Consider the following 136,701-nt stretch of genomic DNA (forward strand, 5'->3'; position numbering starts at 1 on the left):
ACTGTCTGTAAAGCTCAGTGCATGTTTAACTTATGTTTGTAGTCTGTCCAGTTTTCACTACCCAATTATGTAATTGATTGTACCACCATAAACTTGAATGGGTTCTATTAAGCTATATATTGGTGGATTTATTGAAGTGTACTTGTAAAAAATGTTCTTTGGTTTATCTCCAAATAAAACTTGAACAAAAGTGCTGCTGTTGGCTTGTTTTCTTCCCTCCTCCCAAAAGCACTGACTAGAACATAAGAACATAAGAAATAGGAGCAGGAGTAGGCCAATCGGCCCCTCGAGCCTGCTCCACCATTCAATAAGATCATGGCTGATCTGATCCTAACCTCAAATCTTCTATCACTCTGCATCCACCCGAACCCATGTGATCTCCCGGGAGAGGCGAAAAACCAGATAAAGACCCAATGGCCAATTTGGGAGAAAAAAATCTGGGAAATTCCTCTCCGACCCATCTAGGCGATCGAAATTCTTCCAGGAGATCACTCTGTCCCTATATTTTCTGCAGTACTTACCTTCTGTAAAGGTGATCTCCACCCCAGCCAGGAACAGGAATAAAACCATCTCCTGAAATCTAACACAGAATTAGAACACAGTAGGAGCAGAACAAGGCTACACGGCCCCTGGGCCCGCTCCACTACCCACAGGGCCATGACCATTCCGAACCCAGACTCATGTCCAATTTCCTGCCCGCTCCCCGTAACCCTTTATTCCCTTCTAGGAAACTATCTATTTCTGTTTTAAATTTATTTAATGATGTAGCTTCCACAGCTTTCTGGGGCAGCAAATTCCACAAACCTACCACCCTCTGTGAAGAAGTTTCTCCTCATCTCAGTTTTGAATGAGCAGCCCCTTATTTTAAGATTATGCCCCCTAGTTCTAGTTTCACCCATCATTGGGAACATCCTCACCGCATCCACCCGATCAAGCCCCTTCACAATCTTATATGTTTCAATAAGATCGCCTCTCATTCTTCTGAACTCCAATGAGTAGAGTCCCAATCTACTCAACCTCTCCTCATATGACCATCCCTGGGATTAACCGAGTGAACCTTCTTTGTACTGACTCGAGAGCAAGTATGTCTTTTAAGTATGGACACCAAAACTGTATGCAGTATTCCAGGTGCGGCCTCACCAATACCTTGTACAACTGCAGCAATACCTCCCTGTTTTTATATTCCAACCCCCTAGCAATAAAAGCCAACATTCCATTGGCCTTCTTGATCACTTGCTGCACCTGCATACTAACTTTGAGTTTCGTGCACCAGGACCCCCAGATCCCTTTGTACTACAGTACTTTCCAGTTTCTTGCCATTAAGATAATAACTTGCTCTATGATTTTTCCTGCCAAAGTGCATAACCTCACACTTTCCAGTATTGTATTCCATCTGCCAAATCTCTGCCCACTTACTTAGCCTGTCTATGTCCCTTTGCAGGTTTTTTATGTCCTCCTCACTCACTACTTTCCCTCCCATCTTTGTATCATCTGCAAACTTTGATATGTTACACTCGGTCCCCTCCTCCAAATCGTTAATGTAGATTGTAAAGAGTTGGGGACCCAGCACTGACCCCTGCGGAACACCACTAGTTACTGGTTGCCAATCTGAGAACGAACCATTTATCCCAACTCTCTGCTTTCTGTTAGAGAGCCAATCCTCCACCCATGCCAGAATATTACCCCCAATCCCGTGATTTTTTATCTTGAGCAATAATCTTTTGTGTGGCACCTTGTCAAATGCCTTTTGGAAGTCTAAATACACTACGTCCACTGGTTCCCCTTTATCCACCCTGTATGTTACTTCCTCAAAAAACTCAAGCAAATTTGTTAAACATGATTTCCCCTTCATGAAACCATGCTGAGTTTGCCCTATTAAATTATGTTTATCCAAATGTCCCGTTACTGTCTCCTTAATAATGGACTCTAACATTTTACCAACCACAGATGTTAGGCTAACAGGTCTATAGTTTCCAGCCTTCTGCCTACTACCCTTTTTAAATAAGGGTGTTACATTAGCAGTTTTCCAATCTGCCGGGACCTTTGCTGAGTCCAGTGAGTTTTGGAAAATTATTACCAATGCATCCACAATCCCTACCGCTACTTCCCTCAAGACCCTGGGATGCAAACCATCAGGTCCAGGGGATTTATCCGCCTTGAGTCCCATTATTTTACCAAGTACCACTTCCTTAGTGATTTTAATTGTATTTAGTTCCTCCCCCCCTAGAGCCCCCTGTTTGTCCAGTGTTGGGATATTCTTAGTGTCCTCTACTGTAAAGACTGATACAAAATAATTGTTCAGTGTTTTTGCCATCTCCATGTTTCCCACCATTAATTTCCCGGTCTCATCTTCTAAGGGACCAACATTTACTTTAGCCACCCTTTTTCTTTTTATATAACTATAGAAACTTTTACTGTCTGTTTTTATATTTTTTGCTAATTTACTTTCATAATCTATCTTCCCTTTCTTAATCAATCTTTTTGTTATTTTTTGCTGTCTTTTAAAGACTTCCCAATCTTCCATCCTCCCACTAGATTTGGCTACCTTATATGCCCTTGTTTTTAGTCGGATACTATCCTTAATTACTTTACTTAGCCACGGATGGCTATCTTTTCTTTTACACCCTTTTTTCCTCAGTGGAATATATTTTTCTTGGAAGTTGTAAAATAACTCCTTAAATGTACACCACTGGTCATGTACCGTCTTACCCTTTAATCTATTTTCCCAGTCCACTCTAATTAATTCCGCTCTCATACCTTCATAGTCTCCTTTATTCAAGCTCAGCACGCTTGTTTGAGATCCAACCTTCTCACCCTCTAATTGAATATGGAACTCAACCATGGTATGGTCACTCATTCCAAGGGGATCCTTTACTAGGACATTTTTAATTAATCCTGTCTCATTACACAGGACCAAATCTAAGGTTGCTTGCCCCCTGGTCGGTTCAGTTACATACTGCTCAAGAAACCCATCCCTAATACACTCAATGAACTCTTCCTCAAGGCTGCTCTGCCCAATTTGATTTGTCCAGTTAATATGATAATTAAAATCCCCCATAATTATAGCTGTTCCCTTATTACAAGCCTCAACTATTTCCTGATTAATACTCCGTCCAACAGAGTTGCAACTGTTCGGAGGCCTATAGACTACACCCACTAGTGTTTTTTTCCCCTTATTATTCCTTACCTCCACCCAAACTGTTTCACTATCCTGCTCCTTTGACCCAATATCATTTCTCTTTATTATAGTGATTCCTTCCTTTATTAACATAGCCACCCCACATCCTCTCCCTTCCTGCCTGTCCTTCCTGATTGTTAAATAACCTGGTATGTTTAATTCCCAGTCATGGTCACCCTGCAGCCATGTTTCTGTAATGGCCACAAGATCATACCCATATGTCATTATTTGTGCCGTTAACTCATTCATTTTGTTACGTATGCTACGTGCATTCAGATAAAGAACTTTCAAATATGTTTTGTAACACTTAGTTCCTGTTTTTTCCCTTTTTAGTACTTTACTTTTTACTCCATACCTTCTGTCCCTTCCTGACACATTCTGTTTTTTAATTCCCCCACTGCTACCTAAGTCTATGACCTTCTCTGTTGTCATTTCTATGATTTGCTCTCTAGAAACCTCCCCCCCACTAATTAGTTTAAAGCCCTCTCTACAGCCCTAGTTATATGATTCGCCAGGACTCTAGTCCCAGCACTGGCCAAGTGGAGTCCGTCCCAACAGAACAGCTCCCTCCTGTCCCAGTACTGGTGCCAGTGTCCCAAGAAGCAAAACCCATTTCTCCCACACCAGTCTTTGAGCCACGCATTTAACTCTTTAATTTTATTTATCCTAGCCAAATTCGCTCGTGGCTCAGGTAATAACCCAGAGATTATTACCCTTGAGGTTCTGTTTTTTAATTTGACCCCTAGCTGCTCATACTCCTTTAACAGAACCGTCTTCCTTGTCCTATCTACGTCGTTTGTACCAACATGGACCACGACAACTGGATCCTCCCCCTCCCACTGCAAGTTTCTTTCCAGCCCAGAAGAGATGTCCTTAACCCTGGCACCAGGCAGGCAACACAGCCTTCGGGACTCCCGCTCTTGACTGCAGAGAACCCTATCTATCCCCCTAATAATACTATCCCCTACCACTACAACATTTCTTTTTACTCCCTCCACTTGAATGGCCCCCTGTACCACGGTGCTGTGGCCAGGTTGCTCATCCTCCCTGCAGTCCCCGCTCCCGCCCTCACAGGGAGTAAGAACCTCGATCCTGCTGGACAAGAACAAGGGCTGCGTCTCCTTCAACACTACATCCTGGATCCCTGTACCTTCCTCACTCGTAGTCACACCGTCCTGTCCCTGACCACGGACTACATCTGCAGTAATTAACTTCATAGGTGTGACCATCTCCTGAAACATAGAGTCCAGGAACTTCTCCCCCTCCCTGATGTGTCGCAGTGTCCGAAGCTCGGTCTCAAGCTCCATAACATGGAACTTGAGTTCCTCTAGCAGCAAACACTTGTCGCAGATGTAATCACCGTTAGCCTCAATGGGGTTCAACGGCTCCCACATCTCGCAACAGTAACACATCACCTGCTCCATTCTATATAATTAATTTAATTTCTTATTATTAGTTATGAAGACCCTGCCTGGATATATATGATAATATCACACCACTATTCAATAGGACTTACCAACTTAAAGGTATGAAAGAGAAGAGAAGGAAGAAAACCAACCAACCAGCTGATCACCAACCTCCTCCTTGAATACTGTCTGTGGAGCCTGTTTGGTTGACTCGTCTCGCTGCTCCGCCTCCGCAGTGATGTCTAAGCCTGGGAGTGGGGAACAAAACAGAGCAAAAAACACACCCTCACCTCCCACTTATCCGAACTCTCCCACTTAGCAAAACTCCAACAGCACTCAATGCACAAAGCACTCCGTCCACCGCACTAGCCCCTCCCCTTTTATACCCAGATTCTACTTCCTGTTTAAACTGCCCAAGAGTTTAAAAAACCCTTAAAAAATTAAACTTACTTCAAATAATTGACTTCTTAACACACTAAAATTCACAAAATACACTTAAATGATTTTTCTCCCACTTAGCAAAACTCCAACAGCACTCAATGCACAAAGCATCTTGGAGTACAGTTCATGTTAGACAGTGAGTGCAGATTATTGTACGTAAAATGTCACAGCTGAGCCTTTTTTGTTCATGGGTGTCACTGGCAAGGTCAGCATTTATTGCCCTTGAAGGTGGTGAGCCGCCTCTTGAACTGCTGCAGTCCGTGTGGTGAAGGTACTCCCAGAGTGCTGTTGGGGAGGGTGTTCCAGGATTTTGACCCAGCGACGATGAAGGATCGGTGATATACTTCCAAGTCAGGATGGTGGTGTTCCCATGTACCTGCTGCCCATGTCCTTCTAGGTGGTAGAGGTCACTGGTTTGGGAGGTGCTGCCGAAGAAGCCTTGGCGAGTTGCTGCAGTGCATCTTGTAGATGGTACATACTGCAGCCATGGTATGTTAGTGGTGGAGGTAAGGTGGTGGATAGGGTCGAGCTTCTTGTTGGAGCTGCACTCATCCAGGCAAGTGGCGAGTATTCCATCACACTCCTTACTTGTGCCTTGCAGATGGTGGAAAGGCTTTGGGGAGTCGGGCGGTGAAACGCTTGTCGCAGCATACCTAGCCTCAGACCTGCTCGCCACAGTATTTATGTGGCTGGTCTAGTTAAGTTTCTGGTCAATGGGGACCCCCCCCCCCCCCCCCCCCAGCCCCAGATTCCCATTGACTTAAGTTTTACTTGGGCTCCTTGATGCTGGACTCTGGTGTCAAATGCTGCCTTGCAGTCACACTCACCTCACCTCTGGAATTCAGCTCCTTTGTCCATGTTTGGACCAAGACTAATGAGGTCTGGAGCAGAGTGGTCCTCATGGAACCCAAACTGAGCATTGGTGCGCAGGTTATTAATAAGTGTGCTTGATAGCACTGTCAAGACCATGCTGGAGAAACTCTGCAGGTCAAGTCTGCATCTGTGGAGAGATTGGTTCAGGTATAGCCCTTTCAGAAGTAGGGTCTACAACTGAAATGTTAACTTGTCTGTTCTCCCCAGATACTGATGGACCTGCAGAGTTTGGTGCAGACCACAACAAATGCATCTTCTGAACTACACCAATGCTTTTCCATTTGATGCACTAGTCCTCCTGAGAGATTACTGGTTAAAGGCTGCTGTGTACTATGGACCAGGCTAATTAGGAACTGAATTAAGACTACCTATTTAGGTTTTCTTAAACCAGCAAACAGAAGGGATATCCATTTCATTAATCTGGATTCCAATCCATTTCCCAGTAGTGAAAGCCTCTACTATCAGTTTTCCCAATACTCAAATATTTTTCAAATGTCCTCACTGGGGGTGGGGGAAGAGTTCTGAGGGAAGTACACTACTGAACTACTCCCATTTGTTGTCTTATGTGAATGTGGTTTTTGAGAGGCTTTGAAATTTGAAAGGATAGGAAGTACAGAGGGAGTATTTGTATTGCAAATTGCATTATTCCCAATGCATGAATACAGAAGAATGTGTCATGATAGTAAAATTAAACATTTAGGGGTTGAGATGAGGGATGGCTTTGGCCTAGTTATATTTCATACTTGTTCCCTAAACAGCTTCATCCTGTGCAATCATGGCAGTGCAGCTATAGTTACATTTTAAATGTATAATTGGCTATAGAAATTCATAGGTATAACTGAAATTTTAAAGCATAGCACAAGACTGAGCTACTCTTCCAGCACAAGGCTGCATAGTTTTCAAATTTTTAATCACAGGCCAGCAGCAAGATACTACACTGATGTCATAGAAACATAGAAGATAGGAGCAGGAGTAGGCCATTCGGCCCCTCGAGCCTATTCCGCCATTTAATGAGATCAAGGCTGATCATCCAAATTCAGTACCCTGTCCCTGCTTTCTCCCCGTATCCCTTGATTCCTTTAGCATTAAGAAATATATCTAACTCCTTCTTGAATATATTTAATAAGTTGGCCTCAACTGCCTTCTGTGGTAGAGAATTCCACAGGTTCACCACACTCTGGGTGAAAAAATTCCTCCTCATCTCAGTCCTAAATGGCTTACCCCTTATCCTTAGACTGTGACCCCTGGTTCTGGACTCCCCCGCCATTGGGAACATCCTGTATCTAGTCTGTCCAGTCCTGTTAGAATTTTATAAGTTTCAATGAGATCCCCTCTCATTCTTCTAAATTCCAGTGAATATAAGCCCAATCGACTCAATCTCTCCTCATACGTCACTCCTGCCATCCCAGGTATCAGTCTGGTGAATCTTCGCTGCACTCCCTCCATGGCAAGAACATCCTTCCTCAGATAAGGCGACCAAACCTGCACACAATACTCAAGGTGTGGTCTCACCAAGGCCCTGTACAACTGCAGCAAGACATCCTTGTTCCTGTACTCAAACCCTCTCACTACGAAGGCCAACATACTATTTGCCTTCTTAACCGCCTGCTGCACCTGCATGCTTACCTTCAGCGACTGGTGCACAAGGACACCCAGGTCTCGTTGCACTTCCACTTTTCCCAATCTATTGCTGTTCAGATAATAATCTGTCTTCCTGTTTTTGCCACCAAAGTGGATAACCTCACATTTATCCACATTATACTGCATCTGCCATCACCCAACCTGTCCAAATCATACTGGAGTTTCTCTGCATCCTCCTCACAGCACACACGCCCACCCAGCTTTGTGTTAGAATGCAAACTGCCCAGGCTGGATTTGTGTTGTTCCAGGTCAGCTATTAGGCCAATACAAAGTTGTACCCCTTGCTGATTTCTGTGAAACCGCTTTGAAGGCTTCTCAATCGATGATTAGTGGTCTAGCAGAGACCTGATTTGACTGATCACTGGAGGGAAAGATTTGGCTATTAAAGAGAGCATCTTTCTGTGACCATAGCTTTTTAAATATCAAATTGGGAGTACTTTTAAGTACTAGAAATTCCTGTAATGAAAGTGTTTGTTTGGCAAACTTACTTATTTACAATGTGATGTAAACTATTGAAATGCATTATTGCATGTTGCCACTTTCCTCCCTTGCCTTTTCATTGATGATGCCCTTCTAATGCTGAGGGAGTTCAACACTACATTGGAGTCATGTTGTAACTTAATTGGAGCAATGCTTGGTGCTTGTCACTAAGTGGAATTTTTTAAAATCCTTGTCTGTTGGCATATACTCTGAGAACATATGTATAAAACTAATCCTCTTAATCCTGGGTTTATCAGACTTACATACATGATTGCCTGTTTTTAATCTGATTATTGAGAACGATCTGAAACCAGGCATCTAGTGTTTGAAATGGAATCTTAAAGTAATTCATAATTCTGTGGCCTAAGTCCTCTCTGATTCCTGCACACCCATCACCCTCATAAGCTCAACTGATTTACCTGTTCCCTTGCCCAGGGCATAGCGGCAAATTATAGCACAACTGCTGACTTAGAACAGACCAGGAATCTATCTGAACTAAAATCTATCTGGACCTTCCTGGTCTGTATAGCTTGGTGCATTGCCCTATTGGGCTATGTTTCAGTTCTGATGAAGTGTGCATACCTGAAACAACATACCCCATCTTTTCTCTTTACAAATGCTGAATTACCTATTTATTTCCTGCATTTGTAGTTTTTCCTTTTTATTCTAGTTTTATAAATGGACATTGGACCATAGGCTTGCATTTTTGTGGGTGGGGAGGGGAAGAATGAACAGAAATAGTTAAATCTAGTGAAGCACCTGTTATCAAGGCAAAATTCTCATCTTTTGGCAAATGCTCGCTCCATCTCCTGATTAGTTCCTTTTGTAAGTTGCTTAAATGCCTGATCTTCTTCTTAGGCAGTCCCTCGGAACCAAGGATGACTTGCTTCCACATTAAAAATGAGTTCGCAGGTGACTGCTGAGTCCAATGCGGGACCCACAGTCTCTGTCACAGGTGGGGCAGACGGTGGTTGAAGGGGCGGGTGAGTGGGGTGCTTGGGTTGACATGCGCTCCTTGCGCTGCCTGCGCTTGGCTTCTGCTTGCTCTTGGTGAAGAGACTCGAGGTGACCGGCGCCTTCCCGGATGCTTCTCCTCCACTTTGTGCGGTCTTGGGCCAGGGATTCCCAGGTGTCGGTGGAGATGTTACACTTTTTCAAGGAGGCTTTGAGGGTGTCCTTGAAGCGTTTCCTCTGCCCACCTGGGGCTCTCTTGCCGTGCCGGAGCTCCGAGTAGAGTGCTTGTTTTGGGAGTCTCGTATCGGGCATGCGGACAATGTGACCCGTCCATCGGAGCTGATTGAGCGTGGTCAAAGCTTTGATGCTGGGGATGTTGGCCTGAGCAAGAACACTGACATTGGTGTGCCTATCCTGCCAATGGATTTGCAGGATCTTGCGGAGGCTAAATCCCTGATGCAGAGCTGCTTGCAATAGACGTCAATCTGGATCAGGACAGAGGGGCAAGGAAAAATACAAAAATGGTAAACAGCATTGCACAGAGGTTTAACTAAATTAGTTACTATGGCAATGAGTCTGGCTTAAAAAGTATTTTTGGAATGTAGGTATGCGTGTTAACACTTAATAATGCCACCAAGATAACTGCTGAAATCTTTGGAGCAAGTAGGTCAAAATTCAGTGTTCTGGCACTTAAGTAATTAAAAAAAGTAAGTTTTGGAAATGGCTTTCAGCTAATTGGAGACACAATTTCTGAAGGTGAGGATCCTAGCTCCAGAACAGAGAGTCACAGGAAGACAAGTTTACTTTTTACATGAACTAAAATCAAAACTGAGTTCTTACATATTGCTTAGAAGTCATGCAATATTAAAATTACAAACAGATAAAATAATGGAAGGGGGAAGAAAGGCAATAGTTTTATTTTTTTTCCTCACCAATTTTCCCCCCTACCTCTACTGGAATTGATGACATGCTAGGATAGGATTCCATGGGCAATGGCAGCCATCACGACCTACCCAAGTGATCATTTTGCATGTGTGAAATTTGATGTGTGTCGGCAGGCCATTTGTTCATGAGGCGTAAGTACAGCTGAGACCTATCCTGGCTGTGCACACACTACCACCAAGGCGCTCTGGATATTGTACCAGACAATTTTGTGCTTAGAATTTCTAGGAGTAAATTGTTCCTTTGTCAAATGGACTTTAGGTCCTAGCACGAAAACAACGTTGGCTAATGCAGCAAACTTCACTGATGGTGCTTTTTCTAAACTGTGTGGAATGCAGGCTGCTTCCAACCTAAAGGTCTGATGCAAAAAGTTATGAAGGAGGACAAGCTGGCTGCGCTGAATGAAATGGGATCTAGGAAGATATTAATTATCTAACATTTATCCAAGGCAGATTGATAAGTATGACTGATACTGAAGAAGACACTACTAGTTAAGTCATCATTCTTGTCTCCTTTGTCTTGTTTTCTGCAGTGGAACCCAGTTCCGTTATACGAGTGTCTGTGAGTTAAACCCCTCAGTCCAGGAATCTTTCTATTGCTTTTCTTCTTCATTCAGCATTGCCCCACTCTGGAATTGAGCCAAGGCCAGTTCAAGTATTTGGGGAACAGTTAGATACCTTAAAACATCAGCAGTGTTTGCATAATTAAGAAGAGTTGCTTGCCTTGCGGGGTCTTACATATCCTTTGAAAGAAAACATCTCCACACACCATTGCATTTGAAAGTCTCCAACAGTTTCTTCACCCGATCCCCAACAACTTGAACCGGCTTAATTCCAGCATTGTGTAGGGGGGTGCCTATTGAAGAATAAAGAAACCCTAGGTTTATTTTCTCACAAACTTCTTCAAAGCATCAGTGTACTTTTGAATGTAAGGTGCTCACAATCACTGACATTTGCCAGCTTGCCAGTACAGCGTGCCATGAAATAGCTGGATGTGTACACTACAGCTGGTGGACTTGTTGCATTTCAACTTCTGATGGACTTGTACTTGACCACTGGAAAGGAGGGGAAATCTGTGCTCTCATGAACTTCCTGGCAGTTGGCCACAAAGTGATATTAATGGAAAGATCTAGAGTTGACAGCTTGACATGCCCATCTCTTACTGAGGGAGCACTTTGTGATACAGGAAGACGTAAAGACAGGTGCAGGAAAAAGTCTTTTCCACCAATACACAATATATTGGCCCGAATTTTGCAGCCAGCAGCCAAGGAACGGCGCTCGCTGCTCACTACGCTGACAGCTGCCCACAGAGTTCTTGAGGGCTTTTGAGCAGAGATTTGCTGTCATCGGGCATCTGATCCAGCGTGGCACCCTCTACAGGGCATCTATGGCGTGTGTGAGTAGGGCAAGCAACAGCAAGGCTCTTCAACTAATCAGATTGAAGAATCCTCACTGAAGCACGCAGAGTCTAAACTAGGAAGTATAAACCAGGAAGTATGAATTAGATTTAAATCAAGTACAGAAAGTGAAATAAAGGGAGGGAAAGAAAGATGGGATTAAGAGAGAGGAAAAAGACAAAGTAAATTTAAAAAAAAACTTTGTTTAAATCTCCAACACTGATTACATTCTGAAGAAATGAGACTCCACCTTTGTAAAATTTAATTTTCAGTGCCAGCGAGGTTGTTTGGCAGTAATTATGACTTACCACGCTGTTAAAAATTCACTTACACCTGAATACAGCAGCCTTAATTTTTTCTGGCGTGTTTAGTGGGTAAGTACCACAACTTCACGGCCTTATATTGATTTTAATGCCGAGTCTATCAGTGAGGTACTGTTAGAGCGCAGCCAGTGGAGGAGCAAGGTAACTCAGACTGCAACGTCCGGATTTCCGCGTTTAACTGCGCATATGTGTACTCTGGAAGTTGCTGTCCGATTTACTCCATAATAATGGTGAATGCTATCAGCCTCACCACTATTGTCAACGCAAATCCCAGGCCATTGTGTTAGGCTCGGAGCATAATTATGTACATATAATTGGTCAGGGTTTTTTCAGTATATGTTTTATAACTTTAGAAAGTACATGTAGTTTGGCTATATTGACATTTTGTTCATATAGTGGTTTGCATGAGCATCATTGTACATTCCATTATTGAGACAGTTGTACATACTTAAAGGATGTGACACAGTGGCGGTCAGCTGGTCACTTGTTAGTATGGGGCAGTGCTTGGGGAGGTAACTAGAGGAGAAAGCTTTTTATGTTAGCGATGAAATACTGTTGTTTAGGCTGTTGTCTGTGTTTGTTTTTGGGGCTGTCATCTACCCCTAATCCATGATACAGTGCATTAAAAGTGCTAGATTTAACAAGGAGTCAGTTGATCTTAATAAGACCAATCTAGTATCTTTTTAAAAATTTGTTCATGGGATGTGGGCGTCGCTGGCAAGGCCAGCATTTATTGCCCATCCCTAATTGCCGTTGAGAAGGTGGTGGTGAGCCGCCTTCTTGAACCGCTGCAATCCGTGTGGTGAAGGTACTCCCACAGTGCTGTTAGGGAGGGAGTTCCAGGATTTTGACCCAGCGACGATGAAGGAACGGCGATATACTTCTAAGTCAGGATGGTGTGTGACTTGGAGGAGATCTTGGAGGTGGTGGTGTTCCCATGCACCTGCTGCCCATGTCCTTCTAGGTGGAAGAGGTCGCGGGTTTGGGAGGTGCTGCTGAAGATGCCTTGGCAAGTTGCTGCAGTGCATCTTGTAAATGGTACACACTGCAGCCACGGTACGCCGATGGTGGAGGGAGTGAGTGTTTAAAGTGGTGGATGGGGTGCCAGTCAAGCGGGCTGCTTTGTCCTGGATGGTGTCGAGCTGCACTCATCCAGGCAAGTGGAGAGTATTCCATCACACTCCTGACTTGTGCCTTGTAGATGGTGGAAAGGCTTTGGGGAGTCAGGAGGTGAGACACTCATCGTAGAATACCTAGCCTCTGACCTGCTCTTGTTGCCACATTATTTATGTGGCTGGTCCAGTTAAGTTTCTGGTCAATGGTGACCCCCCAGGATGTTGATGGTGGAGCATTTGGCAATGGTAATGCCATTGAATGTCAAGGGGCGGTGGTTAGACTCTCGCTTGTTAGAGATAGTCATTGCCTGGCACTTGTGTGGCGCGAATGTTACCTGCCACTTATCAGCCCAAGCCTGAACGTCGTCCAGGTCTTGTTGCATGCAGGTATGGACTGCTTCATTATCTGAGGAGTTGAATGGAACTGAACACTGTGCAGCCATCAGCGAACATCCCCATTTCTGACCTTATGTTGGAGGTAAGATCATTGATGAAGCAGCTGAAGATGGTTGGGCCTAGGACACTGCCCTGAGGAACTCCTGCAGCGATGTCCTGGGGCTGTGATGATTGACCTCCAACCACTACAACAATCTTCCTTTGTGCTAGGTATGACTCCAGCCAGTGGAGAGTTTTCCCCCCGATTCCCATTGACTTCAGTTTTACTCAGGCTCCTTCATGCCAAACTCGGTCAAATGCTGCCTTGATGTCAAGATCAGTCACTCTCACCTCACCTCTGGAATTCAGCTCTTTTGTCCATGTCTAGACCAAGGCTGTAATGAGATCTGGAGCCGAGTGGTCATGGCGGAACCCAAACTGGGCATCAGTGAGCAGGTTATTGGTAAGTGCTGCTTGATAGCACTGTCGATGACACCTTCCATCACTTTGCTGATGATTGAGAGTAGACTGGATTGGATTTGTCCTGCTTTTTGTGGACAGGACATACCTGGGCAGTTTTCCACATTGTCGGATAGATGCTAGTGTTGTAGCTGTACTGGAACAGCTTGGCTAGAGGCACGGCTAGTTCTGGAGCACAAGTCTTCAGCACTCATTCCTTACCTCTCAGTTTTCACTAAGTCTCATTCCTTCTTTTAATCTTATTGCTTGCTTTCCTCTCATTTGACCTGTTTACTAGCCATCAGTCCTCACTCAATTTCTGCTCTTCCTTAATTTATTTGACTCTTTCATCTTTTGTCTCTATTTTCATTCAGTTATTTTCCCACAGCTTTTACCTTTTTTTCCCCTCAGCCTTTATTCCATCTGCTCCTCATTGACTCCAATCCTTGTCTCTTTTTTTCTCTCAGACTCTATTCCTCACCGATTTCCCCTTTTCAGTCTCTGTTCAGCTTCTATTCTTAGAGATTTATATGTATGTGTGATATGTATTGTACTTGCATATCGTTAATTGAACACTAGAGGGCCCCGCTGATGGGAGCAAGCATACTGCAGCAAGTACACTCCAGGGTCTGCTCATATATTGTTTGTCATATCATTGCGAGAAAGTTCCAGAGACTCTGAAATAAATGCAGCCACTATATTACCACACTAACTTGAGTGCTTATTGGCTGTAACAATATGTGCCAATTCTCTCTCTGAAATAGTAAATTACACACCGTCTTCATAGCAAAGAGCAACTCTGACGAGAAATTCCGTCCTGAATACAAAATGCTTTGTTCTCAGCAACAGGAGCTTCCCGAGGCGCAAATCAGGAAGGGAGCAGTAACAACCTGTTCAGCAATGAATATATAGACAAAATTGTACAGACTCTTATAGCTGGCAAATATGATAAAAACAAAACCATTTCATAATACAAAAGATGTCCAAGGTTAATCCTTCAATAAAAACTGGCAGCTTCCTTCAAGAGCTGAGAAATGGGAAAGTGTCTAAAATGCTGATGGCTTTAAAGCACAGGTAAAGAAAATGTTTTATACCTTTTTCTTAGTGTGTGATTTTTTTTCCCCTCCTCGAATTTTGCAACTTCTCTTGGAGGTGCTCATTCTCATTGGCCACCCTTCAGCGCTTCACCCAAGCGACCATTTTTAATGCCAACGTCTAGAAAGTGAGTGTCAGCAAACTTTTGCTGCTTTTTGGGGGAAAGTTCTTCTCTCCTACGCGTGTTTCCTTTCTCCTTGTTCTATTCCTTTTTAAATATTGTTCATTTGTAATGTTTTACGGTTCTGATGAAGGGTCCACACCTGAAATGTTAACTTGTCTGTTCTCTCTCCAAAATCACCTTTTGGTTTTATGAGGTCAAAGGGGCAGCAGGGTTACAACCCCAAAAGCAATTTCTACTTGCTCGTTCTTCCTGTTCTACTGCATTGCAAGCTGTTTAGAAGTGAGCACATAAAGACTCTGTGAGGTGGACTCAGACTCGCATAGGTTTCTTGGTACTGCCGCTCTCCAGGTTAAGTGTTGTTAGAACATAAGAAATAGGAGCAGGAGTAGGCCATTCGGCCCTTCGAGCCTGCTCCCTCATTCAGTAAGATCATGGCTGATCTTCTACCTCAATTCCACCTTCCCACACTATACCCGTATCCCTTGGTTCCCTTAGTATACAAAAATCTATCGATCTCTGTCTTGAATATACTCAGCGACTGAGCCTCCACGGCGCTCTGGGGTAGAGAATTTCAAAGATTCACCACCCTCTGAGTGAAGGAATTATTTCTCCTCTCAGTCCTAAATGACTGACCCCTTATCCTGAGACAGTGACCCCCAGTTCTAGACTCCCCAGCCAGGGGAGAAGTTATTTTGTGAACCAAAGGGTTGCGAGTTGTACTCCAGTGGAATCTGCTGTGTTGATTTTGTTGCTGCTGTTTAAAGTTTACTTTTAATAAGCCCAATTCATAGATTATAGCTTAAGTCCCATGGTCTGACAGAGTAAATATTGTTCCGTTATCTGATTTGTCAGGAGCATTCAAGGAGACTCGCGTCACGTCCAATGACCACAGCAACAAGGCTGTTCTGTTCGATCGCAAGTAGCACTTCATTACCAGATATTGTGCATGTAAAGTCACATTGCACTTCATAGGGGAGTGAGGGCTTGTTTATGGGAGTGGTCCTTGGTGTACAGCATGAGAACAATATCTGGTGCAGCCTAAAAATCATAACAGGAAATGGGCTCTAAACACTAAGTCATTGTAACCGTTCAGAAATGTTAATTGTGATTCAGAAGTGTCACCTGTTTTTAACTAAATTTTCAAGATTTACATTACATAGCCATTGTGCGTAGTAAGAGAATACATTGATACATTAAGGGTTTTGTGTGTGGAGTGGGAGAAATGCAGGTTTAAGGACTGAAGCAGTTTCTTTGTTCTTAGTCCCTGAGGTTTTGTTGGGTTGGGGAGCAAGAACTTCCTGCCCACTAGTGGTCCTGTTGGTTGCAGTCACTGGTCTCTCTATAGGTCAGTTGCTGTTTCTGGCTGATTTCCCCTCCTGTGCTAGTCCACTATCTTCCCTTGGCATGTGGTTTGGGTTTTGGATTGGTTTGTGTGTGAACTGGGAAGGGTGTTTTATGGACCGCTCAAGAAAATTATTTCTCCAGTTCCTGGCAGAAGTAGAACGTCACTCATTGGGATTGGCATATATTCCACAGGTCCTTAGCTACATTTTCTTATGGGGAGTGTTCAACTTCACTATGAGGAAGGGGAGGGAATGCACCTTCTTGCAGCTCCTAGCAGAACCTGTTCTACTCTGTATTCTGTGGCAGCTGAACTATTGCTCTTACTGTGATAATGTACATTTTTATTTGTGGAAATAATAGACACCCAGGAGTGAGTTACAAGCTGAAGAAAGAAGCAATTTGCATTTATATGGCACCTTTCACATCCTCAGGACATCCCAATGTGCTTCACATCCAATTAATTATTTTTGAAGTACCACGGGATCTTTTAACCCATCTGAACAGGCAGTCACAGGACTATTAAGCTGCCTTCATTAAGGAAATGACTTACAAGGAAAGCTTGGAGAGGGGGAAGGTGAAGAGAAAAAGCTACATTAGGCGATTTAGCATTTAACCTCTCATCCAAAAGACAGCACCTCCGACAATGCTGCACTCTCTCAGTAGTGCACTGAAGGTTGGAATCTAATTTGATTCATTTGGGTTCCAGATTGGAAGTTAATTGAAAGCTTTGGATAGTTTATATGTTGAATAAGAGATGAAAGTTGAGGTAATTCTTTTTAGCTTGCAGTGGTTCAATCCATTATCATGAGCACCAAAATGTGCGCAAGGCTCATTTGGCCCTGAAAAATATTATAATTAGATGTCTGTTTACCCTGTAATACGACTAGAGTGCTTGAGCAGCACTGCAGCTGTACAGCAGTAGTTTGGAACTGAGGCTGAAGGGGAAGCTCCATTGGAATAAATCTGACACCCCATCCGATGCTTCCCCTGCCCAGTTACCCTCGATCTTGTGTCACCACTGTCCCTGTGCCTAGTGCCTTTTTTCTCACACCTGGAAATCCTCTCGGCACTAAGCTGACAGCCAGCAGCACTTCCTGCTGGTGCCTGATATCCGGCCTGGGCACCCCTGGCTTGTACTGAGCCACCTGCCTGAAGCACCATAGAGTTATGCAAATGAGTTGCCGCTGCGTTATCCGGTGAGGTCAGCTCATTCCTGTCTGCACAGAGACCGGATTATTGGCCTCTGCATCACCCATCTGATGCATCTCCCTATTAAGCCACCAGAGTTTCAATAACTTATTGCGAACCTTCATGCTGTGCAGGAGCTGGTTCTTGCCTTGTTAACGTTGGCTTCAGCTTGCAGGATTGGTGTGCAGGTGCCGATTAGCAGCACCCCATAGAGTTATCTTTGAGGCCAAAGAATGCAGCTTGGGAATGGGTGATACAAACCTCTGATCTAACCTCAGTGAACTGAGCACCCCTCCCAGTGTCCGTTTGCTTTCTGAGAATGTTTCTCCGACTGTATCTCTGTCTATGCAGCAGCTGCCTGTTTCCTAATATCATGGACTGAGGTTAGTGCTGAATAAACATGATAATTGCAGTTACAGTGAATTTGAACCAGCAAAAATAATACATTTTATTTCACTCTTTTTCTGTCCAATTTCCCCCCCCCCCCCCCCCATTTTTCCTGAAAGTGCTGACTCTTTGCTGGGTAAGGGTTCCACACATGGTGCCAGCCCTCCAGTACCTTTCCCAGGTGGCCAGTCTTCGTATGTAAGTCTAGACAATAGGTGTCAACTTGATTTTGTTTTCTGCCACTAGACTCCTGGGGCCTGCTCTGCCTTGTTGGTTTTTCACACTTCCCTTCCTACCGATCCCTCTAGCTATTCACACACACTCTGTGTGCTGTATATGTCTTTTTATTCAGTCATTGGGTATATTCAAAACAGAAGTCGATAGATTTCTGACTAGTAAGGGCATCAAGGGATATGGCGATAAGGCCGGTGAATGGAATTGAGGCAGATCAGCCATGATCTCATTGAATGGCGGAGCAGGCTCGAAGGGCCCAATGGCCTACTCCTGCTCCTATTTCTTATGTTCTTTATTTCTCTCACTTTGCCTCCTGCTAATATCACTTGTCACTTAATCATCTCCTGTTCTTCATCCAAGCACTTCATTTCCTGTATGTGTTTTTTTTCCCTCCCCCTTCCCCACTTTCCCTTGTTCTGTTCCTTTCTCTAAAAGTTGCTGTTCATTTGTCGTATCTTGCATTACTGAAGAAAGCTCTAAGACCTGAAACTTCAACTTCAGTTTTTCCACAGACCTGCTGAGCATTTCCAGCTTTTTCTAGTTTTCTTTTCAGATTTCCAGCATCTGCAGTATTTTCTCAATAGGCTGTTTGACTATGGGGGCATCACAGCCAAGCCCAAACTTGACATCTACATGGCACTCTGCAGCAAGGGTCACTTGAAAGTGATCAGGAGCTGGTATTCTGCCTGTTTTTTTGTACCCTCTAGCTCAAGGGTGCCGAAGCCATTTGTACCATTGCCACTGCCACACCAACTGAAAATAACGAATTCCGCACAAACCAGGACTAAATTATTGGGCCTTCCCTGTCTGTGTGGCTCAGTTGCTCACAGGTTGGTGCATTTACCAGTTGAGTTGTTGATGAGGTGTTAACCATTTTAGCTCCTCCGCTCGCATGCTTGATTACCCTGTGAATACACCATTTACAAACTCCGTGCACCACACTAGCTCAAAATATACATAGTCTCACACATGAAGAATGACCAGCAGCATGTGGTAGTGGAGGGTTGGTGGTGTCCATGGAATCAGACCCTAGCAAGAGTTAGAAGAGGGGAAAAAATAGTGGGAGCCACGGGATACTTTACTGACAGTTAAGTTTCTGCCTGTAGCACATCTGGCTCAGTCGTACAGGCACTAGAAAAGTTCAAAATGAAAATATTGTACTAGCAATAATAATGTTCCAATATAAGCCTCGAGTACTGTCAGAGACCAATTCAGAGGCTGATCATTATGGATCTTATTTAGCAAATATCAGCCTTTGGGTTTGAAGAAAATATCTGCCCCCCCCCCCACCCAAATATGTACAGGCGTACACACGGGCTCTCATACACACATTCACACTCATATATACACCCCTTATATACGTGCGCACTCACATACATTCATACGCACAAGCCCTCTCATGTACATATACACACTCGTATCTATACCCACTCAACAAGACACACGTACATTTACAGATGATCTCATATACATTCAGACAGACATTGACACATACATACTCAGACAGTCACAACGCCTCTCAGATATACACACAGTCACATACACATTTACACATCCTATTCTATAAAGAAGCATGCACGCATGTCACAGTTGTTCCCACATTGATGCACATTATTGATATGACAATAGCAAACAGACAATGATAAGGAACATGAATAACAGTATTACACTTTCACTGTCATTGTATTTTAAATGATTTGCACACAGTAACAATTAGACAAGGCAACATTACTGATCACAGTGAATCAAGTTACGGTGACTTTAATTCTCAACAGAACGACTATTCACTGCATGTGCAGTTTTCTATTGTTTCACTGGCAAAAATTATATTCTTTTACATTTGTAATGCTGAATATGATAAAGCATAATAACAGTAAATCAGACGCCTCAGAATCGAGCATTAAACATTATGTGACAAAGATTACATCATTTTGTTGACGAAATGCTACCTTTAGCTGAAGTTTAGTAATAATTGACTGCATTTTAAGTCTGTTCATGAAAGGACTCTCTGGAATCTGCAGAAATCAAGACATTGTCATTTTGAATAAAACACGCCTTTCTGCTGCTGGTGACCTTAATTGGAACTGCTCTACAGGTCACTCACTTTACCTACATTTTACAGACAGGAGTGAAAAATTCCAGACACCAACTAACCCAGAGAACTAAATTCCATCTATAAGTCTGAAATTCAAAGCAACTTGCTAACTTGTGAGTAATATCAGTATATTTCTTCATCCATTTCTGTGCTTCACTATGTCTCTACCCCATCTCCAGACCTTCAGTGTGTTTCTCCTGCTATCTCTAACCTTTCAGTGTGTCTGTGCCTCCACCTCCAACCCGTTAATCTGTCTCCCTCCATCTCCAACCCGTTAGTCTGTCTCCCTCCATCTCCAACCCGTTAGTCTGTCTCCCTCCATCTCCAACCCGTTAGTCTGTCTCCCTCCATCTCCAACCCGTTAGTCTGTCTCCCTCCATCGCCAACCCGTTAGTCTGTCTCCCTCCATCTCCAACCCGTTAGTCTGTCTCCCTCCATCTCCAACCCGTTAGTCTGTCTCCCTCCATCGCCAACCCGTTAGTCTGTCTCCCTCCATCTCCGACCCGTTAGTCTGTCTCCCTCTATCTCCAACCCTTCAGTCTGCCTCTCCCTCCATCTCCAACCCTTCAGTCTGCCTCTCCCTCCATCTCCAACCCTTCAGTCTGCCTCTCCCTCCATCTCCAACCCTTCAGTCTGCCTCTCCCTCCATCTCCAACCCTTCAGTCTGCCTCTCCCTCCATCTCCAACCCTTCAGTCTGCCTCTCCCTCCATCTCCAACCCTTCAGTCTGCCTCTCCCTCTATCTCCAACCCTTCAGTCTGCCTCTCCCTCCATCTCCAACCCTTCAGTCTGCCTCTCCCTCCATCTCCAACCCTTCAGTCTGCCTCTCCCTCCATCTCCAACCCGTTAGTCTGTCTCCCTCCATCTCCGACCCGTTAGTCTGTCTCCCTCTATCTCCAACCCTTCAGTCTGCCTCTCCCTCCATCTCCAACCCTTCAGTCTGCCTCTCCCTCCATCTCCAACCCTTCAGTCTGCCTCTCCCTCCATCTCCAACCCTTCAGTCTGTCTCTCCCTCTATCTCCAACCCTTCAGTCTGCCTCTCCCTCCATCTCCAACCCTTCAGTCTGCCTCTCCCTCCATCTCCAACCCGTTAGTCTGTCTCCCTCTACCTCCAACCCTTCAGTCTGCCTCTCCCTCTATCTCCAACCCTTCAGTCTGCCTCTCCCTCCATCTCCAACCCGTTAGTCTGTCTCCCTCTATCTCCAACCCTTCAGTCTGCCTCTCCCTCCATCTCCAACCCTTCAGTCTGCCTCTCCCTCTATCTCCAACCCTTCAGTCTGCCTCGCCCTCTATCTCCAACCCTTCAGTGCCTCTCCCTCCATCTCCAACCCTTCAGTCTGCCTCTCCCTCCACCTCCAACCCTTCAGTCTGCCTCTCCCTCCATCTCCAACCCTTCAGTCTGCCTCTCCCTCCATCTCCAACCCTTCAGTCTGCCTCTCCCTCCATCTCCAACCCTTCAGTCTGCCTCTCCCTCTATCTCCAACCCTTCAGTCTGCCTCTCCCTCCATCTCCAACCCTTCAGTCTGCCTCTCCCTCTATCTCCAACCCTTCAGTCTACCTCTCCCTCCATCTCCAACCCTTCAGTCTGTCTCTCCCTCTATCTCCAACCCTTCAGTCTGCCTCTCCCTCCATCTCCAATCCTTCAGTCTGCCTCTCCCTCTATCTCCAACCCTTCAGTCTGCCTCTCCCTCCATCTCCAACCCTTCAGTCTGCCTCTCCCTCCATCTCCAACCCTTCAGTCTGCCTCTCCCTCTAGCTACAACCCTTCAGTCTGCCTCTCCCTCTATCTCCAACTCTTCATTCTGCTTCTCCCTCTATCTCCAACCCTTCAGTGTGTTTCCATCCATTTCTAACCTATTAATTTGTTTCTTCCTCCATGTCTCTCTTCCCACCTCTGACCCTTCAGTATATCTCATTTCCCCCCCCATCTCTAACCTTCAGTGTGTCTCACCACCACCTCTTTCGACCCCTCCACTGTCTCTGATTTGTCACACTGCTTGTCTGACATCTAGCACTGGATGAGCAGAAATTTCCTCCAAATAAATATTGGGAAGACGGAAGCAATTATCTTCGGTCCCTGCCACAAACTCCTTTCCCTAGCCACCGACTCCATCCCTCTCCCCGGCAACTGTCTGAGGCTGAACCAGACTGTTTGCAACCTTGGTGTTATATTTGACCTCGAGCTGAGCTTCTGACCACCTATTTACTCCATCACCAAGACCGCCTACTTCCACCTCTGTAACATCACCTAAATCCACCCTTGTCTCAGCTCATCTGCTGCTGAAAATCTCATCCATGCCTTTGTTACCTCTAACTGTGACTATTCCAACACACTCCTGGCCGACCTCCCATCTTCCACCCGACATAAACTTGAGCTCATCCCAAACTCTGCTGCCTGGATTCTAACTCGCATCAAGTCCGACCCATCACCTCTGTGCTCGCTGACCCACATTGGCTCCCTGTCCGGCAATGCCTCAATTTTAAGCACCTTGGGACGTTTTACTATGTGAAAGGTGCTATTTAAATGCAAGTTGTTGTTGTTTATAACCAACCCATTAGTGTCTCTAACTGAATCTCTAACCCTTCAGTATGTCTGTCCTTCCATTTCTAACCCAAGTGCCTTTCCCTCCATTTCCAATCCTTCAGTGTCTCCATCCACCTCCAACCCGTGTGTTGCTTTCTTCATCATTAATCCTAATATATCTCTTCACTCCATTTCTAGACCTTTAGTATATCTATCCCTTCATTTCCTGTCTCTCGCTCCATTTCCAGCACTTCTGTGTTCCTCGTGCTTCCATTTCTGAGCTTTTAGTATGTCTTGCTGCATCTCTAACCTTTCAGTATGTTTCACTTTCCAGCCCCAGCCCTTCAGCGTGTGTCTCACTTTATCTCAATCACGAATTCTTAAATCTGTTTCTGCTTCCACCTCCAATTCTTTAGTGTGTGTCTCTCTCCGCTTTTCCAGTTCTTTAAATGTGGCTCTCCTTGCATCTACGACCTTTCACTGTGTCTCCCTTGCCAACCCTCCATGTCCACTCCTTCGGTGTGTATGTGTCTCTCTCCATCTCCAATATTTTATGGTGCAGAGACTTGTGGCAGAGCAAAAATTATTTTTCTTATTTAAGGGAGTTGAAAGTGAGGGAGTTTGGGCTGACGAGGAACCGGTGTGTAAAGGTATTTTCCAAAAATGTAAATCAAATACTATTTCACACATGACTGAATTGGCAGTTGTGGATGCAAACCTATGGCATGGGTGGTATGCAGGACATGGGCCCTGCCCAAAATATTCAGGGAAGTACATTTGCATGAAGTGGTAACTAATTGAGTTCCTGAGAAATTAATTGCCGGGTTTGAGGACCAACTAACCAACCAACTGTGCAATATATGTAAGAAGGAACGTATCTGGAAGAGACTTTCCATGCAGTTGTCTCCACTGGGATAGAGGAAACAAACGGTAAGATATGGATGGCAGCTCCGTGGGAATGCAAAATGAGTTGAACTAGAGTTGTCAACAGATTTTCAGCACTGAAGGTGGATAAGGATTGAACCGCAGATGATTGTAACCATGAGCTAGGCATTAGCATTGGATAGCAAGTCGAACAGGGAATGAATAAGATTAAAGATAACTGTAGTTATAGGGGACTCCCTTGGTAAGAGGGATTGATGGTATCTTTGGCCCGCATGATCGGGAGTCCTGAGTGGATGTTGTTTTCCAGGCGCCAGAGTTTGGGATTTTGCTGAGCAGGTGGATACGATTCTAATGAAGGGAAGGATAGTAACCAGAGGTTGTGGTTCATGTGGGAACCAATGAAATGGGGTAACTGTAAAATGGAGGAAATATCAGGAATTAGGGAAAAGGATTGAAGAGAAGACTTTCCAGGGTAGGATTAGTCCACAAGCCATGCGCTGGACCCATTGCAGACAAACTGAGGGAGGGGTTCAAATTCTTGGCCCAGTGCTGTGGGAGAGAGAAGGACTGTATGATTGGGATGGCATTCGTCTAAACTGAGGAGGCACATATGTCTTGGCTGGTAAGATAAATAAAACAATTGAGGATTTAAACTAGGTAAGCGGGGAGGAGATAACAATATGGACCAATTTTTGGGAAGATGTAATGTGAATACAGCAAGGAAGACAAGGAATTAACTTTTACAAATATAAAATTGATGAGTTATAGTGATGGTAAATAGGGACCTAATAGGAATTACTGATACCTGGCTAAAAGAGGATCTGCAGGGCTATGCGTGTTTGCATAGAGAAGGAAATAAACAAATTGGGTGTCACTGTTTATCAGGGAAGGTTTATACATTGCTGAGAGGAAGGAACTGGGAATTGGCACACAGTCGCTTTAGTACATTTATCTGGAAGATAGAAAGGGGGAAAAAAAACTTTATACAGATGGCCAAGGAAATAAATAAGATGTTAGGATATATAGTTAATGATGTGATATACGAGTCAAAGGAGCTGTTGCTGATGTTGTATCTGGCCTTGGTTAGGCTACATCTGGGGTACTGTGTTCAGTTCTGGTCTCCGCATTACAGGAAAGATGTAGAATTATTGGAGGGAGTCCAGAGGAGGGCTACAAGGCTGATTTCTGAACCAAGAGGGTTGAATTATGAGGAAATATTATCGACTCTGGGATTTTAGGAAGAGGAGGAAGAAGGGAACTTGATAGAGGCCTATAAGATTTTCAGTGAAATGGAGAATTTTAAATGCAGGAAAATTCTTCTGTAGGATTCAATGACTGGAGACACAGTTTACAATTACGGCTTTTAATTAAGACAATTAAACTTTTTTTTGTAAGAGGTGTTATAAATTACTATTGAAGGTTGAACAGAAAACCATGGCAGGTTTAAAAAGACAACTGGATGGGATACAGGGCTATTAGTTCTAGAGTCTCAGAAAGGAATTTGATGGGAGGTTTGCAAGCAGGGTAAGTGACACAATAGTCTGTTCAAAACATTACTCTGCTTTCATGTTTTTTAGTCTATCTCTGCCTTCTTCTCCCACCCTTCAATGTGTCTCTACCTCCATTTCCAATCCTCCATTGTGTCTCTTGTCTCCACCTTCAGCCCTTCATTGTGTCTCCCCCCAAAAAGACTTGCATTTATATAGCACCTTTCACAACCACCAGACATCTCAAAGCGCTTTACAGCCAATTAAGTACTTTTTGAAGTGTAGTCACTGTTGTATGGTAGGAAACGAGGCAGCCAATTTGCGCACAGCAAGCTCCCACAAATGGCAATGTGATAATGACCAGATAATCTGATGTTAGTGATGTTGATTGAGGGATAAATATTGGCCAGGACACCGAGTTACCTCCCCTGCTCTTCGAAATAGTGCCATGGGATCTTTTACGTCCACCCGAGAGAGCAGACGGGTTTAGCATCTCATCCGAAAGATGGCACCTCCGACAGTGTAGCACTCCCTCAGTACTGCACTGGAGTGTCAGCCTAGATTTTGTGCTCAAGTCTCTGGAGTGGACTTGAACCCACAACCTTCTAACTCAGAGGCGAGGGTGCTACCAGCTATACAGTTGACACTATCAGAGAGAAATTATAGCAAAAGTAACACTGTGATAGAGTCCTTTTTTTTTTAGAAAGGTACATTATACATCCGAGGTCCTCTAAGATTCCACTCTTTGCGGTTCCAATTTTACTGTTTAGAATCCTCTGTATTTTGTGTGGATTTCCCTCTTCACTTTCACTCTGTTTCAAGTTGGTGCTCCTGTTCCTTCTTACGCAATGTGACTCTCGGATACTGAACAGATCTTACAGTAATATACTTGGCAATTAATCTCTTAGTTGAGAATCCTTTGGCAAGATTGGAGTTTATATCCTCAATGTAAATTACATATGACAGTCTACTAAACTCTGATAAGTAATAGATTCCATATTAAAACTATATTTATAGTTTTAACTTTGTGACTATAACCCTTCGCTATTTCCCCATGTTCTCAAATGGACATGCCTCACTCGTAATATCAATGATCTCAATGGTGATCCTGATTACCTGCTTTTAGCTCATGACATCATCCAGCGAGCCATTTATATGGAAAAAGGGAGTAAAATAATTTTGGCTATAAAATTTTAGATGTAGGTTCAGCATATTAAATTTTTGAATCCTGGATTTTAACTCTGGATCCAGTAACTGTCTAAAGCCTAGATTTGGAAGTGACATCTTTAAGAAAAATGAGACACATTTGGTGAAATTTGTGCCCATCATCGTGAGAAATGTTAATGTTGGGGAATGGAATACCTTCCATTTTGGGTACCTAATGTCAGGATCAAACGCTTTCCAGGACAGGCACAAGCTAGAAGCAGAGTAAAGCCCTCTCTACTTCGTTCCATAATAATCCACAGCCCCAACCCAGAAGAACACCCTTACTGCACCAGTGTGACAATTTTCCAGTTCCCCACACAAGTTACCCAGTAGCCTGATTAAGTGAGGCTGACAATTTTGGAGCAATTTTGTGCTGTGTGCCCTTGTTCATCAGGGACTGGTTTGTGAATGCCTAGACTCATTTTGCATAGGCTGGGATTATCAAAGGTGAAAAGCCAGTCTAAAACCCTGTGCCCTACTTAGTCCCACTAGAAATGATGAGTTCTTGAAGTTTCTGCAAGGGGAAATCATTGTGCAGCAAGTCCACACTAAACATGGTTGCACTGTGCAAGCCTGCTTCATGATGTGCTACTTTGGAGGTGCATTCAAAATTTGTGATGTTCAAAATATGGCTTCAATGTAAAGGTATGGAGGGCCAACAAAAGGAAATGACACATGCAGTCTTCAGTGTTTTATCTCAATCATTTGATTCTGAGTGCTTATCCATCTTTCCATTCTCTGGAATGTTTTCTGCAGTTTCAATTATGATATCCATGAAGTTGACTAGGTCCATATCATTGAGGGAGAATCTTGAATCATTTGGAAGCACGGTCTCATTTTCCAGATGTGGCTTCATACTGGCATCACTGGTACATTCAGCAGAGGCCATGAATTGAGTGGATATATTGGGGTACTTGGAGGAGGTCCCCATTTCAGAAAACCCTGGGGGAGGTGTGCTTCCTGCCTTATAATCAATGCCAGAGATGGTTTCACTGTAACTTAGTATCCTTGACCTTCCCAGCATTGGGGAAGACACTGGTGTGAAGGAAAAGGTGGAAGTGGTTGTGCCACAGCCTGGAGCGTTGAATGAAGGATTTGGAAGGTCTGGACTATTGGCACGTCTAAGGGACTCTAGGGTCAGTCTAGGATTCTTGCGTGCTCGGAAACCAATGCTTGTATTGAGTTTTTGCTTCATATTGCTCAGTTTATCCGTGTCTGAAGAGCTGTCTGTGATTAGAAAGTGCGAACTCTCGGGAACCAGTAGTAGGCTATTGCTGCTGTCAGGATTCAAGCTGCTGGATGACCGTATAAGAGGTTCCTTGCTGTTTAAGGAGTGGATACTTGTAGCAACTTCTACTTCAGTTGCAGTTTGACTGCTCCCCACTACTATTACCTCCTCAGATGGTTCATTTAGGGAGGCACTTTTATTGGCATTAATGCTGTTGCCCTTGTCCAGCTCATCAGCTTTTGAGGCCAACACACTGCTATTACTCCCTTGGTTTGCAGCAGAGGAGACAGAAATGTTGGCTAGCATAGAGGGCTTCTTTAAAGGAATCCGTTTGAGTGGAAATGTCATTGGAATGGATTGGATGGGCGTTTGAGGAGCACTATAGTAGCCAGGCCTGTCATAAAGTGAGGAGGAGATGAAGCTGTCATAATCCCCTGCCTCACTATCCAAGGTCACACAACCTTGGGTGGATCCTAAGGGCGAATGAGAGGAGGAGGAGGCTCGGTGAATTCTTGCGAAGGGCCTATTGGGAGGGAGGCATCCTGGCTTATGAATCCCGTTCGGTGTTGATTCTGAGCTCAGGAAGCTGTACAAAGCACCCTGCGATAATGTGCTGTTCCTCTTCCTCATTAGGTTGATTCGAGGAGTCGATCTGGAAATGTTCTGTAAGTTCGTTGGCGGAACTCCCAGGAGTCGGCCTAAGTTACTCAGAAGAGGTGTGGCATGGTTTACTTCTTCATTCTCATTGATCTGCTCCAGGGTCTGAAACTCCATCTCCTCTTTAAGCATGCTGTAAGGGATGCAAATGCAAGTCTTCAGTAAGCAAACATAATGCCCATATAAAAAAAGTATGCTGTGTCTCACAAGACATAAAAATTTGCATTCTGAAGATTTCCCCAATGCCTCAGTTAGCAAAGTTACTGTACAACTGATCCCGACAGACCAGAATGTCCCAAATTCGATCCCCGCCTATGCTGATCTCAGCTGGAGTGGCATTAGCCTCCATATTCCTTGGTTAGGAAAAAGAAATCAGCCAGGATTTCAAGTCCTGGGCACTATTCAACAATCCTAATATGGAAATGTGGGAGTGTGGCAGAGCCACTGAGGGACTTTGAGCAACTGTACATAATTTACTTTAACGAGGTTTGACTCCAACGTAAGCCTGTACCAGTCTGTTAGTGATTTCTGTGTTTGTACATACTGTTTGCATGCACAGGGCACGGTCCCTTTAAGACTGCGGCAAAGCACGGGTAAACGCGATGACGTCATGCCGCTAATCACGTGACCACCCAAGCGCGGGAAAAACGTGATGACGTCATGACACCATCCACGGGACCGCCCTAGCAGTCCTCGTGGAGCCTCCGACCAGCAAAGACCTGTTTTCGTGGTTCTCCTGTACAAACTGTTTAAACTTGTTAGTTTTGCATTAAAACTTGTTTGTTCGAACGCCTGAGTTCATCCAGGTCGAAGCCCAGTTCGCTCTGAGAGGCATTGTTGCAGATCAAACTACATACCTCTACGTGGTCTCAGCACTCGAAAGCTCCACCGCCTTGCGGCTCATCAGCCTCCTTGGGAACCCTCCGACGGAGGGCAAGTATGATACCATCAAGGCGCGGTTGCTGCAAGTATTCGGGCTCACTAAATCAGAGCGCGCACATCGATTGCTCGCCATGCCCGGCCTGGGGGACTCCAAGCCTTCGGAATTGATGAGCCAAATGCTCACACTCCTGGGCTCTGAACCGGAATGCTTCCTTTTCCGGGAACTATTCCTCAGCCAGCTGCCTGAGCAGGTGCAAGCTGCCCTGGCCAGTTCCGAGGTTGAAGACTGCGCGGCACTCGCGGCAGAGGCGGACAAAATATTCATGGTCACGCTGCAGTGCTGCACCGCCACGAGGTGCCCATCCCCCGCGGAAGCCGCCACGAGGCGCCCCTCCCCCACAGACGCCGCCACAGCTCGTCAGTCAACAGGGCTGTGTTTCTACCACGCGCAGTTCGGCGCGAAGGCAAGACGGTGCCGTCCTCCCTGCAGCTTTCCCCCCAAAAAAACAACTGCGAATAATGAGGAACGGGTCTAATGGGCGGCCCGCGGCTGCCATGGCGATCGGCAACGCCGGCAAGTTGCTTTTCATTACCGATACGCTCTCCGGCCGTCGTTTTCTGTGCGACACTGGAGCACAGTGCAGCATTTTGCCAGCGTCCGCCCTCGATGTACAGGCAGGGAAGCACGGCCTCGCCCTTGAAGCGGCCAATGGCGGAGCGATTCGGACTTTTGGCAGACGGCGTGTGGCGGTTTGCTTCGGGGGGCAGCGGTTTCATTGGGAGTTCGTTACAGCCAAGGTTTCTCAACCCATTCTCGGCGCGGATTTCCTGTGCGCCAACAGCCTCCTGGTCGACGTGAAAAACCGGCGGGTGATCAACGCGGCAACCTTCGGTTCCATCCCGTTACCGCAGTAACACTACGTCATGCACGGTCGCCTGTGCATTCCCGACTCCCGACGAGTTCGCCCATCTGCTCGCAGAATTTCCCGACCTGACGAGACCCACGTTCTCCTCCACAGCCACGAAACACGGTGTGGAACACCACATCACCACCAACGGTCCCCCGGTCTACGCACGAGCTCGGCGCCTGGATCCTGGCAAGCTGGTGGTTGCAAAGGCGGAGTTCGCCACCATGGAACCTTTAGGGATTATTCGCCGGTTGAATAGTCCCTGGTCTTCACCCCTTCATATCGTTACGAAGCCTGGCGGCGGATGGCGACCTTGCGGCGACTATCGACGCCTGAACGACGCCACCACTCCGGATCGGTACCCAATCCCCCACATCCAAGATTTCTCTGCCCATTTGGCAGGAAGCAACTTCTTCTCCAAAGTTGACCTCGTCCGGGGCTACCACCAGATCCCAGTGCGCCCACAGGATGTCCAGAAGACCGCGGTCATCACCCCATTCGGCCTCTTCGAATTTCTGCGCATGCCGTTTGGCTTAAAGAACGCCGCCCAGGCTTTCCAGCGCCTGATGGATTCCGTGCTGCAGGACCTCAACTTCATCTTCATCTATCTGGATGACATTCTGATTGCCAGCTCCACCAAAGAGGAACATCTCTGTCACCTTCGCACCCTGTTTCGATGCCTCAGCCAACACGGCCTGATTATCAACCCGGCTAAGTGCCAGTTTGGCCTGCAACAAATCGATTTCCTGGGGCATCGCATCACTGCAGAGGGGGCGGTTCCTTTGCAAGCAAAGGCGGAGGCGGTGACATCCTTTCCACGCCCGCAGAACATAAAGGCCCTGCAGGAATTCCTAGGCGTGGTAAACTTTTATCACCGTTTTGTGCCTAAGGCGGCACTACTCATGCAGCCCCTGTACGAGGCCCTCAAGGGCAGGACTGGCAAGGACCCGGTAGACTGGTCGGTTGACATGGACCGAGCGTTCGCTGACACCAAAAGCGCCTCGGCCAGCGCGACCATGCTGGCACACCCATTACCAGGAGCCACCATCGCCCTCACCACCGACGCGTCAGACTACGCAATCGGCGCCGTACAGGAGCAATGGGTGAACGGGACGTGGCAGCCGTTGGCGTTCTTCAGCCGACAACTTAGACGGAACGAAAGATCCTATAGCACTTTCGACTGGGAGTTGTTAGCCCTTTTTCTGGCTATCCGCCATTTTCGGTTCCTGCTGGAAGGATGTCCTTTCACCGTTTTTGTGGACCACAAGCCACTCACCTTTGCCATGGCCAAAACCGCCGAACCGTGGTCATCCCGACAGCAGCGTCGGCTGACTTACATATCAGAATTTACTACGGATATCCAGCACGTGGCCAGTAAGGACAACCTGGTGGCAGACTGCGCCTCCCACGCGACTGTCAATGCAGTCCATCTGGGCATCGACTATGCCCTCATGGCGGCGGACCAAGTCTCGGACCCAGAAGTTCAGGCTTACCGTGCCAACATCACTAGTCTCCAGTTGGCCGACGTCGAGTTCCATTTGGCAGGTATCACACTGCTGTGCGACGTCTCCGTACGGGACCCTCGCCCTGTCGTGCCGGTCGCCTGGTGCCGCAAGGTTTTCGACATCATACATGGGTTGTCGCACCCAGGGATGAAGGCCTCGCAGAAGCTCATGTCGGCTAAATTCGTTTGGCACGGCATGCATAAGGATGTCCGTGACTGGGCCAACACCTGTGTCGTCTGCCAAAAGGCCAAGGTACAGCGCCACATCAAGGCCCCATTGGCCACCTTCATGGTTCCGGAGCGGCGTTTTGACCACGTCAATGTGGACCTGGTAGGACCACTTCCACCTTCCCATGGCTTTTCTCACATTCTGACCATGGTAGACCGCACCACCAGATGGCCAGAAGCGGTGCCCCTGTCATCCACTACTTCGGCGGACGTGGCCAGGGCGTTCATTTCTTCCTGGGTCGCCCGTTTTGGAGTGCCCACTGACATTTCTTCGGATCGAGGACCGCAGTTTTCCTCCGAACTCTGAAACGCAGTGGCTCGGGGACTCGGCGTCAAGTTGCACCGCACTACAGCCTACCACCCTCAAGCGAATGGCCTCTGTGAACGTTTTCACAGATCGCTGAAATTCGCACTGAGGGCCAGTCTCCAGGACGCTGGATGGGCGGACAAGCTACCATGGGTTCTGTTGGGCTTTCGCACGGCTCCCAAAGAAGACCTTCACTCTTCCTCTGCAGAGTTGGTTTATGGTCAGCCGCTGCGAGTCCCGGGGGATTTCCTGCCAACGCCGACGGAGCCATGGTCCGCGTCAGGCCAGCTTAACAGTCACCAGGAGGCGGCCAGATGTTTCGCGCCGGTCCCCACGTCGCGCCACGAGCTTCAGCGATTGCACGTGCCCACAGAGCTTACAAAGGCTGAATACGTTTTCATCCGCCATGATGCGCATCGGGATCCACTCAAGGCCCCGTATACTGGTCCTTTCCGGGTGTTAGAGGCAGGAGACAAAACCTTCAAGGTCGATGTCGGTGGTAAACCGGACCACATTTCAGTCGACCGTTTAAAGCCGGCACACTTGGACCTCGACCGCCCCGTCGAGACAGCACAGCCGCCAAGACGAGGTCGGCCACCCATCGTCGTCGCACCGGATCAAGTGCAATCGCCCGCTCGACCGCCAGCCGTCCAGCAGCCTCCGCTTCGGGAGTACAGGAGTCGTTCTGACAGGCTTGTCAGACCCCCCTCACCGTTTGACTTTTTCTGTTAAAGAAAATTCTGGGGGGGCGCATGTGGCAGAGCCACTGAGGGACTTTGAGCAACTGTACATAATTCCCTTTAATGAGGTTTGACTCCAACCTAAGCCTGTACCAGTCTGTTAGTGATTTCTGTGTTTGTACATACTGTTTGCATGCACGGGGCGCGGTCCCTTTAAGACTGCGGCAAAACGCGGGTAAACGCGATGACGTCATGCCGCTAATCACGTGACCACCCAAGCGCGGGAAAAACGTCATGACGCCATCCACGGGACCGCCCTAGCAGTCCTCATGGAGCCTCCGACCAGCAAAGACCTGTTTTCGTGGTTCTCCTGTACAAACTGTTTAAACTTGTTAGTTTTGCATTAAAACTTGTTTGTTCGAACGCCTGAGTCGAACTCAGTTCTTAGATAGGAATTAGAGACAATTCCTACAGGAGAACTAAATTATCTTTTACACCTGCTTTTAGATGGGCAAGGTAAATGTGATACAAAAACACATAGTCGAATTCAGTTATTGTGATGGGTGAACCATTAAACAGAGATGTTTGCAGAAACAGTAATTCCCCATCATTAGCAGCCTCTCTGCAACATAAAAGTTATGTTACGCTATTAGGCGGCCCATAGACTTTCGTGACATGGTTATAACTTGAAAGGTGTCCCCATGGCTCTGATGACTCTGCTTTAGTTCTATTTGGAGATCTGAACTCCATCATGAAGGTCTATGAAAGATAGTTTCATCAAATGCCCTGTAACTTATCAAGAATGTAAGAAATATGTTCCAAAAGATTATTTTTAACATCTTGTGGACTGAATCTACCTTTTATTATTTGAGGTATTATACTTTCAGTAATTTGCTGTCCTAGCTGCTTTTGTTTAGTATTATATTGTATATACATCTAAGTATTAGCTTTAGCCTATATGTTTTGGTCTGCATAGTAGGGTTTTCTGCCTTTTGAAATGAATGAGGAAACTTTGGCATCTCACATGATCTCCAGTGGCTGATATCACAATAAATGGTAATTGTTAATCCTCTGGCTCAGACACAGCACTAATTTCAGTTCACAGTCTGTTTATGGAAACTATGGACACCAGAGAAAAGTACTGGGAGGAGGCTGGAGCCAGGAGCCATAATGCCCTGCTGGAAAGTGCATATGTTCCTTAGGACCAACTTCAATCCCCAGGGAAGCGGTTGGGGTGCTACAATTGGCTTCAATATCGTGGGATAGGGAGACGAAGCTCGGTTATGGTTCCTGCTCCTACTCTCGTCCCAGTGACCCACTTGCTGGAAAATGTGTATGTGTAGACACCAAGTGAAGACAGGATCTTGCTTGGTTATGATGCCACTACAGTTGAATACCCTACCACCAACCAATGTCTAACACAGGAAGAATAAGCCGAGGAGAGAGGGATGAAGGTCAAGAAAGTTGGCAGGAAAGTTAAAAAAAATGGAAATAAGAGGTAGGATTGCTTCAGGTCAACCTAACTCACCTCCTTGTAGCCAAAATGTATCTGGGATCCCAGGTTTTATAAAATAAGGGTATAGAGTACAAAAGCAGAGAGGTACTGTTAAATCTATAGAAATCATTGGTTAGGCCGCAGTTGGAGTATTGTGTACAGTTTTGAGCACCTTACTTTCGGAATTATATCAAGGTTATGGAAAGTATGCAAAAAAGATTTCCTAAGGAATGAGAGGCTTTAGTTTAAAAAAAAAGACTTGCATTTATTTAGCGTCTTTCACAACCACCAGATGTCTCAAAGTGCTTTACAGCCAATGAAGTACTTTTTGAAGTGTTGTAATGTGGGAAACGCAGCAGCTAATTTGTGCACAGCAAAGTCCCACAAACAGCAATGTGATAATTGTAGTGTATGTAACTGTTCTACCTTTAAGAGAACTATCGTATGTAACCGTTCACCTTTAAGAGAACTATTTTAGGTGTGGCACTACTTTATCTTGGCTGCTGTATACTGTAATACCGACGGTGACCACACCAGTATATAAGTGCTGTGTCAGGATTTTATTGGGCAGATTCGCCCTGACCTTCGAATAGTAAAGTCCTGTTTAAGTTACTCTTGTAGTCTGTGTATTACTTCGCTATACAACCCACAGACTTTACAATAATGACCAGATAATCTGTTTTCATTATGTTGGTTGAAGGATAAATATTGGCCAGGACACCGGGGATTCCTGCTCTTCTTCAAAACCGTGCCATGGAATCTATTACATCCACCCGAGAGAGCAGACGGGGCCTCGGTTTAACGTCTCATCTGAAAGACGGCACCTCCGACAGTGCAGCATTCCCTCAGTACTGCACTGGAGTGTCAACCTAGATTTATGTGCGCAAGACTCTGGAATGGGACTTGAACCCACAACCTTCTGATTCAGAGGTGAGTGTGCTACCCACTGAGCCACAGCTGACACTACTTATGAGGGAAGACTAGAGAAACTAGGGCTCATTGTATTAGAACAAAGAGATCTATTAGAGGGATTTTTACAAAGTAATCAGGAAAAACTATTCCCACTGGTCAGTGAGTCAATAACTAGATGGTATAAATTTAAGACAATTGGCAAAGGAACAAAGGGAAAGGTTAGGAAAAATATATTTTCACACCAAGTGTTGTTAGGCCATGGAATGCCCTACCAGAAACGATGGTGGAAGAAAAGCCTATATAAGCTTTTAAAAGGGAAGAAGATAAATATCTGAAAAAAACATTGAAAGGGTATGGGGCAAGGGCAAGCAAATGGGACGAAGCTCTTTCGGAAAGCCAGTGCAGGGACTATGGATCAAATGGCTTCTTTCTGTGCTGTGAAATTTTGTGATCAGTGTTGTGACCAGTAAGGCCCAAGGTCTGGGAGGAGGTTTTCCTTATGGCCACTATCCACTGACCTCTGCTGGAAAATGTCCTTGATGGATATTCATCTCTGATGCCCCCATGACTGAATAGTCTGCTAATATTTAGGCCAGAATTTAGGGCAGCAGCAGCGGCGGCAGAGCAGACCTGGGAGTTGCGGCGAGCCTGAGACGCAGGTAGGCCCCGCAGCAGCAGCAGCGGCGGCGGCAGTGCGGACCTGGGAGGAGCAGTGAGGCGGTGGCGGCGGTATAAAGAGAGCCTGAGGAGCAGGTAGGCCCCACAGTAGCAGCGGCGAGGCGGTACCAACTCAGCACCGGCAGAATTTTTACAGAGTGATGTCAGAAGTCAAAAGTGACGTCGGCACAAGGGGAGGGAGCTGATCTGGTAAGTGTTTTTACTTGGCTTTCTTAAAGTTTTTAAGTTTATTCCAGCTAGGTTAGTAAATTAGAGGTATGATAGGGCAGCTCACACCTGTGGAATGCACATCCTGTGCCATGTGGGAAGTCCTGGACACTTCCCATGGTCTGGACGACCACATGTGCGGGAAGTGTCGCCAGCTACAGCAGCTCGAGCACCGGGTTACGGAGCTTGAGCGGCGGCTGCAGTCACTGCTGTGCATCCACGAGGCTGAGAGCTACGTGGATAGCACGTTTCGGGAGGTGGTCACCCCGCAGCTTAGGAGTGTGCAGGCAGAGAGGGAATGGGTGACCGTCAGACAGAAGAGGAGGACAAGGCAGGTAGTGCAGGAGTCCCCTGAGCTCATCTTGCTCACCAACCAGTATTCGGTGCTGAGTACTGGTGAGAGCGATGGTTCCTCTGAGGAGTGCAGCCAGAGCCAAGTCCACAGCACCATGGAAGGCTCAGCTGCACAGGCAGGGGAGGGGGGGGGTGGGTGAAGAGGAGAGGGAGAGCAATAGTGATAGGGGATTCAATAGTTAGGGGAGCAGACAAGCGTTTCTGCGGCCACAGACATGACTCCAGGATGGTATGTTGCCTCCCTGGTTCCAGGGTCAAAGATGTCACTGAGCGGCTGCAGGGCATTCTGAGGGGGGAGGGTGAACAGCCAGAGGTCGTGGTCCATATCAGTACCAACGACATAGGTAGGAAGAGGGATGAGCTCCTGCAGGCAGAGTTTAGGGAGCTAGGAAAGAGGTTAAAAAGCAGGCCCTCAAAGGTAGTAATCTTAGTGCCACATGCTAGTGAGTTCAGAAATAGGAAGATAGAGCAGATGAATGCATGGCTGGAGAGATGGCGTAGGAGGGAGGGGGTTTAGATTCCTGAGGAATTGGAACCGTTTCTGGGGGAGGTGGGACCTCTACAAGCCAGACGGGTTGCATCTCAATGGGAATGGGACCAATATCCTCACGGGAGGGTTTAAACTAGCTTGGCAGGGGGATGGGAACCTAAGTATAGAGTCAATAGGGAAGGAAGAAAAACTGGAATTGGAAAACAAAAATGTAGAAAGTAAATTGGAAGGACAGAGGAATCAAGGGCTAGATAGTAGTCAACAAGGAGGTTTGCCTGTACTAAATGGTATATACTTCAATGCAAGGAGTATAGCGAACAAGGCAGATGAGCTGAGGGCATAGGTATACACTTTGGACTATGATATTATAGCTATTATTATTACAGAGACGTGGCTGAAAGAGGGGCAGGTATGGACGCTCAACATTCCTGGTTACAGGATTTTCAGATGGGATAGAGAGGGAGGTAAAAAGGGAGGGGGGGTCGCGGTATTGATAAAAGAAACTATTACAGCTGTGAGGAGGGATGATATGTTGGAGGGATCATCAAACGAGGCCATATGGGTCGAATTGAAAAACAAAAAAGGGGCGATCACACTGCTGGGAGTGTACTACAGACCCCCAAACAGTGAGAGGGAGATAGAAGAACAAATATGTAGACAAATTTCTGAGAAGTGCAAAAACTATAGGGCAGTAATAGTAGGGGATTTCAACTACCCCAATATTAACTGGGATAAAATTAGTGTGAAGGGTATAGAAGGGCAGAATTCCTAAAATGCATCCAGGAGAACTTTTTTAGCCAGTATGTAGCAAACCCAACAAGGGAGGGGGCGGTTCTGGACTTAGTTTTAGGGAATGAAGCTGGGCAGGTAGAAGGCGTATCAGTGGGGGAGCATTTTGGTGCTAGTGACCATAATTCTGTTAGATTTAAGGTAGTTATGGAAAAGGACAAGGATAGATCAGGAATAAAAATTCTAAATTGGGGAAAAACAAATTTTGCTAAGCTCAGAGTGGATTTAGCCATAGTGGACAGGAAACAGCTACTTGAAGGTAAATCAGTGTCAGAGCAGTGGGAGGCATTCAAGGAGGAGATCCGGAGGGTTCAGACCAAATATGTGCCCTTAAAGAAAAAAGGTGGGACTAACAAATCCAGAGCCCCCTGGATGTCTAGAGATATACAGGTTAGGATAAAGAAAAAAAGGGAGGCGTATGACAGATACCGAGGGCTAAATACTCCAGAATCTTTAGAGTACAGAAAGTGCAGGGATGCAATTAAAAATTATATTAGGAAAGCAAAGAGAGAGTATGAAAAATTCTTGGCAAGTAAAATCAAGGAAAACTCAAAGATGTTTTATAAATATATTAAGAGTAGCAGGATAACTAAAGAAAGGGTAGAGATCATGAGGGTAATGTGTGTGTGGAGGCGGGAGACGTCGGTAGGGTTCTTAATGAATACTTTGCGTCTGTTTTCACAAAGGAGAGGGGCGAAGCAGACATTGCTTTGGGGGGGAGGAGTATGAAATATTAGATGAAATAAACATAGTGAGAGAGGAAGTATTAAGGGGCTTAGCAGCTTTAAAAGTGGATAAATCCCCAGGCCTGGATGAAATGTATCCCAGGCTCTTAAGCGAAGCAAAAGAGGAAATAGCAGAGGCCCTGACCATCATTTTTCAATCCTCTCTGGCTTCAGGTGTGGTGCCGGAAGACTGCTAATGTGGTACCCTTGTTTAAAAAGGGAGAAAAGGATAGACCGAGTAATTACAGGCCAGTCAGCCTAACCTTGGTGGTGGGAAAATTATTGGAAAGAACTCTGAAGGACAGGATAAATCTTCATTTAGAAAGACACGGATTAATCGAGGATAGTCAGCATGGATTTGTTAAGGGAAGGTCGTGTCTGACAAACTTGATTGAATGTTTTGAGGAGGTAACAAGGAGGGTAGATCAGGGTAGTGCGTTTGATGTAGCATATATGGAAATTAGTGAGGCTTTTGATAAGGTTGCACATGGCAGACTGGTCACGAAGTTAAAAGCCCATGGGATCCAGGGCAAAGTGTCAAGTTGGATTCAAAACTGGCTCGGAGACAGGAAGCAGAGGGTAATGGTTGATGGGTGTTTTTGTGACTGGAAGGCTGTTTCCAGTGGGGTTCCGCAGGGCTCAGTACTAGTGATGCGCTATCAATTACTCATAAAAGACGGAGAGTTAGGAGAGTAACTAAAAGACTTTTATTAACAAAGAACAGAGCATGCCTCTTGTGGTTGACTGGCTTCCAAGAAGGCAGGGGGCTGCAGAGCAGTCACCTTTATACCTGGGCCTGTGGGTGGAGCCAGGGGCGGAGCCAGCAGAGGCATGCTGAGGCATGCCTAGATACAACAGTGTGCAACAACAACAACAGTGGTTTACCACATTCACCCCTTGTTTAAAATTGAGTCCGGCGGGGTGAAGTGTACCAAAGGTTCGTGTAAATAAGTCTATCAGGTGGCCTTGTATGCCGTCCTGATCGTCGTGGTGGCGGCGGTGATGGTGCAGCATCCAACGTTGAATCTGGCGTCTCATTGAGTGGTTGGGTGGTCAATGACGGGTCCTGGGGCTGCGGCATGCCGTCTACCGGGGTTGGGTTGTGGGTAGTGGTGGATGGCAATGGTAGTGTTTCAGGGGCACCCGAAGGTGCGAGGTCTCGTATGGAGACTGTGTCCTCCCGCCCGTCCAGGTACGCCACGTAAGCATACTGGGGGTTGGCGTGGAGGAGGCTCACCCTCTCGACCAGGGGGTCCGTTTTATGGGACCTCACGTGCTTCTGCAGTAGGACGGGTCCTGGAGACGTCAGCCATGTCGGTAGCGAGGTCCCCGATGTGGACTTCCTGGGGAAAGTGAACATTTTTTCATGGGGGGTGGCATTGGTGGCCGTACAAAGCAGTGACCGAATGGAGTGGAGCGCCGCAGGGAGGACCTCCTGCCAGCGAGAGGTCGGAAGGCTCTTAGATTTTAAGTTTAAGAGGATGGCCTTCCAAACCGTCGCGTTCTCTCTTTCCACCTGGCCGTTCCCCCGGGGGTTGTAGCTGGTGGTTCTGCTTGTAGCAATACCTCTCGTGAGCAGGTACTGATGGAGTTCGTTGCTCATAAAGGATGAGCCCCGGTCGCTATGGATATAGCTAGGGAAGCCGAACAAGGCGAAAAGGTCATTCAGACATTTAATGACCGTGGTACTGGTCATGTCTGGGCACGGGATGGCAAACGGGAAACGGGAGTACTCATCAATTATGTTGAGGAAGTACACGTTGCGGTCAGAGGAGGGGAGGGGCCCTTTAAAATCGACGCTCAGGCGCTCGAAGGGGCGAGTGGCCTTGATCAGGCTTGCTCTGTCTGGCCTATAAAAATGCGGTTTGCACTCAGCACAGATTTGGCAGTTCCTGGTCATGGTCCTGACCTCCTCGATGGAGTAGGGCAGGCTACGAGATTTGATGAAGTGGAAGAACCTGGTGACCCCCGGGTGGCAGAGGTCATTGTGGAGGGTCTGCAGTCTATCAACCTGCGCGTTGGCGCATGTACCACGTGATAGGGCATCTGGGGGCTCATTGAGTTTCCCGGGCCGGTACAAGATATCGTAATTGTAGGTGGAGAGTTCAATTCTCCACCTCAAGATCTTGTCGTTCTTGATTTTGCCCCTCTGATTATTATTAAACATAAAAGCTACTGAACGCTGGTCAGTGAGCAGGGTAAATCGTTTTCCGGCCAGGTAATGCCTCCAATGTCACACCGCTTCCACAATGGCCTGGGCCTCCTTTTCGACAGAGGAGTGTCGAATCTCGGGGCCCTGGAGGGTCCTTGAGAAAAAGGCCACGGGTCTCCCCGCCTGGTTAAGGGTTGCAGCTAGGGCGAAGTCGGATGCGTCGCTCTCCACTTGGAAAGGGATGGACTCATCCACTGCGTGCATTGTGGCCTTCGCAATATCTTTTTTTATGAGAGTGAAGGCTGCACATGCCTCTGCTGTCAGGGGGAAGGAGGTGGACTTGATGAGGGGTCTGGCTTTGTCCGCCTAGTTGGGCACCCACTGAGCATAGTAAGAGAAAAACCCTAGGCATCTCTTCAGTGCTTTTTGGCAGTGGGGGAGGGGGAGCTCCATCTGTCGGGGTCGGGGCCGATGACTCCGTTCTCCACTACGCAGCCAAGAATGGCGAGGCGCGTGGTGCGAAACATACATTTGTCCTTGTTGTATGTTAGATTCAGCCGCTGGGCCGTACGGAGGAATTTCTCTAGGTTAACGTCATGGTCCTGCTGGTCGTGGCCGCAGATGGTGACGTTGTCTAGATAGGGGAAGGTGGCCTGCAGCGCGTTCTGGTCAACCATTCGGTCCATCTCCCTTTGGAAGACCGAAACCCCGTTGGTGACGCCGAAGGGGACTCGGAGGAAGTGGTAGAGACGACCGTCAGCTTCAAAAGCTGTGTACTGGCAGTCCTCAGCCCTGATGGGGAGCTGGTGGTATGCCGACTTCAGATCAATCGTCGAGAACACCCGGTATTGTGCTATCTGATTGACCATGTCAGATATGCGGGGGAGTGGGTATGCATCTAACTGGGTGTAGCGATTGATCGTCTGGCTGTAGTCAATAACTAGGCGCTGTTTTTCGCCAGTCTTCACTACCACCACTTGTGCTCGCCATGGGCTAGTGCTACCCTCAATAATCCCTTCCTTCAGGAGTCTTGCTACTTCGGATTTAATGAAGCTCCTATCCCCGGCACTGTAACGCCTGCTTTTGGTAGCGATGGGCTTACAGTCGCGGGTGAGGTTAGCGAACAAGGGGGGGGGGGGGGGAGACTTTAAGCGTGGAGAGGCTGCAAATGGTGCGCGGCGGGCGATTTAAAAGCTGCTGGCTGCAGACTGTGAGTGGGGGGAGGGGTCCGCCGTACGCTAATGTGACACTTTTAAGGTGGCACTGAAAATCCAACCCCAGTAGAACGGCAGCGCAGAGATGGGGCAGGACAAGAAGTTTAAAATTTTTGTATTCTGTGCCCCTTACTGAAAGGGTCACTACACAGTAGCCACCGACGTCTGCTGAATGGGATTTGGAAGCCATAGAGATCCGATGGCGCGTTGGTAGGACCGGGAGAGAGTAACCGCGCACCGTGTCGGGGTGGATAAAGCTCTCCCTGCTCCCGCTGTCGAAAAGGCAGGTAGTGGCGCGGCCGTTTACCGTAATGTCCATCATGGACCTGGACAGTTAGTGAGGGAGAGATTGGTCCAGCGTCACGGAGGCCAGCGTATGGTCGAGTGAGTCGTTGTGGTCGTCAAACGAGGCAGTGGTTGAGTCCGGGTCACCCGCGATTGGAGTTGGAGGCGTCCAAGATGGCGGACAAAATGGCTGCGCCCATGATCCCGATCCCCACGCGGCTGGAGGTGTCCAAGATAGCGGACAAGATGGCTGCCCCCACGGTTCACACGCGGCGCTGCTGGCGTTAGCGGTTTTACCTTTGCAGGCGCTGACGTAGTGTCCTTTCTTCCCGCAGCCAGAGCAGGTCGCGTTTTTCGCCGGGCAGCGTGCTCTGGGGTGTTTTGCCTGGCCACAAAAGTAACATTTCGGGCCCTTGGACATTGCTGCAGCAGTTGGTGCCGGGGGTCCCATGACCCAAGGTTGCGGCGTCCACGGTGCGGAGCGGTTAGGGGAGAATGCGTCCATATTCCAGTGGGCCGCGTCTAGCGAGAGCGCGAGGGACACTGCCTTCTTCAGGTCGATTTCGCCCTTCTCCAGCAGTCTCTGCCGGGAGTAGTCGGATTTGAGGCCCGCAACGAAAGCGTCTCGGATAAGTCCCTCCACGTGTGTCGCGGCCGATACCTCTTTACAATCGCAGGCTCGGCCGAGTATCTGTAGTGCCCGTAGGAATGCCTCCAACGATTCCCCGGACTGCAGTTTGCGGGATCTCAGGAGCTGTCTGGCATAAACCATATTTACCGGGCGTGTGTATTGTCCTTTTAGCAGATCGATAGCCGCCGTGTAGGTAGTCGCGTCCTGGATGAGCGTGTAGACTTGGTGGCCCACCTTGGAGGCCAGGATTTTTAGTTTGTTTCCATCTAGTGTCACGGCTGAGGCTTCCAGGTAAGCTTCGAAGCAACGCAGCCATTGTGCGAACTTGGTAGACGAACCCGCCTCTTGAGGGTCTAGGTCCAGGCATGTTGGTCTGAGGGCATGCAGCAGCGCCTGCTGCTCAGCGTTTGGTGCCGTCGTTTGCTGCAGTGCCTGCTGCTCAGCGTTTGGTGCCGTCGTTTCCTGCTGCTCAGCGTTTGGTGCCGACATTTTGTTTTTGTTAATAAAATTGATGCGCTATCAATTACTCATAAAAGACGGAGAGTTAGGAGAGTAACTAAAAGGCTTTTATTAACAAAGAACAGAGCATGCCTCTTGTGGTTGACTGGTTTCCAAGAAGGCAGGGGGCTGCAGAGCAGTCACCTTTATACCTGGGCCTGTGGGTGGAGCCAGGGGCGGAGCCTGCTGAGGCATGCTGAGGCATGCCTAGATACAACAGTGTGCAACAACAACAACAACGGTGAACAACAATAACAGTGGTTTACCACAACTAGGTCCCTTGCTTTTTATGGTATATATCAACGATCTTGACTTGAATATAGGGGGTATGATTAAGAAGTTTGCAGATGATACTAAAATCGTCTGTGTGGTTGATACTGAAGAAGGACGCTGTAGACTGCAAGAAGATATCAATAAATTGGTCAGGTGGGCAGAACAGTGGCAAATGGAATTCAATCCGGAGAAGTGTGAGGTAATGCATTTGGGGAGGGCTAACAAGGAAAGGGAATACACATTAAATGGTAGGACACTGAGTAGTGTAGAGGAGCAAGGGGACCTTGGAGTGCATGTCCACAGATCCCTGAAGGTAGCAGGCCAAGTAGATAAGTTGGTTAAGAAGGCATACGGAATGCTTGGCTTTATTAGCCGTGGCATAGAATACAAGAGCAGGGGGGTTATGCTTCAACTGTATAAAACACTAGTTAGGCCTCAGCATGCAATTCTGGTCGTCACGTTGCAGGAAAGTTGTGATTGCACTAGAGAGGGTACAGAGGAGATTTACAAGGATGTTGCCGGGAGTAGAGAATCTTAGCTATGAGGAAAGACTGGATAGGCTGGGTCTGTCTTCCTTGGAACAGAGGAGGCTGAGGGGAGACCTTATTGAGGTGTATAAAATTATGAGGGGCATAGATAAAGTGGATAGAAAGGATCTATTTCCCTCAGCAGAGGGGTCAAAAACCAGGGGGCACAGATTTAAAGTAATTGGGGGAAGGTTTAGAGGGGATTTGTGGGGAAATTTCTTCACCCAGAGGGTTGTGGGGGTCTGGAACTCACTGCCTGAAAGGGTGGTAGAGGCAGGAACCCTAACCACATTTAAAAAGTACTTGGATGTGCATTTGGGATGCTCTAACCTGCAGGACCAAGAGCTGGGAAGTGGGAATAGGCTGGATAGCTCTTTGTTGGCCGGCGTGGACACGATGGGCCGAAATGGCCTCCTTCCATGCTGTAACTTTCTATGATTCTATGAATTTTCTGTACCTGGGCGGGTCGGGTGTGGGCGGTCGGCATGGCAGATTGTGACTCCGTTGTTGCTTCCATCCCGCTGCTGAGATCGACTTTGCGCTAATGGGGATTATTAAGCCTGTGCTAATGGGGACTATTAAGCCTGCCCTGCACATTACCTGGCCCTATTAAATGGTGCGGGTCTGATGACGTCATCGATGGCGCGTTTTCAGCCTGGATATTTAAAGGAGCCATGGCCACATTGCATTTGATGGTTCATCTAGGAGTGTGCAGGCAGCACACTGGAGGTTTTGACTGCTCCAAACAGTTGGAGAGATGACTGCACAGAGACAGCGGGCTGCACCCAGGTTCTCCCATGACTCCCTCTATATGCTTGTGGAGGGAGTCGGAGCACGCAGTGGGGTCCTCTTCCCTTCGAATGGGCAGAAGGGACCCTCCCAGGAGACAAAAAGAGCCTGGCTCCAAATTGCAGAGGAGGTCAACAGCAGGGATATGTTCAGGAGGATCTGGGTGCAGTGCCGCAAACGTTTCAATGATCTCATTAGATCAGGAAAGGTGAGTACAAAGCCACACTCAACTTCATCCTGCTGTGCCTCTCATCACATCCCCATCACTCGGCCTTCCCAACCCTACTTCTGCACATCCTTACTCACACCAAAATACCGTGCACGTTCACTCATCCCTCTCTATCTACATTATTCTCACATCCCCATCTTACTAGCCACCCCTCACACTCACCCTCATCCTAATGCAATCATACCAACTAACAACACACAAAGAGGCCACTTGGCATTGCCATCCCAATCCATCATAGTCACCCTCTAAAAATGTAACCCATCCATTCCATCACTATCACTCAACCTTTTCTTCTTTCCCTCCTTGCAGGAGAAGAGAGCAAACAATAAGAGGGAGAGAACTGGAGGTGGGCCTCCATCATCTGCCACCCTCACAACAGCAGATGAAGCTGCGTTGGAAGTATCGGGAGTGGCCGAGCAGCTGGAGGTGGGAGCCGGAGAGGGGGGTGGACATTTCAACAACCTGGTGAAAGAATTACATATCATACATCTACATGGCATACATCAGTCACTCATGGGGACTGATGTCATCAGCCACTGAATGGTCATCATGTACATAATGGTATGTGTACCCATTCTTCATACGGCATATCTAACGTATCTCTTTACTCTCCCACAGGTCCATCAAGAGCCCCCCCCTACTGTCCAGAAGGAAGAGGAAGACAACTCTTCAGAGGCGCTTCCAGCCTCTGAGGGCGCAGCGTCAGCAGACATGAACGTACCCAGCACCAGCGCAGAGACGCACACTTCGGTAGGTCCCACACAAGATAGAGTAGTGTTGTCACCGGGTCTGTAACAAGTGACAAGTGAGCAAGAGCAGATGGTGGAGACAGGGACAGCAGTGGAGACTCTTCGCCGGAGGGCGCAGGACGCTCCCAGCTCTGCTCAGCTGCATGCAGACGCTGAGCCTTGGGGGGCCATCCAGAAAGAGGGTGATCCTGGCGGTGCAGGAAGAAGTGCAGGGGGCTCTGACAGGTTTTGCGACTGTGATGTCTGCAAATGTGCAGAGAATGGAGGAGTCCAGCTCCAACATGAGCACCACTGTGTCGCAGGCGATGGCGACTGTAGGCTCTTCCATGGATAGGATGGCCACCTGCATGGAGCAGCTAATGCACCACTCACAGGAGCACATGGTCTCTATGGAGAATAGATGGCAGAGGCTCATCGACAGACCTCCTGTGTAGGAGGGATGTCAGCATAGACGTGAGTCCTCATGGCCCCACTGCTGTACAGAAAAATGCTCTCCAGCTCCTTGCTAGTAGGGAAGTGCGGGTGGCCCATGAGAGGGACGATGGAGAGAGGGGACATGGAAGTGCGGGCTCCTCTCCAAGTGCTTACACTTCTCCCCTGTTGCCACCCCCTCAGTCAGAGCTCCAGATGGCTCCTCGGATCGCGATGGCCGAGTCTGCCCCTGCACAGTCACAGGAGGAGCAGACTTTGGCGGGGCCATTACAGGCTCCAAAGCCTAGAGGACATCTGCCAAGAGTGTCTAAGCAGTCTCAGCAGGGAAGTGAGCAGGCTGCCTCTACTTCTGCTGAAGCCACAGGGATAGCACCTCGTAGAAGCACGCAGAAGAGAAAGATGACACACAAGTAGATTCACAAGGGTTGTCACTTGGGTGTTTTATTCAATGTTAATGTCAAGTTTCCGTTAATGTTAATGTCAACCATAAAAATCTTTATTTTCACCACTTTCCCATCTTGGACAAATTTGTGTGCAGCTTTGGAAGTGGTTTAGTGAGTTACAGTGAATGGTGAGACATAACGGTACCTCCAGCAATAGTGGTCAGTGTGAAAGGAATGGCTTGGTCATTGTAGGGATCCTTTATGGGGTTGCTGTGGGGATGGTGCCAACCTGGAGCAGCATGTAGCAGCCATATGGGTGTACAGCATAAAGTTAAGTAAATCTGGCCATGATGAGGCCATCCCTGGCCCCCCGGGCAGCAATGTGCTCGGGTGCTGGTGGGATCTGGACTGCAGGTTCCTTCAGCTCCTGCTTGTCTTCCAGCTGATGCTCCTCCTCCTCTGAAGAGGCTGTGCACTCAGTGCCTTGCTCTTCATGCAGTGCTAATCCTCGCTGCTGCGCTATGTTGTACAGGGCGCAGCAGACCACGATGATTCTGGAGAATCTGGCTGGTGCGTACTGAAGGGCTCCTCCAGATCTATCAGGGCATCTGAAGCGCATTTTGAGCATACCTATTGTCTGCCCTATGACACATCTGGTGGAAATGTGGCTTTCATTGTATCTCTCCTGGGCCTCAGTACTTGGTCTCCTTAAGGGTTTCATGAGCCACGTCTTCAGTGGATAGCCCTTGTCTCCAAGCAGCCAGCCGGAAAGTCTGTTTGGAGGAGTGAAGAACTGAGGGAGGGTGGTCTGGCGAAGGACAAAAGAGTCATGGCGCACATGTGCATATGATCTTCCTATGGTTGCAGGCCAGCTGCACATTGAGGGAGTGGAAGTCCTTGCAGTTGGCAAAGACCCCTGGGTAATGATGGGGTGCCTTGATGGCCACATGTGTGCAGTCGATGATGCCCTCCACCCGTGGGAAGCCAGCCAGAGTGGCAAAGTAACCTGCTCAGTAACACTGGCTTCATCAGTGGTAAAGTTGATATAATTGGCTGACTTGTCAAAGAGGGCATTGGTGACCTGTGTGATGCATCTGTGGGCGGCCGACTGCGAGATGCCGCAAATGTCTGCTGCAGATCCCTGGAAGGAGCCTGAGGCAAAGAAGTTGAGGGCGCTGGTGACTTTGACAGCCACTGGTAAGGGGTGTCCACCTGCTCCTCTAGGCTGTAGGTCATCCTCGAGCAATGTGCAAATGTCTGCAATGACCTGGCGCGATAGCCTGAGCCTCCTTTGGCACTACTGCTCCATCGTGTTGAGGAAGCTCATCCTCTGCCTGTATACCCTGTGTTGGGGGTATTACCTCCGGCGCGGTGCAGCCCTGCGCTGATGTCATCTGTCCTGTGCAGCATCAGGTAGTTGAGGAGAAGGTTGGTGGTGCTGCTGGTGTTGGGGCTCATTGTGGTCCGATTCTGAGGACCAAGGTGACACAGTATAAATGGCACCCATGCTTATGGAATAGATGGCAGGTCAAGTGGAGATCAGAGGAGCAAGCTGTCAATGGTGTGATAGGTTGTAACAATGAGGTGAGACTGGATGGCGACTTTGCTGGAAACACTTGCAGCCTGTAGAAAGCTAAATGTGTGCTCGGAATGCAGTCAGCAACAGCTTCTGCCTGAGGAAAGTGACCAGCTGTGAGGTGGGAGGTTTTATCGTACATTTCATGCTGTCATCTAATCAGCTGGAGCAGTGGCCACTCAACTCCCACCTCAAGCTGAATCCCGTGGGCAGCCAGGGACATTTGAAAGATAGGCTGAAAAACATTCTTAAAGGTCTGACAACTGATTAATGATTTGAATTAGGTTGCCCGCCTCTGCCGGTTGGGTCGCTGCTGCACCGGCGCATGCGCCAGAGGGAAAGGCTCGTGGGGGCGGGATGATGGCGGGTTCCCGACCCGCTGCAACTTATTTCAAATTTTCCACCCAACCCGCCTCCCATCACGCCCGCATGGACCCCAGAAAATTCCGGCCTTATTGTCTAAGATCATACGTGAAAAATTGCTACTTGGGTAGGTACCAAAGGGTACCCGGTGGCCGTAGAACCTTAATCATACATGAGATAACACCTTTTAGAAGAGGACGAAGAGAGGGCAGAAAAAGATGGGGAAACAACAAGGCTTGGATTGTGATTAACACTGAGGAAAAAAGTAAAATACAAACAGCCCAGGGATTCAACATGTTGGAGCGTCAATGTGAGTGCCCCTCTAAGTATACCTGTTCTCCATGGGAAGTCCCTGGACTTTGTTCAGCATCTATCCTTGAATGCAGAGATGAGGACAGGAACTCAGCCCAGAGTAGGGGTATTCACTAAGCTTTACTCAGTAGCCACAAACCTGAGCACTGCCTTGCTTGAAGATCACTCTTGGGAATGCTGCACCATGCTGGAATGCTGCACCATGCTGGAATGCAGTTCTGTGCCAGAAATTCCCCACACAGTGAGCTCCTGATTTCAAGTGCACCACCTCAGACAGTTGCCAAATGGTAGCCAGATCATTTCCCGCAGGAAAGGGAAAAGAAGGCCCTAGGACTAAGTTCTATTAAAACTATAGTGACATTAGCGTACTCTGAATACATTAGTAACACATTACTCTATCTCCTATTTTAACAGGCATTAATCTATTTAAAATAAATTGACTAATATTGTACAGTTAACTGACGCCACTAATCCCATTAAGGTATACAGACCTGAATTTGTAACAATAATGTTACCATGTAGCCATCTGCTCATGTTCTACTTAAACACATGAACCACGATTATTCAGAAGCAGCTCATCTGCTGAGGCACTAGAATTGTGTGCGCTTGAGAGCAGGGAGTCGGTGTTGCTGTCAGCAGCAACTTGAACCCTGGGTGAGCAGGTTGGAGCCGACTGGTGGGACCATGCTCCACATTGTGGTGGTTGGATTCCACTAGAAGGGCCACCAGGTGAGCGGCAGGCCAGCTTGGTGGCGTTGGGGTGAAAGAGGGAAAGGCCTGGGCTGTAAGATTAGAGGGCGGGATGGAGGTTTATGATGTGCTTATCAGTAAGAACGAGTTCGAGGGTAGGAGCAGGCTTTGCTAAAGTGAATATTTTCCTTCTCCTCCCATGTGTTTACTGGTTCCCCTCTTTTTCTTTGCCCTTACTTTCTTACAATGATAGATAGCAATGGACAAGAAAATAAAACACATTGCACATACACAAAGGGCCAATTGCCATGGTAACATGCTGTATGGTTAGGCATGTAGAGGTGTGCCTCACCTGTCAGAAAGGTCACCAGCACCAATGCGATTATTGGTAAAATTTGCTTTTCCAGCTCCCTAAATAATTTCCCTGTAAAAACTTAACAGTCCATTAACCTGATATCAGAAGTGGAGCCGAGGAATGAAGGTTTCCGGTGTTCCGTGGTCGCTGCGGTGTATGGAGGTTTCGGGTCATTGTCATTCCAGTACTTATCCTTTTCAAGAGCTGGTAAGTTCTGATGCATCTCATCAACTGCCAGGAGAGAAACCTAAAAAAAAAATCAGAATATGAATTCTCAACCCTGCTGATAAACGAAACCTCTGTACAAATACATAATCAGTAACTCTTACACTACTGAATAAGCAGGAACTCTGTACAATTACCCAGTAAGCAATCCTTACACTGCTGAATAAACACAAACTCCACAAAGTAATCTTTAACTTGCTGTCTAAGCATGAACTATATAAAGTTGTTAGCAAGGGTATGGGTTACGTGCGATGTAATGTAGAGTTCCTGTTTATTCAGCAGCGTAAAGGTTAAGCACTGTAAATGTTCACAGTTCTTCGTTATTCAGCCTGAGCCTTGCACTCTCTTCCATTAGAGTTACTGTCATCAAATCAGGAGAATCCAGACAACTGTGGAAAATATATCACCCATAATTTAATGCAACAATCACAGCTGCTTTTAATGTTATGCTCTGTTTATGATACGTGGCCACCTCAACCTCCCCCTGGAGGCCAAGACTCCAGTCCCATCAGCTGGAGACAGAGCTCCCACGGGCCCTACTCGCGAGCAGTGAAGGTTACATTACACCACTTTTGGAGGCTAAAATTCCAACAGTCCAACTCATCAAACAGTAAAGACATATTACTGTAGCCTGATAAAAGCTCCTATCAGCCTTGATACCTGGAGGCTAAAATCCCAACAGTTTTGTTAAAGGTAGAAAGTCCCACCAACTTTCAACGCTGGAGTCTGAAGCTCCTCGGGTTCATTCATTGGCAGCTAAGGACCCATCAGCCCAACAACAACAACAACATATATTTATGTAGCACCTTTAACGTAGTAAAACGTCCCAAGGCGCTGCACAGGAGTATTTTAAGACAAAAAATTTGACTCCGAGCCACATAAGGATAAATTAGGGCAGGTGACCAAAAGCTTGGTCAAAGAAGTAGGTTTTAAGGAGCGTCTTAAAGGAGGAAAGAGAGGTAGCGAGGCAGACAGGTTTAGGCAGGGAATTCCAGAGCTTAAGGGCCTAGGCAACAGAAGGCACGGCCACCAAAGGTTGAGTGATTATAATCAGGGATGCTCAAGAAGGCAGAATTAGAGGAGCGCAGATATCTCGGGGGATTGTGGGGCTGAAGGAGCTTAGAGATAGGAAGGGTCGAGGCCATGGAGGGATTTGAAAACAAGGATGAGAATTTTGAAATCGAGGCGCTGCTTAACCGGGAGCCAATGTAGGTCAGCGAGCACGGGTGATGGGCGAACGGGATTTGGTGCGAGTTAGGACACAGGCAGCCGAGTTTTGGATGACCTCAAGTTTACATAGGGTGGAATGTGGGAGGCCAGCCAGGAGTGCATTGGAATAGTCAAGTCTAGAGGTAACAAAGGCATGGATAAGAGTTTCAGCAGCAGATGAGCCAAGGCAAGGGCAGAGACGGGTGATGTTACGGAGGTGGAAGTAGTCGGTCTTTGTTATGCTGCGGATATGTGGGCGGAAGCTCATTTCAGGGTCAAATATGACACCAAGGTTGCGAACAGTGTGGTTCAGCCTCAGACAGATGCTAGGGAGAGGGATGGAGTCAGTGGCTAGGGAACGGAGTTTGTGGCGGGGACTGAAAACAATGGCTTCGGTCTTCCCAATATTTAATTGGAGAAAATTTTTGCTCATCCAGAACTGTATGTCAGACAAGCAGTCTGACAATTTAGACACTGGAGGGTCGAGAGAAGCGGTAGTGAGGTAGAGCTGGGTGTTGTCAGCGTACATGTGGAAACTGATGCTGTGTTTTCGGATGATGTCACCAAGGGGCAACATGTAGATGAGAAATAGGAGGGGGCCAAGGATAGATCCTTGGGGGACACCAGAGGTAACGATGCGGAAGCGGGAAGAGAAGCCGTTGCAGGTGATTCTCTGGTTACGATTAGATAGATAAGAATGGAACCAGGCGAGTGCAGTCTCACCCAGCTGGATGACGGTGGAGAGGCGTTGGAGAAGGATGGAGTGATCAACCGTGTCAAAGGCTGCAGACAAGTCAAGAAGGACGAGGAGGGATAGTTTACCTTTGTCACAGTCACAAAGGATATAATTTGTGACTTTGAGAGCTGTTTTTGGTACTGTGGCAAGGGTGGAAACCTGATTGGAGGGATTCAAACATGGTATTGTGTGAAAGATGGGCACGGATTTGGGAAGCGACAACACGTTCAAGGACTTTGGAGAGGAAAGGGAGGTTGGAGATGGGGCGGTAGTTTGCAAGGACGGAGGGATCAAGGTTTGTTTTTTTGAGGAGAGGAGTGATGACAGCAGATTTGAGGGAGAGGGGTACAGTACCTGAGGAGAGAGAACCATTAACAATATCAGCTAACATGGGAGCCAGAAAAGGAAGTTGGGTGGTCAGCAGTTTGGTGGGAATAGGGTCAAGGGAGCAGGAGGTGGGTCTCATAGACAAGATGAGCGCAGAGAGTTCATGATGGGAGATCGGAGAGAAACTGGAGAAAGATGCGAGTTCAGGGCTAGGGCAGGGAGGAACCTTAGAGGAAGTTTGGCCCAGTTGGCTAGGGGAAGGAAGGGAAGTGGCAGAGGCAGCTGAACGGATGGTCTCAATTTTAGAGACAAAGAAGTCCATGAGCTCCTCACACTTGTTATCGGAGGTGAGGGTGGAGGAGACGGGAGAGTAGGGAAATTAAAAACCAGAGCGTGTCAGGAAGGGGCAGAAGGTATGGAGTAAAAGGTAAAGTAATAAAAAGGGCAAAAGCAGGAACTAAGTGTCACAAAACATATTTGAAAGTTCTCTATCTGAATGCACGTAGCATTCGTAACAAAATAGACAAGTTAATGGCACAAATAACTACATATGGGTATGATCTTGTGGCCATTACAGAAACATGGCTGCAGGGTGACAATGCCTGGGAATTAAACATACCAGGTTATTTAACGATCAGGAAGGACAGGCAGGAAGGAAGGGGAGGTGGGGTGGCTATGTTAATAAAGGAAGGAATCACTGTAATACAGAGAAATGATATTGGGTCAAAAGATCAGGATAATGAAACAGTTTGGGCGGAGGTAAGGAATAATAAGGGGAAAAAAACACTAGTGGGCGTAGTCTATAGGCCTCCGAACAGTTGCAACTCTGTTGGATGGAGTATCAATCAGGAAATAGTTGAGGCTTGTAATAAGGGAGCATCTATAATTATGGGGGATTTTAACTATCATATTAATTGGACAAATCAAATTGGGCAGGGCTGCCTTGAGGATGAGTTCATTGAGTGTATTAGGGATGGGTTTCTTGAGCAGTATGTAACTGAACCGACCAGGGGGCAAGCAACCTTAGATTTGGTCCTGTGTAATGAGACAGGATTAATTAAAAATGTCCTAGTAAAGGATCCCCTTGGAATGAGTGACCATAACATGGTTGAATTCCGTATTCAATTAGAGGGTGAGAAGGTTGGATCTCAAACAAGCGTGCTAAGCTTGAATAAAGGAGACTATGAAGGTATGAGAGCGGAATTGAGTAGAGTGGATTGGGAAAATAGGTTAAAGGTTAAGACGATACATGATTAGTGGTGTACATTTAAGGAGTTATTTTACAACTTCCAAAAAATATATATTCCACTGAGAAGAAAAGGGTGTAAAAGAAAAGACAGCCATCCGTGGCTAAGTAAAGAAATTAAGGATAGTATTCGACTAAAAACAAGGGCATATAAGGTAGCCAAATCTAGTGGGAGGATAGAGGATTGGGAAAACTTTAAAAGACAGCAAAAAATAACAAAAAGATTGATTAAGAAAGGGAAGATAGATTATGAAAGTAAATTAGCAAAAAATATAAAAACAGATAGTAAGAGTTTTTATAGTTATATAAAAAGAAAAAGGGTGGCTAAAGTAAATGTTGGTCCCTTAGAGGATGAGACCGGGAAATTAATGGTGGGAAATATGGAGATGGCAAAAACACTGAATGAATATTTTGTATCAGTCTTTACAGTAGAAGACACTAAGAATATCCCAACACTGGACAAACAGGGGGCTATAGGGGGGGGAGGAGCTAAACACGATCAAAATCACTAAGGAAGTGGTACTCGGTAAAATAATGGGACTCAAGGCGGATAAATCACCTGGACCTGATGGCTTACATCCTAGGGTCTTGAGGGAAGTGGCGGTAGGGATTGTGGATGCATTGGTAATAATTTTCCAAAACTCCCTGGACTCAGCAAAGGTCCCGGCAGACTGGAAAACTGCTAATGTAACGCCCTTATTTAAAAAGGGCAGTAGACAGAAGGCTGGAAACTATAGACCGGTTAGCCTAACATCTGTGGTAGGTAAAATATTGGAGTCCATTATTAAGGAGACAGTAACAGGACATTTGGATAATCATAATTTAATAGGACAAAGTCAGCATGGTTTTATGAAGGGGAAGTCATGTTTGACAAATTTGCTGGAGTTCTTTGAGGAAGTAACATATAGGGTGGATAAAGGGGAACCAGTGGACATAGTGTATTTAGACTTCCAAAAGGCATTTGACAAGGTGCCACACAAAAGATTATTGCTTAAGATAAAAAATCACGGGATTGGGGGTAATATTCTGGCATGGATAGAGGATTGGCTATCTAACAGAAGGCAGAGAGTTGGGATAAATGGTTCATTCTCGGACTGGCAATCAGTAACTAGTGGTGTTCCACAGGGGTCAGTGCTGGGTCCCCAACTCTTTACAATCTATATTAACGATTTGGAGGAGGGGACCGAGTGTAACATATCAAAGTTTGCAGATGATACTAAGATGGGAGGGAAAGTAGTGAGTGAGGAGGACATAAAAAACCTGCAAGGGGACATAGACAGGCTAAGTAAGTGGGCAGAGATTTGGCAGATGGAATACAATACTGGAAAGTGTGAGGTTATGCACTTTGGCAAGAAAAATCGTAGAGCAAGTTATTATCTTAATGGCAAGAAACTGGAAAGTACTGAAGTACAAAGGGATCTGGGGGTCCTGGTGCACGAAACTCAAAAGGTTAGTATGCAGGTGCAGCAAGTGATTAAGAAGGCCAATGGAATGTTGGCTTTCATTGCTAGGGGGATAGAATATAAAAATAGGGAGGTATTGCTTCAGTTGTACAAGGTATTGGTGAGACCGCACCTGGAATACTGCATACAGTTTTGGTGTCCATACTTAAGAAAAGACATACTTGCTCTCGAGTCAGTACAAAGAAGGTTCACTTGATTAATCCCAGGGATGAGGGGATGGACATATGAGGAGAGGTTGAGTAGATTGGGATTCTACTCATTGGAGTTCAGAAGAATGAGAGGCGATCTTATTGAAACATATAAGATTGTGAAGGGGTTGGATCGGGTGGATGCGGGGAGGATGTTCCCGATGATGGGTGAAACTAGAACTAGGGGGCATAGTCTTAGAATAAGGGGCTGCTCTTTCAAAACTGAGATGAGGAGGAACTACTTCACTCAGAGGGTGGTAGGTCCATGGAATATGCTGCCCCAAAAAGCTGTAGAAGCTACATCATTACATAAATTTAAAACAGAAATAGACAGTTTCCTAGAAGTAAAGGGAATTAAGGGTTACGGGGAGCAGGCAGGAATTTGGACATGAGTCTAGGTTCGGATCGGTCATGGCCCTGTGGGTAGCGGAGCGGGCCCAGGGGCCGTGTAGCCTGATCCTGCTCCTATGTCGTGTGTCTAATTCTGTTAGATTCAGGAGATGGTTCTGTGATAGTAGATTGGCGGTTAGGATCAGATCAGTCATGATCTTATTGAATGGCGGAGCAGGCTCGAGGGGCCGATTGGCCTACTCCTGCTTCAATTTCTTATGTTCTTATGGTTAGCAGTAGAGAATAGGAGCCGGGGTTTATCTTTGCATTCCAGAATGATTCTGGAATTGTGAACAATTTTGGCAGACAAGAGCAGGGCCCGATAGTGCTTTATGTGGTCCAGTCAGATCTGGCGGTGAATGGCTAAACCAATTGTTCGCCATATCCGTTCAAGTCTGCGTCCCTTGGACTTAAGGGAGCGAAGATGAGAGCTGTACCAGGGGGAACAGCCAGGGTGAGAGAGGGTAATTGTTTTAGTAGGGACTAGGGCATCAAAGATAGTGGTGAGGGTGTCGTTGAGCAGATCAGTAGCTGCAGAAATGTCATGGTGAATGGAGGGCCAGAGGCTGGACAGTTGGGATTTCATAAGTGCAGTTGTAAGAGAGTTTTTTCCAGGGGCAGACACAAAAGGAAGTAGGATTGGGGGAGGTGGGTGGAAGGGGGGTGTGGGTGGAGAGCGATACAAGGAAATGGTCAGAGGTGGCCTTATCTGCAATTGACACAATGGGAGTAGCGAGGCCACGAGAGATGGCAAGGTCGAGGGTGTGGCTGTGAATATGAGTTGGGGAGTTTACATGGAGGGAGAGATTAAGGGAGGATAGGAGGCTAGTGAACTCGGAGGAGAGAGAGCATGATAAATTGAGACGGAGGTTGAAATCACCGAGGATGAGAAGTCTTTTGGTGCTGAGGGAGGAGAACAGTGAAGGTATCTCAATAATAAAATGGGTGGGTGGTAGAACAAGAATTTTAAATGAGAGGCAAGAGGGGTGGAATAAGGTGAGATGCTCAAAGGAGGAGAAACTGCCGGAGGAATAGGGGGACAGATAAAGGTGTGATTTGGTGATGAGAGCCACCACGGTGGTCTGAGAGGTGGAAGGTATAGCCAGGTGGGGAGGCTTCATTTAAGGGTAAGGTGTCATCACCCCTCAACCAAGTTTCCATCAGGGCCATGATATCGATGCAGTCATCCACGCTAAGCTCATGGATGGCAAGGGCCTTGTTTGCAAGTGAACGGACATTCTGGAGGGAGATGCGGAGAGGGTCGGTGATGGCTGTCCCACTGCCAGCATCCACAGGATCAGTGCTGGGGGGATGAGTTGGATGGGGAGGAGATTGGCAAGATTTGCCCCCAGTGGCCGCACTGGGCGGGAAGGTTGGCGAGAGAGTAGGATGGGACAGTTGGGGTTGCTGCTCGCAAGGCGGCAGCGACGAGTGCCTCGATGGGCCCTTCGTAGGATGCCAAGAGAGGCACAGAGCCGGAAGCTAAAGTCCCATCATCCCCTTGAGCCAAATGCTAGAATCCCATTCACACAGACTAAGGTCCCATCAGCCCTACTTGGTAAAGGTTAAGGTCCCATCAGTCGGACTAGCAGGAAATTAATGTCCATTGGCCCCACTCACTACATCATGAACCAGGCTCAACAGCTTATAACTTGTCTAACCTTGTCGTTACATTATAAGTTTGAAACCGTTCCCTTGTGGCTATTTATGCTATTCCAATTGTATACAAGGCTTTAATATCTGTAAATAGTGTATATCTATTATAATAGATGGACAATCATTATTGTACAGTTAATTGCTCAAAAACAGGATCCTGTCATCGTAACGATTGACTGTTTTTTTGAAAATTCCCGTTACTCTGACATGACTGTGGCAGTTGTGTGATCCTCCAGTTTCTGAACACTCGGGTCTCTGGGACAGATTGTATGAAAGTTTGTTGGTTACCTGGAAATTTCTGTCGATGAGCCAGTTCGCCTCAAAGTCATCATCATCCTCACCAAAAGGGTTAATCAGCTGCTCAGCTACCTGTGCAGTTTCAAACAATCGTGTTAACAGTGAGAATGGTCAGTAATGTTTTTTCTTACTTCCCCTTGTTAAGTTAATACATGTATAAAAGACTGGCTTCATTTTCAATTTCTCCCCATCTCTCCTGAAGATGCGGATTCTTGATGAAGAGTTGCATTTATATAGCGCCTTTCGCATCTTGTAGGACTTCCCAAAGCACTTTACAGCCAATTAAGTATTTTGTTTTTGAAGTGTAGTCATTGTAATAGTTCCAAGTTGTAATGTAGATGGGTTGAGTATCTCATCCCAGTGGCCAATTTTCATGCGTGAGCTTAAACAGCAAGTTTCAGCAGACTATTCATGCAGGATAGCACAGCTGATCCTGTCTCATCTGACATCTCCACACATGCCCTTTCTAACAGGGGTCACTTGATAGCGATCAGAAGAACGAACATTGGCTAATTTTAATTCAATTGGTAGAGGCACCAAGGCCAATTGTAGCAGCTGTACTGTCACTCCAGCAGAGACTGACTAACTCAGTACAGACCAGGGATCATGGGACCCTGTGGTCTGTAGGGCTCAGTACCACATCATGTGGTACATTAACATATTCAGCTGTCTGGGAGCTGGTTAGATTATTTCTATGTAATAATTGCAGACTCTGTTCTATATTTATCTTCACAACTCCAATAATTTTATCACCATTGTTAATCCCTCAGTCTGGATGTTATCACAGGCCAACAACATGAAGCACAGTGACTGTCCGTATCTGAACTGCTGCCAGTGGGGAATGGACTTCAAACTAAAAAAAACCAAAGCTTTATCTTCTTATATCTATCTATCTATCTATTTCTATATATATAATAAAAGGATCGTTCTGTCTGTGTGTATGTCCGGGCATCACTCAAAAGTTATAGAGCGTACCTACACATATGTTATATCAAAAGAAAGCTTATGATTACGGGAGCGTCTTAGGTGTATTTACTTTTTGGTCAGACAAAAATTGTTCGGACAGTATACAAAAAACATTCAAAATTCCGCTCATTAGCGGCTGACCAATCCTACGGGGGAATTGGCGTTGAGTGACGTGATGGTTGACCAATCATACGGGGGAATCCGCTCATTAGCATTGAGTGACGTGAAGGTTGACCAATCCTACGGGGGGAGCGCGCTGCATCACGGGGGGGCGTTTCATGGCGTTTGTGGGCGGGGCTTGATCTTTCAAACTGCCGTTAATTCGGCCATCTTGATTTTTCTGCATCTCCTTCCCTCACTCTCTCCTTCTCTCTCTCTCTCTCTCTCTCTCTCTCTCTGTCCTCTTCCCTCTCTTCTTCCCCCTCTCTCTCTCTCTCCTTCCCCCTCTCTCTCTTGCTGTGACTGCGGGACCGGGAAAACCGGGGCTTTCCAACGAGCCGTCCCCGACCAAATTCGGACACCTGGAGTCCGCAGCGAAAGGCGTTCGTCTGCCGTTTGCGGAGTGAGTGAGGGGGAAGCAGGGCCCGGCGAGGGCACCGAGTGCCCGTCTTTTCAGACAGTCAACCAGCCGGCCGGCCCGACAGGCCCCTGATCAGGGGAGCGGCCCCCAGTTGTGGGCTTGGCGTGCGCCGTCCAGGCACAGTCAGCCCGACGCGACCCGCCCCGGCTGCCGGTGGCAGTGATGCGGCCAGGAAAGGCCGCGGATCTGGCACTCGGACTAGGCCTTCCCCCCCCCCTCTCTCTCTCTCTCTCTCTCCTTCCCTCTCTCTCTCTCTCTCTCTCTCTCCTTCCCTCTCTCTCTCTCCTCCCCTCTCTCTCTCTCCTCCCCTCTCTCTCTCTCCTTCCCTCTCTCTCTCTCCTCCCCTCTCTCTCTCTCCTCCCCTCTCTCTCTCTCCTTCCCTCTCTCTCTCCTTCCCTCTCTCTCTCCTTCCCCCTCTCTCTTTCCCTCTCTCTCTCTCTCTCTCTCTCTCTCTCTCTCTTTCCATCTCTCTCTCTCTCTCTCTCTCCTTCTCTCTCTCTCTCTCTCTCTCTCTCTCTCTCCTTCCCCTCTCTCTCTCTCCTTCCCCTCTCTCTCTCTCCTTCCCCCTCCCTCTCTCCTTCCCCCACACACACAGACGGACAGACTCATTGATATATATGGATAAAAATTAATTCTACTTTTTTCATAACAACATGCCTTCAAAAAACCCTCGGCACCGCCGGGCACTCCAGCTAGTATATTATAAAAGTAAACCCTAGTGTTTCACCATTAATCACTCGCAGTGAACTCCCTCAATGAGGCTTTTTAAAAATAATCACTCCTACCTCCCTATGAACCCCTATGTAATTACTCCGAACTCTTCTCCAATCTTATAGATGTCCATTCTATAACTGATCAATATTCACAACTCAAGTCTGTTGGAGCAGATCACGGGGAAATTTTACACAATAAAAATAAAATAATGGGGTTTGATTTATTGGAATTCTTTCTCCCCTCTTCTACCAAAGGCACTGCTCAACAGATACCAAATACCTCTGGTACCTCACCTATTCTTTATGTGTGAGTCTGAAGAAAGGCTATTGACAGGCAATCCAACATAACCAGGCATGATGCTATCCTCATCTGTTGTTCACATGCACGCATCTTCCAGCAGGAGGCCCTGGACGATGATCAGTAGTGGGAACCCGGGACAATTTTAAAAAATGTTTTTTTCTCTCCCTAACTCAGGAGTGCAGAGGTGAATCACAGCACTCTGCCGTTCTGGATGAGATTATCTAATTTAGCACAGGCCAGATTTTGAACCGGAGACCTGTCTGTATGACTCAGTCCTACACTGGGCAGTGTATTTACCAACCCAGTCATTTGGGGGCTTCAAAACAGGATTTCTGAGAAAGGCACTCATTCTCTGATGGTCCCTGTATATCCACCCAAGATTAGACACTTGTGAATTTTTTTCAGAACACATCTAGTTTGAGTCTTTACCTTAAGCCAGCCAGCATAAAAGAAAAACTGCAACAGGGTGAAGGCGGGGATGTAGAGGTCGAGCTCGTGGCCTGGGTAACCCTGACTGGGATCGAGAAACTGCCGTCCAATCAGACAAGCCAGAAAGAAACTGTAAACGGCAATGGTGACGACCTGGGATATGACAAACACAGACTGTGAGACCAATGCGAGTCAGACTACATCATTACAGTTAGAATCAGACCCCAAATATATCTCAAGGGACACTGCCTTTTATTTACAAACCAATCATGAAATTACTTCAGTGAATTACATATTGTACAATTGTTTGTGATGCTGGTATGAGAATGGCACACAGCTCTTCCACGTACTAAAAAAAAGTCTGGCAAATATATTGCCTTGGCCAAGAATGGACGTACAATCTGCCCTACATCTCCGTTTTACTGGCACAGGAGCTATGATACAGTCAGTTTTTGCTGTTGGTCTGATTGATATTTGGGATGACTTGCCATCTGCATTGTGCAAAGAATAAATAAACATTCAGGTTTTTATCATGTTGGTCTCAACCATGATAATAACCACCTGCATGCTATGTAAAATTTTTCTCAGTTTGATTTGGGTCAGTCAATCTCAGGTTAAGTCTGTGTAGGTGTCTAACTTTATGATAAATAAACTTAAAGAAACAAATGCAGGTTTCCTAAAATCAGAATCTCTACAAGTTTTGCAATACAGTTGTTCGTCTCTCCAGGAGGAACGAGGGCTCTCTGGCTGGCATTGTGCCTGTGTTGCTATCAAATTCTAGCGACTAATCCCTTGAAGCAACAGCAGAAAGCATTTTGCTCCCCTGTGAGATGGCAGAAGTCATTCTTGTTCCCGATGCAGAGTAGTGACACTGCCTGATCTGTCAGTCTGTTATCATTGTCCAGATGTGGTTTGGATGTATCTACCTAGTGTAGCACTGAGCCATACACCTGAAATAGTGTTTCTTACCTGTGTGTAAACGAGTGGGACGCTGATCCAGTCATAACTGTACAGTTTCTCACACTGGCTGCGCAAGTTATTCACCTCCTGTAGAAACAACAGTTTAATATACTCTGAACCTTTCCCCACTTCTCAGTGGCAAACAAGTATCCTCAATTTCCAATCAGGGACATCTGCAACATCTATGGCTCCGTTCCTCTCTGCCTCCAGCCGCACTACCCTCATCAACCCTCTCCGCAACTGCCACTCACCCCGCCACATCCCAACCTTCCTCCTTGCGGTGAACTGATATTGAGGTCAGACAGCATTTGAATTAGATACTGCTCAGTTTTTAAAATACAGGATTCCCTGACTCACTGTTGGGGTAATCTACTTAAGTTATTCCCCCTGCCATGACTGGAGCTCACCTGCTGTGGCTGTCCCCTGACCTTGGTGGGATCGCCCCCCGCACCACAACCAAACACTCCCACCATGACTTGCTCACTGCAACTGCCTCCAAGCCACGTTAAAATGTGCTTGGGAACTTTAATCTGGTTCCAGATTAAAGCGATGCAGCTTTTAGGATTGCGTGTTGGGACTTTGGGCCTCTGAATGTGAAGCTTGAGAGTGTGGCCTGAGATTCAGTTGCGTGAGAAATGCAGTTGGGTCACGACAGGGTTGGCAGCATTGGGCCCAAGGTCTGGTGTGGCCACAGGCCCAATTTAAGACCCCCATCCCCCACCCCAAGGTAAGTGGCAATAGCATCAGGTATCTTGGAATGCAAGGTGAGCAATCTCTTATACTCCAACCCCCTTGCAATAAAGGCCAACATGCCATTTGTCTTCCTTATTGCTTGCTGTACCTGCATGCTAGCTTTCTGTGTTTCTTGCACGAGGACACCCAAATCTCTCAACACTGGGATAGTAACAGTGTAAAGGGAAAAAAGGGGGAGGAATTCCTGAAATGTGTAGAAGGGAACTTTCTGTATGTTTCCAGCCTGAGGAAAGAAGCAGTGCTGGATCTAGTTCTGGGGAATGAAGTTGGGCAAGTGGAGCATGTTTAAGTGGAGAGCATTTGGGGAAACAGTGATCGCAATATCATTAGGTTTATGGAAAATGAAATGGAAAAATCAAATGTGAAAATATTCAACTGGAGAAAGGCTAATTTCAGTGAGTCAAAAAAGGATCTGACCCAATTGGATTGGCAAGTAAACAGTAAATGAGCAATGGGAGGTCTTCAAAGAGGAGATAGTTCAGGTACAGATTAGACACATTATCACGAGGAAGGAAGGAAGTGCATCCAACGCTAGAGCTCCCTGGATAACTAACAAAAATGGAGATTAAAATGAAACAGAAAAACGAGGCTGATGATAGATGTCCGGTTCATAATTAGTAGAGAACCAAACTGAATACAAAAAGAACAGGGGAGAACTGAAAAAGGAAATAAGAGGGGCAAAGAGTGTATGAGAATTGATTAGCGTGAAAAGGGAATAAAAGGAAACCCAAAAATCTTTTATAAACATAAAAGGGTAGTCAAAGGATGGGTGGGGCAGATTAGGGACCAAAAAGGAGATCTCCTTGTAAAGGGCAAAGATGGGGAGGAACTCCTGAAATGAGGGCATGGCTGAGGTACTAAATGAGTACTTTGCATCTGTCTTCACTAAAGAAATAGATGCTGCCAACAACACAGTAAAAGAGGAAGTAGAAGAGAAATTGGATCGGATAAAAATAGATGAAGAGAAGGCACTAAAAAGGTTGGCAGCGCTTAAAGTAGAAAAGTCACCCGGTCTGGATGGGATGTGTTATAAATCTCATCATTCATCAAGAAACTACTCATGAAATAATGCTGGACGGCCAGCTGGTGGCGCTGTCCAAGGAGTATAAATACTCAGGCATAGGCCCAGCTTTCCAGGGACATTTTGTAAGACAAGGAACTAGTGAAGTACAACTAGACCTTCATGTTCTGAAACAAGTTGATTAAAGCCTTGCTTTATGCTCAAACCAAGTGTGTAGTGAGTTTTATTACGTCAATTTAATCAACTTGATATCGACTCCACGCTCTGAGTGATTTCGGAAACAGCCAGCTACGACTTCAACTGCAGAAGGGAACTCCGGCGTAGAAATCAATCCATCATGGACAAACTACTCAGACCCGCCCGTCTTGACCTGGACCCAAATTCACCTACAACTGCTAAGGTATGGAAACACTGGTATCGTACCTTCAGCAACTTCCTCAGGGTGTGTGGTGAGAATGTTCCTGATAAATTAGAGATACTTGCGAATTATGTATCTCCTCATGTGTTTGACTATATCGAAGGCTGTGTAGACTATGACTCCGCTATCCTAATATTACAGCGACTGTATGTCAAGGCCCCAAACTAAATTTTTGCTCGGCATCTATTGGCCACAACTCGACAACAACCCGGGGAATCACTTGACGAATTCCTTCAAAAGCTTCGCAGGCTCAGCAAGGATTGTAACCTTAAAGCTGTCACAGCTGAGCAGTACCAGAAGGAGCTAATTCGCGATTCCTTTATTAATGGAAGTACGTCTCCCTTCATACGCCAGCGTTTGTTGGAGAATAAAACCCTCGAGTTACAGGCTGCTTATGACCAGGCATGTTCCCTGGACTTAGCAAAGAGGAATGCAGATACCTATCTTTTACCTCGTGCACGGGCTGCTGCCATCACTTTTAATGACTCCTTCGATAGGTCTCGGGTGGAAGCCCTCACCGATGATGACTCTAACTTAACGGATGACAACCCTACCCTAGAAGCCTTCCCTGATGACGACCCCGCCCTAGCGGCACCTTGGCAATCTGGAAGGAAGTGTTTCTTCTGTGGAGGTGCGTTCCATTATAGGAAATTCTGTCCTGCTCGTAACGCAACCTGCAATCATTGCAGCAAGAAAGGTCACTTTTCTAAGGTATGCCAGCCAAGAGCCGCTGTTAGTAAGAAAGGCCACTTTTCTAAGGTATACCGGTCGAGAGCTCCTGTTAGTTTTGCAGCTACTATCTATAAAACTGCTCCTCCCCCAAGAGCCACTACTAAGGTTACAGCTGCAATCTATAAAACTGCTCCTCCCCCAAGAACCACTACTAAGGTTACAGCTGTCAAGGGTAAAACTGCCCCTCCTCCCATCACAGCTGTCTTTCCCCAAAGTCTGTCCCATGCAGCCACGAAGGTTTCGGTAAATGGACGCATTTTGAGTGCACTAATTGACTCATGCAGCTCTGACAGCTTCATTAGTGAGCTGCGTTAGTAAGTTAAAACTGCGTATTTACCCCTTGGACAGGGAAATTGCAATGGCTCTGACAACACTGACCACCAATTCTTCTGGCTTTTGTCTTGTCAACCTTATTCTCAATGGCCGCACTTATTTCTTCACCTGGCTCGGGGTGCTCAAGAACCTATGCAGTGATGTGCTCCTGGGACAGGATTTCCAGAAACAACACAAAAGACTCACTTTCGAGTTTGGAGGGTCAAAGCCGGAGCTTACTATTTCCAAAGTACCATTTTGTGCGCTTTCGGCGGCTTCGCTCGACGAGACCTCCTTGTTTACCAATCTTTCCCCTTGATGTAAGCCCATAGTCACTAAATCACGACGTTTCAGCCAAGATGATCGATCCTTTATCGAGGCAGAAATCTCTCGCCTTCTAGCTGACGGTATAATTGAGCCATGTTCATCTTCCTGGCGGGCTCAAGTCGTCGTTGTTAAAAATCCTCTGAAGCAACACAAGAAACGTCTTTGCATCGATTACTCGCAAACTATTAACCAGTATACCGACCTGGATGCCTACCCACTACCACGCATCGATGACATGGTCAATAACCTTGCCAACTACAAGGTATTTTCAACTTTTGATTTAAAGAGTGCATATCATCAAGTACCGTTAAAGGACTCTGACAAAAAGTATACGGCCTTTGAGGCCAATGGTCAGCTTTACCAGTTTTGTCGCCTTCCATTTGGGGTCACCATTGGGGTGGCCGTCTTTTAATGGGCAATGGATAGCCTAGTCAAACAGGAGAACTTAACGGACACTTTTCCATATCTGGATAATGTCACCATTGCTGGTCATGAACAGAAGGAGCATGATGCCAATCTTCAGAAATTTTTTGACGTTCTCCGTCGTCGCAACTTAACCTTAAATGAGTCCAAATCTGTGAAATCAGTACCATCAGTCAACATCCTTGGCTACTGGGTGGGCATCGGTGTCATCAAACCGGATCTGGAGCGACTTTGTCCGCTTCAGGAGCTCCCTCCCCCTACGAATCTCGGCTCTCTTCATCGGGCACTCGGCATGTTCGCCTATTATGCGAAATGGATACCCCACTTCTCCATCAAGATCCAGCCCCTGCTTCACGCAAAGTCATTTCCATTGGAGGCAACGGCTATTTCAGCTTTCAACCTCCTCAAGCGACAACTGGAAAAAGCCACGCTTCGTTCCATTGATGAAAATCTTCCTTTCGTGGTCGAGTGCGACGCATCGGATGTGGTGATCTCTGCTACCTTGAATCAAGGTTGTCGACCCGTTGCATTTCTGTCAAGAGCTTTGCAGGGTAGCGAGCTCCATTATCCTCCTGTCGAGAAGGAGACTATGGCTATCATCGAAGCGGTATGTAAATGGAGTCATTTTCTCGTAGTAAGAGGGTTCGAGTACAGGAACAAGGATGTCTTGCTGCAGTTGTACAGGGCCTTGGTGAGACCACATCTTGAGTATTGTGTGCAGTTTTGGTCGCCTTATCTGAGGAAGGACGTTCTTGCCATGGAAGGAGTGCAGCGAAGATTCACCAGGCTAATACCTGGGATGGCAGGAATGACATACGAGGAGATTGGGTCGATTGGGCTTGTACTCACTGGAGTTTAGAAGATTGAGAGGGGATCTCATCGAAACCTATAAAATTCTGTCAGGCCTGGACAGACCAGATGCAGGAAGGATGTTCCCGATGGCCGGGGAGTCCAGAACTAGGGGTCATAGTCTAAGGATAAGGGTTAAACCATTTAGGACTGAGATGAGGAGGAATTTCTTCACCCAGAGAGTGGTGAACCTGTGGAATTCTCTACCACAGAAGGCAGTGGAGGCCAATTCATTAAATATATTCAAGAAGGAGTTGGATATATTTCTTAAGGCTAAAGGGATCAAGGGATATGGGGAGAAGGCAGGAACGGGGTACTGAATTTGGATGATCAGCCATGATCTCATTGAATGGCGGAGCAGGCTCGAGGGGCCGAATGGCCTACTCCTGCTCCTATCTTCTATGTTTCTATGTTTCTCGCTTGTCGCCATTTCACACTTATAATCGATCAGCGCTCCATGGCCTTTATGCTGGATAACCGGAAACGCACTAAGATCAAGAATAACAAAATACAACTCTGGAGGATGGAATTGGCCGCCTTTGGATACACCATACATTATCGACCCGGCAAAGAGAACGTGGCCCCGGATACCCTCACGCGGGCATTCTGCTCTTCTATGTCAACTTCGACTCTGGCGGATCTTCATACTGACTTATGCCATCTTGGCGTTACCCGTATGTTGCACTTTGTGTGATCTAAAAATCTCCCATTTTCTACGGAAGATGTGAAAAGAACGTGCTCCTCCTGTAGAATTTGTGCAGAATTAAAACCGTAATTCTTCCGTCCATCGGATGACTCGCTCATACACGCTATGCAGCGACTCAGCATTGACTTTAAAGGCCCATTGCCTTCCTCAACGCAAAACACCTACTTGCTGACTATGGTGGATGAATATTCATGCTTTCCCCTGTCCCAATATGCTTCCACAGTCATCAAATGCCTTGATCAAGTCTTTTCCCTTTGCGGTACGGCCAATTTCATCCACTCTGATCGGGGTCCCTCCTTCATGTCAAGCGAACTCAAAAGTTATCTCTCCCAACATGGAATCGCCACAAATAAAACGACACCGTACCATCCCATCGGTAATGGACAGGTTGAGAGATACAACGCTATCATTTGGAACGCTGTTCATCTTGCGCTGAGGTCACGCAACCTACCAGACCAGCAGTGGGAAACTTTGCTCCCCGACGTGTTGCATTCCATCAGGTCTCTCCTTTTTACGTCTACCAATGTCACACGTCATGAGCGATTCTTCAGCTTCCAGCGTCGCTCCACCCATGGGACGTCTCTACTGTCATGGTTGGCAGCTCCCGGCCCCGTGCTGCGCCGAAGATTCGTCTGATCATCTAAAAACGATCCTCTCGTCGACGAGGTAGAACTCACGGATGTCAACCCCACGTACGCGCACGTGCGGTACCCTGATAGCCGGGAGTCCACCGTTTCGTTCCAGGACCTGGCTCCCTGTCCGGCCGGTTCCACGGACCCAACCGATAGAGGGACCCACGGGGATGATGCCGACATTCTGCGCTCCCCCAAAGATGACGCCCTACCTGCCAGCTGCCCCACCGGATCCACTCAGGGAGCCAAGCGCTCCCCGTGGGATGGCAACCCGAGGCCAGGACACCGGTCAACCCCCGGCTAATGAACAGGATGAAGCCAGTTCTGCGCCTGTGAGGACCCGCACCCAGAGTCACGATCTACCCAGCCTCCCTCGGGTCGATCAGAGCAACACGGGCCCTGTCGATCCACCGGTACGGATCAAGCGGCCCAGGGACCAAGACACGGTCCGGGGAGACGTGCCTTCTGGCCATAAACAAAAATCTAAAAGACTGCGGCTATTCGTGGTCCGCCTAATCCGTTAAGAGGAAGTCCTCGGACTTCCAAATCTTTTAGGCAGGAAGAATGTTATAAATCTCATCATTCATCAAGAAACTACTCATGAAATAACGCTGGATGGCCAGCTGGTGGCGCCGTCCAAGGAGTATAAATACTCGGGCGTGGGCCCAGCTTTCCAGGGACATTTTGTAATACAAGGAACTAGTGAAGTACAACTAGACGTCCATGTTCTGAAACAAGTTGATTAAAGCCTTGCTTTATGCTCAAACCAAGTGCGTAGTGAGTTTTATTACGTCAGGATGCATCCTAGATTGCTAAGGGAAGTAAGGCTGGAAAATGCAGAGACTTTGGCCATAATCTTCCAATCCTCCTTAGCTTTGGGAGTGGTGCCAGAGGACTGGTGGATTGCAGTTGTTACACCCCTGTTCAAAAAAGGGGACAGGGATAAACCCGGCAACTACGACCAGTTGGCCTAACGTCGGTGGTGGGGAAACTTTTAGACACAATAATCTAGGAAAAAATTAATTGGCACTCTAAAAATATGGGTTAATAAATGAAAGCCAGCACGGATTTGTTAAAGGCAAATCGTGTTTGACTAACTTGATTGAGTTCTTTGATGAAGTAACGAAGAGGGTTGATGAGGGTAGTGCGGTTGATCTTGTGTACGTGTAAAATACCGCAAAATTGAAGCCCATGGGATTAAAGGGACAGTGGCTGTGCGGATACGAAATTGGGTAAGGTACAGAAAGCAGAGAGTAGTGGTGAACGGTTGTTTTTCAGACTGGAGGGAAGTGTGCAGTGGTGTTCCCCGGGGTTGGTGTTGGGACCACTGCTCTTTTTGATATATATTGATGACCTAGACTTGGGTATACAGGGCATAATTTCAAAGTTTGCAGATGACATGAAACTTGGAAATGCACTAAACAATGAGGAGGATGGTAACATCTAGAGGAGATAAGGAGAATTTTTTTCACTCAAGAGTTTTTGGGATCGGGAACGCTCTACCTGAAAAGGTGGTGGAAGCTGATTCCAGAAATAATTTAAAAAGGGAGTTGGACAGGTTCTTGAGGATGAGGAACTTACAGGGTTGTGGACAAAAGGAGGGGATGTAGGACTAAGTGAGACTGCTCTTTCAAAGAGTGGCCAAATGGCCTCCCTCTGTACTGTAAGATTCTATGAACAGACTTCAGGGGGACATGGACAGACTGGTAAAATGGGCAGACACGTGGCAGATGAAATTTAACGCAGAGAAGTGTGAAGTGATGAATTTTGGTAGGAAGAATGAAGAGAGGTAATATAAACGAAATAGTACAATTTTAAAGGGGGTGCAGGAACAGTAAGTACACGTGGCAGGGAAAAAATGTGCTGGGCTATGGGGAAAGGGCAGGGGAGTGGAACTAATTGGATAGCAATTTCAAAGAGCCGGCACAGGCACGACGAGGCTTGTTGCCCCCTTCTGTGCTGTATCATTCTATGATTCTATGATACTTCTAAAAGTAACGTAACATAAGTTTCCACAATCACAAAAATATTTAAGCAGCATAGTATTTGTATGCTGAAAAATGTTGACAGAAAATCAATGTTTAAAGTAGCACATCACTATCATCATGATGCACAAATATTTTCAAAGTCTGAAAGATTTGATGCTAAATCTAATTTTGCAATGTGTGCTACGAACAGTATACTATGATCATTGTTTGAAATGTATCCATTTTGTTAATAATGTAGCTGTAGTCATTATTGAGGTTCTTCAACGAGTGTCCTGATTCTTGGTAAGAAAAGCAATAGGAAATTTCAAGGTTTTTCCCCCCCTCAATTCACCAAAAAAAAAAAAATCTGTGAATTATTGGTGGAAACTGGTAGAAGCTGATTTTAAAGGTGCCTAAGTATAGATGATGGATGGATAGAGAGATAGGTAGATAGATAGAATGGTGCAGTGACCAGTGCCATGTAGTGGTTGAGAATATTTCTTCCTATGTCTGATTCAAACATAAAGATCTGAGCCAGACTGTAAGGACTAGACGATAATAAGTTTGCCACTTTTTTGCCAAAGCACAGACCAGAAGGTTAATTACCGGGAATGGTAGCATAGTGGTTATGTTACTGGATTAGTAATCCAGCTGTCTTTCACTCTGCCAGCGCATTTCACACTTCATTTAGAGCCACTGCCTGTTTCTTTACCTGTCCTATTACTATCTCATCTCACCTTGAATATCTCTTAATGTCTCTTCTTTCATCCCCTCCCCCATTTCCCAGCCCCCACTGCCTTTTGTTTCATTTCCTGCCTTTTCTCTCAGTTCTGTAGAAGGGTTTCAACCCAAAACGTTGACTCTATTTCTCTCTCCACGGATGTTGCCTGGCCTGCTGAGTTTTTCCAGCATTTTCTGTTGTTATTTCGGATTTCCAGCACCTGCAGTATTTTGCTATCGTCGTAGTAATCCAGAGGCCTGGACTAATGATCTGGAGACATGAGTTCAAATCCCATCACTGCTACTGCGGAATTTAAATTCAGCAAGACCTGGACAACATTCAGGCTTGGGTTGATAAGTAGCAAGTAACATTTGCGCCACACCAATGCCAAGCAATGACTATCTCCAACAAAAGATAGTCTAGCCACCTCCCCTTGACATTCAATGGGATTACCATCGCCGAATCCCCTACCATCAACATCCTGGAGGGTCACCATTGACCAGAAACTTAACAGGACCAGCCACATAAATACTGTGGCTACAAGAGCAGGTCAGAGGCTGGATTTTCTGCAGCAAGTGACTCACCTCCTGACTCCCCCCAAAGCCTTTCTACCATCTACAAGGCACAAGTCAGAAGTGTGATGGAATACTCTCCACTTGCCTGGATGAATGCAGCTCCAACAACACTCAAAAAGCTCAACACCATCCAGGACAAACCAGTCCACTTGATTGTCACTCCTTCCACCACCAGTGCATCTACTACAGCAACTCGCCAAGGCTTCTTTGACAGCACCTCCCAAACCTCCGACCTCTACCACTTAGAAGGACAAGGGCAGCAGGTGCATGGGAACACCACCACCTCCAAGTCACATACCATCCTGACTTGGAAATATATCGCCGTTCCTTCATCGACGCTGGGTCAAAATCCTGGAACTCCCTCCCTAACAGCACTGTGGGAGCACCTTTACCACATGGACTGCAGCGGTTCAAGAAGGCGGCTCACCATCACCATCTCAAGGGCAATTAGGGATGGGCAATAAACCTACGATGTATATAGGACCCTGCTTGTCATTTTTGGTTTGGATTGAGCAAAATTTATGTGGGGCCAGGAGGAGCGGCCTGGGTTTCTGCTATGACTCCCCTTCCCTCCAGAGATTGGGGTCCTCTTCTTATCTGCTTTCTTGCAGCCTGGAGGCCGGCCAAGTGGCCTGATATTGCGGTGACCCGGAGCCGGCTGGGTGTGTCGTGTACTTGATCTTCTGCCGCAGCCTGCCTGCCCGATGGTAAGGAGGTCTGGCCCTCAAAATGGACCAGGCCCCACCTCGGGTAGCCGGCATGTTCCACCAGCCAGCAGCATGGAGTCTGCTCATGGTAAAATGCACCCCATGGTCTCCAACCCATATTTGAGCCCATCCTATAGCCTCTTTAAGTGAGATTGCTAGTTTGGTGCCAATATTATGCTGTGGGCTCACACCTACTAGGAACTGGGTGAGATATCTAAACTCATTTTATGTAGCATCCTTACAGCCAGTAGGCAGAGAAGACTTTCATCTCATCAGTCGGCATTTATCTGAACCCATATGTCAGGGATGAAAGGCCAGTGTTGATCCACTGCACCATCCAGTCCCCTCTCATTTACAAATTGGCCCGGATTTTGCAGTGGTAATGATGGCGAAACTGTCAACATCATTACCCCTCTGAAACTGACTGTAACTTAGAATTTAGCGCATGTGCATCCTAACAAAGAAATCCTGAAGATGCGGTCAGTCATTCACTGCTCCAACACTGGCCGCGCTGTGGCACCCCCCACCCCCGTCATAGCCGGCAATCAGTGAAATCACTTGAACTGATGAAAACTTCCCCTTTTCCGCTCTAATATCGCTGTTAAAACCCATAAAAAGTTAAGCCTTGTGGAAAGCGATGTAACTGGGTTTTTAACAGCATATTGACTGCTGAACAACCATTCTGGCCCTGAAAAACTAATTTTATATTTGTAGAATGTCAAATTTCTCCTTTATGATAAAAATACTTTTTACTTTTTTTTAGTTTTTTAATGATATTTCAGCATCTACCTTAACCCCATGTGTATGTCCCAATCTTTATGTCACTCTCTAAAAATGTTAAAAAGTGAATGATAACAGCTGATTTTTATTTCCTGGTTTGCTGTCTGTGAGAATTCTTCAATGTGATTGGTTGCTTAGACAGCTTGATGACGTCACTGTTGCTGTATGCTGGAGATCCCCTATAGACAGCGCTACAATCAAATTAATATCGAGAAAGCTAAAGTTTCCATCACAGAGATCGCAAGATCTTTGTGGGCCGTTTTCTTTGAGGTCAGCGGCAATTGCCATCGCTTTGTTCAACATTTCCCCATTTATTGTTCCCACATTCTCACCCACTTCTCTGAAACCCATAAGCAGCAGAGCCATAAAAAACTTTTGGTGACTGCTAAGACTGAGCCTGTGAGTCTGAAGGAAGGGCCCAGATGCCAACGCTGCCCAACCGGGTGCAGAAACTCACTCTGAAGATGTGCGCCAACGACACGTAGTCAGAGATTCGGTCTTCCTTCCTCGCTTTCACCGCTAGATTGACGAACCACACACAGGGAACCCAGAACTTATTGTGAGGCGAATTCAAGCTTTCAAACTTCTTGTGCTCATCTGGAGTCATGAAACCTGGAAACACAAAGATGCCAGACAAATGAAAGGATGAGGAAGTCACTCTGTGATCTGTTGAACAGCTGCTGTACATCGTGGCTGGGGTTTTCTGCTATTGCGCCTGACAACCATTGATTTCTCATTTTAATGGGCAGAAAATTATGTGCTGGCGAGCGCAGAGGCGGAAGCCCTGGTCCATACGTCACGTTGTTGAAACCTGGCGAATAATTCTGTCCCAATTACGTGGCTCGTTCCCTGGAGGCACTAACTAAAGCTGAAGGCTGGCTGTCTTCTGGCACCTCATTCAAGTGCTCATTATTAATTTGTGAGCTGAGATGGTGAGGGGCATCACAGTCAAACCAATCCTGTCCTCAGTCAACACCCACACACACACATTTTCAGCATGGGTCGTTGAATAATAACCAGGAGTGGAAATTCTGGCTAATTTTCCCTCCCTAGGCAAGGGGTACTGAGGACAACTACCTCCACAACAGCTCAGATCAGTAACCGAGAACAGACCAGGGACCGAGCATGATACCCCGTGGTCTGTATGGCTCAGTACTACACTGGATGGACATTTTTTCCATTCTTTTTATGGCGGTATTTTTTGAGTATCCCTTTATGTATAGTTATCCACCTCTATCCATCTGAGCTGACATCTCTGCAGCTGAGCGTGCAGGTATATGGCTGGCTGCTGCCAAGGCCTCCTGTAATCAGCCTCTTAAGAGGCACCAAGGACTGATACTCATCTGTGATTTTTCCCTTTCTCCTATCTGTTTTCCCATCCCCACCGATTACAGCTCCCTGCCCTGATTTCCCTTCCTTCTCTACCTTTTCTTTCCCATCTTCTGATCTTCCCTCCCACCTCCTGATGTCTTCCTCTCTTCTTAAAGTGCATCCAGGAGAGCTTTTTGAGCCAGCATGTAGAAAATCCTACAAGAGAGGGGGCAGTACTGGACCTAATTCTAGGGAATGTAGGCGGGCAAGTGGTAGAAGTGTCAGTAGAAGAGCATTTTGGTGACAGTGACCATAATTCGGTGAGATTTAAGGTAGTCATGGAAAAGGACAAAGATGGACCGGAAATAAAGGTTCTAAATTGGGGGAAGGCCGATTTCAATATAAGGCAGGATCTGGCCAAAATGGATTGGGATAAGCTACTTGTAGGAAAATCAGAGCAGTGGGAATCTTTCAGAAAGGAAATAGAGTACAACACCAACATGTTCCCGTAAAGGTCAAGGGTGGGACCAACAAGCCCAGGGAACCCTGGATGTCAAGGGATATACAAGAATGGATTAGGAAAAAAAGGGAGGCTTTTGGCAGATACAAAGGACTAAAAACTGTGGAAGCCCTAGAGGAGTATAGAAAGTGCAGGGGGGTTCTTAAAAAATAAATTAGGGGAGCGAAGAGGGGGCATGAAAAAACACTGGCGGGCAAAATAAAGGCAAATCCCAAGGTGTTTTATAAGTATATTAAGGGGAAGAGGATAACCAGGGAAAGAGTAGGGCCCATTAGGGACCAAAGTGGCAATCTGTGTGTAGAGCCGGAAGATGTGGGTGAGGTTTTAAATGAATATTTTGCATCTGTGTTCACTATGGAGAAGGACAATGTAGGCATAGAAATCAAGCAGGAGGATTGTGATATACCTGAACAAATTAGTATTGAGAGGGAGGAGGTACTAGCGATTGTAGCGGGCTTAAAAGTGGATAAATCCCCAGGCCCAGATGAGATGTATCCCAGGCTACTGTGTGAGGCAAGGGAGGAGATTGCAGGGGCTCTGACACAAATTTTCAGAACCTCTCTGGCCACAGGGGAGGTGCCAAAGGACTGGAGGACAGCTAACGTAGTACCATTATTCAAGAAGGGGAGTAGGGATAAACCAGGGAATTACAGGCCAGTGAGCCTAACATCAGTGGTAGGGAAATTATTGGAAAAAATTCTGAGGGACAGAATTAGTCTCCACTTGGAGAGGCAAGGATTAATCAAGGATAGTCAGCATGGCTTTGTCAGGGAGAGATCATGTCTAACCAATTTGATTGAATTTTTTGAGGGGGTGACTAGGTGTGTGGGTGAGGGTAGTGCAGTTGATGTAGTCTACATGGACTTCAGTAAGGCTTTTGACAAAGTCCTGCATGAGAGACTGGTCAAGAAGGTCAGAGCCTATGGAATCCAGGGTAATTCGGTACATTGTATCTAAAATTGGCTTAGTGGCAGGAGGCAGAGGGTGATGGTCGAAGGTTGTTTTTGTGACTGGAAGCCTGTGTCCAGTGATGTACCACAGGGATCGGTGCTGGGTCCTTTGCTGTTTGTAGTGTACATTAATGATTTAGATATGAATGTAGGAGGTATGATCAGTAAGTTCGCAGATGACACGAAAATTGGTGGAGTGGTAAATAGCGAGGAGGGAAGCCTCAGGCTACAGGACGATATAGACGGGTTGGTCAGATGGGCAGAACAGTGGCAAATGGAATTTAACCCTGAAAAGTGTGAGGTGATGCATTTTGGGAGGACTAACAAGGCAAGGGAATACACAATGAATGCTGCAGCTACTGGCAGACCGCATTGCGGCGCTGGAGCTGCGAATGGATATATACTGGAGCATTCGCAATGCTGAGGACATCGTGGATAACACATTTAGAGAGTTGGTCACACCGCAGATAAAGGCTGCACAGGCAGGAAGAGAATGGGTGACCACCAGGCAGAGTAGTAGGCGCAGACAGGTAGTGCAGGGCTCCCCTGTGGTCATCCCCCTCTCAAACAGATATACCATTTTGGATATTGTTGAGGGGGATGGCTTATCAGGGGAAGGCAGCAGCAGCCAACTTCCTGGCACCAGGGGTGGTTCTGCTGCACAGGACGGGAGGAAAAAGAGGGGTAGAGCTATAGTAATAGGGGATTCTATTGTAAGGGGAATAGATAGGCGTTTCTGCGGCCGCAAATGAGACTCCAGGATGGTGTGTTGCCTCCCTGGTGCAAGGGTCAAGGATGTCTCAGAGCGGCTGCAGAACATTTTGGAAGGGGAGGGTGAACAGCCAGTTGTCGTGGTGCATATAGGTACCAATGATATAGGTAAAAAACGGGATGAGGTCCTAAAAGCTGAATATAGGGAGTTAGGAGGTAAATTAAAAAATAGGACCTCAAATATAGTAATCTCAGGATTGCTACCAGTGCCATGTGCTAGTCAGTGTAGAAATAGAAGAATATTTCAGATGAATACGTGGCTAGAGGAATGGTGCAAGGGGGAGGGATTCAAATTCCTGGGACATTGGAACCGGTTCTGGGGGAGGTGGGACCAGTACAAACCGGACAGTTTGCACCTGGGCAGGACTGAGACCGATGTCCTAGGGGGAGTGTTTGCTAGTGCTCTGGGGGAGGGTTTAAACTAAAATGGCAGGGGGTTGGGAACCTGAGCAGGGAGACAGAGGAAAGGGAAACAAGGATAGAAGCAAAAGACAGGAAGGAGAAAAACAAAGGTGGCAGTTAGAGAAATCAAGGGTTTAAATCAAACATGGCCACAGTAAATAATAATTCTAAAAGGTCTAAGAGCATTAAAAAAACAAGCCTGAAGGCTTTGTGTCTTAATGTGAGGAGCATTCGTAATAAGGTGGATGAATTAGCTGCGCAAATAGAGGTAAACGAATATGATATGATTGGGATTACGGAAACATGGCTCCAGGGTAACCAAGGCTGGGAACTCAACATCCAGGGGTATTCAATATTCAGGAAAGATAGGCAAAAAGGAAAGGGAGGTGGGGTAGCATTGCTGGTTAAAGAGGGGGATTAACACAATTGTAAGGAAGGATATTCGCTCTGATGATGTGGAATCTGTATGGGTAGAACTAAGAAATACCAAGGGGCAGAAAACGTTAGTGGGAGTGGTATATAGACCCCCAAACAGTAATGCGGAGGTTGGGGATGGCATTAAAAGGGAAATTAGAGAAGCATGCAGTAAGGGCACAGCAGTTATCATGGGTGACTTTAATCTACATATAGATTGGGCTAAGCAAATTAGTAACAATATTGTGGAGGAGGAATTCCTGGAGTGTATACGGGATGGTTTCCTGGACCAATATGATGAGGAACCAACTAGAGATCAGGCCATCTTAGACTAGGTAGTATGTAATGAGAGGATTAATTAGCAATCTTGTTGTGCGAGGCCCCTTGGGGCGGAGTGATCATAATATGATAGAATTCTTCATTAAGATGGAGAGTGAAGTAGTTGACTCAGAGACTAGGGTCCTGAATTTAAATAAAGGAAACTACGATGGTATGAGGCGCGAGTTGGGTAGGATTGATTGGGGAATGTCACTCAAAGGGTTGACGGTGGATAGGCAATGGCAAACATTCAAAGATCGAATGGATGAACTACAGAAGTTGTTCATCCCAGTTTGGCATAAAAATAAAACAAAAAAGGTGACTCATCCGTGGCTAACAAGGAAAATTAGGGATAGCATAAGATCCAAGGAAAGGACATATAAATTGGCCAGAAAAAGCAGTAAACCTAAGGATTGGGAGCAGTTTAGGATTCAACAAAGGAGGACAAAGGAATTAATTAAGAGGGGGGAAATAAAGTATGAGAGTAAGCTTGCAGGGAACATAAAATCTGACTGTAAAAGCTTTTATAGATATGTGAAGAGGAAAAGATTGGTGAAGTCAAGCGTAGGTCCCTTGCAGTCAGAATCAGGGGAATTTATCATGGGGAACAAAGAAATGGCAGACCAATTAAATACATACTTTGGTTCTGTCTTCACAAAAGAGGACACAAATAACCTTCCAGAGATGTCGGGGAACATAGGGTCTAATGAGATGGAGGAACTGAAAGAAATCAGTATTTGTAGGGAAATGGTGTTAGGGAAATTGACGGGATTGAAGGCCGATAAATCCCCAGGGCCTGATAATCTACATCCTAGGGTACTTAAGGAAGTGGCCCTAGAAATAGTAGATGCATTGCTGGTCATCTTCCAAAATTCGATAGACTCTGGAACAGTACCCATGGATTGGAGGGTAGCTAATGTTACCCCACTATTCAAAAAAGGTGGTAGAGAGAAAACGGGGAATTATAGACCGGTAAGCCTGACATCGGTAGTGGGGAAAATGCTAGAGTCCATTATAAAAGATGTAATAGCAGAGCACTTGGAAAACAGTGACAGGATCGGATAAAGTCAACGTGGATTTACAAAAGGTAAATCGTGCTTGACTAATCTACTGGAACTTTTTGAGGATGTAACTGGTAAAATAGATAAGGGAGAACCAGTGGATGTGGTATATTTGGACTTTCAGAAGGCTTTCAATAAGGTCCCGCATAAGAGATTAGCGTGTAAAGTTAAGGCACATGGGATTGGGGGCAAGGTATTGACTTGGATGGAGAACTGGTTGGCAGACAGAAAGCAAAGAGTTGGAATAAATGGGTCTTTTTCCGAGTGGCAGGCAGTGACTAGTGGGGTACCGCAGGGATCGGTGCTAGGACCCCAGCTATTCACAATATATATTAATGATGTAAACGAGGGAACTAGATGTAATATCTCCAAGTTTGCAGACGACACAAAGCTGGGTGGGCGTGTGTGCTGTGAGGAGGATGCCGAGAAACTCCAGTATGATTTGGACAGGTTGGATGATTGGGCAGAAGCATGGCAGATGCAATATAACGTGGATAAATGCGAGGTTATCCACTTTGGTGTCAAAAACAGGAAGGCAGATTATCTGAATGGCAATAGATCGGGAGAAGGGGAAGTGCAACGAGACCTGGGTATCCTTGTGCACCAGTCGCTGAAGGTAAGCATGCAGGTGCAGCAGGCGGTTAAGAAGGCAAATGGTATGTTGGCCTTCGTAGCAAGAGGGTTCGAGTACAGGAACAAGGATGTTTTGCTGCAGTTGTACAGGGCCTTGGTGAGACCACATCTTGAGTATTGTGTGCAGTTTTGGTCGCCTTATCTGAGGAAGCATGTTCTTACCATGGAGGGAGTGCAGCGAAGATTCACCAGGCTGATACCTGGGATGGCAGGAATGACGCATGAGGAGAGATTGGGTCGATTGGGCTTATACTCGCTGGAGTTTAGAAGAATGAGAGGGGATCTCATTGAAACCTATAAAATTCTAACAGGACTGGACAGACTAGTTGCAGGAAGGATGTTCCCGATGGCCGGGGAGTCCAGAACCAGGGCTCACAGTCTAAGGATAAGGGGTAAGCCATTTAGGACTGAGATGAGGAGGAACTTCTTCACCCAGAGAGTGGTGAACCTGTGGAATTCTCTACCACACAAGGCAGTTGAGGCCAATTCATTAAATATATTCAAGAAGGAGTTAGATATATTTCTTAAGGCTAAATGGGATCAAGGGATATGGAGAGAAGGCAGGGACAGGGTACTGAATTTGGATGATCAGCCATGATCTCATTGAATGGCAGAGCAGACTCGAGGGGCCGCATGGCCTACTCCTGCTCCTATCTTCTATGTTTCTATGTTGGATCCTAGGGAGGACAGAGGATTAGAGGGACCTTGGTGTGTATGTACATAGATCCCTGAAGGCAGCAGGACAGGTAGATAAGGTGGTTAAAAAGGCATATGGGATACTTGTCTTCATTAGCCGAGGCATAGAATATAAGAGCAGGGAGGTTATGATGGAGCTGTTCAAAACGCTAGTTAGGCCACAGCTGGAATACTGTGTGCAGTTCTGGTCACCACACTATAGGAAGGATGTGATTGCATTGGAGAGGGTGCAGAGGAGATTCACCAGGATGTTACCTGGGCTGGAGCGCTTCAGCTATGAAGAGAGACTGGACAGGCTGGGGTTGTTTTCCTTAGAGCAGAGAAGGCTGAGGGGGAACCTGATTGAGGTGTACAAAATTATGAGGGCATAGATAGGGTAGATAGGAACTTTTCCCCTTTAGTAGAGGGGTCAATAACCAGGGGGCATAGTTTCAAGGTAAGGGGCAGGAGGTTTAGAGGGGATTTGAGGAAAAACTTTTTCACCCAGAGGGTGGTTGGAATCTGGAACTCACTGCCTGAAAGGGTGGCAGAGGCAGGAACCCTCACAACATTCAAGAAGCATTTAGATGAGCACTTGAAGCTGTGGTAAACCACTGTTATACCTGCCTGTATGGGTGTTTGTATTCCACTGTGTACATGTCTGTACATGCCCCGGCTGACTCCTCCCACAAGTCCAGGTATAAAGGTGACTGCTCCACAGTCCCTCTGTATTCTGGACTGGTCGACTACTCGAGGCACACCTTCATTCTCTTGTTAATAAAAGCCTGTTAGTTACTCGCTTAACCTCAGTCTTTTGGGTAATTGATAGCGCATCAATTTTATTAACAAGATTTTTTATAATGGAGAAGATCCTCACACCAGCATGCCTGGACTTAGACCATCGGGAGGCTGACGCATCCACCAAGTTTGCTCACTGGCTTAGGTGCTTTGAAAAATTCCTGATCGCCTCCGCTGCAACGGTCAAATCGGATGAGGACAAACTGGATGTCCTGACCTCCAAAGTGAACCACTGAGCGTACTCGGTCATCCAGGACGCGACCTCGTACACGGCTGCTCTCAAGCTACTCAAGGACCAGTACACGCGCCCAGTGAACGAGGTGTACGCCAGGCACCTCCTGGGGAGTCGTAAACAACAACCTGGGGAATCGACCGAGGAATACCTTCAGGCACTGTCTGTGCTTGGCCGGGCCTGTGGTTGTAAGGATGTAAAGGCCGCCGTGTACACAGAGGAACTTATCCGGGACGCTTTTGTAGCGGGCCACAGGTCCAATTACACCCAACAGCGACTGTTGGAGCAGAGTGACCGCGACCTCAACAAGGCCTCTGAACTCGCACTATCATTGGGCGCAACCTACCGGGGCATGGATGCCTACTCCTCTGCACCGTGGACGCCGCGGGGAACGACAGCCTGGGACACGGTAGGACCGTCTCATAGCGTCGTGCCACCCCAGCCGCATCCCAGCAACGGCCCAACTACCGCAGCAGTGTCCCAAGGCCAGAAATGCTACTTCTGTGGCCAGGCCAAACACCCAAGAGCACGCTGCCCAGCGAAAAATGCGATCTGCTCGGGCTGCGGGAAGAAGGGACACTACGCCAGCGTCTGCAGGGCCAAAGCCACCCCGAACCCCAGCAGCGCCGCGTGTGGGCCATGCGGGCCGCCATCTTGGGCCTCCCCAGCCATGTGCGAACCACCGGAACAGCAGCCATTTTGGACGCCTCCAGCCACATGGGGATCATGGACGCCGCCATCTTGGACGCCAGCCGGGACGCAGCAGGCCCCCAACACCGCCTCATCTGATACCCGCAGCGACACACCGACCCCTACGCTGGCCTCCGTTACGCTGGACCAAGCGAGACCGCACCAACTGGCCCGGTCCACAATGGACATTAAGGTAAATGGTCACGAAACAACCTGCCTTTTTGACTCCGGGAGCACGGAGAGCTTCATCCACCCCGACACAGTGCGGCGTTGCTCTCTCCCAGTCCTGCCTGCGCACCAGCGGATTTCTATGGCCTCCGAGTCCCAGTTGGCGGACATTGGCGGCTACTGCGTGGTGACACTCTTAGTAGACGGGACTGTGTATGGTAATTTTAAACTTCTGGTCCTGCCCCACCTCTGCGCTGCCGTTCTACTGGGGTTAGATTTTCAGTGCCACCTTAAAAGTGTTACGATGGCGTATGGTGGACCCCTCCCCCCACTCACAGTCCGCAGCCAGCAGCTTCCAAACTGCCCGCCGCGCACCAGGTGCAACCTCTCCACACTCAGAGTCACCCCCCCCCCCCCCCCCCACTGTTTGCTAACCTCACCCCCGACTGTAAGCCCATCGCCACAAAGAGCAGGCGATACAGTGCCGGGGACAGGGTTTTCATTAAAACCGAAGTGGAGCGGCTCCTGAAGGAGGGGATTATTGAGGGCAGCACCAGCCCCTGGCGAGCCCAGGTTGTGGTCGTTAAGACCGGTGAGAAGCAGCGCCTGGTCATCGACTACAGCCAGACAACAAATCGCTACACCCTGCTGGACGCTTACCCACTCCCCCGCATAGCTGATATGGTCAACCAGATCGCGCAGTACCGCGTCTTCTCAACCATTGACCTGAAATCAGCGTACCACCAGCTCCCTATCCGTCCTGAGGACCGCCAGTATACTGCCTTTGAGGCAAACGGCAGCCTCTATCACTTCCTTAGGGTTCCCTTTGGCGTCACCAACGGGGTCTCCGTCTTCCAAAGGGAGATGGACCGGATGGTCGATCAAAATGCGTTGCAGGCCACTTTCCCATATCTGGACAATGTGACCATCTGCGGCCATGACTTGCAGGACCATGACGCAAACCTCGAAAAATTCCTCTGCACCGCCCAACTCCTGAGCCTGACGTATAACAAGGAGAAGTGCATATTCCGCACAACCCGCCTCGCCATCCTTGGCTGTGTTGTGGAACACGGAGTCATCGGTCCCGACCCCGACCGGATGCGTCCCCTTATGGAACTCCCACTGCCTCAAGGCCCTGAAGAGGTGCCTAGGGTTTTTCTCCTATTACGCCCAGTGGGTCCCCTACTATGCGGACAAGGCCCATCCGCTGATCAAGTCCACCTCTTTTCCCTTGACGGCAGAGGCCCGCTTAGCCTTCCACCGTATCAAGGAAGACATTGCCAAAGCCACCATGCACGCAGTGGACGAATCCATCCCCTTCCAGGTGGAAAGCGACGCATCCGACTTTGCCCTGGCCGCTACCCTTAATCAGGCGGGGAGAACCGTGGCCTTCTTTTCATGAACCCTCCAGGGCCCGGAGACCAGACACTCCGCTGTTGAGAAGGAGGCCCAGGCTATTGTGGAGGCTGTGCGTCATTGGAGGCACTACCTGGCCGGAAAACAATTTACCCTGCTCACTGACCAGCGTTCAGTTGCTTTTATGTTTAACAACAAGAAGAGGGGCAAAATCAAAAACGACAAGATCTTGAGGTGGAGAATCGAACTTTCCACCTACAATTACGAGATCTTGTACCGGCCCGGGAAGCTCAATGAACCCCCGGATGCTCTATCGCGTGGCACCTGCGCGCAGATCGATAGACTGCGGGCCCTCCACAATGACCTCTGCCACCCGGGGGTCACCAGGTTCTTCCACTTCATCAAGGCCCGCAACCTGCCTTACTCCATTGAGGAGGTCAGGACCATGACCAGGAACTGCCAAGTCTGCGCTGAGTGCAAACCGCACTTTTATAGACCAGACAGGGCTCACCTGATAAAAGCCACTCGCCCCTTCGAGCGCCTGAGCGTTGATTTTAAAGGGCCTCTCCCCTCCTCCGACCGCAATGTGTACTTCCTCAACATTATTGATGAGTACTCCCGTTTCCCGTTCGCCATCCCCTGCCCGGACATGACCAGTGCCACGGTCATTAAATGTCTGAACGACCTCTTCACCCTGTTCGGTTTCCCCAGCTATATCCATAGCGACCGGGGCTCATCGTTTATGAGCGACGAACTCCGCCAGTACCTGCTCGCTAGGGGTATTGCCACAAGCAGGACCACCAGTTACAACCCCCGGGGGAACGGACAGGTGGAAAGAGAGAATGCGACAGTTTGGAAGGCCGCCCTGCTAGCCTTAAAGTCTAGGGGCCTTCCGACCTCCCGCTGGCAGGATGTGCTCCCCGATGCGCTCCACTCTATTCGGTCACTGCTCTGCACTGCCACTAACGCCACCCCTCATGAGAAAATGTTTGTCTTCCCAAGGAAGTCCACATCGGGGACATCGCTACCGCCATGGCTGACGTCCCCAGGGCCAGTCCTACTGAGAAGACACGTGAGGACCCATAAAACGGACTCCCTGGTCGAGAGGGTCGACCTCCTCCACGCCAACCCCCAGTATGCTTACATTGCGTACCCGGACGGGCGGGAGGACACAGTCTCCATACGAGACCTCGCACCTTCGGGGGCCCCAGTAACCCACTACCCACTACCAGCCCCCCCCCACGATCCAATATCCAACCCCAGCAGACGGCACGCCTGGGCCCCGCGACCCGCTCGACACCCACGAGGACTACACACCTGTGCCCCAGCCTGTGCGGGACTCGACGCCGGAAGCTTCACTACCCCTGCCGTCGCCACGTCGATCACAGCGGCAGACAAGACCTCCGGAGAGACTCCAATACACAAACTTTTAATACACTTCACCCCGCCGGACTCATTTTTAAACAAGGGGTGAATGTGGTAAACCACTGTTATACCTGCCTGTATGGGTGTTTGTATTCCACTGTGTACATGTCTGTACATGCCCCGCCTGACTCCTCCCACAAGTCCAGGTATAAAGGTGACTGCTCCACAGTCCCTCTGTATTCTGGACTGGTCAACCACTCGAGGCACACCTTCATTCTCTTGTTAATAAAAGCCTGTTAGTTACTCGCTTAACCTCAGTCTTTTGGGTAATTGATAGCGCATCAGAAACGCCATAGCATACAAGGCTATGGACCAAGTGCTGGAAAATGGGATTAGAATAGGGCTTAATAACAACAGAGAATGCTGGAAAAACTCAGCAGGTCAGGCAACATCCGTGGAGAGAAATTTGAGTTGGCGTTTCGGGTTGAAACTCTTCTTGATGGCCTGTGTGGACACGATGGGCCGAAGGGCCTCTTTCTATGCTGTATAAATTTATGACTCTATGACTAGGACTGCCTAGTTGCTTTTCCTGTGACCCCCTCTGATGTTCCCTTTCCCACTGATTTCTTTTTCCCCCTGATTTCCTTTTCCCCACTTATTTCACTCTGTTTGATTTCCCCTACCTGCCTCTGATTTCCATTCTCCCCACTGATTTCCCCATCCCCATCCCCCTCCAACTTCCCCCCGATTTATTTATTTTTATTTGTTCCTGGGATGTGGGCATCACTGGCAAGGCCAGCATTTAATGCCCGGCACTAACTGCCCGTGAGAAGGTGGTGGTGAGCCGCCTTCTTGAACTGCTGCCGTCCACATGGTGAAGGTACTCCCACAGTGCTGTTAGGGAGGGAGTTCCAGGATTTTGACCCAGTGACTATGAATGAACGGCGATATATTTCCAAGTCAGGATGGTGCGTGACTTGGAAGGGAACTAGTTCGCATGTGCCTGCTGCCCTTGTCCTTCTAGGCGGTAGAGGTTGTGGGTTTGGGAGTTGCTGCAGTGCATCTTGTAAATGGTACACACTGCAGCCATGGTGCGCCGGTGGTGGAGGGAGTGGATGTTTAAGGTGGTGGATGGGGTGCCAATCAAGCGGGCTGCTTTGCCCTGGATGGTGTCCAACTTCTTGAGTGTTGTTGGAGCTGCACTCATCCAGGCAAGTGGCGAGTATTCTATCACACTCCTTACTTGTGCCTTGCCTTGTTGATGGTGGAAAGGCTTTGGGGAGTCAGGAGGTGAGACACTCACCGCAGAATACCTAGCTGCTGATCTGCTCTTGTAGCCCCCCGATTACCCCCTTGATTCTTCCCCCCCCCCCCCCCACTTCCTCTGTTCCCCTCCCCCTCTGATTTGTGTCTCTTCCCCTTCCCCCAGTATCTTCCAGGCATGGATGGAGCTCTGCCTGGGGTGTGGCCCCAACCCTGGCTTCTTTTCCTGTAGGCCGCCCTGGTGCATTTCCTCACCTGCCTCCATCATGTGCCTCATGGTAGGAAAGCGTTTGTAGACGGCGGTGCTGACCGAGCGGAAGGTGAGGATGGAGGCGAGGTTCGCGTAGCGCATCAGTGTTCTTCGCAGCATCCTGCCGTACTCGTCCGTGCCTTGGACATGACAGGAAACGGTGCACGTGAGGCAGTCCAGCCACGGCATGCTCTGGTACTGGTTCCACCAACGAGACACAACCAGACTCACGTAGAATCCTAGGGAGCGAAACCGTCACCAGTGAGTAGTAAAACACTAGGAGGGCAGGGCCCAGTGGCATACTGGTTACCTTCTGACTTCTCCCACTTTGTGCTTTTAGGTGACCATCATTATATTACACTCCTGAAGTAAACTTTGTCTCATAGAGCTTTATAGGGGAAGGCCCTGAGCAGGAAAGAGAAGGGGAAGGTATTGGTTACACAGGCAAAGATGTAGGCTTTTAAAATGGAGGGAGACAGCTAACAAGTGGGCTTGGAAGAGTATTCCAGTGTGAAAAGATAGAATGATTGTGTAGAAACTAGGGAGGAATGAACTGGTAGGGGTTGGACCTGCATTTTGGGGCTGACCTAGATGGCGTGCTTTCCAATAAAGAGCCAGAGTTGGGAATTGGAAATAATGAGTAAAATATGAAGCCCAAACTATTTCCCTTTGCCCTCTTGCATCCAGATTGATGCTGCATACTAAGCCCTCAGAAAGCTACATACATGCCTATAACTGCAGCAGGGCATACTTTATTACTGGCATTTAAAACTGGACTGTTGTCACATGACCATTTGGAAAGGTAAGCCCACAAAGCAATGTTATTAAAGAACTAACCTGCATTGTACATGTTTATTTCTTTACTCACACACAAGCAGATGGTCACTTGGGCTCTTCCATTTTCCAACATCTCAGCATTATTTCTCGAATGGATAAAGTGACGCATAACTTGAGCAAGCAGACCAAAATTAATGGAGGCCCCCCCTCAACTTAGACATGAACAGGCCACACTGGACATGGTGGGGCCTGTGAACTCAGAGTGGGTTGGCCATGTTAGTGTCCACACTGAAGCTCAGGGCTAGTACCATTATATTTAGTTATTCTTTCTTCACTCACTCACTCATTCACATTGCAGCAAGCCACACACACTTCAGCTATTCAAGCTCTGCTCCAAGAGTGCTTTTCAGCCACCATTCTGAAATACGTACTTCACTTTCTATAGCTGTCCCTGAAGAAACAGCCACAGGCCACAGTGCCTCCCACGATGACCCGGCGCCTTACCAGCATCATTCACTCCATATGTAGAAAGTACTGACAAGGTTATATCCATCCTCGGGGATTTAGGTAGTTGGATTGAGGTGTGTACACAGGATGAATTACAGAGCACAGGTGAGCAGGAGTAGGTGTTGGAAACAGGAGGAGCAGGAATCGGGTGTGGGGACCTTGACTGCCACTGGCAGTGTCGTTCCTGTGATACAGGTTGGCTGGAGGTTAGACTCTAAGGGTGATTTTAACCAGGGCGAATGGAGCGGCTGCCCAGTTGAAATCACCTTTTTTAGTTGGCCGATGTAGTGTATGTAACCGTTCCACCTTTAAGAGAACTATTTAAGGGTTGCACTACTTTATCTTGGCTGCTGTATACTGTAATACCGGTGGTGACCACACCGGTATATAAGTGCTGTGTAATGATTTATTGGGCAGTTGCGCCCTGACCTTCGACTAGTAAAGACCTGTTAAAGTTTACTCTTGTGGTTTGTGTAGTAATTCTCAATATAACACACAGACTTAACAGTGGCGACGAGTACGATCTTACCCTGCGGCAGAGATACATCCAAGGCAGTTTAACGGGCGTCGAGAGGAGGCATCCGCCCTCATCATTCTGCTGAGAAAAGACTCGGGTCTGCAGAGCAAAGGAAGAATTCTGACATGAAGCCTTCCATCAGCAACAGGCAGTGATCATCCCTTCTATCACGGTGGTGGGTAAGCCGATTAGCGACGAGAAGCGAGTCGGCCATGTTGGCTGTGAAGTAGGGGAGGGAAAAACGGAGGATATAAGGGCGGAGAACTCGACCACGGCCGGGGAAAAGAGCTGGACAGAAGTCGGGGCCAGAGGCGCTGAGACTGGGGCAGCGTAGGCACGGGAGCCGCGGTGAAAAGTCGGGGCCAGAGGCGCTGAGACGCACGGGAGCCGCAGTGAATGCAAACGCAGCCGGTGTAAAAGACCGGGCTGCAAGCGGGCTGGGAGACGCAACAGCGTCGAGAGAGAGCTCGACCGCGACCGGTGAGAAAGGCCGGGCAGCTACCGAGGCCGCGAGGCGCAGCGACCGGGTCAGCGTAAGGCGCAGGAGAAAGTAAAAAAAAAAACGCGGAGAACTCAGCCGCAGCCGGGGGGAAAGGACCGGACTGCAAGAGGGGCTGGGAGGCAAGATTTGAAAACCGCTGGGGAGGGCGCACGCAGCAATACGGCAATCGCCATTACAGCCAGCGGGGGAGAAAGGCAAACGCGGGAAGCCGCCATTTTCATAGGCGGGGGAAGAAGACAAGCGCGGGAAACCGCCATTTTGGAAAAAAAAAAAAAATAAAAGAAAAATTTCTTTTTGTTTCTCAAAGAAGATTGCGAGGATGCCTAAGCGTGGTAACATCAATGATTTCGATCCCGATGTTGAAGATTGGGCCACGTATGTAGAACGCATAGAGATATATTGTAAGGCAAATAAAATATCAGATGAAGATAAAGCACTAATCTTACTAAACTCAATGGGTGCGAAGACATATGGGCTATTGAAGCATCTTCTATCACCAGCTAAACCGGCGGATCAGACTTTCGCTAAAATTGTTGCTGTCCTGAAAAATCATTTGAATCCCGCACCGCTGATGTTAGCGGAACGATTTAAATTTTATGCGAGAACGCAACTGAAAGAGGAAAGCAACGTGTAGTACTTAATTGAACTGCGTAAGCTAGCGAAATACTGCCAGTTTGGGGAAAGCCTGACAGAGGTACTGAGAGACAAATTCGTGTGTGGATTGTCGAAAGAAGAAACCCAAAAGCGGCTGCTTGAAGAGAATGATCTTACACTTGATAAGGCTGTCACTATTGCAGCATCGCACGAAGCCGCAGCGAGAGGCACTGCAGAAATGCAGCTGAAGGCAGCGGTACTCAGCGTAGATCAAATGGCTTTGGGTACAACGAAATGTTATCGTTGTGGGAAGACAACACACGATCAGAACCAATGCTGGTTTAAAAACCAGGAATGTAGAAAATGTGGCAATCTTGGTCACATAGCTAAAGTATGCCGGTCAGGAAAGAAGACCAACAACAAAAAGTCACCACAGGAAAAGTGCAGAAAGGTACATAAGGTGGCTGAGAAGAGTTCGGATGAACAGAATTCGGATTCAGACTCCAACAGCAAGGAACTGGGTAGTCTGAGAATTCACAACGTGAGTAAGGAAGCTGACCGACAAACTATCTGGGTCACACTGCAGATAGCAGGAGTCCAAGTGAAGATGGAATTGGACACCGGATCGGCGTTGACGGTCATGAATAAGCAAGATTACAAAAAGTTATTCAAACATATTCCCCTACGGGATACGGAGATAGTATTGCAGACATACACGGGGCAAAAAGTATACCCCATCGGAAAGATAAAAGTCAAGGTGATACACAAGGGCAAAGAACACCAAGGAATGGACTTATATGTACTACCTGAGGGAGGTCCACCACTTCTGGGACGGGAGTGGATCAGGAAAATAAATATGGACTGGCACTCCCTAAACGCAATAACGGTAGATTCCGGAAAAGAAGATGTCAAACCTGAACGATTGTCCAGAATATTGGATGAGGCTAAAGAGGTGTTCCAACAGGGACTGGGAACACTGAGAGGAATTAAGGCAAAAATCAAGATTGCAGAACATGCAAACCCAAAATTTTTCAAAGCCAGACCGGTACCTTATGCGATACGACCTGCTGTGGAAGCTGAGCTGGAAGGGCTGGAACGTTCAGGAGTACTGTCTAAGGTGGACTGGAGTGAGTGGGCCACGCCCATTGTTCCCGTCATGAAGCGTTCATCGAGTAACAAGCCAGGGGAACCGGGGAAGGTCCGCATCTGTGGAGACTTCAAGATCACAGTTAATCCGGTGCTTCACACGGTGCAATATACGCTTCCGCGGATTGAGGATATCTTTGCTTCATTGTCTGGCGGGAAACGCTTCACCAAGATAGACCTGGCACAAGCGTACTTACAGATGGAAGTTGAGGAAGAGTCGCGCCAGTATCTCACAATCAACACGCACAGGGGCTTGTATCGATATAATAGACTGGCTTTTGGAGTGGCTTCGGCTCCAGCAATTTGGCAGAGGGCCATGGAGCAGGTATTACAGGGAATTCCAAGCACTCAATGTTACTTGGACGATATCCTGATTACAGGAGATGACGATGAGGAACACCTTGCAAATTTGAAACTGGTGCTCACCAGGTTGAAGGAATATGGCCTTCGAGTTAATCGCCAGAAATGTGAGTTCTTTCAGAAACGGATCTCGTACTGTGGTCATGTCATTGACCAGGAGGGGCTGCACAAGTCACCTGACAAGATCGAAGCTGTTGTGAAGGCTCCCGCTCCGGAAAATGTTTCCCAGTTGAGATCGTTCCTAGGGTTGATTAACTATTATCATAAGTTTCTGCCAAATCTATCCATGGTGCTGCACCCGCTGAATGCTCTTTTGCAGAAAGAAGTACCATGGAAGTGGAGCGAGGACTGTAAGAAGGCCTTTCGCAAAAGCAAGACATTGATCACCTCAGAGGAAGTGTTGGCTCACTTCAACCCAACGCTACATATTCGTTTAGCTTGTGATGCTTCTCCTTATGGTATTGGAGCAGTACTCTCACACAAGTTGCCAAATGGCTCGGAAAGGCCAGTCGCATTTGCATCCAGATCATTGACCTCCGCTGAGCGCAACTATGCTCAGATAGATAGGGAGGCTATCAGCCTGGTGTGGGGAGTAAAGAAGTTTAATAATTACCTGCAGGGCCAGAAGTTTACACTGCTGACAGACCACCAGCCGTTGGTATCCATATTCAACCCTAAAAAGGCCGTTTCCATTATGACAGCGCAAAGGCTACAGAGGTGGTCCCTTTTCCTAGGGGCACACCAATATGACATAGAATACAAAGGATCGAAACAGCATGGGAATGCTGACGGTTTATCGCGCCTACCGTTGCCAACGGTAGAAGAGGCGCCTACAGTGGACCCAGTGGAGATGTTCCACTCAACCATAGTGGAATGTCTACCAGTAACAAATTCTACGATCGAAAAGGAAACAAGAAATGACCCGACTCTCTCACGAGTTTATGATTTAACGGTGAAGGGATGGCCAGCACATGGCAAACCACTGTTGCCAGCATTTTCGCAAAGAAGAGAACAGATGTCAGTGTGCCGAGGAACTTTGATGTGTGGATCCAGAGTGGTGATTCCACCCAAACTCCAGCATAAAGTGCTAAAGGAGCTTCACGAGGGGCATCTGGGTGGAGTGAAAATGAAGAACCTAGCCAAAGCGTTTGTGTGGTGGCCAGGTATCGATGGAGACATCGAAGAAATAACCAAGAGCTGTCTAGGATGCCAGAAGGTCCAAAACGCCCCACCACAAGCTCCTCTGCATCCATGGGAGTGGCCCTCATCTCCATGGCAAAGGGTACATATCGACTTTGCTGGTCCATTTATGGACTCAATGTTCTTAATCGCGGTGGATGCACACTCCAAGTGGCCGGAGGTAATAAAGATGTCCTCCACCACCACGGAAAAAACCATCACAGTATTAAGGACCATATTTGCCAGGAATGGGCTGCCGGAACAGATCTGTTCTGATAATGGACCGCAATTTGTGTCCGAAGAATTCAGGAAGTTCTTAAAAAACAATGGGGTTAAGCACTACACGTCCGCCCCATACCATCCCGCCACCAATGGATTAGCTGAAAGGTTTGTCCAGACCTTCAAGAAGGCCATAAAGGCCATGGGTAATGAAGACATAAATCTACAACATAAGGTAGATAACTTCTTGTTGGCGTACAGGAATGCAACACATGCGGTCACAAACCAAACTCCCGCCATGATGTTTTTCAATAGAAGACTAAGATGCCGGCTGGATTTGATCAAGCCAAACATCAGAAGGGACGTAGAGAACCGGCAATTTCAAGGCATGAATGAAAGGCCAACTAGAACCTTCCAGATAGGTCAACAAGTTTTGGCCCGGGACTACCGTACCGAGAAATGGCAGCCTGGAACTATTTGCACACGACTAGGACCGCTGATGTATACCGTGGACATTGGTGAAAGCATAATAAGGCGCCATGCTGACCAGATCATAGCGTCATCCGAAAAGGGACAACCTACACCACAACTCTATACGCCTAATGATGAAGCAGAGATACCCATAGTATCTACCTCCGATCCGGTGATACTGGAACCAGATGAACCCGACACTGGCATTCAAGCCAAATCGACCTTGCCAAAAGAACCTACTACACCACCGAAAACTACTACACCACCGAGGCGTTATCCGGACCGAGTCAGGAAGCCTCCAGAGAGACTGAATCTGTGAACTGTTTTTACATGAAGTTGTGTATATATGTTATGATGTTATGTTTAATGGGGAATATATACTGTTAACCTAAAAAGGGAGGATTGTAGTGTATGTAACCGTTCCACCTTTAAGAGAACTATTTAAGGGTTGCACTACTTTATCTTGGCTGCTGTATACTGTAATACCGGTGGTGACCACACCGGTATATAAGTGCTGTGTAATGATTTATTGGGCAGTTGCGCCCTGACCTTCGACTAGTAAAGACCTGTTAAAGTTTACTCTTGTGGTCTGTGTAGTAATTCTCAATATAACACACAGACTTAACAGCCGAGGCACCTGCCTGACTCGGGCCTTATTAATACATACAAATCAGGGTCCAAGTGATGTCATTAGGCCCCCAATGACATTTGAACTGTCAACTGAGCTGTGCCTGCCCCGCTCAGTAAAACTGTTCAGGCGAAGAAGTTGAGGCTCTATAAGGTAAGTTTTGAACTTATCTTTGCGGGCAACTTCGTCGGTAAGGGTTGGTGAGCACAGTCCGAATTAGCTCATGGCTGTCTTTTCATCCGCATCTTCATACTCCAAATAAGACAAAAATAGAGCAATTCCTCCTTGGAATGCTTATTTTAAAATTATAATTATTACAATGGTAAACCCGAAGCAGAGCTCTGGGTTGGGAAGAGAACTTCAAAAAATGTGACAAAAATGGATGAAATAACACCTAGCACAGTACTAAAGATAAATTCTACTTTTGGATATTCTCAAAACACAGAATGGACCCTTTAAATGCAGATGTCCTGTTAATTTGTCTGCTGCCATCATCTAGTTTATTCAGCACACTCCTGGTGAGAATCACCAATTGAAATGTATTTGCATAGTAAAATGAAGTTCTCGCCCATTTTTGGGAAGAGGTCCTTAGGCTTGCCTTAAGACCCAATTGGATCTGAGGGTGGGCCAGCAGCGGCCTGCAGATGTTTTGTGGAGCCTGCTCCTTCTGACTCCACAAGAAACTACACTCCAGTAAGTTTTGGGACCTTTTTTTGGGTAGCTGCTGGTTAGGCTGCTCAAGACCTGGAAGGGCAGGCTCCGACTAGGGCAAACGGATTTACCCATCCTGGTCTGAGATGGGTGCAGGAGACTCATTTCAATATTGAAAAGAGGCCTGCGCTCATTTCAGGGGTCCGCCAGGGCCACCTAAAACAGGCCCCCACCAATTTAGCAGTGGCTCGAACGCCCGTGCAGATCTGGTACGGGTCTCTGCACTACTAAAATTGGTTATTGTTGCGCCTGTTGTAGACCCATAAATGGGTGCAACAATGTTGAATTTAGGCCCCTCATTCTCCAAATGGGTTGTTCTGAGGAGGACTTAACAAGAGAGAAAATGATTTTGAAGCAAACTCTGCCACAAAATCGCAACTTTAATCTACAAACGGAGGGAAGATAAAGAGAACCCGCTGAATTCTTACCGAGCACAAATGACATTGGGATCAGGTCAGCATAATTGTTACAGTTGATGGCCATTTTCTCAAAGAAGCGCTTTTGGCTCTCTTTCAGCATAAACCTACAGATATCGGAGGAATAAAATACAAAGCACCATAACTGTTGAGCAGAACACACAGCTCACTCAGAAGGCATTGTACTAGGTACATTATTTTAACTGAGAAACCTATGTGATAGGCCAAGACCCATAGTCCAGGACAAATAAAATTGGAAAATCATTAAGTACTGGCCAGTTGCAGTCAAGCTTCATTTAAAAAAGTGCCTAGATTGTCAGAGAGAGGAAAGACAGGAGGTAACAGATTCCGGTTTTGAGGTCCTGAGAGACAATCACAGAATATACAGTAGAGAAATGGGCCATTTGGCCCAACTGGTCTATGCCGGTGTTTATACTCCATAAGAGCCTCCTCCTACTCTAATTACCTTTTCACATCCTGTCCCCGAATCCCTCTATTCCCTTCTCCCTCTTGTTTGCATTAAGCCTCCCCTAAATGCATCAATGCTATCTGCTTCGACCATTCCAGGTGGCAGAGAGTTCCACACTCTCACCACTCCGTGTAAAGAAATTCTTCCTACATACTTTATTTTATCCGTGGCTGCTTTATATTTAAGCCCCATTGTTCTGGACTCACCCATAAGTAGAAATAGTTTCTCCACATTCAGCCTATTGAACCCCTTCATGATTTTAAAGAGCTTTATCAGCTCTCCTCTTATTCTTTTTTTCCGAGCCTTAGCCTGCTTAATTTTTCCTGTTGATTGCACCCTCTCAATTCTGGTAATATCCTTGTAAATCTTTCTGCACTTTAAGACTAGGCGATGGTACACACTGTCAGCAAGAAGGAAGAACATGTAGGACGGCAGTGCTGTGATATAAATGCAGCGGTACCACAGCTATCAGAGGAGCCAAGTGCTACTTCAGTGAGTAAGGTTGCCTCTGGTTGTTGTATGTTAACAACATGGTATAGATCAAAGGAAATCTAACCCCCAGGAAGCTTTCAGATGTTTCTCCGTAGATAGCAATAAATTTAATCAGTCATGATATGTCATTATGTATTCTGGCAGTGGGTGGGCCAAGAGTTCAGCCTGCTCACACAGGCCATCAATTTGTTTTTTGAATTATTGCCTTGTACAGACCAACCCTCCTCCAGGGATGAAAGTTTAACCCACAACTTAGAAGCAACTGAATATGTATAATTGTGTACATCTGCAGTCGTTGTCTCAGTTTCCATCAGTACTTAATGTCAAATAACAACAGAAAATGCTGGAAAAACTCAGCAGGCCAGGCAACATCCGTGGAGAGAAATTAAGAGTTGGCGTTTCGGGTGAACCCTTTTTCAAAACTGGAAAGGAAATAAAATAGATCGAAGGCAGGGTTGCGATAGAACAAAAGAGAAGTGAAGAGACATTAAGAGGTATTCAAAACCAGACGAGATGGTGATAGGACTAGTGGAGACAAAAGACGGCTAAGATTAGGTGTGAAGTGTACTGGCAGAGAGACAGCTGCCATGTGGGGGAGAGAGAAAAAAAGGAAAGGGGGGGGGAGGGAGGGAGGGAAAAACCAAAACAAAGGGGTGGAAAAAAATATATAAGTAAAACTGTAATAGGGGCCGAGGTTATGATCTGAAATTGTTGAACTCGATATTGAGTCCGGAAGGCTGCAAAGTGCCTAATCGGAAGATGAGGTGCTGGATTAGGCACTTTGCAGCCTTCCGGACTCAATATCGAGTTCAACAATTTCAGATCATAACCTCGGCCCCTATTACATTTTTACTTATATATTTTTTTCCACCCCTTTGTTTTGGTTTTTCCCTCCCTCCCCCCCTTTCCTTTTTTTTTCTCTCTCCCACATGGCAGCTGTCTCTCATCCTGCCAGTACACTTCACACCTAATCTTAGCCGTCTTTTGTCTCCACTAGTCCTATCACCATCTCGTCTGGTTTTGAATACCTCTTAATGTCTCTTCACCTCTTTTGTTCTATCACAGCCCTGCCTTCGATCTATTTTATTTCCTTTCCAGTTTTGAAAAAGGGTTCACCCGAAACGTCGACTCTTAATTTCTCTCCACGGATGTTGCCTGGCCTGCTGAGTTTTTCCAGCATTTTCTGTTATTATTTCGGATTTCCAGCATCTGCAGTATTTTGCTATCGTACTTAATGTCAGCTTGGTTCAGTTGGTAGTACGGTCATCTCTGAGTCACAAGGCTGTGGGTTCAAACCCCAGACCAAAAGTTGGGCATATAATTTGGGCAGGCACCAGCGCTGTACTGAGGGAGTGCTGCATTGTTAGAGGTACCGTCCTTCATAGGACATGGTAAACAGTGGACCTGACTGCCTGCTCAGGTGGACCTTAACAATCCTGTGACACTATTTGTAGAAGAGCAGAGAGGTGACCTGGCTAACATTTCTCCCGCAACCAATAGCACCAAAACACAAAACTAGTCATTCATTTCATTACTGTTTGTGGGGTCTTGTGCCCAAATGGGTGCTTTGCTTGCCTAAAAAAAGAACAGTAACTGTGCTTAAAAGTAACTAATTGTATATGAAACACTGAGAGATGTGGTGAGGTGCCACATAAATGCAAGTCTTTCTTCCTGTTTTTGCCCTGCAGTCTGTACCAGTGTTTAAAGCACAGGGGAAAATTAGAAAAAAAAATGTCCTGGTGAGGGAGCAAAGCAATGAGATGAGTAAATAAAAAGTAAATGGGAGGGAGGAGGAAAATGAGGAAAAATAATCTACATAAAATACAAAGAGAATCATCAACATGGTGAGGTGTTCTTCTGACCCCTAAACCCAGCCCCCCCCCCCACCCAGACTGCTCTTACCTGTAAATGCAGCTGAGAGTGAGGTAAAGCAGCGTAAAGATGAGGAACTCCTTGTACAACAGTTTGTATATGCTGCCCTTCCACTGTAGCAACAGCTTGGAAAACCCACACAGGCGGGCGTTAGCCACGCGGCTCGTGTAGGTCACCGTCATACCGCGGCCTGGAGGGAGGAACACAACATGAACTGTTGCCAGTGGATGATTATCTGAGAAGGTGCGACACATTTTATTTTATTTTCTAACCCTCCTCTTTTACTCCCCTCCCCGTGTCCTGAAGGTGCTGACTCGTGTTGGGATACGGTTCCATCGGCACTGGCCATCATTAAGTACATTGAATGAATTACCATTTTGTGAGCATCAGTGGACTATTCAACCATGGGGGAGCTGTTCAGAAGCGGAGTCTAATTTTGTCCTCAGTTGAATTTCGCACATGTACTCTAGCAGGAGTCAATCAGTAGTGGAAATCCTGCTGGGTTTTTACCCCAACCCAGCACAAGGGTATTGAGGCCAATTGCAGTGCATGTGCTGCTACCCAGGCTGCGATCAGCTAACTCAGCACTGACCGAGGATTGAGCTTGGCATGGATCAAAACCACAACAGGTGGTGCATTTACCATCCGAATTAGTGGCCAGCTCGGAAAAAGCCACTTCCGAGACGTTAGACCGAGACCCTATCTGCCCTCTCAGGTGAATGAATAACATCCCATGGCACTATTTTGAAGAGCAGGGGAGTTCTCCCTGGTGTCCTGTACAGTATTTATCCTTCAACCAACACCTAAAAGACAGATTTTCTGGTCATCATCACAATGCTGTTTGTGGGAGCTTGCTGTGCACAAATTTTCTGCTGCATTTCCTACATTACAACAGTGGCTACACTTCAAACAGTACTTCTTTGGCTGTAAGGTGCTTTTGGACATCTGAGGTCATGAAAGGGGCTATATAAATGCAAGTCTTTCTAAACTGATGCATGTTTCCAAGGACAGTTGGATTTAGACTGTAGAAAGTGAGAGTATCGTAGATTAGCTTGGAGACTGTCAGACATTCGCTCAGAGACTGTAGACAGCGAGGGTATCAGACTATAACAGAGTGAAAGTATCAGGCTGCATTACAGTGAGAATAACCGAGAGTGAATCAGATTGCATCACTGGGAGAATATCAGATTGTCTAAGTAACTATAACAGACAAGTGTATTGAATGTCAACATAGTGTCTGAGGCAACACAGAGGTTAGTTTGCAGCACTTGAAAGTAGCATGGGGAATCACAGAATCACAGAAACCCCACAGTGCAGATAGAGGCCATTTCGGCCCATCGAGCCTGCACCGACACATATCCCACCCGATCCCCGTAACCCCTACACCAACACATATCCCACCCTATCTCCGTAACCCCACATATTTTAATCCCCCTAACACTAAGGGTCAATTTATCATAGCCAATCAACCTAACCCGCACATCTTTGGACTGTCAAACTGTAACACATCAAAAATGTAACAGAGAATCAGACTGTAATACAATGAGAGTATTCAACTAACACACCAAGAATATCAGACTGCAACATAGTTAAACTGGAGAATGAAGTAAGATTGTAACATACCAAGAATATTAGACTGTAACACAGTGTTAAATGGGTACACAGCACGTTTGGACAAGTCTGACACAGATTCTAATTCAATTGCTTCCTGGAATGTAGTAATCGGTTTGGGAATCCAAACATGAATGTCTTTACTTTTGGGGTAATTTGCTACGTGTAAGGTTTTTTGAGGTTCTTCTGGGTTTGCTTGCTGAAAACAGACTTACTTGGACCAGTCAACACGCACCATTGAAAGTCCAAAATGGATATGTGACGCCTCACAATTTCAGAGAAATCCAAACAGATGTGAAATATCTTTCTTCATATGTACTTCGAAGTCCTCCCAGTCACTCAGCTTTGCTGGTAGGACAGAGCACATGCGAGGAGTGCTGGTAGTATTGGTTAGTTAACACAATCAAACATCAGTTTACAAATGGTACTCACTGTAGTTTAGGGCTACAGGCTTTCCTTTTTCTTTCTGTCCGAGTTCCGATTTCCAGAAAGTTCCTGAAGGCTCATTTTTGTGCGTGTGGTAATAAGGCAAAAAAAAGCGCAAGGATTTTCCAAACCCTTTCAAGTAGTGGTGGTCACTTGATCAGCTAATCCGCAAATTTACAACACTGCTTTGTTCCTGTGTTAATCTCTTTCTCTGACGTTCACTTAAGTTTTCATTGCTATTTCACAACACAATGGGGTTGGAGAGACAAACTCGTAGACTACCAGAACAATTTTTGACCATTAAGGTCTAGATCCTCAAAAGCATGATTCTTTGTCACAACAAAAATAATCTTTTGAACAAACGAAACCAGTCATGGTTTTTTCATTCCGTTTTTCCAAAGTTGTCCCTTTTTAAGAGTTGCTCATGTAGGTAGCCTACACTTTCAGTTGGGGTTGGATGAGCCATGTACACCATTACTGCCAAATTGACCAGAAGGAGGTGCAAACAGTGAGGTGGCAGTGCATAGGGTCGGCAGTTCCCCTCATTGGGGTAGAGGGTAATGCCTCCTGCTCTCTCTGGGGTGAAGGCAGGAACATTGCCATACCCCTGTGGGATGGTATAACAAACATAAATCATTTTTGTCCATGATGGATTATTTATTGGACTCTTTCTTGCTGGTCACAATACACTCGAGGTTAAAATTGGTTAATGCTAGCTATTTGTGCAAGCTTCAGAGAATATATATGTCAGACTGGTTGATATACACACTTCAGGCTAAGGCATAGAACTTGTTTAGGAAGCCCTTAATATATTGCTGATTGATTGCTGCCATTGTCCTTGGATGGTGATCCATTTGACAGGTCAATGGCTCAAGCCAGTCAATTCAAATACACGCATCCTGTGGAGTTATTTACAGTAGAAGGTGGAATTTTCCAAGTTCCAACATGGTGCCTAGCTTGCTGTGAGTACGAATCAGAAAATTGTGGGCCCACTGCTCATAACTTTCCACCCATTGAAAGCAATGACTGGAATTATTTTTGATTCATGTTTGCAGTGGGCCAGGTACCATGTCCAAGGTGAGGATATGGAAAATCTACCGATGCATTTCAGAGTCATAACGGCACAGGAGGCCATTCGGCCCATCGAGTCCATGCCGGCTCTCTGTGGAGCAATCCAGTCAGTCCCATTCCCCTTCTCTATCCCCATAGCCCTGCAAGTTTATTTCCCTCAATTGCATATCCAGTCTCTCCTTGAAAACATTGAGGGGGAAAAATTTGGTTGATTGGCGCCACCCGTTTACGCCCTAAGAGGGCGTTAATGGGGCGCAAAGTAACTAGCGCCCGGGCGCGGCGATGTTTGCGCCGCATGCGAAATTGACCATTTTGTGATGGCGCTAAACACTACCGCCACGATCTCCTGCGCCCGCAAATCGTGACGTCAGTCGAGCATGCAACGCCCCGGACTGGATATTGAGTGGCGCCCCCTTCCTTTCCGCCTTCCGCTAGCAACAGGTGGAGGGGAACGTTTTGCCGTCGGGAAGGGGCTGGGGGAGCGCTATTTAAAGGCGGACTCGTCCTGCCTTTTTTTGTCAGAGACATTTTTGCACCACACATTCCGAGAAAGAGAGAGAGACTGACTTCTGGAGAGATTCAACGCTGTGTGAAGGAGTTTTGGGTACTGAGCAGCACTTTGCAGGTTCTTTTTAATTTGACCTTCCTTGCATTGATTTAGAAGACTATGGGGGCTGCACTGATTTGGGGCATCGTTCTGCAACTGCAGAATCAGAGGCATCAGAGACGCAGAGAGTGGCAAACATGGCCAGAGGGAGGAGGGCCAACAGGCCTCTGCACAGGAGACCTTACCCTCCCAGGGTATTCTGGGAGCAATTCTCCTACATTCATTTGTCTAAGGAGCAGTGTTTGCGCAGCTTCAGCAAGGAGGTCGTCACTGAGCCCTCTATGAAAGGTGACGCCAGTACATCTCTTTCCCCATGACCCGGACCAAACAGCATGACCGCGCATTGGGCTTTGCGAGGATAGCGGGCTTCCCCATGGTACAGGGCGCCATTGACTGCATGCATGTGGCATTGCGGGTACTGCATGAAAATGCAGGTTTTCCAAAACCGCAAGGGCTATCACTCCTTAAATGTCCAGTTGGTCTGTGACCACAAACAGCTGATACTCATCCTGCGCCAGACTGGTGTGCCAGACCTTTTCCAGGCACCGCATCAGCCAAGTGGTTGGCTCCTCGGGGACAGGGGTTATCCACTCTGCACCTGGCTGATGACACCGCTCTGTAACCCCAACACCCCTGCCAAGCTGCGGTATAATGAGAGCCATATCTTCACCAGGAACATAATTGAGCATTCAATCGGTGTGCTCAAGCAACGGTTCTGCTGTCTGGACCACTCAGGAGGAGCCCTGCAGTACTCTCCTGAGCGAGTCTCCCTCTTCATAGTTGTATGCTGCATGCTTCACAACCTCGCAATCCTCAGGACCCAGCCAATGCCACCAGGGATTGGTGCACCACTGGAGGAGGAGGAGGAAGAGGAAGAGGAGGATGATCAAGGTGGGAGGGAGGCCCACAATGTTGAAACTGCAAGGGCCGTCCATCAACGGCTGATAACAAGCCGCTTCTAGGCCCCTACTCAGAAGATGGCTTCTGGCATGGAGAACATCATGGAAAGCAACCCGCACCCCCTACAGCCGGCCAAAGCTGCAATGATTCCAAAGGCCAAACATGTACATTTTGAATACAACTACTTTTTTATTTAACAAACTCTGTGTGTGTCATTTATTCAGGACAAACAAATAGAAACAAACACAACAAATCATGAATTTACGGAACTGGTTCTCACAAGCTGGATAAAAATGGCAAAACAGTAAACAAATGTTATCAGACGAACCTCGACCTTTACTACAAACATTCCCACCATTTATTTAGACCTCCTACTGTTTGCCCTTCGAGGGTGATCTCCATCCCCTGTGCATTTCCCCCCTTCTGCTCCTCCGTAATGGGGCCCCAGTGGCTGCAGCAAGGCTGGTGGAAGGCTGCTAAATGTCAGATGCTGAGACAACAGATGCCCTTGAAGGATGCCCTCGACCAGCTCTGGGCCTGGAGGTCCCGGCTGCAGACTGCACTAACTCTGCATGGGCGGCAGCAATCTGGGCTGGCTGTGTTTGCAGGCGGTGGCAAGTGCAATGGGGAAATCACAGTGGTGGGAGCAGGAATGCTGTCATCCTGAGAGGACACAGCACCTTACTGCTCGACCGACACACTGGCACTCCCACGGGGCAGCACCTCAGCATCCGGAGCAATCTGCTCGAGCACAGATTGCTGACCTGCTGCGGCACCATGAGAGCCCCGGGGCAATGTGGCCGAACCAGCAACGATGGCAGCCATCAGTGCTTGCGTTACATCAATCTGAGACTGCATGAGAGCAGTCCAAGATTGGATCGCAGCAGCCAGTGACTGAACTGCAGCACTAAGCCATTCTGTTGCGTCGGCCTGTGCTGCAGCGGAGTGCTCCACACTCCTTGCCAGTCCATCAATGCTTTTGGGCACCCTTCCCATTGCACCCATGAGCTGAGTGTGCACATTCAAGGCCTGGGTATTCATTTCCACGATGAGGCGCTCCTTCTCTGCGTCCAGTGCAGCAGGACTCGCTTGCCTACTCTCCCTCCGGGGAGATGGCCTCCGAGCTTCCCTACCCTAATGGCGTTGCTGCAGCCCGCTGGGTCCCGGAGCTTCACCCTCATCAGACCCTTCCCCCCTGCTCCCCTCCAGGGAAGGCGTGGTCCCAGTGTGGCCATGGGCTCCCTCGGGAGACGCAGGCGCTGAGGCTCCGGCTTCCTCTTCCTCCTCGTCTGGGCCGTCGCTCCCATTGCTTGGTTGAGGGACAGGCTGCTCAGCTGGTGGTTCACCATCTGAAAGCAGGGAGGTACAAGAGTGGCTTTAGCGTCAAGACAGTTGGGCAGTAAAGGAGCAAGGACTGGAGAGATTTAGTAAGTTGGATTGAAAGTGTAAAAGGCTGGTGTTGTGAGGGGCAAGTGGAATGAGAGAGGAGAGAAAGCTGATGAACTTACCATTGCTGTCCCCAAGGGGGTCGACTTCTCCAACAGCCACGGCACCGATCCTGTTGATGCACTCCTCCAAATCGCTGAGGGTCTGCAGCTCAGCCGGCCCTCCACCCGTCCGTTGCTGCTGGCGCCTGTTGTGAGATAGCTTGGCCTGCAAAAAAAAGGATGGCGTCTGAGTAAATGTGCAGCCATGTGCTTGCCTGATGTGCCTCCCATAGTTGAATAGCCCTTAATGTATGCAAGGTGTGAAATGTGCATGTGTGTTTAATGAGATGGCCATAGGTCTTGGATGAGTGTTGGGCATTTGGGGTTTTTAAACCCTCTGGGCACAGAGTGAGGTTGAGATGGAGGGATGGAGAGGTATTGAAAAGCAGCCACTCACCCTGACCACTCGAGTGAGGTCGTTGAACTTCTTCCGACATTGGGTGTGGGTCCTGGGCACCATGCTCCATGGGGGAGACGTGTTGAGACACCTCCCTCCACACTCTTCTATAATCGCGAGCCAATGGTCTCCTGCCACTCTGGGTAGAGTACTGATCTTCGGCGCTCCATTGCACCAATCAGAGCCACCAAGGCCCGGTTGCTGAAGCACTGAGCTCCGTCCCTGGGCCTCTTCATTCTTCTTTGCAGCAGAATTCAAGTTCAGGTCTGTCCAGGCCGAGATTCAAAGCTGCAATGAGCAGGGTGTGGCTGGAGAGCAAGATCGACCCAATCCCTTTTAAGAATTGGCCGGCGCCAGTGTGTCTGTGTTCCATTGCTAACTGACATCACCTGAGCTTCGCCAGCGCTCTGAGGTAGCGCCTCGCTCCTTGGCGTTAGCTCCATAAGAGGGGTGTGTTGTGCCTGATTTAGCGCTCCAATCACCTCCAGAGGCGATAGAAGCCAAGTTTGCAGTTGGAGGCGATAATTTGCGCCAGGCGCTAAACTTTGCGCCCGGCCGATAATTGCGCCACAAATGGGGTAAAACCGAATTTCTCCCAGAGTGTCTCCGCTACTACCACTTCCGTCGGCAGCGAATTCGAGGTCATCACCACTCGCTGTGTAAAACAGTTTTCCCTCACATCCCCCCTCTTGCCCAAAACCTTAAATCTGTGTCCCCTAGTCCTTGTACCATCAACTAGTGGGAAGAGCCTTTCCCCGTCTAGCCTATCCAAACCCGTCATAATCTTGTACACCTCTGTCAAATCACCCCACAACCTCCTTTGCTCTAATGAAAACAAATCCAGCTTCTCCAACCTGTCCTTGTAGCCAAGATCCCCCCATCCCCGGAACCATTCTGGTAAGTCTCCTCTGCACCCTCTCAAGGGCCTTCACATCCTTTCTAAAGTGTGGTGACCAGAACTGGATGCAATACTCCAGTTGTGGCCTAACCAACGCTTTATAAAGGTTCAGCATAATTTCTCTACTTTGTACTCAATACCTCTGTTTATGAAGCCCAAGATCCCATATGCTTTGTTAACCACGCTCTCAATATGTCCCGCCACCTTCAGGGACCTATGCACATTAATTCCCAGGTCCCTCTGTCCCGGCACACTCTTTAAAACTGTGCCATTAAGTGTATATTGCCTCTCCCTGTTCCTTCTGCCAAAATGCATCACCTCACACTTCTCTGTATTAAATTCCATCTGCCACTTGTCTGCCCATTCTGTTAGCCTTTCTATGTCCTGTTGCAGTCGATTGATATCATTATCACTGTTTGCCACACCCCCAAGTTTAGTGTCATCAGCAAATTTAGAAATTGTACTCTGTATTCCAATATCCAGGTCATTTATATACATCAAAAAAAGCAGTGGCCCCATGTCCTGCTCCAACTCCCAGAACCTCAAAGCACTGGGTATTCATGGAAGATTAGCATCAGTCATAATGGGCTGGGCTGCAGATGGGCCAGGAGCTGTTGCTTGCTTCATGGCTGACTGCATTCTCTCAATGCCTTGCATAAAGTCCCCGTACGTCAGGGTGGTGGACTCCTCTACACTTACTGCTGTGTGTTGGAACGTTCATGGCACATCCTCCAAAAACCACAACAATTCTTTGGCCTCTGAAAGCATCTGTCATTTGAAATCAGGGCCCTGTAGATCTTCACTGTAACCATCAACTGTGGGTGGAAGCACTCTTCGCCTCCTTTTCCTCTTCCACTGCCTCCCTGTGCCTGGTCCATCACAAATAATTCCACCCAGAGCGAACTCGCTACATCTCTTGGGATGGATGGGCATACGCTGGTGCTTGGCAGATCGGGAGGCTGTGATGGGGTGGGTGGGGAGATACATACCTGAAAAGATATAGAAGAGAAATGACATTAGAAGGCTTTGTATTGAAAACTTCTGAGACCCTATGGTTGCACTATTGGCTGAATTTCTTCTCTTGGATTGCTTTTAATATTGATCTGAACAGTCACTGTTTGTACTGCGGCTGACCAGGGGCAGACTTCGTGCTTGGCCATCTGTGGCCTCCTTTTCCAGATCTCTTCCCCCGCCCAAGAAACGCCCCACAAATTTGGTGGCCTTGCTCCTAAAATAGGTTCACCTCACGAATAGTTGTATCTTTAAAAAAAAACCTCACCAATTAACTTTATCCAATGCCTAATCGCACACAAATAGCCTCTGCTGCCCTATCATTGCCTGCAGGCCTTTAAGAGCTGACATTGCCCAGCTATTTGTGCATATGCAGGAATCATCTGCCCCTATGCACACTTGCAGAATGCCCCCTCCCCATGCTAATGAGGGAGGACAGGAAAGGCAGTCTAATCTACTTTTGAGTGGAGGGAATGGGCAACAGGGACTCAAGAAAATCAGCCCTGGAACTTTGAGGTCCTTATCCCCCTCGGTCTTATGCCCTCCTTCAATTACATGCTTTAGTACCCAAGTTTGGCATTACCTAATCACTGCTTGCTGATTTACCTCACCTTCTCCCTTTAACTTTGTTGCTGTCCTGTACTATGGGCCTTGACCCTTCACCATGGTTTAGCAATGCAGGAAAGATGTTCCAAGTGACATGTCTAACACATTAAACACATTCTTCTACCAGATGAGGCCACCGGAGGACAGTGTGACACACGACAGTGCAACTAGCACGTTTTGCTTCCGTTAAGTGTTATGGGCACCTAGTGTCGTGTACCTTTCTCAGATACTGTATAATGTGTAGCAAGTGTGCTCTACAATCAGTAAAGATTTTAATAGGTAGGTTCCTGTATGGAAATATGCCTTGCCCGTAACCACAGACCAGGGAAGTAGCGCAGTTTATTTGGGGTAACCAAGAATTCACGCAGCAGTCAGGAATGATCTGAAAGTTGACTGTGTTGCAAAGTATTACAAAGTATTTACAGCACAGAAAAAGGCCGGTGTTTATGCTCCACAAGAATAACCTCCCTCCCCTCTTTATCTAAATCCATCAACAAATCCTTCTATTTCCTCCCTCATGTGCTTATCTGTTGGTATGTGGGCAGCAGGTACTACCCCCATGGTTGTTGAAGCATCCTTTCTGCCCGTATTTTTCATTAGCGTGGACAGAGGCATTGCTAATTTTAATCTCAAATAATTTTTAAACAATTTTTTTCCTATCCTTATCTCGTGAAGTTGCTGTTATTGGGATATAGTTCCACAAATGGTGGTTTCCCTCCAATACGTTGCCATTCTTCATGAGTGAAGTAGGCACTGAATAGCAGCAACCTATTTGACTATGGAGTGCATCACAGTCTACTCCTGTCCTTAAACAGTGCTCAGACGTGTACTTTCTGGCAGTAATCACTGGATCGGGAGCAGAAGCCGATATTCTGCTCCTTAAATCAGGGATGCGGAGGCCAATTGCAGCTCCCATACCACTGCTCTAACTGAGATAAATTAACTCAGACCTGGGTTGAACCTACAACTTCTCCTGGTTAAGTGCCACACCAAGTGGAATTGGACTATTCCTACAGAAGCTGGGTTACCCCAACATTCATAGTGGCAGTGAAAATCCACTGTTAAAACTGCAAGCTCTATAGCTTGAGATTAATAGACTTTTGTTAGGTAAAGGTTACGGAACCAAGCGGGTAGATGAAGATACAGATCAGCCATGATCTAATTGAATGGCTGGGCAGGCTTGAGAGGCTGAATGGACTACTCCTGTTCCCATTTTCCTTCCTTCCCATGTTCCTAATAGGGGACTTTTGCTCCAGCTATCATAACCTAGCACTACAAAACAGTTAGAAATCCAACAGATTGTGAAGAGAAATATGAAAAAGGGACAAGAGTAGAAGAGACAAAATGGTGTAGGGGAGAGAGATGGAGAAAATATATTGGCCCAGAAATTCCCCGACCTACACTTACATAGCGCGCCGACAGTTGAGGCCTGGGCCTGCGTGGATTTCCTGTCTGTGGCCCGTTCCAGCTCCCGGCGCGCTGTGCTTGCGTGACCCAGCGGCGTACTTAGTGCGATGCGTCGGCTGGGATCACGTGAGCACTGGGCAACCAATCGGAGGAGGCAAAAGTCCATTCATGAGTTTGACAGAAAGAACTGTCAAACTCATGAAAACTCCAGGTGCCCAAAACAGTACATAACCTTAAAATACATTTTTTTAAAACATCACACTATTTAAATCAACTATAAATAACATTAAATAATCATTTTAAACAATAATTTAACTTTTTGAAAAAAATAATTTTATAAAAAATCGGAGCTAAAAATACACTTACCTTACTGTAAAGTATTTAAAAATAATAAACCTGTGGAAAAAATATTCTAATTTTAATTAATTGACCACTTACCTGTTTAAAAAAGCAGACGTAAGGACTTCATTTTATGTGTAAAAAGTGGAGGCCTTCACGCACGGGCAAACCTGTAAAAAAAAAGGAAGTTCAACGCGCACGCGCTGCCTCATACGTCGCACGCGTTTCACCTCTTAACCCCTGCTTTCAGGGGACCGGAAGTGTCGTTTTCCCGCGCATGCGCTGTGCATGCAAGAAACGGGGACTTCCATCGGGTCCACGCGTGAGTACCCCGTGCGTACTCACACATTGGGACCCGAATTACTGGGCCATTAAAGTCACCTGGCCACGCCCTGCAACTGATATGGATACAGTTTGTCTCTTTTAACTGTGCGTTATGTTTTATGACCCCTCGGACATGTGGCTCACAGCTGGGGTTTGTCTGATTGGCTGGGATTCCCACCACTGGTTATGAACAGCAGGTTACAGAAGGGCGAAACCCATAAAAGCCCTGCCCTTGAATTACAGGCATAACTAATCCTTGCAGTCAAAGAGGGAGCCTTTTTGACATCAACTGCATAACAAAGAATTCTTTTCACTCCAACCTACCTCCTTCTGAACTTGCAGCACTCCATTCTCTCAGATCCAACTCCAACATTGTCATTAAACCTGCTGACAGGGTGGTGCTGTTGTTTGGCGAACCGACCTCTACCTAGCGGAAGCTAAATGGCAACTCTCCGACACCTCCTCCTACCGCCGCCTGGACCGTGACCCCACTACCGAACATCAAGCCACCGTTTCCAAGACTGTTACTGACCTCATCTTCTCTGGAGATCTTCCCCCCACGGCCGCCAACCTCATAGTTCCCCAACCCCGCACAGCCCGCTTCTACCACCTTCCCAAGATCCACAAATCGGACTGGCCTGGTAGACCCATCATTTCAGCCTGTTCTTGCCCCACGGAACTTATCTCTTCCTATCTCGACTCTATTTTTTCTCCCCTTGTCCAGTCTCTCCCCACCTATATCCGTGACTTTTCCGGCGCCCTCCGCCACTTTAACAGTTTCCTGGCCCCAACCGCCTCCTTTTCACTATGGACGTCCAATCCCTCTACACCTCCATCCCCCACCAGGATGGCCTGAGGGCGCTCTGCTTCTTCCTTGAACAGAGGCCCAACCAGTCCCCATCCACCACCACCCTCCTCCGCCTGGCTGAACTTGTTCTCACATTGAACAACTTCTCCTTTGACTCCACTCACTTCCTCCAAATCAAAGGTGTTGCTATGGGAACCCGCATGGGTCCTAGCTATGCCTGCCTTTTCGTGGGATATGTGGACCATTCTTTGTTCCAGTCCTGCTCAGGTCCCCTCCCTCACCTCTTTTTCCGGTACATTGATGACTGTAACGGTGCCGTTTCCTGCTCCTGCCCTGAACTAGATAATTTCATCCACTTTGCTTCCAATTTCCACTCTTCCCTCGCTTTCACATGGTCCATCTCCGACTCTTCCCTTCCCTTCCTCGAATTCTCCGTCTCCATCTCTGGGGATAGGTTATTGACAAACATTCACTACAAACCCACGGCTACCTGGACTACACTTCCTCCCACCCCGCTTCCTGTAAGACTTTATTCCATTCTTCCAGTTTCTCCGTCTCCGCCGCATCTGCTCTGACGATGCCACCTTCCATACCAGTGCTTCAGACATGTCTTCCTTTTTCGTCAACTGAGGATTTCCCTCTACTGTGGTTGACACGGCCCTTGACCGTGTCCGTTCTATCTCCCGCACTTCTGCCCTCACCCCTGCCCCTCCCTCCCGGAATCACGATAGCATTCCCCTTGTCCTCACCTTTCACCCCACCAGCCTCCACATTCAACAGATCAGCCTCTGCCATTTCCACCACCTCCAGCGTGATCCTACCACCAAACACATCTTCCCCTCACTTCCCCTTTCAGCATTCTGAAGGGACCGCGCGCTCCTGGCCCACTCTATCACCCCCAACACCCCTTCGCCCGGCACCTTCCCATGCAAGTGCAGGAGATGCAACATATGCCCTTATACCTCCCCCCTTCCCACTGTCCAGGGCCCCTTCCAGGTGAAACAGCGATTTACTTGTACTTCTTGCAATTTAGTATACTGTATTCACTGTTCACGATGCGGTCTCCTCTACATTGGGGAGACCAAACGCAGATTGGGTGACCGCTTTGCGGAACACCTCCGTTCAGTCCGTAAGGGGGATCCCAAGCTTCCGGTCGCCTGTTACTTTATATATTTTTTTCCACACTTTTTTTTTTCTTCTCTCCCACATGGCAGCTGTCTTTCATTCTGCCAGTGCAATTTACACTTCATCTAGAGCCATCCTTTGTTTCTTAACCTGTCCCATTACCATCTCCTTTTGCCTTGAATATCTCAATGTCTCTTAACCTCTCCTGCCTTCTATCCTATCACAGACCTTCCCTTTTGTTCTTTCATCCCCTCCCCGCTTTCCCAGCTCCCACACTTGCTTAAAAATCTGTTCCATTTCCTGCTTTTTTCCAGTTCTGACAAAAGGTCATCGACCTGAAACATTAACTCTGTTTCTCTCTTCAAAGATGCTGCCTGACCTGCTGAGTATCTCCAGCATTTTCGGTTTTTATTTCAGATTTTCAGCATCTGCAGTATTTTCTTTTTGTAAAGAATTCTTTTTGCTCCCTTCCAATTTCCTCCTCTCCTGAAGATACTGATTCCCATCCTGGAATATTGTCACTTTACTATTCCGCACTCAAATGGCCACTATTCAAGTGCGAGTTCAGACAGTTTGCCTTGTCAGGCTATTCAGCTGCAGAGGGACTGAGCCCGATCATGATCTTGACCAGTGTCCACACACAATCTGTTTTCAGTGGGAGTCACTGGATGCTGATCAGGAGCAGGAACTCTGGTTGATTCCCCCTTCTCTATAATCTGAGGATTCTGAGACTAATTGTAGTGGCCCCAACTGAGATCAGTTAACTCAGCACAGGACTGTATACCTCAGAGAAACTCGCCCTGATTTTAACCTTGCCTGCATTCCAGGGAGGGGGGGGGGTGGCGGGCGATTTAAAAAAAATGTATTCACGGGATGTGGAAGTCGTTGGCAACGTCAGCATTTATTGCCCGTCCCTAATTGCCCTCGAGAACGTAGTGGTGAGCCACCTTCTTGAATACAACTGAATGGCTTGCTAGGCCATTTCAGTGGGTCTGGATTCACATATAGGCCAGACCAGGAAAGGACAGCAGATTTCCTTCCCTGAAGGACATTAGTGAACCAGATGGGTTTTTACGACAATCCAGTAGTTTCATGGTCACCGTTACCGATACTAGCTTTTTAAAAAATTCCAGATTTTATTTAATTGAATTAAAATTCCCCAGCTGCCATGGTCTCACGTCTCTGGATCTTTAGCCCAGGCCTCTGGATTACTAGTCCAGTAACAGAACCCTATGCTACGGTGTCCCGCCGCATTCCCACTGTTTGCGCCCCCGCCATTTTAATTCTGGGGTTTTTGGGCGCGTGGAGGTCGCCCACTGCAGGAAGAGGGGGGCCTCATAAATAGTTAAAAGGTCGGGGTTCAATGGCGTAATTCAGACCCCGACGCCAATTTAACGCTGAGGTGCGGCACAGTCCCGGCGGCAAGCTGGCCTGGAAATTTTGGGGCACTTCTGTCCCGTGCTTCCCTCCCTCCCTCCCCGACTGTGATCGTTGGACCCCTGCCCCCTCCTCTCTTTCCTTGCTGGGGACGGTTTCCTTGGGTCCCGAGCGGTGGCCTGTGGCCGCACAATTTCTCACTCTCACTGGCCGGCCACTGAGAAACCCTCCTTTGTAATTTTGCAATCTCCGATACTGAGCTGGGTAAAAACTTGAGCTTCAAATAAACCTGCATCTTATCTCTGGATTTAAACCTGGCTGTAATCTTGAAGTTTTTTCCCCCCTCTATTTTCTTTTTGCTCTCGCACCACACCCCCAACGCTCTCCCTCAAGGAGCAAGAGTGGAAATCTTGGACCTCCTCTATCCCCGGCTCGCTCCCTCCCCGCGAGTGTTTCACTGCTCAGCCATTGAGGCCTGGAGTTAATTATTACAGGGCAATAACTTAATGAAACTTTTTTTTTTATTACAGTCTGTGTGACTGGCCAAGGGTCGGAGTGCTTGGCACTGTGGCCTTACATCAGTAAAAGCCTGCAGCTGAGTTCACTAAGAATATGAGTAGCTTTTGTCTGTTATTCACTCTCAGCTGACCCACTAACTGCCAAAGAAGTTTCCAAGTCTTTCTCGCTGCACAAGGCTTCGATTGCCACGTTACGTGGGGGAAGAAGGCAAAGAGCTAGAGTTAGGAATTGCAAGATGGAGCTTGGATCACGAGGGGTTCACACTTTGGGAGGTCTCTTAAACGTGGACATGAGGCAGCGGTCATCACAGGGGATGCTGGGCTAGAAGTTATACCTTCTCTGTCTCTCGCAGTCACCCAGAGTGTCTCGGCAGGTGTACAGTGTCTGGAATCTTGCACAGTGCTACATAGTGGAGAGCAGTCGACCATTCATTGACAGGTAGGAGAGATTGTGGAAGAAACGCAGAGGCGCGCGGGCGGGCTCGAAGTCGAATTAAATCAAATCTTACACTGTGCAGTGTGTTGTGACCAAAGTCCGATCGATACTACAGCACGAAATATTGTAAGGACTTTCCGTAATCCAAAGGAAGCCCCAAATCACCAAACCGTGTTACAAAGCTTTTGCATGGAGTGACTTCCAAAATGCAAACTGGACCGTAATATGTTCAAAGCCCAATTTTAACACTTACAACTCGTGTTAATGCAGTGTCTCATGATGTGGAGACATTTAATTTAAGATTTTTGATTAATTTTCATCAGCAAAGCAAGTATCTGTACAGTCAAGCCTTGATCTCAGCCCTCTGACCTACCTCTATTCTATTCTACTCCTGATCCAGCCCATACCCTGTATCACCACAGTCCGAACCTACTCCACCCCTGCTGTGTTTCTGATAGCTTTTGAATTTGGTATCGGGTACCAGCCAGTAACCCCCAACTGCAATGAGATCCCAGAGTTCTGTAATGAGAGCAGCTCAGTTGCTCTGTACTCCTTTTACAAAGGTGATGGGTTTTTGGCCGGGACAAAAGTTGACTTCTTACCAGTGAAGTAACCAGATGCCAACCTGCAGTACTGATGCTGGGGCTGCAAGCAGACGCTTAGCTGTGTGTATTTAAATCTCACCACAAATGAATCAAATTGGGGAAAAAATGGATGTGATACACAATTATAATCTGATGGTTTACAGTGTTGATATTAATAGCCTGCCCTCCCTGCAGCCCTTCCACCTCCCCCCCCCGCCCAACCAAAGGCCAGAAGAGGAACCGAGAGCTGTCTGATGCATATTCCGAGTTGAGACAGTGACAAAGACATGCTAAATAAATCTAGTTTCACTATTTTATTGCACATGTTAAAGTCAGAGGAAATGGCATTTGATCTTTTATTTGTGAATTTTGTGCTAATCAAGGTGAGTGATGTTAGTGCTAGAGAATCGAACACTTTTCATTTTGGGAACTCAGTATCAGCATCAAGCTATCCCAGGTCAGACATAGTATAGTTAGATACAGTGCAAAGCTCCCTCTTATGCTTTCTTCCTCCCCCCCCCACCTCAATAAAAGAGATCAGTTGCTACCATTGAAGAGCTTACCAGATAAAATGAGGTCAGCCTACTTGCCTCATTTTCTGCTGCTCGGGGTCCATCTCTCCCAATATGTCAGAAGCACCAGGGCTGCATCATCGGGTGGCAACAGCCAGTGAAGAGTTGCTGACTGCTGTTCTTTGGGCACTTTCTTGGCGTGAGGGGTGAAATAGTTGCTATGGGCAAGGAAGAAGGGTAGGGGCCCTGAATTTTTTTTTGTAAAGCCTCCCATTCAGTACTCATTTCAAATGGAAGGTATGTGATCGTAGAACTGCTCAGATGCTCCAGCCTCATAGCAGGATGCCACATAATTACAATAAAGGCTGGGGGCCTAATGAGCCTAGTACATAGCTTGGCGGTAAGCTCTCCAGTTTCCTTTGTATGCTGGGATGCGCTGGGCACTTTTGGCATGGTGTAGGGCTCCAACTTACATGTCCAATTTTCCAGCAAGCAGGCAGCAATCGGGCACTGCCATCATACTGTCAGCCCCTAAGAGTGAGCTTGTCAATTTTATGCAGTAGGCCCCATTCCCACTAGGAACTGAATTGAGAATGTCCAAGCTTGTTTGTTTTATGAACCTTAGAGTCAGCAGACAGAAGAGACTTGCTGGACCTGACCCCAGATCTCAGAGGTGAAAGGCCAGTGTCTAACTCTCTGTGTCACTAACTGTTCGTTTTTACATACTTTTGTATCATTCGTCGGTTGTAAGTACAAAATTGCACAACTAGGGAAGAAATAGAGCTGATGAGCGAAGATTCGCAATGAGTAACACACCACGAACCCTGTTCCTGGGACTAGGGACAGGGTCACTGGCAAGGCTTGGAAGCTAAGCAGAGCCAGGCCTGGTTAGTACCTGGAGGGGTGACCATCAGGGAAGACCAGGTGCAGAAGGTCACGGAAGGAGCCCCGAGGAGGGGCGGTTGGTGAGAAGGTCACGGAAGGAGCCCCGGGAGGGGCGGCTGGTGAGCAGGCCCGGGCGTTGGGCTGAAGATTGTCGGATAGGAGGAATGGTGGCAATGGAATGGCGGCGCACAGACGCAGCGGCTTTGCTTCTCCCAGGACGGTGCTATTTACGTTTAATGTTAATGTTATTTGTACTGGACTCATGGGAGCTTGCAAGATCACATTTCGTTGTGCATTGTACAATGACAAAGTTGAATTATTATTATTATTATTTTATTATGAGCTATGTGATGCAGCTTGAGCTGTAGCTTTTGAGGAATGCAATGCGTGATGCACCCTGAGGTGTGATTTGGGGGAATGCAGTATGTGATGCACCCTGTACTGCTTTTTTGGGGTATTCTAGTAGGTAATGCATTAAGTGTCAGCCGTGGCTCTGTTGGTAGCACCCTCGCCTCTGAGTCAGAAGGTTGTGGGTTCAATTACTTGAGCGCAAAAATCCAGGCTGACACTTCAGTGCTGCACTGTCTGAGGTGCCGTCTTTCGGATAAGACGTTAAACCGAGGCCCTGCTTGCCCTTGTCAAATATCCCTCGGCACTATTTCAAAGAAGAGCATGGGAGCTAGTGCCAGTGTCCCGGCTAATAGTTATCCCTCAATCAACACCACAAAAACAGATTATCTGGTCATTACCACATTGCTGTTTGTGGGAGCTTGCTGAGCGGAAATTGGCTGCTGCGTTTTCTACATTACAACAGTGACTACACTTCAAAAGTACTTCATTGGCCGTAAAGCGCTTTGGGATGTCCGGTGGCCGTGAAAGGCGCTATATAAATTATTTGAGCTGTAGTTTTTGGGGCATGCAATGCGTGACGCACCCTGAGTTGTGCTTTAGGGGACTGCAGTATGTGATGTACCAAGTGCTGCTATTTAGGGGTATTGCAGCAGCTAATGCATTCTGGGCTATAGGTTTTCGGGAATGCGCTTGTCACATTTAAAGATTTTTGATAATTATTTCTTAATGGAAAGGGTTTTGGGCCTGTTTACAACAACATCAACTTGCATTTATATAGTGCCTTTAATGTAGTAAAATGTCCCAGGGCACTTCACATGAGTGTTATCAAACAAAATTTGATAAAGCCACATAAGGAGATATTAGGACAGGTGACCAAAAGCTTGGTCAAAGAGGTAGGTTTGAAGGAGTGTCTGAGAGGAGGAGAGCGAGGCGGGAGAGGTTTAAGGAGGGAATTTCAGAGCTTGGGTCCTTGGCAGTTTACGTTTTAAGTGTTGTTTTAAAACCAAGTAAATTTGCACAGGTGTAAAAAGCAGCTTCAGGCGTTGAACATGTGTATTAAATCCAGATGGGTTTGTGGGGTGTCACAGCTCAGTTTATTCCAAACTGATTTAATTGTCTCATCCCAGGCCCATTAGCCAGGATGGCCCCCATTCATTTTGAGAACAGCAGGAGATGTTCTTTTTAAACCCACACCCCAAGCAGTAGCTGGGTTTATTGACAAGCCGAGTGATAAATTACTGACCAGGGAGGAAGTCTATGTCACGGCCCTCCCCCACTGGGAGCACAGAAGAAAGAGACATGGAGTCAGGCTTTAAACGAGAGACTATTAGCTGTACGTCTAGGTCCCAGAGCTAGAAGCAAAAATGGAAGTCAGTTTTTGAAGTTGGAGCAATCTAAATTATTTTTGGTATTACCATTCTTTCTAGTCAGCTCAGAATAGGGACAGGGTGCAAGCTTTATTATTTTTTCCCATTTTTCAAGGAGCGAGGTGAGATTAAGTTAAGTAAGTGGAATTTGCTTTGACTATTACTCTGTGTTCGCTTGCCATCTGAAATAAAGTAGCTTAATGATTTATACCTGGCTATGTCTCACCAAGTGTTTCAGATTAAAGATTGGAGAAGGGCATGTGTGAAAGACACATATCCTGTTCAGGTCACAAGGAGGTACTATTGTTACACCCTGAGTTATGTTATTGTTCTTATGTTCATTAATAAATAGACATTCTTATTATGAACACAGCTAGCTTTGCTAGTTACTTTATTGAGCACATGTGGACTAGGTACAGTATCTGTAGAGGCTCCCATCTTGACTGCTGCCTTGTGGGTAGCCTAGTGCCTCATGGGTAATGTAGTCTTAATATACATACAGCTGGGTAGTGTAGTCTTATACATACAGCTATATACAGCTCTACGGCTCCACCTAGTGTCCACTATAGAATGACGTTATTGATCATTACATCCCCCTTTTGAGGTTTAACAAAATCAGTATCAATCAACTTTCAAGAAAACAATTAAGATAATATCAGTAACACTTTTGTTAGTGCTCTATAAACATAAACATTTTCAAAACAGTCAACACATTTTCAAAGCTTTACATTGTACTCAAAGATTAAGTCTATCAGGCTTTTTTACTTCACGTGTGGATCTTCTCAACACGGGTAAGTCTGATGTGTCTTCATGAGATTGTTCTGGCAGTGAATGACAAGATGTAGTTGCGGCATTGTCATCAATCTGGTCTTGAATAGTCTCTTGTGTTTTTAGGAGGGAACGGCGGTTCCTCCTGAGAATCTGTCCTTCCTCAGTTCTAACAGTGTATGACCTTGGTCCTACTTCCTCAAGAACTGTAGCTTTCCTGTTCCATGCATCTGGATCCTCAATCCTGACAACATCATCCCTTGTCAATGGTTTTAGAGTTTTGGATGACTTGTCATAGTATGATTTCTGTTTCAGCTTTAACAGTTGAAGTCTCTGTCTCAGTTCCTCACTTTGCTGTTCTTTTGCACAGCAGGGTAGCGTGGTGCGCAACTTGCGACCCATTAGTAGTTCAGCAGGTGAAGAACCACAGTCTAAAGGTGAGGCTCGGTAGCTCAGCAGGGCGAGATAAGGATCAGACTTGCTTTCTTCAGTAACTGCTTGAGAACTTGAACACCTTTCTCTGCCTTACCATTTGACTGAGCATACAAAGAACTGGATGTGATGTGCTGAAAGTCATAATGTGCTGCAAACTGTTGCCACTCCTTACAGTTGAAGCACGGACCATTGTCGCTAACGGCAATCCTGGGAATTCCATGTCTGGCGAAGATGGATTTCACATGCATTATGACACTGCTTGCTGTGGTGCTTGAGAGCAGCGCCATCTCAGGATAGTTAGAATAGTAGTCAATCACTATTAGATAGTCTTTACCATTTTAAATGAAAAAGGTCCATACCAACCTTTTGCCATGGTGCTGTTGGTATGTCAGCTACTATCATTGGTTCCTTTGCTTGTTTGTTTTGGTGTTTCTGACATGTCTCACATTTGCCTATCATGTTCTCAATGTCCTTATTTATGCCAGGCCAATAAACAGTGTCTCTTGCCCTCCTTTTGCATTTTTCAATTCCGAGGTGTCCCTCATGAATCCTTTTGAGCATGTCTTGATGTAGAGCCTGTGGAATGACTATTCTGTTCTGTTTTAGTAATAGTCCACTTGCGACACTCAATTCTGACCTTATGTGAAAATATTTTGGACAGGAACCTTTTGGCCAACCATGATGAATGTTCTCTATTACTGTTTGTAATACTGTATCTTTTACTGTTTCTTCTGCTATTTGCTTTGATTTTGTGTCTGACATGGGCAGCGCAGCAGTGACCATACTCACATGAACATCCACGTCTTCTTCAGTAGAGCTCACATGACTCATTGTGGGTGCTCGGGATAGTGCATCTGCTAACACTATGTATTTGCCTGGTGTGTAGATCAGTTCAAAGTCATATCTTTGCAGCTTCATCATGAGTCGTTGAATCCTTGGAGACATCTCATTCAGGTTTTTTTTTATGATGGCAACCAGAGGGCTGTGGTCTGTCTCAACTGTGAAGGTGGGAAGTCCATATATGTAGCCATGAAACTTTTCTAGTCCAACTACCAAGCCTAGACATTCCTTTTCAGTCTGGGCGTATCGACACTCAGTATCAGCCATAGACCTGGAGGCATAGGCAACAGGCTTCCAATCTTCACCCTCTGCTTGTAGCAAGACTACACCTAGGCCATCTTTTGATGCATCCGTTGACACTTTGATTCTTTTTGTTGGGTCAAAGAAGGTGAGTACAGGTGTGGTTGTCAGCACTGTTGAGGTTTATCCACTCTTGTTCATGTCTTTCTGTCCATGCGAACTCATTTGTTTTATGTAGCAGGTCTCGCAGACAGGCTGTCTTGGCTGACAAGTTAGGAATGAACTTTCCAATGAAGTTTATTATCCCCATGATGCGTAGCACTCCTTTTTTGTCAGTGGGTCGGGGCATTTTGAGTATGGCGTTTACTTTTTCCATATCTGGCTCTATTCCTTTACCAGATAGATTATCTCCTAGGAAAGTGACTTCCTGGACGCCAAACTGACACTTGGCTTTGTTGAGCTTCAGTCCATTCCGGCATATGCTCTGTAGCACTTTAGTCAGTCTCTCATTGTGTTCTTTCAGTGTGGAGCCCCAGATGATGATGTCATCAACATAGACCCGAACTCCTTCCAGACCTTCAATTATGTGTTCCATCGCTCTATGAAAGATTTCAGATGCAGATATTATCCCGAAAGGCATTCTGAGGAAACAATACCTGCCAAATGGTGTGTTGAAGGTACAGTATTTGGTGCTCTCTTCATCCAGTTTTAGTTGCCAAAATCCTTGTGAGGCATCGAGCTTTGTAAAGTATCTGGCACCTGACATTTCACTGGTGATTTCTTCTCGCTTGGGAATCTGGTAGTGTTCATGTTTTATGTTTGCATTTAAGTCCTTTGGATCCATGCATATCCTTAGATCATTGTTCTTTTTCTTTACACATACCATGGAGTTAACCCAGTCTGTTGGCTCTTCGACTTTCCTGATGACTCCTAGTGTGGTCATTCTGTCCAGTTCTTTCTTGAGCCGGTCACGCGGGGGTGCTGGAACTCTTCGTGGAGCATGTACCACTGGCTGAGCATCCTCCTTTAGCTGGATCTTGTAAGTGAATGGTAGAACTCCAAATCCTTTGAACACATCCTGGAAATTATTCACTACAGAATCCACCGAGTCATCTGGTCTGCTTATGGCACAGTTTATACGGTCGACTCTCTTGACCAGTTCTAAGTCCTCACAAGCTTTGTCACCCAGTAGTGAATCAAGTCTTTCAGCCACAACAGAAAACATGAGATGATGCACTTTGTCTTTGACTGTCACTTTAAGTCTGCATACACCTAAGCTATCTATTTTCTGTCCATTATAGTCCTTCAGTAGTACTGACTTTTTCTGTATTTTGGGCTTTTCTTTCATATTGTTAATGTCACTCATACTGATTAAGTTTGCTTTTGCCCCAGTGTCTAGTTTCAAGGTAACTAATGCTCCATTTACCTGCAGTGGGATCATCCATTTGTCCTCTTTTACTGCATTAACTTTATGTTCAGCATTGTCCATTTCTGAGGGCTGCACATTTTCTGTATCCTTTTTGATATTGTCACATGACACCATTCCTACAAAAAATGTCTCACTTAAATCAGTGTCCTCAATTACATTAACTCGTTGCCCTTTCTTAGTTTTTACTTTTGAAAAGCATTGTTTGGCAAAGTGATTCTTTCCATTACACTTTGTGCACATTTTTCCAAACGCTGGGCATTGTTTTAACTGGTGTTTGTAACCACAGCGTTTGCAATTAAAAATTTCATCCTCCGATTGCTTTTCATTTCTGTTCTGCCCACGTTTCTTCCCCTTGTAGGACACAGCACCGACAGCAGCATTATCACTCATTACAATCGCATCATTATTGATGTCACTGAAAGTCTTCGCGTGCTTTCGAGCTAGCTTGCTGGCTTGGCATATTTTCACTGCATTTTCCAAATTTAGTTCGGTTTCTCTCAACAGACGTTCCCTGACTTTTTTATCATGAATACCAAACACAATCTAGTCACGAATCATGGATGATTTCAGCTCAGAGAAATTACATGTCTGTGCTTTCAGTTTCAGATCAGTTATAAAGCTATCAAAAGTCTCATTTTGTTGCTGTGTCCGAGAACGGAAGATGTGTCTTTCATACGTCTCATTCTTTTTGGGAGAGCAATGTGCATCAAATTTTTTTAGCACATCTTCTAATTTTTCTCTGTTCTCCTCTGGATTAAATACAAATGTATTATATACCTCTATCGCCTGTGGGCCTGCAACCGTAAGCAGCAACGCTATTCTTCTTGCGTCTGGCTTCGCACCGAATCCGATGGCAGCAATGTAGAGTTCGAATTGTTGTTTAAAAGTCTGCCAATTGTAGTCGATTTTTTCTGTGAGTTTCAAACGCTCTGGTGGCTTCAAATTCTCCATGTCACTTTTCACAATTTTCAGCAGATCTTCACCATCCTGGTACCATCTTATGTTCATTAATAAATAGACATTCTTATTATGAACACAGCTAGCTTTTGCTAGTTACTTTATTGAGCACATGTGGACTAGTTACAGTATCTGTAGAGGCTTCCATCTTGACTGCTGCCTTGTGGGTAGCCTAGTGCCTCATGGGTAATGTAGTCTTAATATACATACAGCTGGGTAGTGTAGTCTTATACATACAGCTCTACACAGCTCTACCGCTCCACCTAGTGTCCACTATAGAATGACATGTTATTGATCATTACAATTGTAACCTACATAAACTTGAGGTCATCCAAAACTTGGCTGCCCGTGTCCTAACTCGCACCAAGTCCCGTTCGCCCATCTCCCCTGTGCTTGCTGACCTACATTGGCTCCCGGTTAAGCAGCGCCTCGATTTCAAAATTCTCATCCTTGTTTTCAAATCCCGCCATGGCCTCACCCCTTCCTATCTCTGTAATATCCTTCAGCCCCACAACCCCCCCGAGATATCTGTGCTCCTCTAATTCTGCCCTCTTGAGCATCTCTGATTATAATTACTCAAACTTTGGTGGCTGTGCCTTCTGTTGTCTAGGCCCTAAGCTCTGGAATTCCCTGCCTAAACCTGTCCGTCTCGCTACCTCTCTTTCCTCCTTTAAGACACTTCTTTAACCTACCTCTTTGACCAAGCTTTTGGTCACCTGCCCTAATTTATCCTTATGTGGCTCGGAGTCAATTTTTTTGTCTTAAAATACTCCTGTGCAGCACCTTGGAACGTTTTACTATGTTAAAGGTGCTATATAAATACAAGTTGTTGTTGTTGTATAATTAGATATTGGGCAGTAGTGGCTCACTCCTGATTGTCGGGCACTTATTACGTAGAATTTTACAGCATGGAAACAGGCCATTCGGCCCAACAGGCCTTTGCCAGTGTTTATGCTCTACACGAGCCTCCTCCCAACCTATTTCATCTCACCCAATCATCATATCTGTTTATTCATTTCTCCCTCCTATACATATCTAGCTTTAGCATCTATGCTAATCGCCTCAACCATTCCATGTGGTATTGAGTTCCACATTGCAAAAGATTAAGGCAGACCCAAAACTTGGAACATGCGCAGTGAACTGTACGTTGAGGTGTGATGTTTCTTAGGTTGTACATTAGTCAGAATGCAGTGCATGATGCACTCTGAGCTGTAGGGTAGCTGTGACGCTCGCTTAGCTGGTTATTAGGGGGAATACAGTGTGGAATACAGAGCTGCAGATTAGGGAGAATGTAGCGTGCTGTGCACCGAGTTGTAGGGTAGTGGGGATGCAGTTTCGTGCCCTGCCAAACACGGGAGGAGGGGTGGAATCTGTTCCCTGGCCTCAGATCTACCACAGGATGAGAAGAGAAGATTAAAAAAGACAAAATGTTTTGTAAAGTTTGAGATTTATATAAATTTTGAAGTGTATAATTATCACTAATGTCCTTTTAGGGAAGGAAATCTGCCGTCCTTACCTGGTCTGGCCTATATGTGACCCAGACTCACGGCAATGTGGTTGACTCTTAACTGCCCTCTGAAATGGCCTAGCAAGTCACTCAGTTGTAACTAACCGCTACGAAACAAAATAATATGAATGAAACAGGGCGGACCACCCGACATCGACCTCGGCACCGGCTACGGACACGGCCACGGCACACCCAGCCCAGTCAACCCTGCAAAGTTCTCCTCACCAACAACTGGGGACTTGTGCCAAAATTGGGAGAGCCATCCCACAGACTAGTCAAGCAACAGCCTGACATAGTCATACTCACAGAATCATATCTTTCAGCCAATGTCCCAAACTCCTCCATCACCATCCCTGGGTATGTCCTGTTCCACCGGCCAACAGGCCTTTGCCAGTGTTTATGCTCTACACGAGCCTCCTCCCACCTACTTCATCTCCCCCAATCACCATATCCGTTTATTAATTTCTCCCTCCTATACATATCTAGCTTTAGCATCTATGCTAATCGCCTCAACCATTCCATGTGGTAGTGAGTTCCACATTGCAAAAGAATAAGGCAGACCCAAAACTTGGAACATGTGCAGTGAACTGTATGTTGAGGTGTGATGTTTCTTAGGTTGTACGTTAGTCAGAATGCAGTGCCGAGTCAGGTGGTCCGTCCAGTTTCATTCATATTTTGTTTCGTAGCAGTTAGTTACAACTGAGTGACTTGCTAGGCCATTTCAGAGGGCAGTTAAGAGTCAACCACATTGCCGTGAGTCTGGGTCACATATAGGCCAGACCAGGTAAGGACGGCAGATTTCCTTCCCTAAAGGACATTAGTGATAATTATACACTTCAAAATTTATATAAATCTTAAACTTTACAAAACATTTTGGCCTAGAAATTGGGTTGAGGCGCCAAGTTCGCCTGGGCGCTGGTTTTTGCGCAGCGTTCGAAGCTGTAGCGATCGTCAGAAATTCAGTTGAAGTGCCCCTAGAGGGAGACTGGGCGAGGTTTGAGGCGCTCCGCGTCCCTCTTAGGGCGCTGAAACTGAATATCGCAGCGCAACGTGCCGCAGCGCCACACGCTGCGGTACTGCAGGCCTTCCTCCCACTGTTAAGGGGGAGGGGCCTGCAACAGCGCGAACCCCGATCGCGAGTGCCGGCAGAAGAGCCTGGCACCAAGGAGAAGTGCTGGGCTCTCGGGAAACAGCCGGCAATGCCGCGGGGGGGGTGGGGGGGGGGGGACCAGGAGGCCGGGGACGGAGGTGCTGGCCGGCGGCCGCCGAAAAAGCAGCTGCCCCGCACCTCCACCTTAACTTGCGCCTCTGCCGACGCAGCAAGGCCCCGTGAACCGGGCGCGGGTAGCGAACGGCGCTACAGCGGCGTTCGCTACCAAATATCGCGTTCGGGGCGTGAATGGGGCGCTGCGCACACCGATGACGTCATCGGTGGTGGCGCAGCGCAAATGGCTAACGCCACCATTAGCACCCCTGCTGAATATCGCGGGAGGTGCAGCCAGTGGCGCTACAGCCACTGACTGCCTCTTTAGGCGCTAACAGGTGGCGCTACTCACCCAATTTTTCCCCCTTTGTCTTTTTTAATCTTCTCTTCTCATCCTGTGGTAGATCTGAGGCCAGGGAACAGATTCCTCCCCTCCTCCCGTGTTTGGCAGGGCATGAAACTGCATCCCCGCTACCCTGCACAGCACGCTACATTCTCCCTAATCTGCAACTCTGTATTTCCCCCTAGTAACCAGGGGTGGTGGCACAGTGGTATACAGTCAGGAAGGAGTGGCCCTGGAAGTCCTCAACATTGACTCCGAACCCCATGAAGTCTCATGCCTTCAGGTCAAGCACGGACAAGGAAACCTCCTGCTGATTACCACCTACCGCCCTCCCTCAGCTGATGAATCAGTACTCCTTCATGTTGAACACCACTTGGAAAAAGCACTGAGTCGAAAGGGCACAGAATGTACTCTGGGTGGGGGGCTTCAATATCCATCACCAAGAGTGGCTTGGTAGCACCACTACTGACCGAGCTGGTCGAGTTCTGAAGGACATAACTGCCAGTCTGGGCCTGCGACAGGTGGTGAGTGAACCAACAAGAGGGAAAAACCTACTTGACCTCGTCCTCACCAATCTACCTGTTGCAGATGCATCTGTCCATGACAGCATTGGCAGCAGTGACGACCACACAGTCATTGTGGAGATGAAGTCCCGTCTTCACACTGAACACCCTCCATCGTGTTGTGTGGCACTACCACCGTGCTAAATGGGATAGATTCAGAACAGATCTAGCAGCTCAAAACTGGGCATCCATGAGGCGCTGTGGGCCACCAGCAGCAGCAGAATTGTATTCCACCACAATCTGTAACCTCATGGCCCAGCATAGCCCTCACTCTACCATTACCACCAAGCCAGGGGACCAACCCTGGTTCAACAACGTGTGTAGAAGAGCATGCCAGGAGCAGCACCAGGCATACCTAAAAATGAGGTGCCAACCTGGGGAAGCTGCAACACAGGACTACATGCATGCTAAAAGCGGAAGTAGCATGCTATAAACAGGGCTAAGCGATCCCACAATCAACGGATCAGATCAAAGCTCTGCAGTCCTGCCACATCCAGTCATGAATGGTGGTGGACCATTAAACAACTAGCTGGAGGAGGAGGCTCCATGAATAACCCCATCCTCAATGATGGTGGAGCCCAGCACGTGAGTGCAAAAGACAAGGCTGAAGCGTTTGCAACCAACTTCAGCCAGAAGTGCCAAGTGGATGATCCATATCGGCCTACTCCCTAGGTCCCCACCATCACAGAAGCCAGGCTTCAGCCAATTCGATTCACTCCACGTGATATCAAGAAACGGCTGAGCGCACTGGATACAGCAAAGGCTATGGGCCCCGACAACATCCCGGCTATCGTGCTTAAGAATTGTGCTCCAGAACTAGCCGCGCCTCTAGCCAAGCTGTTCCAGTACAGCTACAACACTGGCATCTATCCGACAATGTGGAAACTGCCCAGGTATGTCCTGTCAACAAAAAGCAGGACAAATCCAACCTGGCCAATTACCGCCCCATCAGTCTACTCTCAATCATCAGCAAAGTCATGGAAGGTGTCATCGACCGCGCTATCAAGCGGCACTTACTTACCAATAACCTGCTCACTGATGCCCAGTTTGGGTTCCGCCGCGACCACTCGGCTCCCGACCTCATTACAGTCTTGGTCCAAACATGGACAAAGGAGCTGAATTCCAGAGGTGAGGTGAGAGTGACTGCCCTTGACATCAAGGCAGCATTTGACAGAGTCTGGCATCAAGGAGCCCTAGTAAAACTGAAGACAATGGGAATCGGGGAAAACGCTCCACTGGCTGGAGCCATACCTAGCACAAAGGAAGATTAGTTGTGGTGGTTGAAGGTCAATCGTCATAGCCCCAGGACATCGCTGTAGGAGTTCCTCAGGGCAGTGTCCTAGGCCCAACCATCTTCCGCTGCTTCATCAATGACCTTCCCTCCACCATAAGGTCAGAAATGGGGATGTTCGCTGATAACTGCACAGTGTTCAGCGCCATTCGCAACTCCAGATAACGAAGCAGTCCATGCCCGCATGCATCAAAACCTGGACGATGTTCAGGCTTGGGCTGCTAAGTGGCAGGTAACATTCGCGCCACAGAAGTGCCAGGCGATGACTATCTCCAACAAGCGAGAGTCTAACCACCTCCCCTTGACATTCAATGGCATTATCATCGCCGAATCCCCCACTATCAACATTCTGGGGTCACCGTTAACCAGAAACTTAACTGGACCAGCCACATAAATACTGTGGCAACAAGAGCAGGTCAGAGGCTAGGTATTCTGCGGCGAGTGTCTCATCGCCTGACTCCCCAAAGCCTTTCCACCATCTACAAGGCACAAGTAAGGAGTGTGATGGAATACTCGCCACTTGCCTGGATGAGTGCAGCTCCAACAACACTCCAAGCTCGACACCATCCAGGACAAAGCAGCCCACTTGATTGGCACCCCATCCACCACCTTAAACGTTCACTCCCTCCACCACAGGCGTACCGTGGCTGCAGTGTGTACCATCTACAAGATGCACTGCAGCAACTTGCTATGGCTTCTTCAGCATAGAAACATAGAAGATAGGAGCAGGAGTAGGCCATTCGGCCCCTCGAGTCTGTCCAGTGTTGTCAGAATTTTATAAGTTTCAATGAGATCCCCTCTCATTCTTCTAAACTCCAGCGAGTACAAGCCCAATCGACCCAATCTCTCCTCATACGTCATTCCTGCCATCCCAGGTATCAGCCTGGTGAATCTTCGCTGAACTCCTTCCATGGCAAGAACATCCTTCCTCAGATAAGGCGACCAAAACTGCACACAGTACTCCAGATGTGGTCTCACCAAGGCCCTGTACAACTGCAGCAAGACACCCTTGTTCCTGTACTGAAATCCTCTCGCTACGAAGGCCAACATGCCATTTGCCTTCTTAACCGCCTGCTGCACCTGCATGCTTACCTTCAGCGACTGGTGCACAAGGACACCCAGGTCTCGTTGCACTTCCCCTTCTCCCAACCTATTGCCATTCAGATAATCTGCCTTCCTGTTTTTGCCACCAAAGTGGATAACCTCGCATTTATCCACATTGGGCAAAAGCATGGCAGATGCAATATAATCACCCAACCTGTCCAAATCATCCTGGAGTTTCTTGGCATCCTCCTCACAGCACACACGCCCACCCAGCTTTGTGTCGTCTGCAAATTTGGAGATATTACATCTAGTTCCCTTGTCTAGATCATTAATATATATTGTGAATAGCTGGGGCCCAAGGACCGATCCCTGCGGTACCCCACTACTCACTGCCTGCCACTCGGAAAAAGACCCGTTTATTCCAACTCTTTGCTTTCTGTCTGCCAACCAGTTCTCTATCCAAGTCAATACCTTACCCCCAATCCTATGTGCCTTATCGAAAGCCTTCTGAAAGTCCAAATACACCACATTCACTGGTTCTCCCTTATCTATTTTACTTGTTACATCCTCAAAAAGTTCCAGTAGATTAGTCAAGCACAATTTACCTTTTGTAAATCCATGTTGACTTTGCCTGATCCTGTCACTGTTTTCTAAGTGCTCTGCTATTACATCTTTTATAATGGACTCTAGCATTTTCCCCACTACCGATGTCAGGCTTACCGGTCTGTAATTCCCCATTTTCTCTCTACCACCTTTTTTGAATAGGGGGGTAACATTAGCTACCCTCCAATCCATGGGTACTGTTCCAGATTCCATCGAATGCTGGAAGATGATCAGCAAAGCATTAACTATTTCTAGGGCCACTTCCTTAAGTACCCTAGGGTGTAGATTATCAGGCCCTGGGGATTTATCGGCCTTCAATCCCATCAATTTCCCTAACACCATTTCCCTACAAATACTGATTTCTTTCAGTTCCTCCCTTTCATCAGACCCTATGTTCCCTGACATCTCTGGGAGGTTATTTGTGTCCTCCTTTGTGAAGACAGAACCAAAATATGTATTTAATTGGTCTGCCATTTCTTTGTTCCCCATTATAAATTCCCCTGATTCTGACCGCAAGGGACCTACGCTTGACTTCACCAATCTTTTTCTCTTCACATATCTATAAAAGCTTTTACAGTCAGTTTTTATGTTCCCTGAAAGCTTACTCTCATATTCTATTTTCCCTTTCTTAATCCCTTTGTCCTCCTTTGCTAAATCCTAAACTGCTCCCAATCCTCAGGTTTGCTGCTTTTTCTGGCCAATTTATATGTCTTCTCCTTGGATCTTATGCTATCCCTAATTTCCCTTGATAGCCACGGTTGGAACACCTTTTTTTGTTTTATTTTTATGCCAAACTGGGATGAACAGATTCTGTAGTTCATCCATGCGGTCTTTGAATGTTTGCCATTGCCTATCCACCATCAACCCTTTGAGTGACATTCCCCAGTCAATCCTACCCAACTCACGCCTCAGACCATCGTAGTTTCCTTTATTTAAATTTAGGACCCTAGTCTCTGAGTCGACTACTTCATTCTCCATCTTAATGAAGAATTCGATCATATTATGATCGCTCCGACCCAAGGGGCCTCGTACAACAAGATTGCTAATTAATCCTTTCTCGTTACATAATACCCAGTCTAAGATGGCCTGATCTCTGGTTGGTTCCTCGACATATTGGTCCAGGAAACCATCCCTTAAACACTCCAGGAATTCCTCCTCCACAGTATTGTTACTAATTTGGTTAGCCCAATCTATATGTAGATTAAAGTCACCCATGATGACTCTGTGCCCTTATTGCACGCTTCTCTAATTTCCCTTTTAATGCCATCCCCAACCTCCGCATTACTGTTTGGAGGTCTATATACCACTCCCACTAATGTTTTCTGCCCCTTGGTATTTCTCAGTTCTACCCATACAGATTCCACATCATCAGAGCTAATATCCTTCCTTACAATTGTGTTAATCCCTTCTTTTACCAGCAATGCCACCCCACCTCCCTTTCCTTTTTGCCTATCTTTCCTGAATATTGAATACCCCTGGATGTCGAGTTCCCAGCCTTGGCCACCCTGGAGCCATGTTTCCGTAATCCCAATCAAATCATATTCGTTCACCTCTATTTGCGCAGCTAATTCATCCAACTTATTACGAATGCTCCTCGCATTAAGACACAAAGGCTTCAGGCTTGTTTTTTTAACGCTCTTACACCTATTAGAATTATTATTTACTGTGGCCATGTTTGATTTAAACCGTTGATTTCTCTGACTGCCACTTTTGTTTTTCTCCTTCATATCTTTTGCTTTTATCCTCGTTTCCCTTTCCTCTGTCCCCTTGCTCAGGTTCCCAACCCCCAGCCATTTTAGTTTAAACCCTCCCCCAGAGCACGAGCAAACACTCCCCCTAGGACATCGGTCCCGGCCCTGCCCAGGTGCAAACCGTCCGGTTTGAACTGGTCCCACCTCCCCCAGAACCGGTTCCAATGTCCCAGGAATTTGAATCCCTCCCCCTTGCACCATTCCTCTAAGAACATAAGAACATAAGAAATAGGAGCAGGAGTAGGCCAATCGGCCCCTCGAGCCTGCTCCACCATTCAATAAGATCATGGCTGATCTGATCCTAACCTCAAATCTTCTATCACTCTCCATCCCACCCGAACCCATGTGATCTCCCGGGAGAGGCGAAAAACCAGATAAAAAACCCAATGGCCAATTTGGGAGAAAAAATCTGGGAAATTCCTCTCCGACCCACCTAGGCGATCGAAACTCTTCCAGGAGATCACTCTGTCCCTATATTTTCTACAGTACTTACCTTCTGTAAAGGCGATCTCCACCCCAGCCAGGAACAGGAATAAAACCATCTCCTGAAATCTAACACAGAATTAGAACACAGTAGGAACAGAACCAGGCTACACGGCCCCTGGGCCCGCTCCACTACCCACAGGGCCATGACCATTCCGAACCTAGACTCCTGTCCAATTTCGTGCCCGCTCCCCATAACCCTTAATTCCCTTTACTACTAGGAAACTATCTATTTCTGTTTTAAATTTATTTAATGATGTAGCTTCCACAGCTTTCTGGGGCAGCAAATTCCACAAACCTACCACCCTCTGAGTGAAGAAGTTTCTCCTCATCTCAGTTTTGAAAGAGCAGCCCCTTATTTTAAGATTATGCCCCCTAGTTCTAGTTTCACCCATCATTGGGAACATCCTCACCGCATCCACCCGATCAAGCCCCTTCACAATCTTATATGTTTCAATAAGATCGCCTCTCATTCTTCTGAACTCCAATGAGTAGAGTCCCAATCTACTCAACCTCTCCTCATATGACCACCCCCTCATTCCCGGGATTAACCGAGTGAACCTTCTTTGTACTGACTCGAGAGCAAGTATGTCTTTTCTTAAGTATGGACACCAAAACTGTATGCAGTGTTCCAGGTGCGGTCTCACCAATACCTTGTATAACTGCAGCAATACCTCCCTGTTTTTATATTCCATCCCCCTAGCAATAAAAGCCAACATTCCATTGGCCTTCTTGATCACTTACTGCACCTGCATACTAACTTTTTGAGTTTCGTGCACCAGGACCCCCAGATCCCTTTGTACTACAGTACTTTCCAGTTTCTTGCCATTAAGATAATAACTTGCTCTATGCTCTAGCCACGTATTCATCTGAAATATCCTTCTATTTCTACTCTGACTAGCATGTGGCACTGGTAGCAATCCTGAGATTACTATCTTTTGAGGTCCTATTTTTTAATTTACCTCCTAACTCTCTCTCTTCCGCTTTTAGGACCTCATCCCACTTTTTACCTATATCGTTGGTACCTATATGCACCACGACAACTGGCTGTTCACCCTCCCTTCCAAGATGTTCTGCAGCCGCTCTGAGACATCCTTGACCCTTGCACCAGGGAGTTTCGTTTGCGGCCACAGAAACGCCTATCTATTCCCCTTACAATAGAATCCCCTATTACTATAGCTCTACCCCTCTTTTTTCCTCCCGTCCTGTGCAGCAGAGCCACCCCTCGTGCCAGGAAGTTGGCGGCTGCTGCTGCCTTCCTCTGGTAAGCCATCCCCCCCAACAGTACTCAGAGTGGTGTATCTGTTTGAGAGGGGGATGTCCACAGGGGACCCCTGCACTACCTGCCTGTGCCTAGTACTCTGTCTGTTGGTCACCCATTCCCTTTCTGCCTGTCCAACCTTTGCCTGCGGTGTGACCAACTGATCAAATGTGCTATTCACGATGTCCTCAGCCTCGTGAATTGTCCAGTATGAATCCAATCACAGCTTCAGCGCCGCAGTGCGGTCTGCCAGTAGCTGCAGCTGGACACACTTCCTGCACACATAGTTGTCAGGGACACAAGAAGTGTCCGAGTTCCCACATAGCGCAGGAGGAGCATACAACGGGGCCGGGCTGTCCTGCCATGACTTACCCTTTAATTAATTTAAATTAAATCAAATCAATCCCACCAATTACACTACCGTTAAATAGTATATTTAAGGGCCCTGGGTTATAAACAGTCACCGCTACACCACAGAGACTTTAGAAACTTTAACTCTGTGGTTTATAGTTCTAAAGAGAGAAATACTCACCAACCAATCACTTACCTGCTTTCTGGTGACGTCACACTTCGATTACTTTTTACTTCTCTCCCTCTGAGATTGGAGATTAGTACGCTCTGAGGTCTACCTGCTGCTCTGCTGCCTCGGGGTCGCTTTTAAACACTGCCGCCGCTTCCCACACAGGTCCGCACTGATGCCGCTCTGAGGCCTACCTGCACCTCCCAAACCCACAACCTCTTCCACTTAGAAAGACAAGGGCAGCAGGCGCATGGGAACACCACCACCTCCAAGTTCCCCTCCAAGTCACACACCATCCTGACTTAGAAGTATATCGCCGATCCTTCATCGTCACTGGGTCAAAATCCTGGAACTCCCTCCTTAATAGCACTGTGGGAGTACCACCACCACATGGACTGCAGCGGTTCAAGAAGGCGGCTCACCACCACCTTCTCGAGGGCAATTAGGGATGGGCAATAAATGCTGGCATTGCCAGCGTTGCCCTGATCCCATAAAAACGAATTTAAAAAAAATTCCACTGAGGTTGTATAGTTGCACTTCACAATAGATGAATGGCCCCAAATTCACCTTGACCAATGCTGATTTGCTCTTATTCAAACAAGAGGGTCACGTTAACTCGCCATCATTCACTGAGCTTTGGCCTGCAGCCAATATAAATATCATACACCGTGGATGCCAAGTTCTTTTCAGATATCCTAATCTGCTGCCTTGCAAATAGAAAGCTTGTTCAGAGTCCTTTGTGTTTTGAGCATTACTCTGAAGTGTAAAGTCTCAGTAAACATATAAGATTGTGAAAGATCAACTTTAAAGGAGAAATGTAGTCTGATAATTGCTACATTCTAAATGGTATGAAATAAGATAATTGGTGTTGAGTTGTTCTCTGTTCCTGTGGTTTCACTGCTGGTTCAGTTTCCCTAATGGCCAAATGGTTAAAAGGACTGACTGACTGATATTGAGTCATATAGATCAGAAGGTCCCAGGTTTGATTCCTGGTCTGTGTTGAGTTAGCTAAACTTACCGGGGGCAATGCTAACGGCATGACAACTGTCATCAGCACTCCTGCGTAAAGAAGGGGGTAAAAAAATCAGCCAGATTTCCTGCTACTGATCATTATCCAGTAAGCCCTGCTGGAAAGTGCGCATGTGGTTGTCAGATGAGGGCAAGCTTTCCTGTAAGACCTTCCGTGGTCCAAGGTGGATATGGATGAGGAAAACCATTCCTGATGTTAGCTCATCCATCCAGAACAATCTTTAGTCCCCCTTCACCGCAACCATAGTGAGAGTGAAAATCCTCTATTAAAGCTTTATACCCCGTGGGTTTGATGGAGCACTTTCACTGCCACTATGAATACTGAGCGAGCTCCCAACTCCATTGCATTATCTTGTTTTCTTTCACTGTCAGCAAGAAGTGTCCATATTTACTGGCACAACTTGTGCACATAGCAGTTTGCAATTCTCAGTGGGTGTGGCCAATCATGATCTCCAAATTGGAACTCCAGGGTGGATGGCACCAGTTGTGGAGAGCTGCTAGACCTGCTGCTTTCCTCCTCTTTGATTTATCTTTTGGGGTAGATCTCAATCAGTTTTGCCTCCCGCTCTCCCCCACAACATTGTTGCTGGGTCAGGGAGCTCATCATGTGTCGTAATTTGTGTGGAAACCCGTACCCTACCAGTCGGTTTACCTCGCCGTACAAGTGCCCAGAACATCATAATGCCCCTAAAATTTGATGCATATGAACATAAAAGACAGGGATTATAAAAGGGCATTAGGCCCATCAAAGGCTGTTACATTAGCTTTCCACTTTATAGCATTCAGCTGTATCTTAAACAACTGTCTCTACAACCCTGCCTGGCAGATTGTTCTGAATATTTCTCACTCTGAGTAAAGAATTTTTTGTATTTTTTTATTTCTTCATTCACAGGCAGTGGGTGTCGCTGGCAAGGCCAGCATTTATTGCCCATCCCTAATTGCCCTTGAAGGTGGTGGTGAGCCGCCGCCTTGAACCGCTGCAGTCCGTGTGGTGAAAGTACTCCCACAGTGCTGTTAGGGAGGGAGTTCCAGGATTTTGACATTTAAAATGCCTGTTTTAAATTTCTCTTCATTAATTGAAATGTATGTACTCTGGTCCTAATCTCATTTACTTTGAAGTGATATTCTGGTGCATCAATTTGTATATATCACTTAATATAGTGAGATTCCCTCCCGCTTTAACGCCCTTCTCTCTACTGTATAGTTTAAGCTTTTCTAATCTTTTCCCATAGCTCATCCATTTGTGTTTGTTGTTCTTTGTTCTCTCAATACCCCTTTGGCCTCCATTCTGAGGCATCCTAGCTCTATGAATAAAGCTTTGAACTGGTAGTAAGCCGCACACTATGTTGCACCCTCGTTACAGCGGGAGAGGGATTAACCTTGTGTCAGTTTTTGGTGCGGGTGCATTATCAGATGTGATTACACTTTACAGTTCCAGCTTTGTAACTTGTAATAATTACAGTGTTTGTCAGGGTCCAGAATGTTCTAACACTGCACTCAGTGACTCTGGGCGGTGCTGCAAGTTTACGTGTGCTGACTAAGTTTGCTCAAAGTCTTTTTCAACTAAGGTCGTTATCACGTCTGTGTCAGGCTCTCTTAACATCTCTGTCCAGATAGAAGGGGCGTCTCCTTTATGGTTAGCGACTGAAAGAAGAGCTCTCCTGATGGCTTACTGGGTAACTGAGCCACACACAATAGAAGGTCTCTAGTTCGATTCCTAGTTGGTGTGGAGTTGGCTAATTTCAGTAGCGGAGGCACTACAATTGAGCTTCGTGGTCCGTGCTAGGAAGGAAAGCAATCAGCCTGGGATCCTGTTGCTGATCATTATCCAGAGCCCCCTTTGGAAAGTGCAGGTGCGTGGACTTTTGTTTGAGGACAGGAGTGGACTGGACTATGATGTACAGCAGAATATCTGCTGCCACTCACTGTCTAACTTTACATGTACAGAATGTCTGAGGTATCAGAGGGTAGCTAGCACCTGTGGAACCATACCTCACTGGGAGTTGAGAGAAAGGGAGAAAAGTAAACCATAATGTTTATAATTTAAAATCACAGGTTATTTGTGCCGTTCCTGCACAAAGCTCAGGTGCCATTCAGGCTTCTGATGTCAGGCGAAGCCTCAGACCAAATGCCTGTGCTGGTGTTTCAGAGCGACGTCACACGGGCTCCACTTTAAATAATAAACATCAGGAATCTAATTTTCCCACAGCCAGAAGCAGTGGACTCTGGATTTTCTGCTGGGGTTAATGCTCGGTCACTGAAAATTTCCGACTTCACCACATTTCCCCCACCCACCCCACCCCGAGCTGTTCATGTTTACAGGCAAAGTAGGCATCGCAGAGAGCAGGAGTACCCTGAGCTTTTACCTGTGGGATTCTTCCTTCAAGTATGTGGAGACTGTCAGCTTTCTTTTTTGTACAGCGACTGCTGGACTGGTATTGTTTTTAGGGTCCCTGCTATTCCCCTGAGGCAACTCCTTGCCCGAGTGCAGGAATTTGGCAAGGCTATCCCCTTCTCCAACGCTGATGTATTTACAGTCCCCTCAAAGGCAAGTTTATGGGTGACCTTGGAATGCTGTTTATACTCCGATTCCTAATGAGTGGGATTTAGCACTTTACAATTGGTCATGAACTGACCTTTGTAGCAAATGGGTACATGACAATCACAAGTGGTTTTCCCCTGCTTTTTGGGATGTCCAGGTTTATTTCTTACTCCTGATTCCAGCCCTGTTCCTGGGACTAGGGACAGGATCACTGGCAAGGCTTGGAAGCTAAGCAGAGCCAGGCCTGGTTAATACCTGGAGGGGTGACTATCAGGGAAGACCAGGTGCAGAAGGTCACGGAAGAAGCCCCGAGGAGGGGCGGTTGGTGAGAAGGTCATGGAAGGAGCCCCAGGAGGGGCGGCTGGTGAGCAGGCTCGGGCGTTGGGCTGAAGATAGGAGGAATGGTGGAAATGGAATGGCGGCGCGCACAGACGCAGCGGCTTTGCTTCTCCCAGGACGGTGCTATTTACGTTTAATGTTATTTGTACTGGACTCATGGGAGCTTGCAAGATCACATTTCGTTGTTCATGTACTTGTGCATTGTACAATGACAATAAAGTTGAATTATTAATTAATTAATAGCCCCCCTCCCCACAATTTCACCAAGCACACTGCGCCCTGATTAATTTTCTCCCCTCCTCTTCAGAAGGCTTTGGTTCTTTGTTGTCGTTTGGTTCCAAGGGTACGTTGTATGAATCTGAACACCGTGTGTCGACATCAATCGATCCTCGAGACATCCGAGCCCAGTGCCCCCAGAGATTCACTTCCCAGCAGGAGTGGTTGGAGGAACAGGAATCTTGGCTGACTTTTGTCGACCTTGGCCTAGGGCACTGAAGCTAAGTGCGCCCTGACTGCTGAGATCAGTGAACTGAGCACCGAGTGCATCCTTCTTGGTCCGTGTGGCTCAGCACCACACCAGGTGATTCAATTGACAACTGAACTCTCAAAGCCTGTATTACAAAGAATTATGACTAACTAGTACAGCACACTGCAAGGGAACTGAACTAATATCAGTAACGATACAGTCAGTAATCCGGTGTTGGCTGGGAGCAGTTATTGAGACTGACTGTGAGGGAACTGGATTAATGTCACTGGAGGTGCACTCAATAACAGTGCTGGCTGGGAGGAGTCACTGAGCTGTTCTCGAGGGATTCCACTTGTTTCAGACTAAATGTTTGAATTTGTTCAAATTAAGTGCAGCCTTGCTGTCGAGGTCCAGGACTATATGAATCTTTTTTTCTATACATCCACATCAACTTTAACCCGCAGTTATAATTTGTGGATACCGAGAGTGACAGGGACTGATCTTTTTCGGGCATGCCCTATCCTGCCCAAAGACTGCGACTTTAGCCAATTTGCACTCTTAAGAAATAAGGTTGGTGATTTACAAACCATGCAGAGGGCCTGTGAGCTGGTAGTGTTTTCAGGTCCCTGTGTGTAGAATGTATAGGAGTGTTGGGTACCATCACAATGTGGGAAAATCAGGGTACAAAAAATATTGTGGTTATCAGCCTGTACTGCTTTGCTACAAAACCCTGGTAACCTTATTTTTGTATATCCCAGTTTCCAGGGAACATTCAGAGAACCTGTTCTAGGTTTAGTGGCTTTTTCTAATTTTTACTATTAAATTGGATAGTTTGTTGGATGCCATTTTAATTCCGTAACTAAGGGGATTTTCCAAGACGTAGACAAGATATTGATCGGTATAGATAAGGTAAACTAATTCACTAGAACAAGGGAATGTGGGCAAAAACTGGTCACAGGACATGTCATGTCTAATGTCATGAAGAGCTTCTCAGGGTGTATTCCACACTGAAGTGATTAACATTTGGAATTAACTTTCTGGGTAGGATAATGCAGCTGAAAATCTTAGATTCACTTAAGGTGCAGTTAGATGATAAGGGGGATTGCAAGTATTTTTTTTTTTTACTCTGGATCGATGAACTAAGTTAGGTAAATGCCCTCCCTCAATTATGTGTGTGGGAAATGGCCAAAAGGACTAATTGAAGTAATGGTGTTTAAAATCCCTTGCATGAAACATAAAAACATAGAAAAATAGGAGCAGGAGTAGGCCATTCGGCCCTTCAAGCCTGCTCCGCCATTCAGTATGATCATGGCTGATCCTCTATCTCAATACCATATTCCCGCTCTCTCCCCATACCCCTTGACGCCTTTTGCGTCTAGAAATCTATCTAGCACCACCTTAAATATATTCAGTGACTTGGCCTCCACAGCCTTCTGTGGTAGAGAATTCCACAGGTTCATCACCACCTGAGTGAAGACATTTCTCCTCATCTCAGTCCTAAATGTCCTACCCTGTATCCTGAGACTGTGACCCCTTGTTCTAGGAACCCCAGCCAGAGGAAACATCCTCCCTGCGTCCAGTCTGTCTAGCCCTGTCAGAATTTTATACGTTTCAAGGAGTTCCCCTCTCATTCTTCTAAACTCTAGTGAATACAGGCCTAGTCGACCTAATCTCTCCTCATAGACAGTCCTGCCATCCCAGGAATCAGTCTGGTGAACCTTCGCTGCACTCCCTCTATGG

At 47.0% G+C, this 136,701-nt stretch overlaps 2 protein-coding genes and 1 long non-coding RNA gene across 4 annotated transcripts in view; 2 read left to right on the forward strand and 1 right to left on the reverse strand.

The window, feature by feature from the left end:
* The window catches only part of LOC147106699 (ferritin heavy chain), a 6,165-nt gene extending 5,975 nt beyond the window's left edge, over window positions 1-190 (forward strand). Inside the window, exon 4 of the mRNA XM_086007752.1 lies at window positions 1-190. This exon is cut by the window's left edge and continues 196 nt beyond it. The gene's annotated coding sequence lies outside the window, so the exon portion shown is untranslated.
* Window positions 191-20,701: 20,511 nt separating this feature from the next.
* On the reverse strand, window positions 20,702-97,277 carry LOC147106700 (bestrophin-2-like). 2 transcript variants are annotated; one of them, XM_086007753.1, is made up of 9 exons: window positions 96,330-97,277; window positions 93,479-93,573; window positions 85,445-85,678; window positions 72,720-72,874; window positions 61,349-61,426; window positions 60,380-60,532; window positions 57,382-57,462; window positions 49,749-49,900; window positions 20,702-28,169 (listed from the first exon to the last, which is right to left on the reverse strand). In XM_086007753.1, exons 1-9 carry the CDS (start codon window positions 96,551-96,553, stop codon window positions 26,849-26,851), a joined length of 2,493 nt encoding a protein of 830 aa, XP_085863879.1. In that variant the 5' UTR covers window positions 96,554-97,277; the 3' UTR covers window positions 20,702-26,848. The 2 variants fall into 2 exon arrangements, with proteins under 2 accessions (XP_085863879.1, XP_085863880.1); XM_086007754.1 differs by lacking the exon at window positions 60,380-60,532.
* Window positions 97,278-133,180: 35,903 nt separating this feature from the next.
* LOC147106701 (uncharacterized) lies at window positions 133,181-134,731 on the forward strand. The gene is made up of 2 exons (XR_015081068.1): window positions 133,181-133,467; window positions 134,314-134,731. It is a non-coding gene; the product is annotated as an uncharacterized LOC147106701 (long non-coding RNA).
* Window positions 134,732-136,701: the final 1,970 nt, after the last annotated feature.

Source organism: Somniosus microcephalus, chromosome 15, assembly GCF_052327205.1.
Source record: "Somniosus microcephalus isolate GS21.2 chromosome 15, FLI_Smic_1.0, whole genome shotgun sequence".
NCBI lineage: Eukaryota > Metazoa > Chordata > Chondrichthyes > Squaliformes > Somniosidae > Somniosus > Somniosus microcephalus.

Bases quoted from the DNA above. Each gene is read 5' to 3' on its own strand.
- LOC147106700 (XM_086007753.1), bottom strand. From the start codon at position 96,553: ATGTGTCGCACCTTCTCAGATAATCATCCACTGGCAACAGTTCATGTT. The intron at 93,574-96,329 runs GTAAGAGCAGTC...CGATATCTGTAG, and splicing joins ACTCTCAGCTGCATTTACAG to GTTTATGCTGAAAGAGAGCC. The intron at 49,901-57,381 runs GTAACCAACAAA...TTTTTTTTTTAG, and splicing joins TCATCGACAGAAATTTCCAG to GTTTCTCTCCTGGCAGTTGA.